Consider the following 132500-nt stretch of genomic DNA (forward strand, 5'->3'; position numbering starts at 1 on the left):
TTTACTTATTTATTAATTTTTTCCTTTCTCTTCTTTATTTATTTAGTTTATTTTCATTTATTTATTTATAATTTTTGTTTATTTTTATTAAGTTTTTCTTTTTTTTTTGCATTATTATTTTTTTTCTTTTATTTATTTCTTTTTTTTGCAGTCGGTCTATTTATTTATTATTATTTTATATATATATTCTTTTTTTTCTTTTATTTACTTATTTATTAATTTTTCCTTTCTTTCTTTATTTATTTAGTTTATTTTCATTTATTTATTTATAATTTTTGTTTATTTTTATTAAGTTTTTCTTTTTTTTTTGCATTATTATTTTTTTTCTTTTATTTATTTCTTTTTTTTGCAGTCGGTCTATTTATTTTATTATTATTTTATATATATATTCTTTTTTTTCTTTTATTTACTTATTTATTAATTTTTCCTTTCTTTCTTTATTTATTTAGTTTATTTTCATTTATTTATTTATAATTTTTGTTTATTTTTATTAAGTTTTTCTTTTTTTTTTGCATTATTATTTTTTTTCTTTATTTATTTCTTTTTTTGCAGTCGGTCTATTTATTTTATTATTATTTTATATATATATTCTTTTTTTTCTTTTATTTACTTATTTATTAATTTTTCCTTTCTTTCTTTATTTATTTAGTTTATTTTCATTTATTTATTTATAATTTTTGTTTATTTTTATTAAGTTTTTCTTTTTTTTTTTGCATTATTATTTTTTTTCTTTTATTTATTTCTTTTTTTTTGCAGTCGGTCTATTTATTTTATTATTATTTTATATATATATTCTTTTTTTTCTTTTATTTACTTATTTATTAATTTTTCCTTTCTTTCTTTATTTATTTAGTTTATTTTCATTTATTTATTTATAATTTTTGTTTATTTTTATTAAGTTTTTCTTTTTTTTTTTGCATTATTATTTTTTTTCTTTATTTATTTCTTTTTTTTGCAGTCGGTCTATTTATTTTATTATTATTTTATATATATATTCTTTTTTTTCTTTTATTTACTTATTTATTAATTTTTCCTTTCTTTCTTTATTTATTTAGTTTATTTTCATTTATTTATTTATAATTTTTGTTTATTTTTATTAAGTTTTTCTTTTTTTTTTTGCATTATTATTTTTTTTCTTTTATTTATTTCTTTTTTTTGCAGTCGGTCTATTTATTTTATTATTATTTTATATATATATTCTTTTTTTTCTTTTATTTACTTATTTATTAATTTTTCCTTTCTTTCTTTGTTTATTTAGTTTATTTTCATTTATTTATTTATAATTTTTATATATAAAAATAATAATAAAAAAAATAGACACCTTCATCAAATGTACACAATCCAGCACACAGGCACTGGCACGCTTTTGGTACTATATGTTAAAAACAAGTAGATGGTTGATGTCTCGGCTAGCGATAATGACACACCAACCACCACGATGAGAGCCGCTGCTACTGAGGCTGGTGTTGCTGTTAATAGCAGTGGAGCTGCTAACGTCAGTTCTGCGCTGTTTGCTGGCCACTCGCCAACAGATGGCGCAAATTCCAATAAAAACGGCAAGCAGCCGTCCAAGCAGTAGCCACCCTCTGTTTTACATCGATGTTATGCTTTTGGGCCCATAATGAACAGTCAGCGGCAGTCACTAACAGCAAGCGCTCAATAAAGTTAGCAGCGGCGACAAAACTTCAGCTTCAACAACTTCATCAAATGTACACAATCCAGCACAAATGCACTGGCACGCTTTTGGTACTTATGTTAAAAACAAGTAGATGGTTGATGTCTCGGCTATCGATAATGACACACCAACAACCACGATGAGAGCCGCTGCTACTGATAATAATAGCAGTGGCAGTGGAGCTGCTAACATCAGTTCTTCTCTGTTTGCTGGCCACTCGCCAACAGAAGGCGCCAATTCCAATAAAAACGGCAGATGAGCAACACAAAAGCGGCAAGCAGCTGTCCAAGCAGTAGCCACCCAAGCAGTAGCAGCAGCAGTAACAGTTATTGCAGCTCCGACTCTATTTTCACCGATCGGGCTGCAACTGATGGAGACCATCCTTGTTTCCTTCCTGGCCATGATGTCTTCCACACATTCTGATGTCCCATCAGTATATAATTCATAATGTAGCTACTCCCGCTGCCCTTGGAAATATGCAATAAAAACACATTTTTGACATTTCAGCACAAAATTATGCAACACATTTTATTATCATTGCAACTTTTCGAAATCTCATCACAAAAGTATGCAACAGTTTTATAGCAAATTTCTGTAGCTACTCCCGCTGCCCTTGGGAATATGCAATAAAAACACATTTTTGACATTCCATCACAAAATTATGCAACATATTTTATTATCATTGTAACACACTATCTGTACCAACAGTATAGCAACAGTGGCACTGTCAATAAAACGTTAACCATGGGCGAAGGCAAGATTTCTTTAAATTTACAATGCTGCCCTCTAGAGTATGCAATGGAAATGCATTTTTTGACATCTCATCACAAAAGTATGCAACAGTTTTATATCAAATTTCTGTAGCTACTCCCGCTGCCCTCGGGAATATGCAATAAAAACACATTTTTGACATTTCAGCACAAAATTATGCAACACATTTTATTATCATTGCAACTTTTCGCAATCTCATGACAAAAGTATGCAACAGTTTTATAGCAAATTTCTGTAGCTACTCCCGCTGCCCTTTGGAATATGCAATAAAAACACATTTTTGACATTCCATCACAAAATTATGCAACATATTTTATTATCATTGCAACACACTATCTGTACCAACAGTATAGCAACAGTGGCACTGTCAATACAACGTTAACCATGGGCAGTTTGTGATTTGACACAAAACTAGATTTTGCAGGACTCATATGCGTCTATAGTTGGATTTAGCGCAAATTCCCCGATCGCGAAGGCAAGATTTCTTTAAATTTACAATGCTGCCCTCTAGAGTATGCAATCGAAATGCACTTTTCGACATCTCATCACAAAAGTATGCAACAGTTTTATATCACATTTCTGTAGCTACTCCCACTGCCCTCGGGAATATGCAATAAAAACATAATTTTAGCTTATGAGTCGAAATTTTTAATCACTTACCCATTAGATGTTATGTTTATGTTTCAAAATGCTGAAATAAAATAAGAGCTGATTAAAATTTAAATAAACTATTTGTTATACAATTAAAAGTTATACTTGGCATACATACATGTCAAAGTATGGAGAAAATAACCGGACAACGTTTCGACTTTTCTGCTTAAGTCCAATTGGCGGTATTTCTTTCCGCCATCTTATAGATGTTTCTGTAATAAGAACTAAAAGACAAATGAACTACACCAATTATTATTAGTTATATCTTTATAAATTTTTGAATTCTTCATACTCTGTAGTTTTAGACTCTCAATTTAAGCATTTCAATATTATTAAATTTTGTGTTGGTCTGGTCTTTCTTATATATGTAACGCAATGCTGCATAGCTCTTTATTGTTGAACTAGTGACTTTTTTAACTATTCATATTGAGCAAGCTTTGACTAATATCGACCAATTGAAGTAACTTAATGCGGTATGTAACATACAAACAGAAAGAAAAATCCTTCACCATTATGGTAAAACGTCAAACAAAGCATAAATATATATTCAAGCAAAAACACATTCCCATTACTACTGTACTATTAATTGCTCAGATTAAGTTGAGTAGCTTACTGTTTAGCATACTACTGTACTAAGTTAAGCTTTTATGTATTTTATTGTGTGAATTGAACCATTCAAACTTTAAAATTAGTATTTGCATTATTTAATAGTACATTGATATTTTGCTAGTGTATTGCTCAATAGCAATAGTCGACTGATCGTCCTGATCATAGAATATACATACATCTATTTCTGTCTAGATAAACGAAACATTAAAACAAATTATTCTAAATATAGTTCTTTATCATTTCTTTATTAATACACATGTATATATGTCAATAAATACGCTGCAAAATTAACACTAAGTATTTAATGAATTATGCTTGTTAGAATGCAATTAAAGATGGAAATACTAGTGGGACAATGAATAATATTATGTAAATGTATTTAGATATATGATAAGTAAAGCTAACATTAAATACTTTTGCGTATATAATATAAATTCTATATTTTGTTTGTTTTTGATTTTTTTTTTTCTGCAATATTAGCATTTTGCCGGCATTAACTGCTTTTAACTTTAAGATGTTTCAGTGCATCGGTTCAGATGAGTAATGTAGAGGCGGTATTGCGCTAGCGTCCCATATTGCAGATCTTGAAATGACATGGCCTCATATCTATAAGAACAAAATATGTATCAGTAAATATCAAAAAAGACATTTCTTAAGTTTCATGCAACACTTACATTGTTTACGAACTATGTATTTGCAAATTTGGGAAATGTGAGTATCAGATATACAATATAGAATAAATTTTAAATTAACAGATTGGTCATGCACCTATTGCTATTAACTTTTCATATTGCATTTACTGATTATTAAAACTTAACGATATTTTAATTCTTAATAGAAATATGATCTATTACCGGTTTTAAATTAGTTCTCGTCTTAAGATATACTAATAGCTTATGTTCCAGTTGGTTAGCTTATAAGATTCTAGACCCGTATTTTTATACAATTCGCAACGAAATGTCCAATCAACTCTATATACTAGAACTTGGTTTATTGAGAGTTTAAGCATCTACCTACGCTTCTTGCTTATTTTTGTTTAAATTCAAACAAAATCTCTTAAAAATATAGCTTCTACTCACACTGCGCATTTCTCTTGCTATTGTGCTGTTTAGCACCGGAGCTGAGTTTGAATAGCTGATCATCGCCATCAAAAGCATTGTCGGCCAGTCTGTGTAGGCGTGTCAGAAGCTGAGATTCCTGCGGATCACGCTCTCGCTCAGAGCTCTCGCGGTGGCCCAATGTATCGTAATCGGAGTTTATGGCGAGATCGCGCAGAAAGGGCCATTGGTTAGTAAAAAAAAGGATTGGCAATTGTTTTGGTCGCAAATGCTGCTGTCGCAGCTGATGCTTCAGCTGTTGGTACTTCTGGAAGAGAAAGAATTTGACCTAAATGAATAATAAACTCTTTAGCCTTTAAGCTTTTTTTTTATTGGTAATTATTTACTTAAGGTAAGTATTTAATATTTAAAATATAAAGAAATACTGATTTTTTAAAATCATATTGCAATTTTCCAAAGACTATTATCAGTTTCTGTAAATTAGTAAAACTTCATTATCGTCTGTAATATATAAAAAATTGGAAACCCCTCATACTTAGTCACAATTGATTGCAATTTCTCATATGCACACTTTAAATTATTATTATTATTTTATTTTATTTTTCTTTTCAATTATTTCTGCAAGTATCGCATACTTACTAACTGCTGACCATAATAGTTGGTTTTGCCATCAGCCGGTCCGGAGTCGAGGAACTCATTGAAGAGCATTTGCATTGCAGGTTGCTGTTGCTCGTCTATAGCTGGGCTTTGCTGTGCGCGTCCAGGCGACAAGTGCGACAGAATTGACAGCAGAACAATGACAATAGCCAAATGATGGGCGATAGAGCAGCCGTACGTTGTCATCACGTTATTGCTCAGGTTATTGTTGCTGCTCCAGACCCAACTAAAGTTGAGAGAAATCGAATGGGAGAGGTCTTAACAAGAGGAAAAATATGTGTGCATAGGCAGGTGTATGAGTTTGTTTTCAACTAGCTGACAATTGAAAACGAGTCGAGCTCCTACCGCAACACCTACAAGAGGCCAGCCGCTTACGTAAAAGGTTTTATATTACAACTTCCACTGAAACAAACAAAGTTGGCGATGTTAAAATATGCATAATACTTGTTTTGTGCTTTTAAGAAAAATTTCTAGTAGCTTGTTCTTCTTCGCATTTCACAGGTTTCATCTCAAGGTGTTGGGTATTTCAAACAGAACAAGTCACGTTGACAAACTTTCGTTACGTTTTGCGAATCGGCTAAAAATATATAAAAAGTACTTTGAAGCCTAATTAAACCAGCATGACACCACCCACAACCCCAATAGCATATCACATGGCAAGCTACGCAAAACCGTGACGCGGTCAGCGAATGCCCTAATTACTGTTGATGAAATGTTAATGGCTAATTATGCTCAACTGTGAGTCAAAATGCGCATGAACAGGGTCAACTGGACGAATGCCTAACTTTTCTTTAAATTTTTAAAACGAATTTAAATTAGTTTCCTAGCTCCTAACATTTCTAATATGACTTGACATTTCTTCAAATTATCATAGGTGACATCTAAATTAAAAGGAGACATCATAACTGACCTTTAAATAGTTACTCGCATGTTTCTAGGTTTCTCAAAATCACGAAAACATTTTCTGTTTTCATGAAAATTTATGTATGTACATTTATATGTATATATGTATGTATATGCGCAACGCAGCTTCACATAAATATATACAAACATGCGCCGGGATCAACAGTGCCTTACGCACTCCATGAGTAATGCTCTAATGCGATTTGAGAAACGTAAAGTATGAATCGCAGTCGTGGTCTTAATGACCACAGATAATATGCTGATAATACGTCAATGTCGAGGCTAATTTTTAGCGCCTATCAAATATTTTTATATATGTACGTAAATAGATTCGTTCATATTCTATGTACACATAAAGATTGTCAAGCATTTTGAGTTTCATTTCAGCATTTTTAAAACCATAAATCGAAGTCAAGGTTAAGCGCTTATAAATACCGTTGAACTCTCACAGTTGGTTTGCCCACTAATTATCTCATCTAACATCGGATAAGCGTTTAGCGCATTACTGTCAACTATTGATTTGATGAGGGAGGTGTGAGTTGAGGAGGAGTAGCATTATGCCGTCCGATTTATTTGACAGCTGACACCGTTTGCGTTAATTATTACAGAATTTGTATCTGTTTTACCGTTGCCAGACATGAGTAGATAAGGCATGTAAGCCAAATGGAGCAAACTTTTTGAAGCTTCCTATTTTACTGACAATTTAATACGTCATTAGCAATTCTATGCTTATCAAGCCAAAAGCTTTATTTTTAAAGACACTCCCTCTTTAATAATATCAACTGTATTTGCGATGGGATAATCAGTACAACTAACCTTACGCTAAGAAGTTATCGCTAGTAAAAAAGGAAAGCACCGCAACGCATAATATTTGCCCTCAATTTTTTCAGACTGATCCGTATCACGTTCAATGAGGAATTTCTATCTGATAATATTATAGATCTACAATTCGCTTTAGATTTCATTCAATATTAATAGTAATCAAAATAAGTGAATTACAACATAAATTGAGCTCTAGAAATGTAAATTGTGTGCTTATAAATAAAACAAAATATTAATCACAAAGCATTATCAATAGGCAATATAAAATGTTATGAAATTACCCAAGATTCAAATGACGATCTATGCGAGTGTGTGCCAGAGAGAGAGAGAGAGAAAGGGCGATAGTCATAGAGATAGATAGAGACAGAGAGAGAGAGAGAGAGAGTGGTCCAATGTACTCATTATCATTACGTTTAGCCTTTTTTTTTGGTTAGGTTTATGGTTTGAGTATCATATCCATATCGCTTCCATTGCGGTAAATATATTATTGTGTGGAAGCGAACGACTCAAATCTTGCTCAATTAATGAAGAGCTTAGAAGGATTCTATTAATATTATGATCATTAGTATGGATATACATGGACACATATATTTCATTGGAAATAAATAGATTTGCAGATTCGTAAGGCCAAATATTTTGATCATTTGATTTGATCTGTCACTATGAATGAAATATTGCTCAATTATGGAAGAGCTTAGTTGGATTCTTAATATTGTGTGGCAATAATATAATTATCATTAGTATGGATATTAATTTTTGCAAATCAATAAATATCTTTTTTAAGACCAAATATGGTGATCGTTAGATTTTATCTATCACTATGAATGGTATGCATATGAATATATTTCTAGATAATTTGTTAGTTTTAGTTTTACAATCTAACGTATATAAATTTTCGAAGTAATTTGAATAAAACAATATGTGTCAAATAAAAATTACATTACATTTACTCAATTTTACCTTGAAATTTTCAAATATATTTAATTAATTATCGTCCTGTTTTAGAATTGACCAGCACAATTACAGGAATGGAACTTTTGATTTTTTAATTAAAAGTTTTTTCACTTTTTACGTAAATGTTAAGCGTTGGGTGCGACAGTGCACAATAAACGCAAATCCGTAGCACGCACGTGCTTATATAGGCACAGCCAGTGTTGCAGACACAAAAAAGGATAAATCAACAGGTATGGTACACACACGCAGACACTAATATGTTCGAGGTATACAGTTACGAGTGGAAACGACGCGAATTCCGACTACTTCGGCACTTCAGAACACCAAAGCAGTGGGCGGTAAATTCCAGTGTTTCTAATGCCCAAGTGGGTGGTCGGTTGAAATGGTTGCTCAGCTGCAATTTTAGCAACTGAGCAGAGCATGAATGAATGAGAATGAATTAGTAGTACTTATTGCTTTCTTGGTTGTTTGCAAACTAAAATCAGCCATGCAAGTCGCTCATCTTCTACACGCTGATCACTGGTGGCCGATTTCTTAAACTTTCCGGTCCCGATTTCTGTTTCGAACCTCCATGCTTGACTGTATGCCATGCCACGCTTTTGACAAATCGTCCGATAATTCAGAGATTTATAGCTTAGCTGACAAAAATTAAAACAATGTGAGCTACAGACATGATGCATATTAGTTTATATAAATATTTGGAAAATCTAAATATAAATACAAAGCTTGATTTATGTAATCAAATTTATTAATTGAATACAACATATTGAAACACAAGCTTGATCAGTGTTAACAGCACTTTGACGTCGGAAATTTTAATTAAAAGTTCCAATATATATGAATAATATGAATACATTTATGATGTATATACATTTCATTTTTTATTTTCATTTTTGTATTAAGCTAACATCTTAAATTTTAATTTTAACTGTAAACTTATATTTTTAAATGAACAATATATTTTTGCTTCCAAGCGTTCTTCAAAAATATTCCCCTTAAGGTTCGTTAACATATACGAATCCAAGACACTTTCAAGTAGTTAATGACTAATACTTCGATTGTCCCCTAAATTATAATAAAAATAAATAATGAAATAAAATTGATAAATGAATTTCTTTGTTGAAGTTCAGTTAATGTACACAAATACAAATTAATGAAAACTGATTAAGTGCCAGTGTCATATTATATATGCATATGCGACGGAACTTTTAAGTATCTGAAAACTATTTCAAACTGAAGACATAAAATATGTCGAACAACTTCTTCTGTTGCTCTAGAAATAGTAGAAATTTACAAACGAAAAAAGTATTCAGATGATAAAAGACTATAGTTAGTTACTTTTTCTAATAATACAAACATGCTGCAAATTATGATGAAATATCTTTAAAATATTACAAAAGATCAAATATATGAATTTTAGGTGAACATTGATTTAATAATCTGGTCAATCTCTCTTATCTTCTCCAGACATCGGTCTTTAGCTTGGTTTATTAACTAATTAAAAATAATTTGAGCTGACACAGCATTAATTTGTCGCTTAATTCTGCATTTTATTTTTTAATCAGAGGCGCCTAACATGTGTCACACATGTTGAACTTTGCACCTATCATATGTTGATAATACCACCTACGCATGCCATAAAAATTAATTTTTATTGTTACATCAGCTTCATAAATTAAGATTAGACAAGATAAGCAGATTTTTTTTAGAATACAAGCTGCACATATAACATTCAAATCAAGTATTATATACCACATCATATCAGCCTAATTGACAGTTATTAAAAAAAGAATAATCGCAAGGTGACTTAGATATTGATATGTCCACGCCGGAACTACAATGGAGCACACGTGCTGCTTAATACCGGTTCAATCAACATCAGCAATATCAAAATCACGAGACTGATGATCATCGTTCTCTGCTGACAACTATTGGAGTAATTAAAATGAGTCACACCATTAAGTCATATAATAATACCTACCTAAATTGTGCAAAGATGGGTGCTGATTGATTGAATTTAAACGTTAAGTGCGCCGATATATTCAACAGTACTAAGCACTGTTGTATTTGAATCGAAATCGATAAATCATAACGATGATAATATTGTGATTGTGATTAAGCAATCACATAACAAACACATAACAGTGCGGTACGTGTATGACTGTTGTACACAATTACAATTTGTAACATTTATATTTTTAAATGCAAGTAACCTTGAACAGATTTAAAAGCTATTTTATTTGTTAGCTAATATAACTAACGTTACTTTTTATTGAAAAATACCTGTAACGAGTAGTTATCGTATACACAGCTCTACTATCGGCTATTCAGCTGGAGCTATAAAAGGGGGAGGGGGCAATTAAAAATAAGAAAATCATCATGGCTACATCAACGCTGCAGCTGGAATTTTCACAAGCCATGGCTGACTTCAAAAAGATGTTCCCGGACATTGACCGTGAAGTAATAGAAGCTGTGCTGCGGGCTAATTTGGGTGCAGTGGATCAAACGATTGACCAACTACTCGCTATGTCAACTGACAACCAGGTACATATGTATGCCTATGTGCGTGCGTGAGAGAGTTTGTGCGTGTGTGCGTATGATTGCTTGTGTATACTAAGAGTCTACTAATTAACACTAACTGCATGTGTGATTAGAACGAAAAACTGCGCAATGAACTGGATGCTAATATCTCACCACAACAGAGTCTCATCAATCTCAGCGACACGGACAGAGAGGTGCGACGCAATCATCAGCAGCAAATAATTATCGATGCCATGGATAGCGGTCCAGAAAACACAGTTCCAGCCGTTACCCCGAATGCTGGACATACGCAATTACTGAGCACAACAGCAGCTTCGCCGAATCACAATACGGGCGCTTCGCCCAAACAACGTCCGATTGGAGCTTCAACTAAGATAAGTGGCAGCAACACCATTAATACGACCACCAAGCGCAACATCAGTCACACCGTTGGATTGTCCAACAACAGCAGGAATTGGAGTCCCCCTATATTAGGTGTTCTGCCACCTGGATTTCTGCGCGTGGCGCCCTCTGGCGGTCAGCAAGATTTCGAGTTGCCCGATGAACAGTTCGCCCTGATGCTACAGAATGAGGAGTTTATGAACCAGCTGCGATGGAATCAGGACTTTATGAGCGCACTGGAGAAGGAGCAGAGCGGCAAGGCTAAGGGCGAAGATGATGCGCCCTTCCAGGAGCGACTCAAGAACATGGGCAAAATGTCCCGTAAGAAGTTTCTACAAATGGCGCGTGTCTTCACTTGGCAGCGCAATAAAAAAGTAACAACAGCCAAGCAAATCGATTCGTTGCCGCTGCGTGAGGAGCATAGCGACGATGAGGATCATAATCAACAACAACAGCAGCAATCTCAACAACAACAGCAACAGTCACATCAGCAGCAACAAAGCCAGGTCCAATCCCAGGGTCAATTACAGCTGCGCAAATAGAGCTAAAGATAAAAAATTAGAAATCTCTAGGACTACATTGATTGTTATCTTATATATATGCTATATCGTATATTATTTCCATTGGGCCATAAGCGCTAGATCATCTTTACAACAGGCATACGTTAAATCGCACTCCAAATACATTTTACGTAGTAATCTTCATGCCAGAATCTAACGAAATCTAAAATCTTGCTCCAGTCGTTACGTATATTTAATATATATGATTCTAGTTTTAAATTTCGTGTAATAACCTAAAGTGCAATTCTCAGAAAAACAAATCCCCAGTGCAATATTATTTTTTCGACTATTATATATTATTATTGATTTGCGAATTTTCGTTGTTGCCAAATTAGCATAAATTAAGTTTTATTCGTATTTTTTAGCTGACAGTTCTTTAAACAAGAGCTTGATAATAGCTGGACTGATTCTTAATGTGTTAATTAAAAAATGTTCAAACAGCGCTGAAAGACTTTAAAAAAATATATAAATATGACAATTACTTATGTACAATTAGAGCCCTTGCAAAAATTCGAAAAAAAAAAACTAGTCATAAAAAACATAAAATTTATGTACAGTTGAAAAATATGCATTTGTGCTATACTATACCAAAAATCTCAAAATTTTAATAACAAAAGTAATTACATAATCATTAAATACTTGCTAGTCGGCTTCTATTGATGTATTAAAAAAAAAATAATACAAATAATAAATAAAATAAAAAATAAATTTCAGCGGTAATTGATGTCCATATCAAATTAATGATATTACACTGTATAACCCCATTACAATAGACATAATATATATGTTTAATATTATACTATAGTATAAATATATATCCATAGATATTTGGATGGTTATGCAAACATTTACAACTATTTGATTGTAATTTGTAATTGTACTTGTATTATAACTATATTATATTCATATTCCAAGAATAAAACACAGCAAAAAATATTTGAGAAATCAAAAGCAAAAATAATGATTCGAATGTATTATAAAAAACGCATTTTACATTTCTTACATGAATTTATTTAATTTTTGTTTTACTTTTAAATATTTTTGTTTATATATATATATATATATATATATATATATATATATATATATATATATATATATATATATATATATATATATATATATATATATTTTTTTTTTTTTTTTTTTTTTTTTTTTTTTTGTCATAAACGTAATACATTTATTGTGGATACACGTTGGATTTTCTTGTGTGTGTGTATATCTTATTTTAATTTGATGTTAGGGCATATTATTTATTTGTATCATTTTTTATTTTATTTTCATATATTTAGTTCGTCTTGGGATTTATATTTTATATAACATTTATTATAGTTCATGTGATTAGAACAGAATTTTAATTTTTCCTATCTTGAAACTGCAATCAAAAATGTAAGTTTTACATTAACGCTATATATATATATATATATATAGCTTTTTGATCATTGGATATTTATAAGTGTTTGCCATGAATGTTTGAATTTTTGTTTTTAATATTTTTATTTTATTAAATTTCACTTACACAGCAATTGATCATTTGTAAATTTGTTTTAAACTAATTACTAAGAATGGATTTTCTGTTTTGTTTGCAACATTTTGACATCTCATTTGCATACAATATTTTTAAAAAATATGTGATTTTTTTGTTAGGCATACAATCGAATTTAATTTTAGACATTTTAGCTTAAATTTGATTTTCAATTGAATTTTTTTTTTTGTTAAGAGCAACGATTTTGTGTATAGATAAGTTTTTGTTGTATACATGTATATTTATTGTAGCTTTATTTGTGTTAGAAATCGATATAAAGATTAAAATTAATAGAAAAATAAATACAAGTGTTTTTAGTTACGAATGCTTGTTCCTTAATTTATTGTTTGTTTAAAAGAAAATCGTCTCAAAAAGAATTACATATGTTTTTTTATTATAATAACTGTTTGTTAATCAGCAAAATATAGTATATAGTTATAATAACAATAGAATGTGGTAATTATTACAAAATCTTTGCACAGTTAAAAACATTGTCAGTTTAATCCGCTTTTCCTTATAATTTTTATATATTGGTTATTGCAATTTTGACTTTCTAAATTTTTTGTGGGAATTGTTTGTTGTTTAAATATTTACTTATTACTCGTTACCCATTTTGCTTTCATATTTTTTGTTATTTTTATTTATTTATTTTTTTTTTTTTTTGGAAGTCTTATAGCAGAACACATAGGGACTTTTTCGGTTTTTTTTGTTTCTTTTCGGGAGACTTCTTATTTATCTGCCGGACCAAATCGTAGAAAATATCATTCACATTTACTTTGGCTTTGGCTGACGTCTCCATAAACGCGCAATTGAATTGATTGGCCAAACTTTTGCCCAAATCCTTACCCACGACACGTTCTTCCTCCAAATCGCATTTATTGCCAACCAATACCATCGGTACATCATCAGTATCCTTCACGCGTAGAATTTGCTCTCGCAGATCCTGTAGATCATTGAATGTCGATTGTGCCGTTATAGAATAGACGAGTACAAAGCCTTGTCCATTCTTCATATAAAGATCTCGCATCGCTGTAAACTGTTCCGTGCCTGCGGTATCTAAAATTTCTAGCATACATTGCTGGCCATCTACTTCAACTTGCTTGCGATAGCTGTCCTCAATTGTGGGATCATATTTTTCAACAAAAATGCATTGCACAAATTGTACGGTTAATGCGGATTTTCCAACGCCGCCGCTGCCCAAAACAACAATTTTATATTCACGCATTGTGTTTTTGTGTTTTTAAACTATTAATATATACTATATATATAAATACTATATATATATATATATATATATATATATATATATATATATATATATATATATCTATAGATATATATATATATATATATATATATTTGTACGTATGTATATTAGGGTGCTAGGGGTTTACTATAACCCAGGCGCTGTTACTTTCTGGCGTAGGTGGGTTACGAGGTGGTTCGGTTCAGCTGTTATTATTATTGTTGTTGCTTATGTGTATAGTTCTGTTTTCCTCTCTCTGTTACTCTGATTAACGTATATATGTATATAACTTGTTTTTTAGGCGTTGTTCGACGATTGCTTTTGAGTTGCAGGTGCAGTTATTGCTGAAAGCAGTTGTTTTTATTGTTGTTGCTGCTGTTACTATTCTTTGTTATTGCTGATAACCTTTGTGCCATCAAAGAACTCTAGCTGTATGAAAGTTATCTCTTCTCTTCCTCTCTCCTTCTTTCGTATGTTTAATCTGCTCAGGTAGCAAAGGTGCGTTCTTTTCTTTTTGATTTCGTCCAATTGTTGCTTTGGATAAATATTACTGTAGCACTAGCCTCTATCGTTGCTTCTTCTGCGAAGCTGACTACGACAACAACTTCCGTTTTACTACAGAAAATTCTTCTGCTATCTGCGGTTGGCGTTGCTGTTGCTGTGCAACAATGTTTGCAGAGTACTCAGTGTGCGTATGTGTTTGTTTGTATGCACTGTGGAATGTAAGAGAACAATAGTTGTGTTTTAAAATAAATTGCAGTATTAATTCGTTTTGTTTTTTTTTTTTAGTATATGGTATGCTAGTGCTTGCTTTTCGGAATGTACTGCACACTTCATTCGTTTCGTTTCATTCCTTTTTTATAATGAACCCGAAATGTTCTCCTCGCTCACTCAGTGAAATTACCCTCAACATTTTAATGATTCATTTTCAGAGTTGTCGAGCGGCTATGATGGAGACTGTTAAGCCCCTAGCAATTCGCACACTTGTAGCATGCAAATCAATTTTCGTTTTTGTTCAATAAAAAAAAAACACCTTTAATATATACAGCACAATATTGAGAACTGCACACAGAACATGCTCCATAAATTATTTTATTGGAGCACACACACACTTTTTTAATGGGACAGGGGAGGAAACGGCAATCACCCGCATGTCAGGCACACGGCAACTCTACTCGGGAGTTTTACCTTGTTAGCGCTGCGCACAAAGAAGCTCTGCGTTGCTGTCTATGCAGATTTCACACGATTTCCGATTTATTACACCGATATGTGTATGCGCGTGTAAGATACTGTGCTACTACTCGGGAAACGTGCAACTTTTTTTTATTGATAGCGATTTTAATTATAAGGCAAACAGATAACTCTTTTTCGGCTTAGCGCTTCTGCTAGCTTGCTCGCTCGCACGCTTGTAAGTGATTCATTTTAGACGTTGCCATTCTCCGCGGCACACGGGACGAGTGGCAGCACTAACCGATAAATTTATCTAAAAATGGCAACATTGACGACTTTTTTTGTTTCAAACTTGATTTTATATCTAAGCATGTATATTAAAGTTTAAAGAAAATTTGGTTTATTTTATTCAATTAAGCTATTCCATAAGTTTCACAAGTTGATAAAAGTAATCAAAATAATAGGTATCAGCTTATGGGGCTTTATAAGCTTAGCTTTTATTTACAACAAATAATAAAACTAAAATTTTGTATTGAATGAAATAAATAGGAAGCACTCAGCGAATTTTAGTAACCATTCCAGCAGCTATCGTAACGCCTGCAACGCGCAACATAACGCGTCCAAGTTCTTTATAATCGGAATATCTTTCAATACAAATCGCACGCGAGGTCTCCAATTCGACCAGAGCACACGAATTCTGTCCGAGACAACGAGGCTTCTTCTTGACCACTTCGCCGGTACTTTTGTGAATGGATGCCGTCAGCTTGCAGACAACAGCCGGCTCGATCAGTGATTGATGATGGAGCAGCACCGGATATCCCATTGTAATGGGCACTTTGACATTGAATACGATTATACGACATTGAAATCGGGTGGTCACAGGTATTGGCATTTGTGGATCACATATAATACAGCCCACGGTAATGTTGCTCATATCAACGCCGCCTAGCGTTACGGAGATCTGATCGCCGGCAAAGGCACTGGTCTGAGTTAGGTCATCGATACTCAGGGATTTGACCTGTGCCTGCTCTCGGCTAGCACCTACGAGCACTTTATCGTTGACACAGAGTGCACCTGTCTCAATGCGACCCGAAATACAAAAACCAGATCCTGTACCTTTATATATATCCGTTACGGACATCCTAAATGGCCGATCAACCGCGCGTTCGGGTACCTTAAAGTGTTCAATAACATCCAGAAGATGCGGTCCATCGTACCACGCTTTTAGCCCTGGCTCTTGAGCAGTTTTTGTGAGATTTTCGCCCGTTAAACCAGAACAAGGTGTAAAACTGACATCAGATTCCTTGAACCCAGCTTGTTTTAGAAAGGATTTTAGTTTATGAACGATCTCTAGAAAACGCTCCTTGGACCAGCCCACTGTATCTAACTTATTGATTACCACGCCCAGCTGATTAACACCCAATGAGCGAACAAGTATAGCATGCTCCCGGGTCTGTCCGCCCAATTCAAATCCAGATTCAAATTCACCACGTGTCGCATCAACAACAAGCAGCGCCACATCCGCTTGCGTTGCTCCTGATATCATGTTGGGTATAAAATCTTTGTGCCCAGGCGCATCCAGTAGCGTCACAATTTTTGTTTTTGTCTCTATGCGTGACTGGCCCACATCCATAGTTATGCCACGGGCACGTTCTTCGCCTGTTTCGTCTAGTACCCAGGCGTACATGAAGCTCTGCTTACCCAGTTTCTTTGACTCCTGCTCGTGTTTGTGCATTAATCTCTGTGAAACGTTGCCCGTGTCGTAAAGTAAGTGGCCCATCAGAGTGCTTTTGCCTGCGTCAACGTGTCCAATAACAATCATATGTATTTGACTTTTTTGCGAGGAGCGCTCCTGCTCGTACAACTGCTGTATATTGCGCTGTGCCTGATCCTTGGAAACTTTGAATATGGCATTAGTATTGCGTCCTGCCTCGTCACCTCCTTCGGTAGGCGTATTCCGCCCAGATAAATTTGGTGACGCTGGCGCTTTAGGTGAGGCGATGTCAAAACCACGTCTGGTTTCCTTCACTGTAGAGAGCGTAATCTTCGTGGGCGTAGGCTTAGACGTGGTTACAGTTTTTGCAGCTGGCGTCGTATTCAGTTTAAACTTTTCCGAACGTTTGCCCTTGTCTTTTTTGTTTGTTTCCTCGTTTAGTATTTCATCGAGTATTTTCTGTATGTCGTAGTCGAAACGCATAGAAGTCTCAACAATGCGGCGTTCAGAGACCGCATCGCCCACCACACTTCTCACTTCATCCACACAGGAACTCAGCTTCGCCTGCGCTGTATCATCCAGTTCCGGCATTTGAAAATTTTCAGAATCTCTGCGAGATTTTTGATACACCTCATCCTCCTCGTCGTCGTCATCTTCGTTATCCTCTGCTTCCTCCTGAATATTCTTGTTCTTATTTATAAAAGCTGACATACTGTGTTGTCCACGAGTCCGGTCAAAAAGCCACTGCTGATCCGTGGGCGAAACGCAATCGTCGTCAACAGAATGGCCATAGACGTCATCGTAACCATCGTACTCGTCGTTGTAGTCCATTCCGCGCACAATTCTGTGTCGTGACATCTTGAACTTTGTTTACAAAATTCAGTTAAATTTCACAATTATTGAAAAAGAAAGTAAAGTAGAATTTCGTTGAATTGCAGAACTTTAAGCACTGGAGTGGCACTGCCTAATGTAATGGAGCTACCATATTTTTTTTAGTAAGCTATCTGGCAGCACAAATTTAAGTTCTGTAGCAAGATATCTAGTAACAGTAAAGCAATTGTTACTTGTGTTTCACTGTGAATGGATTATATTTGTATTATTATTTTTTATAAAACATATGGATACTATATCTAAGTATATTTACATGACGTTTGGATTGGACTGAGTAACAGTATCGACTTAACGTTGCGCTGCTCGTGATTACGTGACTGATATATTTAGCGATACTTCTGTTATTCCATGTTTTGCGCATCACTAGACTAACCACTTTTCTCCTCCCTAAACATTATCTTTTGTGTCTCGAAAATATTAAGAAAAACACTGAAAACTGTTGCGAAGTAACCAAAAATAAAAAATTTAATAACTCGCGCTTCACTGTGCCGAAAAATGCAGTCGACGCAGTAGTAAGTGCTCGTTCTTCGAGTTTTCAGTTAATTGTGAACAAATCGAAGACCTAATTATATTTATGTACAATAACAACAAAGACTAAAGAAAACAACAGCAGCAAGTAGAAACAGTATGTACAACAACGGTGCGCGGGGCTTCTCCATACATGACGCATTCGAGGAAGAGGAAGAGGAGGCGATACGTGTTTATGGCTCCACAGTGATATCTACGCCAATGCGCGGCGGCATTAGTGGCAGTGCTAAACAAGGTCGCTCCACCGAAGATGTATCCATACGCATACAGGATCCAAAGTAAGTACGAAACGAGTTCCCCCCGCCGCTGCAACTGGTAATAATGGGACTGATTTTAGTTCTGAGTGGGTAGCAGTTACTTGACAGTTGTTAAAGCCATTTGCCAATGTCGTTCCAAACACCCTTTACAATAAGTAATCTTTCATCTTGTATATGCATATGTATGTAGACAATTTAAAATTTAAAAACTTTTTATTGGACACTGTACAGGAAAAGATCTGTTGACTCTTTGTATATTCTATGTACACAAATCCTTCTATGTAAGCACGACGATTTTCTAGGTAACTTTTCGTAGTTTACTTTTGACACTCTATCACTTCGCAAGCAGTTGGAACTGAAATTTTTATTATTGCTGACAAAGAATCACTTTAAAGTACGGATTTATATTACCATACAATCATCAAAATTATATAACATAATTTTATGTTTTTAAGCACCTGTTTTCCAAAGACTACAAAGCTTCTACCGTTGCCTCTTAAGGATGTCACATGCTACTTTCCGCTTTCTTGTCGGAAGCACTCGCAGTTTTCAATAACATTTCAAGATATATGTGTGTGTAACTATGGGTGTACGCTAAATAAAGCGCATGCGTGCTTCATTCATATAACTAATATTTACAATTTGTTGCTGCTCTTCTATAGCCACTTTTGCATTAGTCGTCCATTATGTATGCGCCGCGTTTTAAGGCAAGTAGCTTAAACCGTTCTTAATTATGGAGATTATGGCAGACAATATTAATGATGATAATGACAATTGTAAAATTCATTTTTGAATTTATCTTGAATTTTTTTATTTTATGCACGACATCCTACACCAAGATTTTAGTCTGGCCTTCGGTCGCGGTCGAAGCAACGAGCTGCACTTGTTCGATTTCATTGCTGTTGAGTAACATTAATATACATATGCACAGTTTTATTATCAGTACAGTGAAACCACCACTTGAAGGATGAACGGTTATCTGTGACGAAAATGAATGATTTCGAGCACCTTAAAGGCATTTGTCCTCTTTTTTTACGAACACGGCCAAAAATATGTATGAATGCAAAATAATGGCTCATAAGCGGGTAGAATATGACACAATGCAGAAAATGACTAACCTGAGCTTCTACTGTACATAAATGCATATCCAAATATGCAATATCAGACTTTTTGTAGGCTCTCTAAGATGCAAAATAAATTTAAACTCGATTTATCCTTTTTATTTGCTTTGGTCCTCAATTTTCAGGGGCTACAAGTATGCCGAAGACACAACGTCGCGTGACAGTGATTCCCTAATACAGGAATATGGCAATCTGCCCACAGAAGAAACGAACACATACTGCTGGCGGCATCCAAAGGTGCGCGAAAATTGGCGAACTGTCCTAGCTGCCTTTACGTTGCTCGTTGTGGGCACTGGGTTATTTGTAATGGGCACCTTTGCCATCGCTGATCCACACAATACATCACAGGGTGTTGTATTTTTTGTTGCTGGACTCATTTGCTTTATACCAGGCGCATATCATGTTGTCTACATATGGCTGGCGGCTAAAGGATATCGAGGGTTTGATTTTTATCACTTACCCTTGTTTACATAGAGTCAGTCAGAATGTAATGAATAAATTTATGTTGCATTGGTTGATCCAATTTGAATCGGCAAAGAGGCACCGGACACCCTTCTACATATGTATAAACAATTTATTTTATATTTGTGTAATTAACTCAATATGTCATATATTTTATGTATGTTCTCAACAACTTGCAATAGATAAACTCAAACCTAAAAAAAAAAACGCGAAAAAATCCCAAAATCGAATCGTAGCCTTAATTACAAAAAATATTTTGTTATACTCAAAATAAAAATGTTTGGTATACCCTCAAAGTGTAAAAGATACGTATAAAAACACTAATACACACAGACCCATTAGAAACTTATTTAAAATAACCTCAAAAACGAAAGACTTTGTATGTTGAGCCCGAGTTAGTGTTAACAAACTATGTAAGCTGTAATTTACTAAAATTGAATTGCACAAAAGAAAATAATTGCAAAGTAAATCGTTGCGCTAACGATCTAACGGTAAATGATTTTTCAAACACGAATCTATATATTATTATATATACTATTATATATATATTATAAAGTAAGTTACATTATATATATATATATATATATATAATGTAACTTACTTTGTATAATCATTCAGAGAGTACAGTGCATTGGTCATTTAACTAAAAACTGTCCTCAGAATTAAAAAAAAAAAAATAAAATCAAACAAACCTTTAAACCAAAAGAAATTTATTAGTAATGTAAGTGAGCAGCAATATATATAAGCTATACAGTTAATGCATCAATCTTCTAACCTAAACCAATTCTACCCGTCCTTTAATGAAATTATATACATAACTTACTAACAAAAACACACACTCATCAGACATCACATAATAGTGAGACAAACGTTTTTTTTTTTTTTTATAAATTTCTTATTACATTTCGCCGTTTACTTTTTAATGCTCTAATTTTTAAGTATGTTAAATACGGTTGTAAAAAAACTGAAAAATTTTATATATAAAAAGAATTATTCTTTTCAATTATATACGAAATTTTTACGTTTACTATAAGAGTAAGCAAATTTGTTTGATTTTTTTTTCAAATATTGTTGGGTTTTAATTATAATGCATATTAAAATATATTTCTAATTTTTTTTTAAATTTTATAATTTGTTTTATTTTCTGTTGAGAAAGTTATCTATTGTATTCATTCCTGCTTTATTTCTGTATTAGGGAGTATGAAGTACGTTTAATGCTTTTTTGAATACCCTAATACTATAGCTATATTTTATAGACCTGACAAAACTTTATGCTTAACAAAATTTTCTCAATTTATTTAGTTCGCATTTGAAAACTTTTTAATTAACAAGATAAAGATCAAGATCTTTAAAAGCGTTTTCATTTTTGTATTGGCCTTTTGCGTTTATCTTAACTACATGTGATAATTTGTGGGCGTGAGTGTGCGTGAATAGATATTTTATTTATATTATTTATCATTTTGTGGCCATCTTTGTTGAGTTTATGAATTTTAATTTCATACATACATAAATACATACATAAATGTTGTGGATAATACTACAGTAAACTGTGTTGTATAGTTTTTTTTTGTTTTTTTTTTTGTATAGATTTAGTTAGTAGCAGTTGAAAAGAATAATGACAAATCAAATACATTGGCTCGTATATGTTGCTCAATATACTGCAAGAAAATCAGATAAGTCAGGTGTATTTTTGTAGTTTATGTTTTATATTAGAGGTTGCTCGACTTTGAATTTGACTTTAATGATTAACTATTAGGCTTTAAATGTGGTTAACTAAGTAAACCCTAATGAAATAAAGTGCATGATATTACCAGTCAGACGAATCTGTTATTATGATACCTTGTCCTTCATTAATTATGCGTGAAGGGTATATTAGAAGTGAAATAATTTGAAGCTAATCAATAAAAATATCTATAATTCATATGGTACTACCACTAGTAAATGGATATTCAAAATATCTTAGACTCGATGTTCAGATTAAGTGCTACATCTGGATGTCCTCTTAAAGAGTATATCACCATCTAACATCTGGTAACTCAATATGATTTAGGAAGTCTTAAGGATTGCTTATTTCATATATTTCAACCTGGTTCCGAACAAGCATATATGTATGTAATTTTTAGCTTCATTCAGCAAGTGACATTATGTGGCCTGTTCTAGAGTATTGCCAGTTGAGTAAACCTAGGGTTCCACCAAGACAAGTTTTCACCAGGTATCGACCAAACAGCGCTAGCCGCCGCTATAATAAGCTGGTCTAGTCGGGGCCTGGCAACAGCAATAGAGATATTCATAAACATATCCTCAGCAGGAGGTGTAGACAAGGTATCTAGTGTTTTACGTCTTAATGGGTTCTTGGCTCATATTCTGCATGTAAAAGCGTTGAATAGCACGAAATGGAAAATTTTAGCGTCTTAAGCACATAAATCTAAACTAAAAATAATCCACGCAATCGACTTGCGAAAATTCATATCGAATGCAGCCAGAGATGTATGATCCGGAGGCAGAGTCGGATGACGATTGCGACGTTTACTGTAAGTAGCAAAACAGTCGACTTAATTCGTAAAACAGAGTTGAGTTGAGCACTAATAATGCCGCTTATGTTGGATTATTATGCAGTCCTGAAGCCGGTGAACGAGTATAACATTGTGGACAAGATTAAGGAGGCCAACAAGCAGCTGTTTGCGCTGTACGAAGATGATAATGTCGGTCAGCTAAGTGGCAACATTGTCAGCAACCGTAAGGTAACCTTTGCAGTTAATCTAGAAAATTACGAACCCGTACAGCAACAGTCAAACCAGGAAGGACAGTTTAGTCCGCCCTCTGAGCTGTTGCGGCAGTTGGCGCAGCTGAAGCTTCAAACCGAACATGAGCGTTTTGCGCCGATTGAGGAGGAGCCAAAAAGGGAACTAGCGAAGGTGGATATGCAGCAGGATTCAGCGAAGCCAGATTTGGAGGAGGAAATATGCGAGGAAATTTTAGATCTTACTGAAGTAGAAAACATCCACAGTCAAAGTAAACAATTTGCATCAGCTGCTCTGCCTGCCAGCATGGACTACGAGGACGATGACTTCCCAGGCGTGGATGAGAATGATTTGACGGCTGCTACCGAGACGCTTGCAACAGACACACAAAAACTCCGCGTAACACGTCAGAACACATTCGATTTGAATAATGAACATATGGAAGAGGAGTCGGATCAGAGGAGTTTAACCAATTTACTAACTGAGTCTGATTGCGAGGAAGATGAGCGCGTTGTGAACGAGGCGCGCATCAAGCTACGACAAGCATACAAAAGTTTGTATAAGACACTAGATGTTCGAGGGCAGGATCAGATTAGTCGTCTAACTGGAACCGACAATATACATGAGGATGTAGAAGATGATGACCTCTCCGTTATTGTGGCCAGTTATATACCCGAAGATTTTGAGCTGGACGAACACAGCGTCTATTACAAAAAAGAAGACGGCGCAGAGCAAAACTCGAGCACCCGTACAAACACCAAGACATTCTTTAATGCCCGCCGCTTTAGTTTTCGCCGTCGCTCCAGAGCCACACCGATAGCAACATCTACAGTTGCAAACGTGCCGGATATTAAGATGAACTATAAGATTTGTTGTGAGCATCGTCATGCACTGCAGAAAGAGAAGCTACCTCGTTACACAGGCTATATGTCCGAGTATGGGCTTAGTGAAAGGCAGCTGCAGCAACGTGAGCAACAGCTGCGACGAAAGCAACGCTTTGCCATGGAACAGACGCTGAATCGAAACGAACATGAGCTTAAGAAAATGCAAGATAATGAGCGCGCGTTCACAACATGGCTCAAGAACAAAATGCGCTATCCCATTAATAAGACACGAAACATGTTTGATGCAACTCGCAGACGAGGAACTGTAGCAGCTGCGACCAGTCCAAATACCCTCCCAAAACGAGAGCCAGAGCAGGAGCTACGCTTGAGTCGCAGAAGTGACAGTCATGAGGTGCATGCTTATCGTCATCTCTTGGGAAGCTGGAACAAATAACGCTACGATATAGACAAATCCATATACGCATTATAATTATTTAATTTGTATTACAATTTTTATAAATGATGCAATAGACGCAGAAGAGAAGTTTGCGGTGAAATAAGTTAACAATTAAATACAGTAAGGTGTATAAAACGGACACAGTATATTGGAAAAGAATGTGAGGGGAGTGGCAGGTGTCTCCAAATATGTATAAAATGTATTTGTTTTGGGCTGTTTTGAGTGCTTGTGTCTAGTGTGTAATTGTATATGTGAGTAGTTCCTGTTTATCTCAACTACTGCCGATGGTGTGTTAAGTTAACGTCGTGATTTCTTCGATTTGTGGCCATTGTCTCGACTGTCCTCACGAGAACGTTTGCGATCCTTATCCTTGCTGCTATTTTTATGCCCCGACGATGAGGAGGAATGATGTTTGTCCCGATTATGATATTTATCCTTAGACGATTTCGATGGGCTTTGAAAAGAGAGTAATCAAATTATTTACAAGTTAAATCGATTGATTTCGGTAGTTGAGCAGACTGCATGAGGTAAAATTTTGAATAGAGTTTTGCATAGTTCATAAAGTAGATTTTTTATTGTGTGAAGAAAAGCAATTGTATTGCGCGATCTACCTAAAAGAATCAAACTTGGCCCCTAATTAAAGAACGGCGCTTTAAAGAAGGTTCATAAATTCCTATTTATTATCCAAAAACAATATTTTCTATTAACAGGAAGTAATATGCATATATACACCCTTGGAAGCTTCGAATATTTAATAGGTAATACTTATATTTGTATTTAATAACTTCTTTAAATATATGATTGCTATTGTCTAATTAATCATATCACACGATTATATCTTATAGTTTTGAAACCAATTTTCGTCTAAGATAAAGAAAATTTCAAGATTTTTTCCTCCAATTTTTTATTTCTAATCTAACCATATGCATTTACCACTAATAGTCTCTACATCTATCTTCAAAATACATTATATAAAAAACATAAGAAGCCAATCGTATTTAGAAAGTTGTCAGAAACCCCTTTTAGTTGGTTTAAGCTTAAACAGCTATAAACATGAAATATACTCTGAACTACTTCATAAATTGAAAAAAAAAAAAATAATAATTAAATTTGAAGCCAATTGCGTATGATCTTTGTTAGATCGAATAATTAAATTGAAGAGTGTTTTAAAAATGTTGTGCGTAAAATGTATGTGTATGTAAATGCGTGTGGCGTGCGTGTGTGAATACGTTAACAAACCTAGATGAGCTGCCATGTTTGGAGCTGGAGGATTTTAAATGTGAGGAGGAATTCGACTTATGCTTTTTACTGTTCGACGATCGCTGCTCCTCGCGCTCGCGACGACTGGTTTTGCATGAACAAGTATAGTATTTAAACAAATTAGAGAAGAGAGAGGATTTAAAAAAAAATAGTATATATATGAAAATTTGATGTTCTTGGAGCTGAGCTTACCTGTGCTTCGAGCTTTTGCCATGTTTCTTTGCATCGAATTTTCCGTTCCTTTTATCATCGGTGTTGTAATCATTGTTGCGATCTTCTTCTGCGGCCTCACGCTCCAAGTCTGACCAATCCTTACCAGATTCTTCATCGGAGCCCAGCTCTGCAATTTGAGTATATGTAAATGAAATTCAATAAGTCACTTAATTAATATACCATCACTATCATCGCTTTCATCCTCTGAGGCTTCCGAGTACTCGGAATCATCTTCATCGGTTTCATCGTCCGATTCAGCGTCTGTTGGATTATACGCTTCATCCTCTTCTGATTCAGCTGATTCGTTTTCATCCTCGCTGCCTGATTCGGGATCCAGAAATGTCCAGCCTCCTTGTTCGAAAAATCCTTCAGGATCATCTGTAATGGTCTTCATAATCTTCTGCCAGTTGAGCGATTGCACGCCTTCCGAGTACCGTATGTCGCAAGAGCTATAAGTACAATAGGTGGGGTAAAAGATTTGTAAAGTAAACTTAGGCATTACTTACTTCAACCATTCCTTGACGTGATCTAGCATATTCATAGGTATTGCATTCACCATGGCTACCTTTTTGTTATACTCCTTGAACACAAAGATCATGTCAAAGTTACGTAAATGGAACTGAACGCGCTCAAAATGCACCAGCTCCACATCGTCCAAAGTGATTACAAATGGTGGCCATTCAGTAAGATTAACCAGCGACCCAGATGTTGGCTGCAGTGTAACAGTGCTGCGGAAAGGCGCACCAGGGAAACCCAATTCACGGAACGGCGTATCGAATTCGACTTGTGCCTTGGTCATCGCCTCAACCTTTTCGCAAAAGCTCTTGAACGCTGTTTTCAGCTTGTGACGGAGCTCACGTTCGGCTTGTTCGGCAGCCAAATCGTCACGATCGTGCATATGTTGATGCTTTCCCAAATCTGTGGTAATTTCTCCAACCTCCGTATAAAACTGTACATCCACATGTTTTTTTTTGCCAAACATAATTGCATATTTCAAATGAAAATGAAGCAGTATAATCATTTCACCATCGCAAGGCTGAAAAAAGGCGCTCTTTATGTTATTGTAGAGAATGTCCACCTTATCACCGCGCACGGAGATGTAGCGAAATCCATTAGTATGTGCCTCTAAGCTGCCCGTCATACGCTTCGTTACAATATTGGGTCGAATGTACAAGTCCTTTAACTTAGGATTGCCCTTGTTTTGTGACAAAATAAGTGTATCTTGTTTAACCAAATCCTCTTTTTCACGCTCCTCAGCCTCCCGAGTTTTAAAACGTTTCTGCACTTCCTTAATCAAACGGAATGCGTTGTTCAGATTGGCAGATGGAGCTGCTACTTCTCCATGCTCTTTCACGTTTGAGCTGCGATAGGTGCTACAATTGAAAATACAATGTATATAATTAACTGATGCACAAAGAGAGTACGTTTTCTACATACACTTCCTTGACAAAGGTCGCCTCTGGTTGTGGATAGAGTCCGCCTTCGTTACGTCCCATTGTGGCGCCAGGATGGAAAAAATTTATTCGCAGATACGTATACTCACCCTCCACAGACTGAGATATATTCTTGATTGTGGATATATGAAAAGGCACCTGAATGCCAAACACTGGCATTATGACTGTCTCATATTTTTTGTCCACATACAATTTTAGCTCCTTAACTTCGGGTTCACGAGGTATTTGGCTCATGGACTTGTAGGATACTGTGTTCTTGCGCACTTTCTCCACTTCTTTGGAATTGCCCTGCTTGGCTAAACGTTCCCGTGCGCGTTCGTTGAGCTGCTGAGCTAGTTCACGTTGGTGTTCCTTGCGCTTCTCCTCGGTGTTGATCTCATTTCGTAGCTTGGACTCGAGCACAGCATTGCGCTTGCTGCGACCTAATATTTCGGTACCCTGATCTGCCTTAGCGGCCTTCTTATCATCCGTATCTTCCTCTTCGTCGTCATCATCCTTTATGAAAATGCCCACATTCTTGATTTTTTTTTTTGAGGGGGTCATTACACTGGCTGGACCCTGATCTCCCACTAGCACAGTGTCACCTATGAACAACGCATAGGTTTTTCCTTCCTTATCGGTGGCATCGGGATTGGATAAATTCGAAATACCCACGTGCAGATTGAAGACCATGTTCTTTTTGATAAGCGCTTGACACTTCGGACCAATTACGATTGAGTTCTCACGGAATTCCAGACCCATGGCAAATCCAAAGCTTTTAGTTAGATTCTCAACCATATTCGGCTTTTCCTTTTTTACATAGGCAAGTGTCTTATCGTATACCTCACAGAGCTTAGCGTCGGGGATAAGTAGTTTGAGTATCTCCTCTTGTACATTTACCAGAAACGTGTAATTCTCCTGCATCGCCTCTGTGGGGTTAACCAAAAACGTGCGCGAAATATTGGAGCAATAGGATTTGTAGCGCGCGCCCAGCGAGCACACAATCACTCCAAAATGCAAATGATTTTTATCAGCAGCTGCCGAAAATTTTAAGCTATAAGCGCCACCAGATTGAATAATTGGAGGATACGCCATGTCAAGCAGTCGTGGATCTAAGCCGCTTGTGTATTTTTTGTCAGCTATAGCTGCTTCGCAGCCGTCCGCCAGCTTTGTGTGCTTAACTTTCTGCAAATAATAAATATGAATTATATACTGTTGGTTGAAATTTGGTAGAGCTAAAATATACCCTATCCGAATCGATGATGTCCATTATTTCATCTTTAAGATACTTGTTGAATATTTCCATGGAAACCAGCGATGCTTTACGTATATTGTTGATCTCCGACTCGTCTTTGGGGCACATTAAGTAAGCAATTATAGTACTAATGTCGACATGCTCAAACTTGGCAGCAGTCAAAAACTTCTTCCAGGATTCGCTGAATTCTCCAGGAAAAGCATCCTTAGTGAAAACACCCAAACGTTTGCCCTTCTTCGACTTCTGCATGGCTGTAATTAGTTTTTCAAAGTTGGCCTGATCCTTGTCGTTCTATTGAGAAAAATTTTAATAAGAATTCTAGATAGTAAAAGGCTTACATGCAAGACTTACACGATCCCGCACGAGTAGCTTGATCTCGGGTACACCTTCTTCACTGATATTTTGTGCCTGCTTAAGGAACTCAATTTTCTTTTTGCTTGTCAGAAAGTATATAGCGTCTGATGCAAAAACTGAAATTGTGTCGGTTAGCTCATAGCCAAGCAGCCAAAGCTGCAATGCCATGGACTTTGAATAGATTACATCCTCATCGACACCAACTACGCTCATGATGCAGTCTAAATTGCTGAGCACATTGTCGTGTCCAGCGCTGGGCGTCTGTTGAATAAATTTGAAAATTTTGTATTATAAAGAAGATAAAAATCATGCGTTCTAACCTAAATTGTTTTGTTTTCTTTTTTGCCAGATATGACAAACAATTTCGCAATATTTTGAAGCCCTATTTTATTATGGCGTCATTTCGTTACTTATCGGGCACCGCAATCCCCGTGGACACGAAAATCTTAATAAACATTTAAGAAGTGTGTGCCCGGCAGGCAGAGAAACAGAGAGTGAGATTCCTTACCTTCCATTCTGTATATAGCCGTTTAATTCGACGAACAAATGATTCTTTATCTATGACAAAGCTCGACATTTTGTTAGTCAAAACTTAATGCGTTGATAATATGTTAGCCGTCTTACTTAAGAATTAAACACATTTATAGCGTAAATTCCGCCAGACAAACGATTTGCAAAAAAAAAATGCGCGGCGGCCAACGCGTGGACATTCACGTGTTAACGAAAAGCACAACATATTATCGAATATCTTATTGATATCGATAAGAGCAGTGCTGTGTAATACACGTTGAATTTATAACAATTCTATTGGCTCTTACATATATAGATATTATTATAAGATAAATAGCTGAGTATTTAAGCTTTTAACACAGCGTTCTAATTGACTATTAAGTGTTAATTTTAATAGGCCCATGATAATTTACATTATTGTTTTAATTGTCTCAGCTCTAATTAAAGGCGTTAATTATAATCAGCTGTTTTTATGAGCTTTTTAGAAAAATGGGAGAGTTTCTTTCAGAAAATAATGCGTGCGGGCAAAATTTACTTAATATTGTCTCTGTGGGCAACTCCATAATTGCAGAAATACTGCGACTTAAAGATTATGTTCCTAGCATTTATCGGTAAGCTTAGGTAGAAGACAATTTTGAGTTTAATTAATTTGTTTGCACATCGTAGATTGGACAACGCAGCTGATAAACAAAAATATGCGGATATTATATTAGACTTTAGCTACTTCAAGGTAGCTGAGGCACAGGAAAAAAAGATTGAGGGTAGTCCGGTAAGTGTATGTACAATATCACCAACATAACATTTAATCTATATCGTTTATAGGAGCTCAGCGACTTGGACTTGGAAACTCGCACAAATTACCTTCAGCTAATAACACGTTTCTACCTGGCCTTTCAGAGTGTACATCATTATGCTACAGATTTGCATCAGTATATTGAAGAGCTAAATAGTGGTTATTATATACAACAAACGATGGAGACGGTGCTGCAGGATGAGGAGGGTAAACAGTTATTGGTGAGTGAAATTCAATAATAAAAGAGTTGGTCCTTAAATTAAGTCCTGGTTTGCAGTGCGAATCGCTGTACTTGTACGGCGTCATTTTGCTCGTCTTGGATTTACTCATTCCTGGCGATGTGCGAGAACGTCTTTTGATTGCCTATTATCGATATAGTGGCGGTGATGGCACACCCAGTGGTGATGATAGCAACATTCATGATGTTTGTCTACTGTTACGCTCCACAGGTTTCGTACAGCCGGCACACAACCAAGCGATGCTGCCAGTGAACAAAGTAGTGTCTGTGCCAAGCTATCCAGAGTCTTACTTTGCGCGTTTTCACTTCGATACTAATTTTATAGATTTGGTTTTGGTTCGCTTGCGCTGCGACGACATTTACAATCAGCTGGCCATTTATCCACATCCATCGCATCGCACCACAGCGTTGTCAACTCAGGCTGTGATGCTCTACGTGTGCCTTTACTTCGCGCCTCAAGTGCTGCACACACAAAGTGCTCAAATGCGTGAGATTGTGGACAAGTTCTTCAACGATAACTGGACGCTTTCCATATATATGGGTATCACCGTAAACTTAATTGATGCCTGGTCATGCTTCAAGGCCGCTAACACTGCTTTGGCGAATGTGGTCACACGTAGTTCTCTTGAACCGCTCTGCCAACAGAAGCGCGAACAGATGAATAAAACGCTTAAAAAAGTCGGCGAGATTGTACGTGAAGGTGTCTTGGATGATGTCTTCGTGCTGGAACATGCCAATCAGATAATTGTGTTGATGCGACAAGCTAATGTGCTGTTACGTTGGTATTGCCTTCACACACGACCCGCCGTACTTATTATCTTTAACCAGGCGACATTAGAGCAACTAAATAAAAAATTACTTGCTGCACTCGAATTTGATCCTGACATGCTCTACCACCTTTTGTTAGGTTGCGGAGAATTAGAGCTGAATGTCAGGGAGCTGTTGGCTGAGCTTCAAAACAATCGCGAGCAACGCTGGACGCACAATCGGGATGCAGCAATTCAATATCTAAAAGAATTAAGTGAAGCGTTTGGGGGATCACGATCATTGACTAAAATAGAAGCAAATCCTCATCTACAGCAATGGTTTGGTCAGATAGCCCATCGTCTACAAAGACTGGAGATCGGCAAACCCCAAAAATCCGGACGACTCATCATACAAGCAATGCAGGCATTGGACGAAGTCCAGGAATATCACAATTTACATGCAAATATGCTTGTCAAGCAGCAGTTGGTAGAAACTCGCGATCTACTAAATCACATGGCACAGGTAGTATTATTAGGTATTATAAGCCTTAGATATAATTTAATAATTTGTGCATATATTCTATAGTTAATCAACCTAAAGGAGGATATTGAGATCAACATTCAGATAATTAGTGATTTCAGCTACGCTTGGTGCTTACTGCAGCGAGATTTCACTGTGATCATGCAGAATCATATTAAGGCCTTGCCACGCGCTGTCATTAGCATACGAGCTGTGTTTTTGAAGCTGGCCAGCACGCTGGAGGTGCCCCTGATGCGAATCAACCAAGCCAAAAGCGAGGATCTGATCTCTGTCTCTAACTATTACAGTACAGAGCTAGCGAACTTTTTGCGACGTGTGCTTCAGATTGTACCGGAGACAATGTTTAGCATTCTGGCAAGAATTATACAGCTGTTGACCAATTCTATTAAAGAGTTTCCGACACGTCTAAGTAAGGATAAGATACGCGAATATGCGCAGTTCGAAGATCGTGCAAAGGTGGCGCAGCTCACCAATTCCATTGCAGTATTTACCAAAGGTATACTAATGATGAAAACGACTTTGGTGGGCGTCATTGAGTTAGATCCCAAACAGCTGCTTGAAGATGGTATACGTAAGGAGCTTGTCAACCACTTGGCCAACGCCTACAATTTAGGCCTTATATTTACGCCTGAGAAGAACAAAGCGTCTGTGCAGTTGCTCCAGGAAAAGCTGCAAGCGCTGGCTAAGACAATCGAGGGTTATCGCCGCTCCTTTGAGTATATCGAAGACTATTTGCGTGTGCAGGGCCTGCGAATATTGTTAGAAGAATCGCAGCGCATTATTAATTACAATGTGGAAAAGGAATGCAATTGCTTTGTGCGAAACAAAGTGCAGGAATGGCAATCCCTCTTCCAGTCCCAAACGATACCAATACCGAACTTTAAGCCATTACAGGGAGATACCACCAAATCGAACAATTTCATTGGGCGTCTCGCAAACGAAATATTACGTTGCACGGAACCAAAGCAAACAATTTACTTAGATTTAAAGTGCACGTGGTATGAGAAACGTGCACCGCATCAACAGCTGCTACCTGGTTCCGGATTTTTCAGCGTGTTACGCGAGGCTATGGCACCGGCAGGGATGGTGGGCCTGGAGAGGCTCTATGCGCACATGCTGGCAGATGAGTTGAAGCGTAATATGGGCAGACTGCAAAAGAATTTAAATACGGATCAAATGTGGTGTGATGCGCTGAGGAGCTTGACCAAGGAGCTAGAATCCCGTGACTTTCCCGGTGAAGTGGCCAAACAACCGTTTAAATATTATCAAAGCTATACCCAACGTTGGCAAAAGGTGTGGCCCACAATCCTTGACTGGATACTTTCTATAGGACATAAGCAACTGCTGCGCCAGCATATTGCCGGCGAGCTAAGTTTTAGCAGCAAGTGTGATGCAAAGTTGCTGGAGAATACGACAGATACGCTGAATCGGTAAATTGGGTGGACAAATCTGAACTTGAAGAGTTTACTTAATCTTTCCTAATTTACAGGGCCTTGTTGCTGGAACTGTCGTGTAATATGAAATTGTACGATGAGCAGGGCATGAGCATGCTCACGGAGCTGCAAGAAATACTTCAGTATACGGGCAATTATGATCCGCTGGAGCAGATCATTATGACCCCCAAAAATTCACACAATATGTCCTTATTTATGTTCCTATTTACTATTGCGCATGTGGGTCGCTTGCAGCATTCTGCAAATACGGACTGTTTACTTCCAAAGTCTGCTAAAGATGTCATCGATTGTGTGCCCTTAATTCTGGGTGTACTAACAGTTCTTCAACAGTTTCATAAGAATGTTAAAACGCTGTACATCTCCTACTTGTGCCAGTATGTTGTAACTGTGGCTGAAGCACAACTACTGTAAGTATTAACAGTTTGAGATTTTGATGAATATTAATTATGTAATAGCTATTGTTTTTATAGAGATAAGGAGGTGTTGGGTGCAGACGTTATTACTATGCTGCATTTCCTGCAAACGTTCGTACGTATGGCTGGTTTACCGCTTAGTGTCTTGGAACAGCGTGTACCTAATATGCTTTTAAGCGAGTTTGATTATTTATCAACCCCTATAAAGTAAAATTCAGCTCTAAGACACCTATTGAATTTGATAAGTGCAGTTTCTTTGTGTGTGTTAAAAATAACCAAAAACGACACTTAAATAAATTGTAGCACACTTTTATGCGTAAATCGCTGGTGTCAGTTCTAAATCATCACGGATAGTAGCAATATATAATTCAATTCGATTTATATTGAAAATAATGACATGCATATATATTTCAAAAATAGAAGAGAGAGAGAGAGAGAAAAAAAAAAACGATACAGTAACATTATTTTATTTCGAATTCACAATATCAGTAAATAAAATCGTAAGTTAAACCGATTTAACTTTTCCAAATTCAAATGGAATAGGAATTCAATTAATTATATTATTTGTGGGTAAAATTGGTAGAGTTCCATTCAATTATTAAATTATAATTCACAATTTCAATTTTTCAAACTTTGGTTGAAGCTACTATCATTTTAATATGACAAATACCGAAATAGGCGGCTTGCAACACCTAAATGGCAATTGATTCTGAACTTTTCTCGCTTATGTGATGACAGTGGGTGCGTTCCGCCCAGTAAATTTTGGCAGCTGTGAGATTTCTAATGCAATATCTATTAGCGGTCTCAGCATAACGCTCGCCTGGCCCAGCACATTCTGTTTCTCATAAGAGTCGATGTACAATCTATAGGTAACAGGGATTAATTCAATAGTAAAAAACAAATATATCTTAAATACATACCGTACGGTAGCTCCTGAGCTGCCTGTGCCACTAAGGCGCATCACAATGCGGCTGCCATCGTCGAACACAATACGTAATCCCTGCTTGGTGGCCAAGGATTTGTCTACGGGATCTGTGTAGCTGAAATTGTCTGCTTCCTTGACTTTATAGGTCTTGCCCCCGCTGGAAAAGCTCTTGCCGACAAATTCTGCGTCTGTGATGGTTTTCTCCATATTGGCCATCATCTCGTTGCAGGGTTCCAAATCGCATTCTTCATAATCGTAGCGCGTGAAGTAGTTGCGTCCATAGACGGACCAATGCTGCTTAAGAATGTCCTCAATGCTCTTGCCAGTGTGTTGCATAACGGAAATCCAAGCGAGCACCGCCCAAATACCATCTTTCTCTCGTATGTGATTGGAGCCTGTGCCGAAACTCTCTTCTCCACACAGACAGAGACGTCCTGCATCCATAAGATTACCAAAATACTTCCAGCCGGTGGGTACCTCGTATACCTCTTTTCCCAGCTTTTTGCCTACTAGATCGACAGCTGAGGCAGTGGGCATACTGCGTGCAAAGCCTTGTACTCCATTCTTTTGAAAATACGGTATTGCCTCGAGGTAGTGCGCTATAACCGCCAAAGAATCGCTGGGTGTTACAAAGAAAGCTTTCCTGCCAATTATCATGTTGCGATCGCCGTCGCCATCAAAAGCAGCGCCAATATCATAATCACCCTTGGCCACAGTCTCCACCAAATTCTTAGCGTAAGTTAAGTTTGGATCTGGATGAAGTCCACCAAAGTCGGGCAGTGGAATGGTGTGAACCACAGAAGCCTCCGTAGCACCCAAACGGTTCAGAAATATTTCACGCACATAGGCACCGGTGACACCATTCATGGAGTCGATGCGCATCTTTAGGGGCTTTCCACTCGATTTGCCGCTGACAAAATCGTGCAACTTGCCGAAGTCAAAGATCTCCTCCATGTGGCGTACATAGTTAGCCACAGAGTCAATGACTTCTACCACAAAAGGCTTGCCGCCAATGTCGTAGTTGCTGACGCCCACCTTGGAGATGTCAAACTGCAAGCTTGGCACCAGTGTGTAAGCCTTTATAGTAGTCGAAAGTTGGTAAATCTTATTGGTGAAGGCATCGGGCGCAGGTCCTCCATTCTCACAGTTAAACTTTATTCCGAAATCATTTTCTGGACCGCCAGGATTGTGGGACGCAGTCAATACAATACCACCTGGAACAATCAATTAATTATTAGACTTATAAATATTACTAAATTCCACAAACAAACAAAAAATAAATAAAAAATGTATAAACATTTGTTCAATCGAATCAAGTTTTGTTTTTTTTTTTTTATTAAAAATATTTTGGTGACAATGACTCGATGACCTTGAAAACCGATCAATGACTGAAGGCGACAATTATTATTATATTATTCATATACACACACATATATAAAATATATATTATATATTTATATTAGTATGTCACTGAGAAAATACCTATCTTTATCAGATGTTATTCTAATGTAGATTACAAGTTATCTGTAAATCTTGATTAAGTAACAGCACTTACCCAGCGCTTTGTTGTGGCGTATTAAGCTGGAGACGGCAGGCGTCGAGAGTATCCCATTCTGACCCACTAGCAGCTTGGCCACTCTATTGCCTGCACAGATGCGAACAATGAGCTCAGCTGCCTCCTTGCAGTAGTAACGTCCATCGCCTCCTATAACCAACGTTGATCCCACCAGAGCTGTGCCATTAGCTTCCAGAATGCATTGTACAAAATTTTCCGTGTAATTGGGCTGCGTGAATACTTTCACCTACAAAGCATACATTATAAAAATTGAAACTGTAAATATTCATTTCTAATAACTTTTTTGCGCAGTCCGCTAGTGCCTGGCTTTTGGCCTTCATATGGTGCAGTTTGCTTCGTTTCAACGTTTAGAGACATGCTTAGGTTGAGTTTTCCAGCTGCTGGTTAAATTCTGACTGCGGGCGAGTTAGTGGCGGCAGCGCTAACAATCTTTTTTGTGTGGTGAAAAAACGAGCTCTGCTGCTGGTTCTGTGTCGACGCACTGATAAATAGACGACTCGGCTGTAGTCATACTACTATGCGCTTTTATGCAGAATTCGTGCGATTTGGAACGTAATGTTGATTCATATTTTGTGTGCTGATCATTTTGCTGGGTAATTGAGCGACATAATTTCTAAAGTATAATCCTATGTGTTATGTTGAAATCAATTTTAAGAATTTTACAAATGGCTGGATATGAGAACTTTTAAGCTGATCCCTTACATGTAGGGTGACAATGTCATTCAAGGGCAACCACAGGTGCCGGCACTATGATCCACCCCCACCGCCTTGTGTGTCCTAAAAGTTGGTTTTTTCTTTGTATATATATAGGGCATATTGAAAGTATTAAATAAAAGTTTAAGTATTACAAAATTAATTGTAAATAATAGATAATCAACACGTAAACATAATTTCGTTTGTTATTGTTTTGGAGCCAAACAGCTGGGCTGTGGCACTGTTGACTGCCGACGTGATATCGTTATCGATGCCTGTAGTATCGATGCGAAGTGTATTCGTACGAAGTTTGACAGCCGACACTTTACACGTCACGAAGCAGCCACGAGAAAGTAGCGGTCTTTATTATTAGGCTGAATTTAGTTTAACACACATACCTGCAGCATTAAATAACTACATTTAGTGTAAGTTGACAAGAAATAAATATAATATTATAGTATTCTAGTGGCTGGCAAATACTTGCTATCATTGTGTTAATAAACCAAATAATTACACAAGCGACGCCGCTTTCATCGAACCTTCCACGTCAACAAAAAGTGAAACGTTCCGAAATATTGTATATTATAGCATGTTCAAAAAAACGATAACATTTTGCGCCTTGCTTGCTGTACTCGGCGTTTGTGTCTCCGAGGATGAGACACGTGCTCGGCTGCTGGTCTCAAAGCAGATCCTTAACAAATATCTCGTCGAGAAGAGCGATCTGTTAGTACGGTACACAATTTTTAATGTGGGCAATGGGGCTGCTACAAATGTCCAATTAGTGGACAACGGCTTCCATCCCGATGCCTTTGAGGTGGTCGGGGGCCAACCATCAGCTAATGTGGAACGCATTGCACCGCAAACAAATTTTACTCATGTCCTGGTAGTGCGTCCCAAGGCTTTTGGCTATTTCAACTTCACAGCAGCGGAGGTTTCCTACAAGCCCATTGAGGAGGCTGAGACGGTAATATTTCTGTATATAGATTCTCTCACTACTTACCTAACACAATTTCACTTGCAGCTCCAATTGGCAATTAGCTCAGAACCTGGAGAGGGTGGTATTGTAAATCTGAATGAGTACAACAAACGCTTCTCTTCCCATTTCTTTGATTGGGTGGCCTTTGCCATTATGACGCTGCCTTCTTTGGCCATTCCACTCATCTTGTGGCACTCTTCCAAAACTAAATATGAGCGCCATGGAAAGAACAAAAAGCATTAAGCATCAACCAAGAGATTAATTCACTAGAGTTCCGTTTGCTATTGTCGCTTCAATTAAAAATCGTTCCATACCTCGTACATTCAACCACACACACGTAGATTATTTTAAAAATTGTAAAGCGTTAAATCGTTTTAGATTTGATATGAAATGAAGATTCTAGAAATCCACTAAAGGTTTAAATTTGTTTTGTGTCAGACTGCTTTCCTAAATAAAATTGAACGAAAAGAGTTACGAATGTATATTATGCATTATTAATGCAATATTTGTGTCGAAGTATGTCCCATGCTTTGGCATTTTTTTCTCATTTAACTTTTTTAACAATAAAATTCTGTGAGCCAAACTTTTTTGTGTTATAGAATGGATTGTGTTAATTAAATTTTTATTACTAATGCTATTAATTCAATTTAAACAATTATTATATTACGATAACAAATACTTGCGACCAAAGATATCCGATTTCTTATCAAACATCAGAGATTTAATGGGCGTGTTGATTTTATAGAAGGCGTTCATCGAATGCTTTATATACGTATCGTACATTTCATTAAAGAAGTTTTTGATGCCCTCATCGTTTTTATTGTCGTGCACAATGATGAAGCGTATCTGCGACGCTGTAATAAAAGCGGACACAAACCATTGATTAAAACGATCTATGCTTTTCAATTGCATATTGGCTGTTTTCCATTTGTGCTCATCTACCAAATCTAATGCAGCATGAGCTATAAACTGGTTAAGATGCCTGTGATCCTCCTTCTGCAATACAATTAGTGTGGAATAAGACGCTCTTGAACATTATTGACTTAATGTATTTACGCGCTGCTCTTTGTTAATTGTGCTAAACTCTTTTTCGAATATGGGATTGTCATTGTGCCCAACTATAACAAAATAGTATGTGGACATTGTGAATATTAAATTTAACAAACAGATTCGTAGATACTATTAAAATGTCTTTACTTTTTTAAAATTCTGGCTACGCTGATCTCCCAGCGTTGCCACCTCTGTGGCAGGAATACTGAAATAAGTATGTATACATCTTTTAGCATGTACATTTTATTCTTATACTTAAATAAATACTGCGGACTAAAAAATTTCGATATAACAAATTTAGCTATAAAAATATTTAAAATATCAATTTGCGTCATCCAACTGACTAGTAATTGTTGGTATTTTTTCGCTGGCAATGTACGAGCACACAAAAGTGCAACAACAATTCTTGCTTTTCTCACGTATACAAATACAAAACGTCAACAGCTGACTGGCAAAAAACGTAATTTTTACTTATAAATCAAGTCTATTAGTAAATAATAAGCAGACGTATGATCGTATGCTGCGTATGTGTGTGGCAGCCGTAATGTGGTGCACTGAGCTCCTCTAGAGCTTACATAATGGCAGCGACATTGCGTCTTAGTGGTGAAATGGTCAAAATCATCCTCCATTCCAACTTGCAGGCGCAGGCCATACAAAATGTTGGATTGATCCGAAGGCATCTGAATAGCGAGCTTACAACGGCCTTACGCCCATTTTATTTTGCTGTTCACCCGGATTTATTTGGCCAGCATCCTGACCAGAGGCAGACCAACGAGAATTCATTAAAGCTGCTCAGCGCTCATCTGGAGGCGCTGTACCAGCAGAGCTATCGCAATGATGAAGCCGAAGTTTTAAAATTCTATGTGAGGGAGAGTGCGGCTACTGAAAAGCGTGATATGTTTAAGCTGGTTCAGATACGCATGGATCGCAGCACACGTGACCCCAAAAAATTTATAGAAGATCTGCTTGAGTCCTGCAATCTATCAACGGATTACATAAAGAGCGTCAAATCCATGCCGCCAGCAAAACCACAGCAGAGCTTGGCGAACAGACCCAGCTACGATTATTACTACAGCACGGACTTTTCTGCTTTTGAAACACAGTTTCGTAATGTAAATATCTATATTAGCGGCTTTATAAAAGCTAATGCTCTTATTTTATAGGAAGCAACCAGCGCACGTCCAGTCCTCTCCATTTGGATGGAGGAAAATGCTGCCAAGGCAAGACAAAGGGCTAAAGAAACATCTGCAATGGAAGCGGAAATCGATAAACTTAAAAACGTGCTAGTCAGAGACTTGCAACTGCGCGATGCTCGCTATGAATGTGGCTGGAATATAGAGCATTACCGGGGCTGTCTCAAATCGTTGCAACGCCTCACTCAAACCCATGGAACAGTTCTGGAGACATTGCGAAATCGTGTTGTAGTCTTTGCTCCGTTTACAGGCATCAGCTTAGAGGGTCATGTAATGCTGTTCACTGGTGATGTGCAAAACAATTGGATTGACTTTATTAAAAACATTCCGCAACATGATGCCTATTTAAATGTAGTACCAGTCTATGAGCAGACTCTCTCCCAGGTTCTGCGCAATATACAGATTGGACGACGTAAATTTATGCCAAAGCAACAGGCACGTGGATATGCCAACCACCTTATGAAAGTCACGACGTCCCTCAACGATTATTTAAGCAAACAATTGTATCCGAAAAATTGGCCGCAAACGTTGAAAGAATTTACAATTGTTGTCGAATCTGAAGCGGGTCCATTAATGGTTAGTCCGACGGGTCAGTTCATCACTCCCGCCACATGCCCCGGGACCATACTCGTAGATTTTATAAGTCAAAATATGAAGCTTGCACGTGAACGCATGGCCAAATACGAAACGGATAAACACATCGAGCAACAGCTCATTGAGGAGTCGATCACACGACTGAAATTACAATCATTAACTAAGGACGATGCCGTAACTCCAGATAAGATGATAACTGCGTTACGTGATCTACGTCTGTGCCAGCCTCAGCATTTCGTGCACATCAAGCTACATATTTCCCATTACTATTCGGTGTTAACCGATGGTATTGTCTGTATACCATGGGATTTCATGCAAAAGTAGTGAGTATCGTTAGGTTAAAAATTCTTGTGCCTTTCGATCAACGACAATAATCATAATAATAAATTAGCTTGATCATAAACCTAAAGCGTTAGTTAGTTGTTTGTGAATTTGCTTAGAAATGCGTTATTCATGTTTTTGCTATGCCTATTGAGTGTAGGGCATTAAGACATATCTGAACCTTAGTCTTAATATATATATATACATATATCGTCGAACTATTCCATATAAAGTATATCTTTTAGTAAAAATGGTTAAATATAAGTGCTTTGATGTATGTAATTATATTTCTGTATAATTTCGGTGACTATTTTGTCACATCGCTGCAATCTTCGACCTTCCAGATGCATTCCCTGCGATAGTTTTCAAGTTCCAGGCTGCTACGTGTATAAACATGTCGCTCTTCGCCGTCCCAATGCTTAGGATCACCTCCACAAAGTATTGAACCAGCTGTGGCTGCATCATAGAGGGCTACACCACCACCTGCGAGCTGCACCACTTGCCACCAAAAAATAGAATCGCGACTGTAAACGTTCTTCGTAATATAGTCTCCAGTAGAGTGGTTGCTTGGCTCCATTAGGATATAACGATTGCGCCAATAGGAACTATAGAACGCAAACTGCAGTGTATTATTTGCACCTCCATTTCCTCGCTGCACATAATAAGATGCCTTTTTCGGATCCCGTTCATTGGTGCAGATCAAATAGGTCTGCGGGCACTCGTAGATGTAGGAATTGTGATTTGTCATATTGCGGAGGCAAATCTTCTGTGCAGTGTAGAGGATTTTCTCATCTAAGGGCAATTGCTCATACACCTCTTCACGCAAGTTTCGACCAACTTCCTGTTCAAAAGTTGGCAGCTCCAGCAACTGACGAAGATTATCATGTACTGCTGCTTGTGCATCCACATTCGATTTCAGCTCCGTGCGCTGCAGCAGCTGAAGATTGGCTAATGCCAATTGCGTGACGCTGCCAGTAAAGTTACCAAGACGTTGCACTACACTGAGAGACGACTCAAGCGCCAATACCAGATTAAATACTTCTTCCAATATATCGCGTAAGTAATCCAGGGTGCTTAGGGTAAGTCGCTGAAGCAAGGAGTCGACTTTTGGAAATCTTGCGCTGCGGCTGTCCGTGTGAAAGGGAGCTGCCAGTAAATGAGCGCTGCGGTCAACAAACTCCTGGTAGACCTGCACCAGTAACGCTGAAGGCATCTGCGGCTGTTGTGTAAGCTGGCCATACAGATCCAGTACCTTGAGAGGATCATAGATTTGCCTCATCTGCTGCAATTCTTGCCACAGGGCTTCGTAAATGGCTTGCTTTAGCTGCACCGTGCGTGTTTGACTGGCTAGTTGTAACACAAAATGTCCGCGCTCCCAATCCCCATTAATTTCAGCGCGAATAATGTCCTTCAAGCTCATTGGCGGCGTAATCTCCGTGGTCGCTGGACTCCTTTTGCCTTCCAGCACATTGATTTGCAGTACCAAATCTACCGTAGAAGATGATGCATTGAGCACAGCCAGCAGTCTATGATTACTGTTGTTGGCATATCCATATCCTCCTCTGAAAGCTAGCCCCAGGAGGAATACCAGGTAAACTGCTGTTGACATTGTTAACTGCCGCTCAAATTGGCAGCGCATGGCTTCTTATACCGAACAAATTGGAGCGGTTTTCACCTGTAATTTAGTCGAATATTTGCATTGGAATTTCTTGGTAAGTGGGATACTGATAAAACAAATAAATAGGCGGCATTTAATTGTTTGTAATGCAATATCTATTATTTCCAACTACTATAAATCTTATTCCAATTTAAAAAGTAAATAGAGAGCGCCAGCTGGCGTCACAAATTGTGCACTAAGATCTACGGCTAAAATAAGCAGACACATTCTACAACAGGTGGCGGTATAAATTATCGATAACTATCACTTTCGGTATTCGTAATTCAAATGTTAATGGCTAGAATTTTTTATTAGGCCAAAGGCAATGCAGTTACTTAGAATTAATATCACAAAAACATACTTAGTTTAATTGGACTATGAAAAATACTTTAAAAATACATGTTGAATGTTCAAAGTTTGGTGGAGTTACGCGATTGAATCGAACGCCGTAAAATGCTCGAGCGCAGCTCACCGCGTGTAGATGCAGTTAGCGAGGCGCCTGTTTGAGTGCCACGCACAAAGGCCGGCGAACGCACCTCCTCCACATCAGTATTGCATTTATCCTCATCGTCTAGCTGCTTGGCTAAACAGGGAAAATCCCAAATGCTCTGACCACGTCCAAACTCCTCGCCATCGCTCAGTGTCTGTGGCAATTGGTGATGCAATGTCTCCGGCAGCAGCAGCGCCAGCAAGCCACCCGCTATGCCCAAGAGACCCAATATGATAAGCGGCAGTGCAGGCGATATGTTGGCTAAATATACAACAAACGGTGCTATAATGCTGGCCACATAGCCCATGATGTGTATAAAGGCAACGCCCTGAGCACGCACCACAGTGGGTAATATCTCAGCTGCATACTGCAGTCCAATATTATAACTAATGTTCACAAAGAAACGACCCATTATAGCCAACGTGGCGGAATATACGCCTACCGGTGCTAGTGTAGCCAGAAGACTGAAGATGCCACTGGCAACCATCGAGCCACAAGCTAACCAACGTCGTCCGAAGCGATCTAGTGTAACAGTAAGTAAAGTATCTGCAGGTAGCTCGGTAAAACTGGCCACAGTAAAGGTGAAGAAGATGTCCAGACCAAGAGAGCCGACATTACGTACATGACCATCAAAGACCAACGATATAGCCATCCAGATGACAATAAGCAGCAAAGTGGTACGTCGCAGGCGTGGAGATTTGAAGAGATCCAGTACAGAGTAACTAGCATTCTGTTCCTGCTCCTGGTCCCGCATCCGCTGGCAGCTGTCCTTAAAGTTCTGATACGTTTGTTTCGAAACCTGACGACCATTGCGACGTTCCAGCTGACGCAGTATAGAAATGGCTTTGTCTACCTCGCCTTGGGAGACAAGCCAACGCGCCGATTCGGGCACAATGAGAGGCGTAAACACCACCAACAACAAAGGAACTGAGGTAATGATGGTCAACAGCTTCCAATTGGCGACAAAATATGCAATCCAGGGCAGTAAACAGGCGGCGCCTGTAAAGAATATGGCAATGGACATATTGGCAACAAAAGTACGGTATTTGGGGCCCACATACTCGAGCACTGCGAAAAGAAAAGCAAAAATCATATTGAAAATATATATATATATATATATATATATATATATATATATATATATATCGAGCAGAGAGACAAACTTTTACTTACCTAGTATGTACATCATGGTAAAGCAATTATCGAATGCAAATCCCACAAAGAAACGCATTGTGGCAAATTGCCAAAAGTTTTTAACAAATGCAGTTGCGACGCCCGCAAGTAACCCCATCAGATTACAACAAATAAGAGCTGGAATACGGCCAAACCGATCCGCTATCCAGCCAAAGAGCAAGCCCCCGACAATGGCACCCAGAAAGAAAATGGATTGCGCATAGGTGGGTAACGCAGAATCATCGCAGACCCAATTCTGTTCAGTAGCCACCGTGGAGTAGGGTATTTCCGTAAAATTATATGACCAGCCATTGCGACATTTGACACGTGGCCAGTTCGGATCAGCCATAATTTTGCCCTGGGCCATGAGTTCCGTATAGTTGACATCGTACATATAACAATTGTTGTACTCCCCATTCACCATGGGAATCGACAGGGCCAATCTGTGAATAAAGTGTGAATAAAAGGTGTTGCAATTGGGTTAGTTAAGTTTCGAGTAACGAACGTCGACGGTCATGAACCCCCCAGGGTCAGCGACGCATTGTCTATTTGACAGCTGAGAGCTGAGAGCTTGGATAGCATAATTATTTTGTGATCTTGACAAAATTGTTTGACGATTCAATCATGTAAATACATATGTACATACATATGTCTAAAATTATAGTCAGGTAAGATTGATGACTTGGCGAGGTAGAGCTAGGCGAGGATTGTGAGAGGTTTTAAATGCCTTATGACGGCACAGTATTTGAATTATTAATCTTACTTTATTCTCTCTCTACTCTTGAGTATTATCTATAAATTCGTATTAATCTTTAAATATAACAAGAAAGTTGCAGTCAGGCGCTACCGACTGCGGAATACTCATTCACATCCCATCAGCAAGAATAGTAGCTAAGTTTTGCTCTAATACTGTTAAGAATTCAGTTTTCTCGATTTGCTACGCGCCTACTTGGGCGTAGGCACTTCATTTTTGGCCAGTTCATAGAACAAGCTAACGGTAGCCTAACAGCAAAATTTGGATGCTTACGCTCAAAAAATGAGAAAATTACAGGGTATTTTTCGATATGCCACGCCCCTCAAGAGGCGTAAGCATTACTTTTTAAGCATCGATTGAGTAACTTAACAATCCAAATTTGAAGCTTCTAGCTCTCATACCTTGGAGATATAAACTTTTGCGGTTTACCACGCTCCTGTAGGCGGACATATGTATATCCGCCACAGCTGTTTCGCCTTAAGAGGTCAGTCCGAGTATATATACCAAGTTTCAAGCCTCTAGCACGCAAATAAATTGCGTTCATACGGACAGACGGACGGTTGTATCTCACACTCTAATTAACAAACATTTTGACAGTTTATTTATTTATATGATCAACAATTCACTTAACATCGTCTTTATATTTCATGCAAATACTTTGGCTGTGGGGCACAGTAGAATTGAACGCTTGAGCTCAATTTCAGTAAGAAACTATACAAAATATATCTCTAATTTAGGCTCCTGTGGGTCTTAAATATTTATACTTTTATATAATATACTTATATTTGTATTTTGAGCATTTTCATACTTCTTATTCATATTAGTATAAAACTGGTTATAAGACACAATCGCATAATTAACCATTATTCATAGCCGTAAGTACTACTACGATTTTCTTTTGCTACTGTTGGTTAGGTTTTAAAATTTGGAATAATTGTGACGCTAGTGATATATTGATAACGATGAAATATACGATTAGTTATAGAGGGATAGAGGAAAGGAGAAACAGAAAAGTATAAAGAGAGAGGTAGAGAGAGAAATTGTAGTACAACTAGTGATATATTCAAATATAAATTAAGAATCATATAGCAAGAATCATAAAGTTTTAAATATCATGCCGACATAGTATCTGGCCATGTAGATTGTATTAAATATGTACATAAATATATGTTTTTCTTTATTTCCTGTTTTTCCTCGCAGGCGCCAATATATAATCTAGTTTATACCCATTTTGAGGGTATTCGAGTTTCGGTGTTGGCGTTAGCGTTTCTCTCATTGGAAAATTTGTAGCTCGTGTTTGGTATCGACACACAACATTAGTTAGTTAGTTGCTCATATTCATTTGCTGTTGTCGTTGTTACCACGATTATTTCACTTGTGCGTCAACTGCGCTGCAACTGCGCAGTCGCAACATGCGCTGCTAATTATGGCCTGGCTTACCTGGCTGGCTAGCTAGCTGGTTGACTGGCTGCTTATCTAACTGCCTCTGCCACTGTTTGAATTTGCCTCAGCTTTGAGCAATGCTCCCCTGATACTCTGCCTCATAAGATTTTTTGTAGCTGTGTTGATTTAAAACTAAAATTTAAAAAACTTACAATCGTTTTGCAAGGTTAGACGTCATTCTAAGCCGCAGTAATTAGACTTTGATCAGAACACTCGAATTTATTTCGTTTTCGTGTTTAATTTGAAATTTGCTTAGATCGATCATTATTAGGCGCTCCAAGCAAGTTATTGTGAGTTGGTTAATATAAAAACAGCGCTTAAATATATAACAGAAATTAAATTAAGTTCTAATTACTTCATTCTGATACCGCCCTGTCGCAGTCAAGGTTTTGTCAATCAAATGGTTTTTAAAGGCATTGAGCGATTTTGTAAAAGTTTTGCTAAGCAGTAATAATAAAAAAAGATAAAAAAAACATAATAAATAAATAAATTACTTCCGGATGATTGAAAAATTATCATAGGGCCCGCAGAGTCTCAAATATAATAGATATTTTCGACAACATTTCCAGCATTCGATTTAAATTTTGAACATGCAAAAACTTGAAAACAAGTCCAAATATAAAACCATTTTGTCTTAGCAAGTTATAAGCATATTACCAAGGTCATAGTTTTTGAGATTCTTGAAAACAGTTATAAGAGAGAGCACATATTAAAAACGTTCAAATTTATTGAAGTTTCTTAAATAATGAAGCCACCAACATGACAATAAGCCTTACATAAAACTGACAACATCAGCATAAAATTACACGAAGTATTAAAATAATACGCTTTGAATTGAGAGTGCAAAAACAACATTCTAAACTACAAGTGCATGGTCTAGTAGCAGTTTTTAAATGTCTTTAGCTAACCAGTTAGCCAGCTTGCCAAGAGAAACTGGCCGCAGCCAGATGTATTTGGCCCGAAATGATTCACAGTTCTCAGAGTACTCAAAGTTTTTATAATCGCGAAGCTCACCTTGCCTCCACATCGAGTGCATCCAACTCAGGTACATGGCACCAGTGCTGCTCCGGTATGAGTGTCATAAAGATTTGTGAGAAATACACAAAGGCCACGAAGAACGAGAAGGGAATCATGCACACGAATAAAATCTTCTGATATCTTCCAAATTCTCCAATCAATGGCAGGAGATCATCGAAATCCATGGCGGGGGTTGCAATTGCTGGCTGCTCTTTGTTTTTTTTATCCGATAAATCCAATTGGAGCTCCTTGTTACCACCGCTGCGACGCCGCGGTTGATTATCTGCTGCGATTGCTCCACCGCCTCCACCGGCTCCATATGGTGGCTCTTCGTGATTATATGCTTCATTGATGAAGTATACTTGTTTCGCTTGACCTTCCATGTTCGCTGAGCTTCGCCGTTAACTGTGTCACTTGTGCTTGTGGCTTGTGAATTGTAAGCTCTACGTATTCGCTACGATAAAAAATTCACGGAAAAAGGCGCAATCCGTTAAAAAAATATATAGCTAACGACACGAACTCGAGAGCGCACGCGCGCGTTTCCGTTAATGTTCTGCAACTGAACTGAGCACGCGCACCGGATGGCGTTTTTATATATCAGCCACGATTCGAGCCGAACAACGTTAGCTTCGTTGGCCTCACCTGTCGTCAAGAATAACAGCCAAGAGAATTGGCAATGCCCCGGTAGCGAAAGCTGAACAGCTGTTCTCGCCGTCCAGCTGCGAAACCGGTCTTATAAAGCCTAAGCATTATATGATCTTGATCAGCTGGTTGCCATTACTTTGATAATACATATATACTATATATAGATATCGACATATTTATAACGAAACGCTCCCCCAGCTGGGTCTGAATCATCCATAAACAATGCCACCAAGTATTCTCAATTAACATAAGCGAAGACCAACAAACTCTAAAGCGTCATAGTGTCCATTCATATTTAAGATTGGGGGATTAACCCCCAATCACCGCAGCTGCCATAGTCTGACTGACTCACATGCAGCGTCCACTCAAAATACCGCCAAAAACCACCTACTTGATATTCATATACATATGTTGTTTTTATTTATTATATTTACATATGTATAAGTAAACTGATTTTGCGCCTGCCCCCAAGTCTCAGTATTGTTTAGTTCGAAGCTTGTATAATTAGTGATAGCTTCCAACTGTATTTTCTGCACTAATTATGTGACTCCCTCCAAGCCTGTTATCCCAAACGAATGAGCGCAGTATAGGTGAAACCAAGCTCGAAGTTGGCAGAAACTCATTCTACCGAATATTTAATGCACCTAGGGTATCTAAAATTCATGCATGTGTAGGAACACCTATTTGTTTTGTGTTACAAGTGCGAAAGTAGTTAAAAGCACAGCATAAACACTAGTTAAATCAAGTTTTAGTTTTCTTTTAACTTTATTTTTACAAAAAAATGTCGGTTTTCTTTTTCGTTTTATTTATTTATTTTTTTATGTTTTAATTCACGTGCTATACTCGCGCATTAAGTGTTTAATTGGCACCGTTTGCGTAAAACCTCAAGGACAATAACTTTTAGCTTGTGCTGCGATCGCGTTCTCAAATGTGTTCATAGCCACACGCACTTGAATAGATTCGAGCTTAAACTTGAGATCTAAATGGCGAAACGAGATACAAAATATGATACTAATTTGCAATGGTGGCTATTTGCTTTTGCTTTAAATGCCATTTGATATTGGTAAATTTTAAATATTGAAATATAATTTGCTTGAATTGGGCTGGTTTTGGTTTGTAGGACGATACAGGGTCAGTAATAGTAAGCAGGAAACTCAATTAAATATGTATATATATGTGCAACTCTGCTCCTCTATTCTGTATTCTATATTTCTAATATTTGGACAAAAAACTAATATTGTTGATGCACATATTTGTATATACATATATATATAGGCTGTGCAACTCTGCTCCTCTATTCTATATTTCTAATATTTGGACAAAAAACTAATATTGTTGATGCACATATTTGGGTATTTAGTAATCAGCACTAATCATGTTTCTAAATTGTTTTATACATCCCTTTATCTTTTTTACAGAGCATTCAAAAGTCACATTAAATTCATTAAGGTGTGTCAGGGTATTTAGATTAATTTAACCTTCAATTAAACAAATGAATATTATTTAAATCAAAATCAAAATCAGTTTCCGTGTTAATTCTTTGCTATGCCTAGAAAATTGATACTATTATTATTTTTATGAGTGTTTATAATACTTATAATTTCATAAGCTACGCGACAAAAACCTAAACCTCTTTATTAAATGCTAATTTTGTTGAGGTGTAAGGAAGTACATGCTAAAATATATGAATGCCTCTATCGACTATCGACTGTCTGTGTCTCTTTAAATTTCCATAGGTAGGTGTTAATTAGTAGAGTATTTGAAATGGAATAATTAGATATCATATGTTATCTGGGCAAAGTCTGAGAATAATTTGGTTTGTGAATGGAGATAAATAAATTACTTTTGTTTCAATTTTGTATTCTAATTTGCTACACTCGATTTAGACATATTAATGGAATCACAAATTTCTGACTGATATTAATTTTGATTCGGCTCTAATTAGTTGTGCGTCATTTATTAATTTTTATTTTATTTACTTAAGTAATTCGGCCAAAAAAAGATAGACAAAAAACAAGTAAGAAAGCTCTAGTCGAGACTGCTCGACTACGAGATCCCCTGAACCCTACAAGCAACTGATATTTCAAAAATTATTAGCAAACACACACGCACACACACACACACACACGCATACATACAAATACACGCACACACACACGCATACAAACAAACACACGCATACACACACTCACATATACAGGCGATTGCGCTTGGGTTGCGCTGCAGTGTTGGCAATATAATGAAAACTTATTTGTTGAATAATTTAATTTCTAGACGTACGATCGTAATGAAACTTTCAGAACGTAATCATAATGTTAAAATGTATGTGTATACCGAAGCTCAAGTCTCTAGTATTTGATATACGACTTTTACAAAGATGATGGTGAGGGGGTGAATTTAGGTGTGGGGGGTAAATTTTAACAAAAACCGAAATTGTATAAAATTCATCTTAATATACATTTTAAATTTGGAGACTCTAGCTTGAAAGATGTAGGAGATATAATTATTTAAGTGATCTTCGATAAGGTTTTTTATCGATAAAAAAATATCGGAATGAGTTATCGTTTTTTAGTGATAAACTCGATCTGCGCGTGATATATACGGACATTTTAAAAAAAAGTTGAAGTCTCTAGCTCTTATATCTTCTGAAATCGACGCGTTCATACATACGGACGGACGGACGGACGGACGGACGGACGGACGGACGGACGGACGGACAGACAGACGGACAGGGCCAAATCGACTCAGCTTGTCGTCCTGATCAAGAATATATATACTTTGTGGGGTCTGCCACGCCTCCTTCTGCCTGTTACATACTTTTAACAAAACCATTATACCCTGATTTCCCATTTTCAATGGGTTCAGGGTATAATAAATCGGTTGAATAATTAAGCTGAGTTCATTTACTTTTAGCTCAAACCAAATAATAAGGATTAAATCAAGGTATATAGAAAATAGATAAAGAAATAATAATAAGAATGTTCTTTTCAAGGAATTTCCCAGGTATAGGTTTATTAAATAGCACACGCCAATAATCAAGACATCGGAACTAGAAATAGCCACAATCAGTATTTCATTGTAAATCAAATGATTAGGAATATGCGATAGCTTAAGATATATGATGCAGTCGCTTAGCTTTATTTGCTATAAAAGATCGTCGACTTGATCAAGTTTCTTCAGTTGTTTTCATCATGAAATTCGCGTGTGCTTCGATTTTGCTTCTTGTTGCCGTTGTCGGCGCCAACGCCGTGGACTGGAAGTCCCTCAAGTCATTGGACGTTGATGCCAATGTGCCCATGATTCGTCGTCACGATTCACCAGCCGGGCGCATCACCAGGGGCGAGACTGCTGGACGTAATCAATTCCCTTATCAGGCGGGACTCCTGCTCTACGTCGAAGGAGGCGCTGCCTGGTGTGGAGGCACTGTGATCAGCGAACGATATATTCTTACGGCTGCTCACTGCACAGACTCTCTAACCACCGGCGTGGATGTCTACCTGGGCGCATGGGATCGAACCAATAAGAAGGAAGAGGGTCAACAGATTATCTTTGTGCAGACTAAATCCGTGATTGTGCATGAGGAGTGGGACCCGTCCACCCTCACCAATGATATCTCTCTCATCAAGCTGCCCGTGGAAATTATATTCAACGAATATATTCAACCAGCTAAGCTGCCCGTCAAGAGTGGCCAGTACAGCACATATGCTGGCGAACAGGCTATTGCCTCTGGCTGGGGGAAGACTACCGATCGTAAGCTCTAAATTAGATTTCTGTCGAAGTACTCAGCTTATGGTGCTAAATTTTTTCAGAGGCAACTGGGGCCACTGACATTTTGCAGTATATTACTGTCCCCATAATGAACAACTCAGGCTGTTCACCGTGGTACGTTGGTGCCGTGAGCTCAACGAACATTTGCATTAAGACCACTGGCGGCACTTCCACCTGCAACGGCGATTCCGGCGGTCCTTTGGTATTGAATGACGGCAGCAACACCCTAATTGGCGCCACTTCCTTTGGCATTGCTCTTGGTTGCGAGGTTGGCTGGCCAGGTGTGTTCACACGCGTCACCTCCTACTTGGACTGGATCGAACAAAACTCCGGTGTCGTTAACAAGGGCATTTAAATTTGAAAGCGTGCTTAGAATAAAAACTTACATTGTCGCATGAATAATCTTGAATATTTTGGATTTTCTGGCTATTATTAGGAAATAATATTTAAAAATCAAATGTAAAAGCAAGTTAGCTAACGTTATCAATTACGTAGCACTTTTTATAGCCACTATTAGTTATTTATGGATCAGTAGCAATTTCAGCAATCATCGTAAATAGGTTCTTCCAAGACTGATAAGCGATACTGTGTGAAGCCGATTAGTTAACTGTTTGGCCATTATGTGGCTATATAAGATTATACCCAATGGTTTGTGAGCTCAGTTGGCAAATATGAAATACGTTTACGCATCGGTGCTGGCCCTATCCGTTGTAATCGGTGCCACGGCCGTGGACTGGCAATCCCTCATATCCGTCGACATTGATCCCAAATTAACAATTCATCGCCCTAATGTGCATGCTGGACGCATTACCAGGGGTGATACAGCTGGCAGAAGTCAGTTTCCGTACCAGGTTGGACTAATGCTCTACCTTGAAGGGGGCGCAGCCTGGTGTGGTGGCTCTTTAATTAGTGATCGTCATGTGATTACTGCGGCTCATTGCACGGACAGCTTGACCACGGGTGTAGATGTCTATCTGGGCGCCTGGAATCGTACTAACAAACTAGAACAAGGTCAGCAGATTATCTTTGTGCCAACCAAATACGTCACTGTGCATGAGGGATGGGATGCATCCACCCTAACCCACGATATATCGGTCATAAAGCTGCCCGTGCCTATTGAGCTCAATGAGTATATTCAACCCGCTCAACTGCCCGTCAAACAGGAGTCGTACAATGCTTACGTCGGTGAGCAGGCGATCGCTTCCGGCTGGGGCAAGATCAGTGATAGTAGGTGGTGTAAATGGTACAGTTAATAGTATCACCACTAATTAATATCTCCTTTTTAAGGTGCAAGTGGTGCCACTGACATTCTACAGTACATTAATGTGCCAATCATGAAGAACTCGGGCTGCTCACCCTGGTACGGAGGTATTCTGACCAGTAACGTAATCTGTATCAAGACCACTGGCGGCACATCCACCTGTAACGGCGACTCCGGTGGTCCTTTAGTCCTGGCGGATGGCAGTAACACCTTGATAGGTGCTACCTCCTTCGGCATTGTTTTTGGTTGTGAGATTGGCTGGCCAGGAGTGTTTACGCGGATCACATCGTATTTAGATTGGATCGAGAACAACACTGGCGTGGTTAATCATGGTTATTAATGCTGTTTGCTTAAAATAAAGGTTTATTTTACTTGGCAGCTACAAGAAATAAAAATCGAATTCTGATTTCTGTTTGGAATGTGGCCGTATGCTAAGATTCTCCGACGTATCTTCGTCGGACAATGGGTGATGGATGTCCAGTTCGTCGGGTACATCGTCCACCATCTGATGTTCATGTTTGTGTTGCTGCTTGGCATATTTCTTGACATACTGATCAAAGAAAATAGCTTCAGTGGTATCCTGGTGCGAATGCACGCCTGTCTCGTCGCTAATCCAGTCTAGGTATGAGGCCACCTTCGTGAAGGCAGCCGGATAGCCACGATCGCAACCATATATACTGCCAAACGAGGTGATGCCAACCAGAACACGTTTCTTTGAATGACGACGCTGTAGCACAAGTGGGCCACCAGAATCACCATTGCAAGTAGATTTGGCATTGCGTCCACTGGTGCATATGTTTGTGCCGCGAAAGGACAATGGAAAATTACGCTTACAGGTGCGATCATCGACTATCTGCAGTTGGACATAGCGCAGCACATTGCTTATGGCATGCACACCTGTAGCATAACGTCCCCAACCGGACGCAATACCAAGCTTGTTTTTAAAGCTGCGATACTCGTAGTGCCGTTTTGGCAACTGTATGGGATGGATGCGCTCTGATAAAACAAAAAGGTTTAGTTTCAGATGCTTTAATAAGATAAGGAATAGTTTACCGTTAAAGCTAACAGCATGTGGCAGACGCACTATTGCTATGTCATCTTTCAAGCGTTTCGGATTCCAGGTGGGATAGATATGAAAATTGCTGCTCGGCACCATGAGACGCACCTGTCCCGACTCCTTAGCATTCTTAATCTCATTTGCTCCCAGAAAAACCAGCGCGCGTTTGGCCCTGTAAACGGGAGCAGAAGGCGCAGCTTAGCTAAACATAAACATGGCTGCTAATTTATCTTGGCCTACATGTCCACACAGTGTGCAGCTGTTAGCACATGCTGCTCCGAGATTAGCGAGCCGCCGCACCAATAGAGACCCTTTGGACGCTGCAGCAGCATGCCTACTTGATAGGGAAAACAATGTGGATTGCCCACATCGCCGCCAAAGATACGATCCATCGCCATAGCACCGTCTGGTAACATGCTGTCCATCAATGGTGTTGTTTCCAAATTTAAAACCAGGGGCTCTGGCTCCGCTGAAATGTCCGCAGAGCCTGTTGAGCTGTCGCTGATGCGGCTATCGTCATTGCTAGCGCTCATTTCCGCATCTAGTTCGGCGGATAAAGAGGCGATTGATGGCGTTTGCCACTTTGGCATGCCAAATGGTCCCGGATACATGGACACTAAATACATGGGCTTAACCTGTTGCCAGTCTAGTGCAACAGCCACATGGATGCAGCGGCGCCAGGTCATCCAGGTGACCAGCAACAGAAACAGGCGTTGTGCTGTCAATGTCGCAATAATTGAAACACTTGCCGACTGTAAAACCATTTGCTTTGCTTTTTCTTGCTGCTTACTGCTGGCGCACGCATTTAATATTTAATTGAAATTTAATTAAGCTGTACACACACATGCGTGAGTGCACGCATACGCACATACACAAAGAGTCTTCCTGAAATGGTTTCCCGTTTAGTTTTTGAAAAGCCGTTACGACGGGCGCGTAAATTTTACTGCCTTGATACTCTCCTTGGTCTTGGACTCTCGTTGTCGATCAGCGTCTCGCTAACAACTGTGGTGGCGCGCGCATGTTGCAAACATTTTTATAAACTCTTTTCTTTGCTTTAATTTTTTCGTCTACTTTGATGCATTCATTGGACGTCGAGAGCGGCTGCGACAGCGGCGTCGCTGCCAATCGCATTCGCTTCAATATACCATTTTTGCATTCACGCTCTCCTTGCACTATTTTGTCTCTCACTTACACTCTCTTGGTATCACTCTGTCTGCTCTCTTTCCCTTATTCTCTTGCGACCTGTGTGTTACGCTTGCGCTTTTATTATGTTTACATCGTATTTCTTTTGACATTTGTCATTCGCCCTTTGGCGCCGGCTCCTACTATAGTGTGCGTTTTTCGTGTTGTGCGTGCGCAAGCCAAATCTGGACAAGCATCGTCGACGGTCATATCTGCCCGTTGCTCGCTGTGTTGTTGTTATTACCATTTACAGTTTGAAAAGTGAATATGCATACATATACATACATAGCTGTAACTCTAGTTACTAGTTACATCACGCGTGTGTGTAAGTTCGTGTGTGTGTAGGCTGTGAAATGCGCAGCATGCGGTAAAATGCTTTCATTCACAAACATAGCGCATGTTGTTATTGTTATTGTTGACGGCAAAAGGTAAGTGAAACAAAAAACATTACACGATACATTTGTCTTTTGCCTTATTTACCCCGCTCAGCGCTTTGACATGCCCCTTATACTGTAGAAGCACCGATTACATGTTTATTTGGCTCCAAACAGTGGGCTGCATCGTGTTTACTCACATGCAAAATTCGCGAACTCACAACCCGTACATTTTGCAGTGTGGGTTGCCCACTGTGCCACCAAGTCGGCTGGTTGTCTTTTCTCCTCTTCACTTAAGCCAAGGTTATTGCCAGGGTACAGCGCAGTTATAGGCAAATTAACAGCATTGCATGCATGTGAATGAAACTGAAGAATTTTTGATAGCAGGAAATCAAAAATATCTGAGCACCCCATCCCTTCTTTTACAACTACTGCTAACGTGTTGCATACATATAATTTTATAATTAAATTAATTCGTTGAAATAACTTTAATTTGGTGTTGAAAGTATTTCTTGGTTTGCGGGCTGGCATTATTGTTTTTGTCGATTTAGGAAATGCGGCTCACTTTGCCTGCCAAGCGAAGCAAATAAATCAAATCGTCTCGCGGATCGGTGATATGTTCAAATGTAATGAGGCTACCAACAACAAAATACAACAATCAGCGGCGACTGCATTGGAGCAATTATAACAACAGTAATAACAGCAACAGCCACACAAAATAAAAGCAGCGGCGTCGATTATGCAAATCTTTGCGCCCCTCGTTTTGGAAGACTTTTTTTTTGCGGCTAGCGCTTGCTAGCTGTGCTTTTTATTTAGTTTCGTGGAATAATAAGCGTACGAGGGGAATCGGCCCACATGCTTTAATAAATACTTGTTGTTTTGTTTATAGACAAATATTAATTTTATTGTTATTGATTTTTCATCAATATAATAATAATATTATTATTCTTGTAAATACTAATGCTACAAAATATGTATGTCCTTTGATTTTTTTTTTTTTTTTTTTTAAATACGCTTGGATGATGAACCCAGAGTATTGAATACTCGGTGCGTTGTATTAAAAGTTTACTTTGCTTTTCTTGATTTGTTTCTTTACTTCGTTTTGAGTTTCATCCGTCGATATTTAATGCATAATCGGAATTATGAGTACCGCTCTTGCATATTGTATATGAATGTACATACATATGTATGTGGATATGCAAGTACATATGTATGTGTGTTTGCTGAATAATAATAAGCACCTGAATTTTATTGCACTTGCTAATGCATTTGCCGTTATTTAATTTAGCACCACGATCGAACTATTTATCATTTGGATAATGTCAGTGATTACAATTCATTTCTCTTTACACTTTATGATCGTTTAAATTAAATTATTTTTTGCTTTATTAATTTGTTGCTTTTACGGCAGTGAAAATTCATTTTAGCATTGCGCATGCAGTTCCTAGTTGAGCTTAAGACAAGTAATAGATACTATTAATACATTATAAATTGGTACAATTCTATTCATTGCTAAATCAAATTTCGAATTGAATTCAGGCTTACATACATATATTTAAGACCATACATTAACATAGAATATAAATAGTTTCAGCTGTTCAATGCAAATGATGTTTAAATTAAATTAAATTAAATTATGTTTTAATGCTCAACTGCACTTACTATGTAAACATTAAATCAACAAAATCTTACATAAGACTTAGCTGAATTGATAAACAGTACAATTGACAAAGATCCCGCTATTTTATATTCGCATTTATTACGATGATGCGAATTACTTCATTTGACATCTCTCCTGAATCTGTTAATGTATTTAAATTTTAGCTTGTTTCATTCTGTTCATCAAAGCATCTTCTTAAAGACCATCCGACGACTCCCCCTATCTATTCAAATGTCGGCGTATGTCTCGCTAGTTGCATATCGTCCATGAATGTACTAACTGTTGACTTTACATCCATACTGCTGCTAGTTGGTACATCGTCGCCAGTATCAGACATGGCGCTGTCCAAACTTTTATTGAGTCGATCGTGGAATTCGGCCATTGAGATCTTTTTAAGTGCAAAACGTTTGCCGAACGTTTTCTTAACCTTCAAGCGGCGTTTCTTGATAAGATTCTTGTTCTTTGTGAGGCCATCGTTAAAGGAGATGGCCCGTCGCAACTTGCGAGAACCGAACTTAACTACCCGCACTTGGCTGGTAATGGCGCATTCCTCGCTATCGTCTTCAGCATCGGCGGCATTTTCATCGCTGGGCTCCTCGAATATAGTCTCCAGACTTGTAGGCGTAAATTTCTTCATACGCTTGCTCGTGTAGATCTTCTCAATGCTGCGCAGCATCTGTTCATTTGTTTGCACCTCATTACGTTTCTTCTTCACTTCTGTACGCATAATGGTGCTGCACACCCGATTAAAATTGTCTTTTGAGACGCGAGTGGGCATTCGCCGTCGGGCAACTCCGCCGCGACGACCATTGCGGTAGCTGCTGCTATAGCTATCGCTTTCATCGTTATCCTCGCCGCGGCTAAGCTGCGAGTCCACCTCATCCGAGTGGTCCGTATCTGGGCTTTCCGAGTCCAGCATCTCATCCGCTGTGTTTGTGACAGCCGCTGATTTAGGACTCCAAGAAAATTTGGAATTCGGTGCAGCGCTAAAAAATTATGTTGTCTCCGTTTACTTTTAATGTTGCTTTTTGCTTCTTTTGCTTCGGTGAACTTACCGATTCTCTGTTAAGACAACCTCTTGTGGTTGAAAACTAATCGTTGCAAATTTGTGCACAATATTTTCCATTATTCAATCTATAACATGCTGATGAGTTTCAAGATTTTTTCCAGCGTTTTTATCGCTTGGTGTTGATATTTACTTTTTCCCTTTTTTGATTGTTAGGTGGAAGCTGAAAATGAAGCAACTATGTATGTTATTTAACATAGCAGGGAAACATAGCTTAACATATAATGTGATGTTAAGAACAATGTGCGAAATTTAATTTTATTTGGGATCTTATACTTATGTTTGCATTCCAGATAATTTATTATTATTAATAAAATAATTAAGTAGCAGCAATTTCGAATGTTGTGACTGCTTCAGCTTTAGAGTTTACAGCTGTTTTTCTCAGTTATTAACATACCTTTTCATTTGCTCGATTTCTAATCGATGTATATCGATTCAAAGTTGCTTTGCTTCGATTGAATGCCTAATGTCATTTCCAATAGAGGTCGTCTCACAATACCGGGTAAATTTAAAATTGAAATACGTTACGAAAATACAAAAATGTATTGAACATTAACGTGCGTTTGTCAAAACGTACTGAATATTATAAAATGTTAAAAAAGTGTATAAAATAATTACCTAGGTGTCATATAATTAATTATTGTTTTGCAATTTATAAATGTACTATTCTGATGAATGATATGCAAAACTGCTTTAGATATAATATAAGGTAGTGGAGTGGTTTCTTCTAACCTAGAAATGGAATAACCTGTGGCCCCTATATATTATTTGTATATAGGTAATATTGAGATGTTGTCGGGGCAAATAAAGGTTATGGGCTTGCGAAACTTTGATCAGCGCACAATGCGTTGGCAACTCAGAAAACTTGTTATCTGCATTTCTTTTCGAGCGTTGAAATAAATTAATATATATTCAATTTGAATGAGTGTCTGATATCTTTTGAAGTACAATTGATATGATAGAAAACCCATATAAAATACGCTTCATTGCGGTCGAAAGACACCAATTGTGTGTTAAGCATGAAGGCTTTCATAGTACTTGCTTTGGCAGTCGCTGCCGTTGCCGCGGAAACAGTAGAGCAGGTCCATCCCAAGGATCTACCTATGTCGGCCAAGATCGAGGGTCGCATTACCAATGGCTACCCCGCATATGAGGGCAAGGCCCCCTACACCGTTGGCTTGAGCTTCAATGGCTGGTGGTGTGGTGGCTCCATCATTGCTCACGACTGGGTGCTGACAGCTGCTCACTGCACCAACGGCGCCAGCTCTGTGACCATATACTATGGTGCAACGTGGCGTACCAACGCCCAGTTCACCCACACCGTGGGCAGCGGGGAGTTTAGACAGAACCACAACTGGCCACACAACAATGGTAATGATATCGCTCTGATCCACACTCCCCATGTCGATTTCTGGTCAATGGTCAACAAGGTGGAGCTGCCCAGTTTCAACGACCGCTATAACATGTACGATGGCTGGTGGGCTGTTGCCTGTGGCTGGGGTATTACCTCTGATGGCGGCTCCCAACCCGATTGGCTGCAATGCGTGGATCTGCAGATCATCAGCAACAATCAGTGCTCCCAAACCTATGGCCCCCAGCCCGATGGTATTCTGTGTGTTGCCACGCCCGGCGGTAAATCTACCTGCAGCGGGGACTCTGGCGGCCCATTGGTGCTCCATGATGGTGGCAAATTGGTGGGTGTCACCTCTTGGGTTTCTGGTAACGGCTGCAGTGCTGGTCTGCCATCTGGCTTCACTCGTGTCACCAACCAATTGGAGTGGATCCGCGACAACTCAGGCGTTGCCTACTATTAAATTAAAAAATAATAAAAATAAATGAGGCTTGAAAACTACGTGACCATTTAGTTACTCACTGGGAAAATCGGATAGGGATATGCAGTCACATGAAAAATGGAAACTTTTAATCTATAGATCGATATAACGGTTCGTTCTTTCTGTTGTTCATGAAATTTAGCCTGATTAATCTTACTGTCAGCCCCATGGCACTCTAGCGTTTTGATAGAGCTTCAAAAACATAGTATCAAAAGTATTTCCAAATAAATAGAGCATTGGGATTAATTGAAAAGCAAATACATCAATTTCTGTTGACTTCTAGAAATTGCTTTTAAAATTCAGAAGGTTTTAATTGCTATGGAGCTCTTGCAGCACAAGGTATGCTATCATCAAGTACTACTTGAGTGCTTTCACTTAAATCAAGCCAAAATAATCTGGTCGTTTGCCAGATGTTGATTACTAAATTCTCACGGATATGAAACTGGTACTTCGCTGACTTTGGCTAGTAGGGGTCTACCCATGCGCATAAAGATTGTTTATCAGGAGTTGCTCACTATCAGTTGCCCCCGAAATTTTTATGAATGAATTTAGCCATGTGAATAATAATCTATGTTTCGATTACGGTCTATCGCGAACAAGTCTTGTCAGTCCGATATAAATACAATTTCCGCCAGTTGAGATTAGATAGTTAACTCAAGTGAATTGAACTTTTAAGTGGGACTTGCTTATATTAAGACGGACATGATAGTAAGTCCACTGGTGCTCATAGAAATGAAGTGCAAACTGAGAGCCGATGGCTTTGAATATTTATTATTTAGAAGTATTCCGTTTAGTAGGAGATACCAGTATTGTCGCGAATCCAGTCTAGGTAGCCAGTGACACGAGTGAACCCACCGGGTTGGCCGGCAGTGCAGCCGTCCCAATGACCGAAGGATGTAATACCCACAATACGGTTGCCGTCGTGTGTAACCAATGGGCCGCCAGAGTCGCCGCTGCAGGTGGACTTGCCGCCAGATGTATTGATGCAGATGGTGTTATCGATCACGTAGCCACCGCCATAGACGTTGCGACACTCGTCGTTGCTGATAATCTGGACATCTACGCAGTTCAGATAGTTGTGCATGCCGCTGTCATTGGAGGTGTGTCCCCAGCCAGAGGCCACAGCCCACCAGCCATTATAACTATTGTAGCGATCGTTGTAGCTGGGAAGCTCAACTTTATTGACCAAGTGCCAGAAGTCGACATGAGGTGTACGGATGAGGGCAATATCGTTGTTCAGCTGATCATTGTAGTGAGGATGACGGATCTGGTCGTTGCCACTCACCCAGTGGGTGAACTGAGCCTCATGACGGAAGCTGGCACCATAGTAGATGGTCACGCCGGAGCCATCTTTAATGCAGTGGCCGGCAGTCAGGACCCAGGTGTGGCCAATAATTGAACCACCGCACCACCAGCCGCCGTTGAAGCTCAGGCCTACAATATAAGGTACCTTGCCCTCATAGGCTGGATAGCCATTGGTAATACGGCCCTCGATGCTGCCCGGCTTGGGCATATCCATCACCCGCAAAGGTTTCTTCGCTCCGGTGGGGACAGCAGTGGCTGTTGCTACAGCAAAGATCAGAAATACGAACAACTTCATTCTCAAATGTCTATTGTGGTCTAAGCAAACATTTCCAATGCTTATATACACTTTTGACTTTCTCATATCGAAGTCTCTTAAAATTCTTATTTTTCTAATCATGGCTCATAAATTTTATTCGTGTCTACTCCTTGTCCGAGGCTGATAAGTTAAGGACGGTATTGAAAGTTTTTTGTATTTCAATAGCACGAATTGAATTTAATTGATCTTATGTATAAAATCTTGGTTCATAAATTTAATTATTGCCTAGTCATTGTTTGGTCTGATAAATTGAGCACCTCGATATGCAGTGGACATTTGATATACATATATATCGATCAGAAGTAGACGTGGCATATATCATATATGTAGAATTGCAGCGGATAATGACCTGAGCTGATTTTGCAGGAAATCATGATTTCATTTTAATTTAAGCAAAATCGTTCATTTTTTAAAACTTGAAAATTGTTTATATTAGGCTCACTTGCAAACCCAAGCAATATATGCAAATATAGAATATTTAATATGAAGTGCCCCTTAAATAGTAACTATAGTATTTGTAGATCCTCGACTAAAAGTTTAACGTGGTAATTTGCTCGATTGACTTGTCCGCAGTTATTCTAGTTTCGGAGCAACTTGGGTTTTGACACGTTCAATAATGTAGTTTCGATTAAATGTACTGAGTATCTGTCAGTACGCGGTTTTTACAATTTCCTTATCTGTGCAAATAAATTAAAGTCTTTGCTAACCAATTTGAATAGGTGCCATATAATACTCTAACATTGTGATTGATTAAAATGCGAGTACGCCAACTTCTGCTAACTCTTTAAAATCACGACTTTGATTCGTGACCAAATGATATATCAGATAGATCGTAGGAAACTGCATCAAACTGGTTTATAAATTGGGTTTTCGCAATGTCGTCTTACAGTCTGCCTGTCCGTTGCTAGACTAGAAATTGGAGAAATCGGAAGCATAGACCGATTGCTACCTTTGTGAAACTTCTAGATACATTTGCTAGTAGCACAAATTGGCACTAAATTTAAACGAAACGTTGGAGATCTAGGCTTTAGCATATAAATTGCTTATTAGGAATCACTCATTAACTATTGGCACCGATACTTTTATGAATGAGTCTCAACTTCGATGGCCCCCTGCATAGTTTGCCAGCCAGATTTAAACACGATTACCGTCAGTTTATATAAGATAATAAACTCAAATGAAGAAGGATGGGGAAGATGCATGTGAGTAGAATGTAAAAATATACAACTCAAGTCTCATGAGCCGTCAGCTTTGGCTTCTGCTTGGATTTTTAGTAGACAATCAACACGTACTTATTTAATGTCTATCAGAATAAAACTTTCCTAAGCCCGCACAGGTTTCTTTCCTTCTGCGGACTAATTCTTGATATTAACTCAGCCTTTAGCAATTAATCCCTTAAAAACTAAAAATTTTTATTATTTTACATTCTAGTCATTTGTTCTCCTAGCTTAGACAGATTTTGAACTTCAAATCGGGAGTTTAAGAGGAGTTTAAGTAAAGAGCCACAAATGATCTTAAAGTTATACAATCCCAGTTAAAACTTAGATATATATATATATATACACATATATCTAAAATCCATTATTATCAACCACCGGATGCTTCATTTTATTGATTCTCAACGACCGTATATGCAAGTCTAGTCATATCTTATCGATGAAATGTACCCACACCTAGCTCAATTCATACAATCGTGTTATCTGTGCAAATAAATTAGAGGTTTTTTGAGTGATTTGAAAAACTGCCGCACAATACCAAAAAAATTATGAATTATTACAATCAAAGACTTATCTTCAATACTTCCTGTTGTATTTCATTGATCCTTCTAACATAGACTGTTTTGTAAATAACATAACAGTATGTAATAATAAAAACAATATCAATTTATCAACCTTACACAAAGCATAATTAACTACAAGTGAATTGTATGTAATGTATAAAGGGTTTATATGTATACCCATATGGTAAATGTACCCACTTGAATGTCGCTATCACATCCTGTGATCCTATCCTGGGAACATTGCCTCACAAGCTCAGTCGCTGCAGCAGAGCGCGTGCTGATGTGTGTTTGCGTATGTATATAAGTGTGTATGTGGCTTGTTGAGTATGTATAGGAGAAGCGCAGAATGATACGAATATTAGCTCTTCGAAGGCTTCAGAGGATCTCGGGTACAAACAGTCTTGACTAAAGCACCCTTGCTTATTTTATACGTTGTTGTTCGAAATCATTTGATGGAACTCTTTGAATGCGAGTTTTATATGCACATCCTTAAGTGTTATCGCGATCTATTAGTTGATAAGCAAATTACTAGCTAGTATAAACGTTTTGAGAGCTTCTTTGATATATTGATTAACAAATTAACAAATTTAACGGATGTATATATTATATATCAAAGCCTTAACTGTACACCAAGATATAATTCACTCAGAAAATAGTATAAAACCGACCTGGTTTATTGTACCTGATATGAGTTGTTTAGTTACCAGATTTTCATAGTACTCGCTTTGGCAGTCACTGCCGTTGCCGCGGAAACAATGAAGCAGGTCCATCCCAAGCAGGTTCATCTACCTAGGTCGGCCAAGATCGAGGGTCGCATTACTAATGGATACACCGCTAATGAGGGCAAGGCATTCTACACCGTTGGCTTAGTAGCTTCAATAGCTGGTGGTGTGGCTCAATTATTGCTCACGACTGGGTGCTGACAGCTGCTCACTGTCCCAACGTCGCCAACTCTGTGACCATATACTACGGTGCAAAGTTCACCACAATCGTGGGCAGCGGAGAGCTCAGACAGAAAAACAACTGGCCACACAACAGTCGCTCTGATCCACACTCCCCATGTCGTGCAGTTCAGTATAGTGAAGTAAAGTTTGTGTAAATATTCAAAGATCATTCATCATTCATTTGTAGGCCTAGATGAAATATTTAGAGGAAATATAGTTATGAAATGCCTTATGGACATTTCTATATTCTATACTCGCATTGTCTAGTTAATACGAACTGGCAAAAAGAATAGATTTTGAATGCTTTCTTTAATTTACTTATGTCAGCAATAGTTTAATAATAAGCAATTCCAGTGTGGTCACGGATCCAGTCCAAGTGATAGGTAACACGCTGGAAGCCAGATGGATGTCCAGATTGACAACCGGCAGCTGAGACCCAGTTGGTCACGCCGACCAGTTTGTTGCCGTCATGTGTGACCAATGGTCCGCCAGAGTCACCACCGCAGGTCGACTTGCCATCAGGAGTTCGCACACAGAGAATGTTGTCGGTAACAGTTCCAGAACCATATGTTCGCTGGCACTCGGAGTTGTGAATGATCTGCAGATCGACGCACTGAAGCCAATCGGGCAATGGGCTACCATCGTAGGTGCCGCCCCAGCCGCAAGCAACAGCCCACCATTCGTTGTAGTCATTGTAGCGATCATTGTAGCTGGGTAGCTCAACCTTGTTAACCATGTGCCAGAAGTCCACGTGGGGAATGCGGATCAACGCAATATCAGCGTTGTGGTGGTTGATGATGTCGTTGCGGCTGACCCAGTGGGTGAACTGGGCGTTAGTGCGCCAGGTGGCACCAAAGTATACTGTCACATCACTACCCGTGCAGTGCTCGGCAGTTAGGACCCAGGTGTGGCCTATGATGGAGCCACCGCACCACCAGCCGCCGCTGAAGCCCAAGCCAACAGTATAAGGAGCTTTACCTTCATAGGCTGGGTAGCCATTGGTAATGCGACCTTCGATCTTGTTGACCTTTGCAAGGTCCTTGGGATGTACAACCTCCTCGAATGCCGAGGCAGAGGCGACAGCCAAAGCCAGAATAGTTATCAACACTTTCATGATGAATATTCAACTTGTGGTTTTTAAAGTTGCTCAACGGCCTTTTATACTTGCTTTGTCTTGATAGAATCACGATCATGTAAGGTCTTATCTAGCCGCTTAAGAGTCTATAAATATTCCTTGAGTTCTATAAAATCCTCTCTGATAATTTTTAGTGAGGAAATAATTTACATTTTTATACCCTGAACCCATTGAAAATGGGAAATCAGGGTATAATGGTTTTGTTAAAAGTATGTAACAGGCAGAAGGAGGCGTGGCAGACCCCACAAAGTATATATATTCTTGATCAGGGCGACAAGCTGAGTCGATTTGGCCCTGTCCGTCTGTCTGTCCGTCCGTCCGTCCGTCCGTCCGTCCGTATGTATGAACGCGTCGATTTCAGAAGATATAAGAGCTAGAGACTTCAACTTTTTTTTAAAATGTCCGTATATATCACGCGCATATCGAGTTTATCACTAAAAAACGATAACTCATTCCGATACTTTTTTATCGATAAAAAACCTTATCGAAGATCACTTAAATAATTATATCTCCTACATCTTTCAAGCTAGAGTCTCCAAATTTAAAATGTATATAAAGATGTATTTTATACAATTTCGGTTTTTGTTAAAATTTACCCCCCACCCCTAAATCCACCCCCTCACCCTCATCTTTGTAAAAGTCGTATATCAAATACTAGAGACTTGTGACTCGGTATACACATACATTTTAACATTATGATTACGTTCTGAAAGTTTCATTACGATCGTATGTCTAGAAATTAAATTATTCAACAAATAAGTTTTCATTATATTGCGACTGCAGCGCAACCCAAGCGCAATCGCCTGTATATGTGAGTGTGTGTATATGCGTATGTTTGTTTGTATGCGTGTGTGTGCGTGTGTTTGTTTGCATGCGTGTATGTGTGTGTGTGCGTGTGTGTTTGCTAATTATTATTGAAATATCAGTTGCTTGTAGGGTTCAGGGGATCTCGTAGTCGAGCAGTCTCGACTAGAGCTTTCTTTCTTGTTTTTATACCCTGAACCCATTGAAAATGGGAAATCAGGGTATAATGGTTTTGTTAAAAGTATGTAACAGGCAGAAGGAGGCGTGGCAGACCCCACAAAGTATATATATTCTTGATCAGGGCGACAAGCTGAGTCGATTTGGCCCTGTCCGTCTGTCTGTCCGTCCGTCCGTATGTATGAACGCGTCAATTTCAGAAGATATAAGAGCTAGAGACTTCAACTTTTTTTTAAAATGTCCGTATATATCGCGCGCATATCGAGTTTATCACTAAAAAACGATAACTCATTCCGATACTTTTTTATCGATAAAAAACCTTATCGAAGATCACTTAAAAAATATATCTCCTACATCTTTCAAGCTAGAGTCTCCAAATTTAAAATGTATATAAAGATGTATTTTATACAATTTCGGTTTTTGTTAAAATTTACCCCCCACCCCTAAATCCACCCCCTCACCCTCATTTTTGTAAAAGTCGTATATCAAATACTAGAGCTTCTTGTGCTTCGGTATACACATACATTTTAACATTATGATTACGTTCTGAAAGTTTCATTACGATCGTACGTTTAGAAATTAAATTATTCAACAAGTAAGTTTTCATTATATTGCCAACACTGCAACGCAACCCAAGCGCAATCGCCTGTATATGTGAGTGTGTGTGTATGCGTGTGTTTATTTGTATGTGTATGTGTGTGCGTTTGTTTGTTTGTATTCGTGTGTGTGTGTGTGTGTGTGTGTGTGTGTGTGTGCTATTTATTATTGAAATATCAGTTGCTTGTAGGGTTCAGGGGATCTCGTAGTCGAGCAGTCTCGACTAGAGCTTTCTTTCTTGTTATATATTTTTTTTAGTTTATTGATATACACAAATTGGCGGTGCATTCAACCGCCATGAGGTCGATAATTCGGGGAAGGTGCATAAGAGTTTTGTATTTAGTAAGCAGTTAGTATAATCTAATCGTCATTTTCATTCTTCTTATGGTGATGTTTCATCTTTAAATAAGAATAAATTGAATATGAGCAAATATATGTATGTGATTTATGACTTCATGAGTTTTCATACCTTTATCAAGTGTTTATGAATTTTCAAAGACTTTGTATAAATTGTGACCGCTTATCTGGTATTATTATTTTTTATTGTACATAATTTATAATGCAGTCAATTTAACAAAATGCGTGTGCTCAAATTTTGTATAAAATCAGCTGCAGAAATTACTGACGCTCAGTTCGTATCAATATGAAGGTATTCATCACTATTCTCGCTTTGGCTATTGCCTCCGCTTCTGGCGCTGCGTTGCCCGGTGCTGCAGAGAAGGCTATCAACATAAAGGATATCTCTGGCCGCATTACAAACGGATATCCAGCCTACGAGGGCAAAGCCCCCTACACTGTTGGTCTTGGTTTCAGCGGCGGCTGGTGGTGCGGTGGCTCCATCATAGGCCACACCTGGGTGCTGACTGCCGAACACTGCACGGGTAGTGATGTGACAGTATACTTTGGTGCCACCTGGCGAACTAACGCCCAGTTCACCCACTGGGTCAGCCGCAACGACATCATCAACCACCACAACGCTGATATTGCGTTGATCCGCATTCCCCACGTGGACTTCTGGCACATGGTTAACAAGGTTGAGCTACCCAGCTACAATGATCGCTACAATGACTACAACGAATGGTGGGCTGTTGCTTGCGGCTGGGGCGGCACCTACGATGGTAGCCCATTGCCCGATTGGCTTCAGTGCGTCGATCTGCAGATCATGCACAACTCCGAGTGCCAGCGAACATATGGTTCTGGAACTATTACCGACAACATTCTCTGTGTACGAACTCCTGATGGCAAGTCGACCTGCGGTGGTGACTCTGGCGGACCATTGGTAACACATGACGGCAACAAACTGGTCGGTGTTACAAACTTTGGCACATCTTCCTGCACATCTGGGGCTCCTGCTGGCTTCCAACGTGTCACATATCACTTGGATTGGATCCGTGACCACACTGGAATTGCTTACTATTAGTATGACATTTTGAATAAAAAATAAACTTCATTGAACAGTATCTCAGAGTCCTCCCCTTAATAATCCATTTATGCATAGCACTAAAAATTAAAAAATCAGATGTTAATTATAAGTGTCTTTGGAAAAATTTTTCAAAATTCGTAATATTTTCCATAATTTATAGGATCGGGGTATCAAAATTCCAATTAATAAAGCTGTGCTCTAACTCTGCTAGATCTTAAGGATCCTGACGGACTGGTTATTGACGAATCGAAGGTTGATATTTGAAATATTTTCGTATACATTTGTGGGTAGATCAAATTTGTAAAAGTTTATTATGGAAAAAGCTAGTGTAACTTATCTAAGGTGGGAAATCAAGCTTAAATTAAATTTTAGGTGACGGGCAAGGCGCGCTGACTGTTTGAATGCTCGCGTTGATCCTAGAACGTAAATGAGTTAGATAACTAGAACTAGACTTGATAATCGAGATTGTTTGAATATATTATTATAATTCATTATTGTGTCGAGCTAAATTCTTCAAAGCTTGTATTTTATATTTGAGAAAATTTACAGATAAATCCTAGCCATACACCCGTCCCTAGAAATTTCCTACATGTTGTGAATCGTTAATATTTTCCACAACAATTTGCACTGCACCATTGGATCAGTTAATAAAAACACTGCTAATAAGAATGGGTTTTTAATGCTTTATTTAAGTCGTAAAGCAGCCATAGCTTAATAGTAGGCAATTCCAGTGTGGTCACGGATCCAGTCCAAGTGATAGGTAACACGCTGGAAGCCAGATGGATGTCCAGATTGACAACCGGCAGCTGAAACCCAGTTGGTCACGCCGACCAGTTTGTTGCCGTCATGTGTGACCAATGGTCCGCCAGAGTCACCACCGCAGGTTGACTTGCCATCAGGAGTTCGCACACAGAGAATGTTGTCGGTAACAGTTCCAGAACCATATGTTCGCTGGCACTCGGAGTTGTGAATGATCTGTAGATCGACGCACTGAAGCCAATCGGGCAATGGGCTACCATCGTAGGTGCCGCCCCAGCCGCAAGCAACAGCCCACCATTCGTTGTAGTCATTGTAGCGATCATTGTAGCTGGGTAGCTCAACCTTGTTAACCATGTGCCAGAAGTCCACGTGGGGAATGCGGATCAACGCAATATCAGCGTTGTGGTGGTTGATGATGTCGTTGCGGCTGACCCAGTGGGTGAACTGGGCGTTAGTGCGCCAGGTGGCACCAAAGTATACTGTCACATCACTACCCGTGCAGTGCTCGGCAGTTAGGACCCAGGTGTGGCCTATGATGGAGCCACCGCACCACCAGCCGCCGCTGAAGCCCAAGCCAACAGTATAAGGAGCTTTACCTTCATAGGCTGGGTAGCCATTGGTAATGCGACCTTCGATCTTGTTGACCTTTGCAAGGTCCTTGGGATGTACAACCTCCTCGAATGCCGAGGCAGAGGCGACAGCCAAAGCCAGAATAGTTATCAACACTTTCATGATGAATATTCAACTTGTGGTTTTTAAAGTTGCTCAACGGCCTTTTATACTTGCTTTGTCTTGATAGAATCACGATCATGTAAGGTCTTATCTAGCCGCTTAAGAGTCTATAAATATTCCTTGAGTTCTATAAAATCCTCTCTGATAATTTTTAGTGAGGAAATAATTTACATTTTTTTTATATATTTTTTTTAGTTTATTGATATACACAAATTGGCGGTGCATTCAACCGCCATGAGGTCGATAATTCGGGGAAGGTGCATAAGAGTTTTGTATTTAGTAAGCAGTTAGTATAATCTAATCGTCATTTTCATTCTTCTTATGGTGATGTTTCATCTTTAAATAAGGATAAATTGAATATGAGCAAATATATGTATGTGATTTATGACTTCATGAGTTTTCATACCTTTATCAAGTGTTTATGAATTTTCAAAGACTTTGTATAAATTGTGACCGCTTATCTGGTATTATTATTTTTTATTGTACATAATTTATAATGCAGTCAATTTAACAAAATGCGTGTGCTCAAATTTTGTATAAAATCAGCTGCAGAAATTACTGACGCTCAGTTCGTATCAATATGAAGGTATTTATCACTATTCTCGCTTTGGCTATTGCCTCCGCTTCTGGCGCTGCGTTGCCCGGTGCTGCAGAGAAGGCTATCAACATAAAGGATATCTCTGGCCGCATTACAAACGGATATCCAGCCTACGAGGGCAAAGCCCCCTACACTGTTGGTCTTGGTTTCAGCGGCGGCTGGTGGTGCGGTGGCTCCATCATAGGCCACACCTGGGTGCTGACTGCCGAACACTGCACAGGTAGTGATGTGACAGTATACTTTGGTGCCACCTGGCGAACTAACGCCCAGTTCACCCACTGGGTCAGCCGCAACGACATCATCAACCACCACAACGCTGATATTGCGTTGATCCGCATTCCCCACGTGGACTTCTGGCACATGGTTAACAAGGTTGAGCTACCCAGCTACAATGATCGCTACAATGACTACAACGAATGGTGGGCTGTTGCTTGCGGCTGGGGCGGCACCTACGATGGTAGCCCATTGCCCGATTGGCTTCAGTGCGTCGATCTGCAGATCATGCACAACTCCGAGTGCCAGCGAACATATGGTTCTGGAACTATTACCGACAACATTCTCTGTGTACGAACTCCTGATGGCAAGTCGACCTGCGGTGGTGACTCTGGCGGACCATTGGTAACACATGACGGCAACAAACTGGTCGGTGTTACAAACTTTGGCACATCTTCCTGCACATCTGGGGCTCCTGCTGGCTTCCAACGTGTCACATATCACTTGGATTGGATCCGTGACCACACTGGAATTGCTTACTATTAGTATGACATTTTGAATAAAAAATAAACTTCATTGAACAGTATCTCAGAGTCCTCCCCTTAATAATCCATTTATGCATAGCACTAAAAATTAAAAAATCAGATGTTAATTATAAGTGTCTTTGGAAAAATTTTTCAAAATCCGTAATATTTTCCATAATTCATAGGATCGGGGTATCAAAATTCCAATTAATAAAGCTGTGCTCTAACTCTGCTAGATCTTAAGGATCCTGACGGACTGGTTATTGATGAATCGAAGGTTGATATTTGAAATATTTTCGTATACATTTGTGGGTAGATCAAATTTGTAAAAGTTTATTATGGAAAAAGCTAGTGTAACTTATCTAAGGTGGGAAATCAAGCTTAAATTAAATTTTAGGTGACGGGCAAGGCGCGCTGACTGTTTGAATGCTCGCGTTGATCCTAGAACGTAAATGAGTTAGATAACTAGAACTAGACTTGATAATCGAGATTGTTTGAATATATTATTATAATTCATTATTGTGTCGAGCTAAATTCTTCAAAGCTTGTATTTTATATTTGAGAAAATTTACAGATAAATCCTAGCCATGCACCCGTCCCTAGAAATTTCCTACATGTTGTGAATCGTTAATATTTTCCACAACAATTTGCCGTGCACCATTGGATCAGTTAATAAAAAAACTGCTAATAAGAATAGGGTTTTAATGCTTTATTTAAGTCGTAAGGCAGCCATATCTTAATAATAGGCAATTCCAGTGTGGTCACGGATCCAGTCCAAGTGATAGGTAACACGCTGGAAGCCAGATGGATGTCCAGATTGACAACCGGCAGCTGAGACCCAGTTGGTCACGCCGACCAGTTTGTTGCCGTCATGTGTGACCAATGGTCCGCCAGAGTCACCACCGCAGGTTGACTTGCCATCAGGAGTTCGCACACAGAGAATGTTGTCGGTAACAGTTCCAGAACCATATGTTCGCTGGCACTCGGAGTTGTGAATGATCTGCAGATCGACGCACTGAAGCCAATCGGGCAATGGGCTACCATCGTAGGTGCCGCCCCAGCCGCAAGCAACAGCCCACCATTCGTTGTAGTCATTGTAGCGATCATTGTAGCTGGGTAGCTCAACCTTGTTAACCATGTGCCAGAAGTCCACGTGGGGAATGCGGATCAACGCAATATCAGCGTTGTGGTGGTTGATGATGTCGTTGCGGCTGACCCAGTGGGTGAACTGGGCGTTAGTGCGCCAGGTGGCACCAAAGTATACTGTCACATCACTACCCGTGCAGTGCTCGGCAGTTAGGACCCAGGTGTGGCCTATGATGGAGCCACCGCACCACCAGCCGCCGCTGAAGCCCAAGCCAACAGTATAAGGAGCTTTACCTTCATAGGCTGGGTAGCCATTGGTAATGCGACCTTCGATCTTGTTGACCTTTGCAAGGTCCTTGGGATGTACAACCTCCTCGAATGCCGAGGCAGAGGCGACAGCCAAAGCCAGAATAGTTATCAACACTTTCATGATGAATATTCAACTTGTGGTTTTTGAAGTTGTTCAACGGCTTTTTATATTAACGTTATCTGGATAGAAATGCGGTTTTTCTGTGTCTTATCTGTTTGTCAGAAGGCTCATAAATATTCCTTCAGTTCAATTAAAATGTCCAAGTTTTTTATTATTTAGGCTGCCATTTGAATTCGTTTTTCAAGAAGTCTTATCTGAGCCTTTTGCTCATAAATAATAGATTTGTCTATTCAGCTTTGAAAGTTTTAACTCTTATTTCAATACATGTTGTCCAATATGAAAATGAAACATATGAAGTTGGAGAACTAGGCGGATTTCTTTAGTGTAAATGGTTTTTGTTTGATTTATTGTTTATTATAACATAAGCTTAAATATAAGAGAGTCCGAGGAAATGAAGAAAACTAAGATAAAACTGAATTATAAACATTATGATAATATGTGTTGTAGGATCAGTTTTTCTCTAAGAGTCAGAAAAAGGCAGAGATTTGCTTTAATTGCTCATTGAGTTGGCAACTCATATCGTTCTATAGATTTGTAAGTATACGTATAAAAACTTTTTAAATTATTCTATTAAGTCTGCTTTTAGGTGCTGCGTTAAATATATTTTTCCATTTCTTTTCGAGTTAAATATTTTATAGCCCGCTGCTGGGCATCAGATTTTCATACGTTTTTTTGTTTTATAAGATAGCTTATCAAAAAGTTCTACTCATTATTACTGAAAGGTATAATGGTTTTGCCAAAAGTATGTATCAGGGAGATGATAGCATCGCAGACCCCATAAAGTAACTGTCAAGCGCAGTTCCTGCGAACTGGGCAATTAGCAGAGCGCCTAGTTATGTGTACGTGTGGATGTGGAAGAATGATTAGAACATCGGCTTGCAGGTTTTAGGGTATCTTTTAGTCGAGACGTCTCGACTAGAACACATTTTCTTGTTTTATTTATTTATTTTTTAACGGATGATAGGTAATTTATATAGCGCTGGCGTGATTGTTAGAGGCAAGATATAACAAAACCATTATATCCTGATTTTCAATTTTCAATGGGTTCAGGGTATAAAAATATAAGATATATTTAAAAAAAATTTGACTATAAAATGTATGAGAGTCGATTAAAAACTATCTACCAACCATATATTTTCGTATTCCATTTACTCTACATTCCATTTTTGTTATGTTTTGTAAGATAGCTCTGTATTATGCCTTTGAGTTAATCTAATGATCTAATAAGCATGTCTACACCCTCTACATTAAGTTGAAAAGAAATTATTGAGCTATGAAGTATTGAACAGATCAGATCTTTTGGCACAGTGAAACTTATGTTCTGCATACCATAAAAGGTGAGCGAAATGTGGAACTCACACCAAAGATGGTAGCAGGCATTCCTTAAGCCCTTGATTCTAAGATTATTTTTTATGTTATAGTGAATGAGTTCTAAATTGTCAACAATTTAAAAATCGAAAGGAAACACTTTTTTTATATAGAGCTCAGTTTATTGTGGAATATTTTGAAAACGAATTTAGTAGGAAATGCCAGAGTTGGTCTTGATCCAGTCCAAGTAGCTGGTCACACGGGTGAAGCCAGAGGGAAGGCCAGATTGGCAGCCTGAGCTGGACACGAAGGAAGTGACACCAATCAAGCGACCAGTGCTGTCCAGGACTAATGGGCCACCGGAATCACCCTGGCAGGTGGATGACCTGTTAGGGGTGGCAATGCAGATGACCTTGGCGGAGGCAACGGCGGAGCCATATGTGGATTGGCAAGCCGCAACAGAGATAACTTCGAAGGTCTGGTATTGCAGGGTGTTAGTCACACCGGAAGCGCTATCGGAGGTCTTGCCCCAGCCGGAGGCGGTAGCCTTCTGGCCGGCGTAGGTGGAGTAGCTGCTGGCAATCGGTGGCAACAAAACCTTGTTAATGTAGGCAGTGAACGCAACGGATGGAGTCTTGATCAGCGAGATGTCGTTGGCCAGGGTGTTCGAGTTGTAGCTGGTGTGCTGCTTGAAGTTGGAGCTGGAGATGGTCTGGGTCAGTTTGGCGTTGGTGCGGACCAAAGCGCCGTAGTAGATGGTCACCGAGGATGCACTGCAGGGAGACAAAATAGAATAAGCCTTGTGGAATAATTATATTTCAGATGGAATCACTTACCCGCTGGTGCAATGAGCGGCTGTCAGTACATACTGGTTACCAATGATGGAGCCACCGCACCACCAACCACCGCTAGAACTAGAGAAACTAAGTCCCACTTGGTAGGGGAACTGGCCCTCATAGGCAGTCTTGCCGTTGGTTATGCGTCCCTCAATTGAGGGCACGTTGGGCAAATCACGGGGATGCATGGGTGCACCCTGTGGTACAACACCAGCAGAGGCGGCGGCGATAGCCAAGGCAAGAACTACAAACACTTTCATAACGATTGTTGTCGAACGAATGATTTCCCACTGGCCATTCTTCGCATTTTATAGCCAACTTGTTATCAAATGGTTTGCGATTATATTTAGTTCAAGATCAATGAAACTCTTAAGATTTACCTGTGGACACCGTCTTATCAATGCTTAAATATTAAGTTACTTAGATTACAAACCACAAGCTACAAAAATTCAACACCACTTGAGCTGTGGGTCGGACGGTAAACGTGCGACACTTAAGAGGCTCTAACTGATTTCTATTTATAACGGCGACATAACGAAAAGATTCCTATCTGACTGATTTACGTTCATGAGAATTAATATATAAAATAATAAATAAAGTCGCAGACCCCATAAAGTACATATATTCTTGATCAACACGACGAGCTGAGTCGATATAGCTCTGTCCGTCTATCCGTCCGTATGAACGTGTATACCATACGCAGAACGAGTTTGCTTTATTTGTTCGATAGCTTATCCGATAACTTTTTTATCGAGAATAATCGAAAAATTGAATTTTTTTTTAGGTTCATTGGAATACTATTAAGCGTGGAGACTTCAGATTTACTGTGTATATACATATGATGAATATAAATATTTTATAATCAACAGATTTTGGATGCCATGCCCCCCTAGCCCTAAATTTGTAAAAAACGTATTTCAAGTACTAGAGACTTGTGCTTTGGAATGTACACACATATTGTACACCATATGAGTATGCTATGAAAATTGCATTAAGATTGTATGTCTACAAAAGAAGTTATTCAACAAATAAATTCCCATAAGATTGCCCACACTGCAGCGCAGCCGAAGCGCAGTCGGTGCTTGGAGGGTTCAGGGTATCTTCTAGTCGAGCAGTCTCGACTGTTTTTGTTTTTGATAGTTTTGTTACGCTTACTTAAAAAACTTTAAATCCAAAATTATAGCTATCAAACTGTTAGCTTAAATATCTTATCTCAATGTAGGCAGAAAAGAGGAAAGGACAAGATTATTATCTACGTCATAGGAAATTCCGTATATTGCTTTGTTTTGCTACAGTTTATAAATCTAAAATGTTGATTAAACGATAATTGATTGTTTTCTTAGCAATCATCACTGCTTTGGTTTTGGCTTTCAAGTGACGGATATTCCTAGTGATTAGCTCAGTAGTTCAAGTATATATTCCGTATACGCAACGTTGTCCCAAATGTTGCTGTCTCATTGCAAAAAACAGACGCATGGCTGCTGAATCTGGAAAATGAAATCAAATCGTTTTACGTGCTGAGCATGCAAAACAAAGCAAGGGACAAAAGGAAGGGCTTGGACTCTGACCTAGTAGCAGGGCTTGCCCTCTTGAGCACAGACCAGCTGAGTAGCAGACATTAGCACATAAAAACAATCCGCAGAATATAATGCTGACACGTGTAGTTGTTGCTATGTCTGTCATAGAATCTGCCCGAGTCATAAATGATAGAAAGTTGTTGCGTGAGTTGCCTAAATTCAAATAGTATACAGCCACATTTGTGTCCAATTATGGGGCTTTAACGCTACTTAGATCCTTAGCAAATAGCTTATTTGTATAGTTTATTGAAAATATATTTTCACAAATTCTATTGTGAACCATCAATTTAAACTGCAACACTTTAAATTACCAGGCAGAATTTGCGATATTACTTATTCGAAATGCATTTCCTACTTACACACTAACTCGGAGTAAAAGAAAGTATATGCCTGATTGCACGATACTCGTTCTCAGTCCAATAGCAGTATAATTAATTCAAGCATCAGACGTCCATATATATATAAATTATGGGTACCTTCGAGTATGTATAATCTTATCATCTTCTAGCTCCACTTCGCTGAATTATGGGTACCTTCGAGTATTCATAATTTTATCATCTTCTAGCTCCACTTCGCTAAGATGCTGTGCGGTTATTCAGCTAGGCAGAAATCTGACAGTCGGAGAGGCATACAATAGTCGGATATACTCACTTTGCTCTGCGATAAGTATAAAGAGGCATACATACACACGGTTACGCATCCTCGACGTATTTCGTGCAACAATAGCTGCTCTTGCAATGTCCAGTCTGAGCTCAGGAATACTTGCCATATATATTGCCATATACATATATATATAAAGTGTCCCCTTGCAGCAAATCCTTTGGCAACGACAAACAAGATTGCAGCAATAAAATTTCGACAAGTGAACAAGAAATGATAAACGAAGCACACACGATAAAAAAAAGGGGCTACGAGACCAAGTCAAAGGCGCACTCGAAATGCTGCTGTTGCTGCTGGTTGTTGTGCTGGAGCAGAGCACACAGGAAAACTTTTTAATGTGAACCGCATCGATTACGTTTGGCCTCGACAAAGCATATATTCCTTACTCGAGATGCTTCTCTCTTTATAATATTGCCATGGTCATGCGGAGCTCATTGTTGTTGGCACAAGAAAAAGTTTGCACAGTTGCGTTAAATTGTCATGAAATCATTGCTAGTTGGCAGTTGCCTTGGCTTAGCTTGTGGTGAATGGCCAAAATTAATGGAAGCTGTCTGATACAGCAGCATGGGCGGTAGCAGGTCGGGTGACCTGTCCGACATTTCTTTGATGACTTATCACATTGTCACATTAAATAGCCACATGCAGTTCCGGCTATATTTCAAAAATTGTGAGACGTCTGCTCGGCTGTCAGCGTCAGCTTCCTTTCATTAATCATTGCGTGTAGCCACTGGTCGTATGACTAATGCGTTTATCAACATAGTCTTCCAGTCTGTAAGCTGCAACTGCAGATCTTTCTCCTTCTCTAACGGGCACAAATGCATTTTTCAAACTTTTTCATTGAAATTTGTTGTCGCACATTATTTGCCCTCATACATGTATAAGTATACAAAACCTGCACTTGTCTCTTAGCTTGGTCAAAGTTTGCGTTGTGTTTGCGGGCTCTGTATCGAAAAAGTTTTATTGACACAGCTGTTTGAGCTGAACGAAATCATCATTAGGTACAGCTGATAATAAATTGTGGTGACGATCTTGTTAACCGAGTGTACGACTCCGTGTACCTTAATTGTGTTAGAAAAGAATATAAATCTTGAATAAATCTATAACTGCATATAACAAGGCCATACATAAGACGTTTATTTGTATAGTTGCCAGTATTTGCATACAAAATTCGGTGAACAGACGTCAAGAATAAGTGTTTGCCGTCGACATAGCGGAGTACAAAATATTTCTGAGTGTTTCTCATTTTACGTTTGGCCTCTCCACCATTTTGTATTAATAAGTAGACTCTTTGCATATGGCAATTTTTCGTTGAATAAGCATATTTGTATGTACATACATATATACTGCATATATAAACAAAGCTGTTTCGATAGGTTTGCTTTTGGGTTTCCATTTTATTTATACACACATTATGTTTATGTTTGATTTTCAATTCTTATTTATATATTTCTTATTGTGTCTTCTCGACAATTGGATATTGGAGTGCGCTTTGCAAAATTGAAGGATTTGCTGGCATGGATTGTAAAGGAATAGCGAGACAGATACGTTTCCCACTCCTGACACACTGTTCAGCCTTATTGGCGCAGGCAAAATGATTGTGACAGAGCGTATAAATGGATGTGAATATGCTTTTCTTTCCTTTTTTGCCAGCTTTTCGTTTTTTGGCCCAGGATCCAAATTGCAGTTTTCTTCTTTCGATGGATTTTCTTTTGTGTATTTTTGTGTATTTCTGCCAGACAAGCCCATGCAAATAGCAAATATTAAATACCTTCAAATCGCTCTTGCGCGATTCCAGCATATATAATAGCAAATAATATATATATATATGCATATATAATAGCTGGAATCACGCATGCACGCATAGTAAAATCCTTCTTCACGATTTTATTATCGTGCTTGCATATTTTTGTATGAATATTCATATTCATATTCACTTTTCTGTTTTTTGTTAATATTTCTGCCTTCTTGTTACATAAAATATAACAGCTACTCATCAAATTTTAGCATGGAAATATTCATTTTCATATGTACTACTCTCTCTCCTTTTTTAGGCAAATGCTTTATTTCTTATGAACATTTTGTTTGCCAATATTTTTCCTTCCCGTCGCTCGAGTGTGTGTATGCTTGCTTTTGTTGTAATTTCGGTTTATTGTTTTCTATATATTTTTCTGCTTGAATTCACTAAAAGCTACTCAAATGCTAGTCAACCCAACTTGTACCTTGCATACCCTCCACATCCCCTACATCCTTCTTATTGTTGATCCACTTCTCCACTTCAGTTTCGCTTGGCAAGGCATTTGTTTGGTTTATGTCTTTATTTTGTACCATGCGAGAGGAGCCAAGAATAGAGCTTTACTTTTTTCTATACTCTTTTTGATGGAGAGCTCATAAAAATCTGATGCTTTTTATGGCAGCATTTTGTTTTAGTGCAGTTCTACTGATTAAGCATATAACATTGTAATTTTTTACGGATTAGCTTTAAATTAAAATTCTAAAAGTGTGTACAAAAGAAATCTATATATATATATATATATAGTTCCAAGTAAATATTTTCAAAAAATTGTAAGAATGAATTTAATTTTAGGGCATTTAGTTGTCGACTTTAGCGTTTATCTACTATTTTTGCCTGCTTGTTGAAGTTGATTTTTCTTTTTACTCTTTTTGTTGTTGTTGAATAATGGGTGCCATTCGACTGGGAAATGGTATTGCAAGTATATAAATACTTATACATATATGTACATATATGTGAATGTATATATGTATATGGGACTGCTTTTTACTTGATGTGTCCTTATATGAACCAAAATAAATAATAAATAAATTGTTATTCGAAAGAAAAAGAAACAGAAAGAACAAAAACACTGAAATCGCAAAAGAGTAGGACAAGAAATTTGGAAAAAGTGGGAATTGTGTCTTGTAAATTCTTTATTGTAAGTATTCTCAAGCTAAATTTATTTAAAAATTAATCGGTTTCTGATTTTGTGCCAAAATAACGTGTATTTTTAATTAAATAACATTTTCTTGTCTCTTAATCTAGATTTTAAATTAATTATTACTTAACCTTTTCACATTTGATGCTGGGTGTAAATATTCCCAATTAATCAATTTTATGCAAGTTTTCAGCTTCTACCCCTGCTTGGGCTTTCTTTTAATGTTAGTATGAGATATTCACAAAGACCGAAAAGTATTACCACTCAATCAGAAATAAAACACAACCCGAAAATAAGTACAACAACAAAGGTCTCGGTCTCTGTAGGAAAGGTTGGGGAAATTCAGCGAACTTTGCCATCAAGTCATTGTTGTCGAACTTGGAGTGGCTCAGCATGGATAGAAATGCAAAGAGGGAGAAAAGGACAAGGAGCATAAGATACATAGAGAGAGAAAAAAAGAGAGAGACAGAGAGAGGGAGAGAGACAGAGAGAGAGAGAGAGCGAGAGAGAAAGAGACAGAGGAAGGGAGACGAGTCGGAGAAAGAATGACTGTGTCTGGGAGGCAGTAGAGAAACCACGCTGCTGCAGACAAGTCAAGCCAAAGTGTTGTTTGGATTTCATTATACAATTATCTTGTTACCAGAAATAATGGTGTCGAGTCGGGCAACATGCCAAAAACATCCAATGACGCTGATGCGCCGCCATGTGGGTGCCAGATGTGTGTATGTCTATAACTGTGTGTGTCGGAAGCTCTGCGTGGTGGCAAAAGCAGGAAGTCATTAGCAAAAAAAAAAAAAAAAACGAAAAAACAAGAAAAAGGAATGGAGAGCTTCGCAATGGCTGCGCTGGGGTAGAATCAGAATAATGCGATAAATAAATGAAAATGTTTGAGTTAAATGAATTAAGTGTGCGATACTCTTGGCTGGCGTGCCTTTGTTAGAAACACTTTTTGTGTTAGCTGTCAGCGCAAGTGACAGTCCGTTAAATATACAGAACTTGAGGATATGTGCTTTTGGCAAAGTGAGTTTTCAACGATTGCCAGCTCCCTCATGCACATGATAAATGATACGCTTTCTCTCTCTAATGGCTCTCTATTTGTGTGGTAGTTAATTACCCAAATATCACTCACTCAATGTGACACAGGCAAAAAGTCATGGGATCATTCAGACTAACACTTTGTTGGATCATTTCTCTCAGTAGTTGCGCTGGATATTTTTTGCGCCATGTCATTACCATTGATTATTCATCGAACAATTTGCTCTATTGAAGCAAGCTGCTAGGGAAAAGTTACCGTTTCTGCTGGGCTAACAACATTTTGAAAATTCTTATTGGCATCGCTGGGTTAAAGGCTTCAAGTGCACTGGTGTGGATATAAGAGCATGATAGAATTATCTATAGAGTATAAAAATAATTGAGCAGTACAGAAATTAAATGAAAAAATTTTCTTCTTATAAAACCATACGAAAAGATTCTAATAGTTGTTGGATATAAATCTGAGTTTCTTACATACACAATATGGTCCGCTATATAATATATATATATATATATATATATATATATATATATATATATATATATATATATATATATATATATATATTTTCAAATATGCTGCCTTGCTATTTTCATCTTACCTCCACATATATGCGATACTGTTCATATATATGTATATATTTTTGCTTTGATGATGATGACTTAATTAATAATGTAGCCGACTAGTTGACCAAAGCAAAAACCTTTAATTAACTTGATTGGTTGGAATCGTATGTGATTTATTAGCCAGCATGGCATTGACTCTTGACTGGCAGACTGGCGTAATTGATGAACTGTTGTGTTGTTAATTGATCTCGGAGTGCGACTGAAACTTGATTTTATAAGCTAATTAAATAATTGAGAGGTTCTCGCAGGATTTTGTTTTTATTTTATTTTTTGGTCAAAAGTACCGACTTGTTTAGCCGCATATTGCTCTGCATATCGCAAAATTTATAGATATACCTAGAAGCATATAAACCATTTTGTCATATCTAAACCACAAAAAAAAAAAACCGTAAATAATAAAAAACAAGAGTGAAATTTTAAATAAATTTGCGCAATACAAACATTTATCAGCCCGAATGGATATGTTTCCAGTTAGGAGCAGCATCCGGCACTAATTCTGCTGGTATTCCCCTAACGCTACCCAGTTTTGCGAACTTTCTACTTCAGCTTGCCAACTGACAACTCTGGTATGGGAATGGAAACGTGCCTTTAGCTACACAAGAGTAAAGAAGAGTGGCAATGTGAACAGAAGATCAAGTTGACTGATTGCATATAGCAATCTGATACCTCATATACTGAAATTTTTACTAAGTACTTTCCAGTTCTCAAGACGTGGCACGTTGATAAAATTGATTCATTTATTTATAAAGATTAGATTGCCCAAGTATATAGAGTAATGTGTCCGTTGAGCCAGTAAAGACGATCTGTGTTTTAATATTAATATGAATCACGTTGCATAAATGCTTCTATTTGAACAACACAAGCATATATATGCCTTTCCTAGCTTCCACTTGTAAAGGCACATAGAATACATTTTGTGTGTTTGTATATATTTATTTTATTCGGCACACTTTATTTAAATTTAAATTTTGATTTTTATTATTTCATTTGTACTTTTTTAAGTAAATAATTTCTTCCGTCTCCCTGCAAAAAGAAAATATTGTAAAAAGACGTAAAAAAGAAAACTGAAGAGAAATGTAGATGAATGAAAATTTGTGCCATTATTTAAATGCGTTGTAATAACCTAAATGTTGACATATTGTCAGGCTGCCATGCCACCGCAGCAAACGGCAACTTTCACTTGAGCTTAAGTTTTGCTGTTTTTTGTTTTTTGCTCTTAAATTTGTTCAGTTGTTGTTTTTTGTTAAGGTGTCGCCGTGGCAATTTAATGAATTTTAATTTTAATGAAAACTTATGTGCGCATAACAGCTGTTGCCAAGTGTGGACGCGTTTCTCTTTGCAATTGTCGCTTAATGTCAATTTAAAATTTTGAAGCTATTGTACGAATTCATTTGTAGGACTAAAAGGTAGTGAAAGTAATTTACGTAATTTCGTTAAATGCTTTGTTTTTATTATGTGTTTGAAGTTTCTGACATTTAGTAGGAGATGTTTGTATTAGCGTTGATCCAGGAGAGGAAAGCGGTCACACGGGTGAAGGCAGCTGGGTAGCCCAGCTGGCAGCCAGCAGCAGCACCAAAGGAGGTCACACCAACCAGGACCTTGCTAGCCTCGAGCACCAATGGGCCGCCAGAGTCACCGCTGCAGGTGGACTTGCCGCCAGTTGTGGCGATACAGATGTTGGATGAGGTGACAATGTTGGTGCCGTAGGTGGCGGCGCACTTAGCGTTGGAAATAACGGTGGCTGCTACATACTGTAGGTTGGTGGCAACAGAGTTGGAAGAGTCGCTGGTTAGGCCCCAGCCAGAAGCGATAACAGTGGAACCCTCATAGGTGGAGTACGAGCTGGCAATGGCGGGTAGCTTGACGACTTGAATTCTGCTGGAGAAGGCAACAGCGGGGATCTTGATCAGGGAGATATCGTTCTTCAGAGTATTGGTGTTCCAGCCGGAGTGAATGATGACGTTGGACTTGGAAACGGTCTGGCTAACCTCGGGTGAGGTGCGGACAGTAGCGCCCAGATAGACGGTCACAGACTGAATGCTAAAAACGGAATCAAAAATGAGCAACTGCATCCAATATTTGACTTTTATGAATATTTACCCTTCGGTACAGTGAGCAGCGGTCAGTACCCAGGTGTTACCAATCAGAGAGCCACCACACCAGGAGGAGGAAATAGGAGAAATTTTGAGGGATAGACCCACCTGGTATGGGAATTGGCCAACGCTAGCCTGCTGGCCATTGGTTATACGGCCTTCAATGTTGTCTAGAACTGGCATCACACGGTGGCGATGGACCAGCTCGCTTTCGGGGAAAGCAGACGCGGCCACAGCCAAAGCAAGAATGATCAGAAACTTCATGTTGTTTAGTTAGTTAAAATACAACTGCCATTTATCCGCCAATCGTCGCTTTTTTATAGTAGCCCATCGAATATTGTTGCTCCAGGTGTTTAGATAAGATATGTGCTCAGTACGGCACACGTCACGTCTGCTCGTAGCCGATTCCAAGTCGAAGTAGTCTAGTCTTATCAAAACGCAGGCATAACAAAGGAAGATTTCAGCCGATTTGGCACCAACTAAAATTTTTTAATCAATTATCTTGTAGAAACCGTTCAGATTTGTTGTAAACCAAATAAACCGAGTAACATTCGTTTATTAACTTACACATGGTCAGCCCTTTGAGAGTGCTCACTGTAGATTGCAATGATGAGCATTAAATGGTCTTAGATCAGATTCCCATCTATCTTATCGTTAGACCGTATCAGCTTCAATTCTAAGCTGACTGTTCCGTCGGCTGTGTAAAGTTAAGCTCTTAAGATCGATCATAAATTTTTCAAAAGATCTGTGATTTTAAAAGTCTTTATGAATGTTTCGTTCTTTAAGTGCCGATGATTTTTTAAGGCAATTGAAATATTGGTTTCTTTAATTTAATTTCTATCGTGTACTGACTAAGTGGTATTTAATTTCCAAAAAGTTATTATATCATTGAAGTCGAAGTTAGCTTACGACGTTTGGACACTCTTATTATCATATCGGGTAATGAACGTAAATTTATATTAGGGAAAACCATCTTGATGTGATCTTAATTTAAGATAAGATACTTCTGACGTCTGGCAGCGAAAGGAGTTTCATTATAATGCCGCTATGCTGTGTCATTTAGTTCATTCGCACGACGCATTAATTGGTATCAAAGTACTCAGAGTCAATAATTGGCATTATTTCAAAATAAAAAAATATATTTATACCCATACAGAAACTTTAAGCTGACCGCAAGAGTTTTTTTTGGTTATTTTCACTTATCAACACTCGAGTCGTGATTGCGCAATCTGCGGTTGGCCGTTTCTCTAGGGAAAGGTTGCAATTGAAGAGGCTTTGAGCCCACAAAGAGAAAAGTGAATGGAATGGAAATTCAAAGCTTCTAATTAAAAGAGAGCACGTATCGTCTAAAAATATAAATACATTTATAAGTGATTAGCTAGAAGGTACCCTGCAAGTCGCAAATTAATAAAAAAGTATTAGCTTCAAAGAGTCATGCCAAAAAAAAAAAGAAAGTTGTCTGAGTATAGTTAAATCATCAGTAACCCATATCCTTCACAGATAGAATAATAAATTCATTATACTTTTATAAATATAATAATGCGATAATTAACAATTTAACATCATTTTATCAGAGTCATTGGAACTGAGTGTTTGTGCCTTGTATTGTAATTGTATGTTTCTCCGGTTTTATGGACATATTGTGAAGTATTTGGCTGCCATTTGATTGTTGTAATGCTTATTTTTACTTATAGCTTGCAATTTCCATTTGGCAAAAAATGGCCGTTTGATGCTACCCGAAGGCAACTCGGTCTGTCAAAGAGTAATTGTCGTCCTCGCATTCGATAGTCGGGACTCGATATCGTTGCTAACGTTTCGAACTAATTGGTTATATTGTTGGGACATTCCAGAACTTTGGTTATATTGTTAAGCAATTAATAGCTAACAATTGGGCGTTAATTGCATTTAGTTGACTGTTGTCTGGTAAACTCGAGGTCTCCTCCTACTCAATGCTTTGCAGGTCCGTCTCGCCCAGAATCCATTCCAAATAGGCTGTGATGCGCGTGTAGACAGTTGGCGAGCCCTGCTCACAGCCATTGGTGCTGCCGAATGAGGTTACTCCAATCAAATAGCTGACATTGTGCCAACGATAGACCAGTGGACCACCGGAATCGCCCTGGCAGCTGCCACGACCCTCTCGCCCATCGCTGCAAATGTGACGCTGCGGGCTAACCAAGCCAGGCAAAAAGTAGCAAATGCACCTCTCTTGCTCTAGCACGGGAACATCCACATAGTGTAGGAGATTGGCTTCTGGGGATTGAGTGTCATTTGTGCCATCTCCCAGAGCACCCCATCCGGAGCTGCTGACCAGTTGTCCCTGCAGCAACGATTGCTGCATAAAATCGAGCGCCAGAGGAATGGGTTGCACCCTTGTGCTGGGCGTGGCCGAGTGGGGCAGATGTATTAGGGCCAAATCATGATAGCCCGCAAAGCCTAGATAGCCCGGAAATACATTAAAATTCCATATATGCACCTGAAAAATTTGGGTTGCTGTTGCAGCGTCTGCATAGCTATTGCTGCCTAGATAAATCTGACCACTTTCGGCCTCATTCAGGCAATGCGCTGCAGTCAGAACATAGTTTAGACTAATAAGGGATCCACCACATTGCGTGGAATATCCTTGACGTCGATGCAACAGCAATGCGGCTTGATAGGGAAACATTCCCGGCTCGGCCAGTTCGCCCCGAGCTATGCGAGTGCTTACTTCTAGCTGTTGGTCTGGCAGCTGGTATTTCTTGCATTTGCGCTGCCAGCTCTCATAGGCCAGCTGCCAGCGCGCAGAGAGGACTTCCTCCGGATCATCATCATGGTGGCCGGTTGAGATCCACGCCTGCGTAGGCCTGAAGCCAAGCAAACAGAGAAGCAATGTGAGCGTGTGAAGCATTACAGTTGACTATGACGTGCCACTTGACAAGTTTCTTGTTTATATACATATACATACACAAGCGGGCCGGCACGTGTCTGGGCCCCTTTGTTTAATTGAATTGGGCGGTATATTTCGATGCGAATTGCACACAGAAACCAGCAGCTGTTTGGCATTCAATTTTAGCCAGTTTCGTGTAATTGCCACACGTTTCAGCGATTATGTTGCTTAGGCCTTCGTCTTTAACTATAGCCGGAGACGAATGAGAACCTAAGTGCGGCAAAGAGTATATAGCAAAACAATACCCTATAGGCAGCAGTTCGTTTCAAATGATAATTTCCATATACATAAATGTATGTAAATATCGCCTCTTAAATTTTTTGATATGAAATTAAAAAGTATTGGTTTGGCTAAAGTGGACAGTCACACACATATTCTAAATACCCATCTTCGCAAATTACAGGGTATAACTACCAATGCGCTGCTCCCCGCTGTAGCTCGGCCGCAATTGTAGCTGCAGTTGCCTTAATTACATTGCGACTCATTTGAGGCATCTTTCCCAATTACATGCCTTAATTGGCGTGGTGGCGGATTTTAGCAGTACTCATCAATGTTCTTGGCTTATCGTTCATATATTGTGATTCAGTTACTATATGCACAAAAAAATACACAGACATCACGACCTATCAATTTTTTATTAAGTAAATTTAATTTTATTAAGTAAATTTAATCGATTGTCAACGGTTCTCATAAATATTATCTAATGCTATATCAGTTTGCAGTAAGATTAAGTAATATTACTGAAATATGTATGTGTATATATATGTATATCTATATGTATATATGATATATATCATTTGTATTATGGAAAAATATTTTATTATGCTTTTAATTATTGAACTTTCTTTTATATAGGCTGCAGGCTGTAATAAAATATTTTTCCATAATACAAATGAGTTATGAATAACAATCTTGTGTCCTGGAATGTTAATTTTCTATAGCCCAAATTCTTTGAATTCTTTTAACTTTTATTTAGTTCATAAGAACAAACGGAAAGAAAAACTGTTTTAACTTTAATCTAATGTTGTTGGCTTTCAATAAACCTATTTCCTGTACCGCCCCATTCAATTTTTATTGGTTCTTTGTTTTTGTTGTTGTTGCGTGTTGCTAAACTTATCTTGTTCTACTTCTTCGTCATGTATTGCCCGCCTCGGTTTTTATGTTTATGCGGAAATCTGCAGAAATTGTGTCAATATCAATAAAATTAGATTAGTATCGACGGCAGCAAACAAGCAAAGTGTGTCAAGCTAGTCAGCCAGTCAACAAATAAACTCACTCACACACACACTCGTGCAACACGCACGCACAGCTTCATGTGAAACATTCACATCCACATTGTTACGGGAGGCAGCACTTCCGACCTGCGGCCTTCGTAAACACAATTGCCTCGGTATGTGTGTCTGTGTGTGTGTGTGTGTGTGTGACAAATGCTTAAATGCCTTGAAATTGTTGTAATTTCCCAAAAAGAAAGAAGGGAGGCGGCCAGAATACGAGCGACGAACTTTTACTCAGTTAAAACATGCGCCACACTTAATCTCAGTTAATTTTCTTAATGGAAAAGTTTTCACGGGTCTCCTCCCGTCTGCTGGTCCTTGCCACATTCAATTTTTTCTCCTCTCCTACGATTTGTGGCATTTGTCGCCCTATGCGCAGACTGAGTATACTGAGAAAATAGGCAGCGGATTGAAATTACTTTTCGGGCGCATATCTTTTTTTTTGCTTGGCATTTCGGATAATTTTCATAATGCGAAAATTAGAAAAGTTTCTGGTCAACACGTTGTTGGCTATTGGATTTAAATTTTTATGGCGCGGCAGAGGCTTCTTGGCTTTTTTGTGACTTTCGCTCAAAGCTGTTTTCCTATTGATTTCACATTCAGAACATTTACATGCTATTATCGCATCGCTTACCAACGCCAAGCGATAGCCCAAAGCGATTCCATTTCCATTGCGGATGCTGTTGTTGTTTTCCACGTTTTTCACCGCTTTTTTTACAGCTTTCCCCTGCGGTCTCATGCTCTCCCGATTCGACAACAATGACGTAATCTTTTATATAAACACAGCCAACACTTTTCAGGAGTTGCTGCTTCTACGCTCCGCCATTTCACTTAGCCAAGAAATTCAGTTCGAGTAACGGAGAAGCATCACGTGACGAGTGATGGAGTGCACTTCTGTGTCCGCTCTTTCACTTCAAAATGTGCGATTTCAATTATTAAAAGCAAAGGTACACAACGCTTAAATTGAATCAGCAACGGCTGAGTGATGTTTGCCGCCCACAGCAATCCCTGATAAAAACAAAACAACCACGCTAACCAGAAAAAGTGTTTGGCTAAAACAAAAAGTATGGAATCTAGCAACGAAGCATGCAAAAGAAAGTTGGCAATAAATGTTAACGCGAGTTATGTGCAAAATGTGCGAAACACGTGACAGGCCGGACAAGAATTCAAAATCGCGACAGCAACTGGTAGCTAGGTGAGACTGAAAGATGCCCTACGTAATATGGTGTCATACATTTAACAAATAGTGTGCAAGACTTTAAGGTATCCAGATTCTAAATTAAAATGTATATATATATATTATTAAATGTATATATAATTAATATGTATATATAAGAAATTTAGAGTATAAGAAGAAGCTATTGCTGAACATGCTGGTCATCAGAACGCGACGCCACTTAACAAATCCCAAGTTGTCGTTGCGTGCCACGTGACTGGAATAGACGAAAGCGTGTTGAGAAACAATAGCTTTGCTTTGGCCAGCTGGAATTCGACTGTCCCTGTTCCTCTCTTGCCCTCTCACGCGATAGCCAGAGCTCAGTGGAGTGATGCTTGTGGGTTTGGTGGCGTAGGAGTACACCGGGAAAACGTTTTCACGCACGCTCGCCTTGTAGCGTCGCCTGGCCGACCTGCCGCGCTTAATTTCCGCTTGTAATGGACGCACAATAAATCGTGGACAGCGTTCCTGTGGCGCGCAATCTCAAACCTTTGGAATCTCAGGCTGCACGACAATGGAATACATCTTTTGTTTGAACTTGTTGTTGTCTTCACACACCTGCGAGCTTAACGTGCGCCCAGCTTCTATTCAATTTTGAAAGTGTGAGGAGAGGCACATCGGGGTTGAAACCGGTCTGTCTGTATGTCTGTAAATTAACAGCATAACTAACAGGTTGAGCTAGTTGAACTAAATTCAAAGTGGGTTTTTGAACGAGTTTGGCGTCTGTCGAGCTTGAAAACCGATTTTGATATGTCGATCTAAGCTTAAGCATGAACACCTCTATATTTTTTACCCAACACTGTAAATACGCCTATTTACATTAGGAAATTCTTATGGGCTATTCATTCATACTTATTCATACGAGTCATTCTTTTATTATACCCTGAACCCATTGAAAATGGGAAATCAGGGTATAATGTTTTTTTTTAAAAGTATGTAACAGGCATATATTCTTGATCAGGGCGACGAGCTGAGTCGATTTGGCCCTGTCCATCTGTCTGTCTGTCCGTCCGTCCGTCCGTATGTATGAACGCGTCGATCTCAGAAGATATAAGAGCTAGAGACTTGAAATTTTTTTTCCTAGGTCCGTGTATATCACGCGCATATCAAGTTGATCACTAAAAATCGATAACTACTCCCGATGATTTATTATCGATTAAAAACCTTATCGAAAGCTAGTTATTTAATTATAGCGCCTACACCTTTAGAGCTAGAGATTTCAAATTTTAAATGTAGATTCATGAGTATATAATTTCGGTTTTTGTTAAAATTTAGCCCGCACCCCCAAATTCGACCCCTCACCCTCACCTTTGTAAAAGGCGTATTTCAAGTAGTAGAGACTTGTGCTTTGGAATGTACATACATTTGAACATTATGATAATGTTCTGAGTTTCATTAAGATTGGACGTCTAAAAATTATATTATTCAACAAATAAATTCTCATAATATTGCCCGCACTGCAGCGCAGCCCAAGCGCAGTCGCTCCTTACTGCGCAGTTAGCAGAGCGCGTTCTAGCTAGAGCTTTCAAATTTTAAATGTAGATTCATGAGTATATAATTTCGGTTTTTGTTAAAATTTACCCCGCACCCCTAAATTCGACCCCTCACCCTCACCTTTGTAAAAGGCGTATTTCAAGTAGTAGAGACTTGTGCTTTGGAATGTACATACATTTGAACATTATGATAATGTTCTGAGTTTCATTAAGATTGGACGTCTAGAAATTATATTATTCAACAAATAAATTCTCATAATATTGCCCGCACTGCAGCGCAGCCCAAGCGCAGTCGCTGCTTACTGCGCAGTTAGCAGAGCGCGTTCTAATACGTGCGTGTGTATGTATGTGTGCCTAAAACAGGTGCAGAGTGATTGGAATATCAGACTGGAGGGTTCAGGGTATCTCCTAGTCGGGCAGTCTCGACTAGAGGCTTCTTACTTGTTCTAAGTGAAATTGCTAGCTGAAAGAGAAACTCTTCGCCTGGAATATATGTGGTTTAGTCCTACTTTACGTTTGCTATGTCCCTTTATTCTCTCTCTCTCTCTCTTCCTGTCCTCTTTTCTTTCTGTGTTTTGTGCGCTTTGTCCATATCATACCATAATTTAAAATGGAAAATCCTTTTAACTTGCCACCGCAAGGTGCCAATTGCCAGGGCCATTTTTATTGTCGCCTCGTTAGTCAGAGAGTTGAATGGGATAACTATTGCCAAATGCTCGACTGTTGCCCGCGCTGAATGTGCGTGTCGCCTAAGCCAGGCGATAAGGTGTGCACATTTGAGAGCCACCTGCCTGTCTTTTACCCCATGCATACATATAGCCAGTTGGTACGTGCTTTTCCTTGCTGCTGTTGATAAATTGCTATATTGGATTGCTGGCTGTGGGCAGCGGACAGCGAACAGGGACACAAGGACAGGGTCAAAGGTAAAGCCGTTAATTTATTAGACCGAATGGCAAACAAAATGCCAGCAACACATAAATAAGCGAATGGCTGTGGCCGGCACTTTGAAGCACTTTTGGTATTCTTGAAATTGAGCAATGTCGGCTAACACACATGCACACACACACACACCAAAACACTCTCGCAAACTTTATATCAGGTACTGTGTGTCTTTAACGATTCGGCTTTATCGCGTGGCTTCGACTTGTGTCTAAGCGGCATATAAATTTCAATGGTCAAAATAGCGCGCTAAGCTGCAACTTTGTGTGGGTAGCCAAGCATCATTGTGAGCAAACACCCAGCGTGGCTAGGTGTGTGCGTGGTCGTGTATGTGTGTGGGATGGGCAACAATAGAGCAACTGCAATGCATATTCAATAATGTCCTCGCTTTCAACTTTTGTGCAGTTGAAAATCTGCATAAAGCCAGAGAAGGAGATAGAACTAGTTGGAAAGAGAGAGATATTTAGTAAAAGAGATAGATAGATAGCTACGCTAGCTGAATATAGATGGCAATACATTAAACAATGCGCCAAAGCCGTGGACTAAAGTTCTTGCCTGCGAAAAATAGAAAAACGAATTAAACAAAAAGCCAGTCGAGCTACGTACGCGTATGTATGTGTCTTTCTGTATGTATGTATGTATGTATGTATGAGTGTGTTGACACAGCAACAATAACGAGAGAAAAAAACCAACAACAACAACAGCGGCTACATTAGCAACAATGGGGCCTAACCAGGAGCAGCTGCAACAATGACAAAAATGAATGCCAGCTTACGAGTGCATGTGTGTGTGTGAGTGAGTGAGGGAGGGAGGTAGTGAGTGAGTGCATGCGTATGTGTATTATTATGGTACTATTTCGATATGGTAATGTCAGCATGCATTGTGTGCGAGTGTGTGGGGCTGCTAAGACGGCAGCCACTGTCGCGTTAACTGGCTATTGTTTGCAGCTTCAGCCGTAACCACACTTCGCTAACTGTTACGCCCTGTGTTCCTTAGGATCCATCAACCTGTCGGCGGCTGCTTTTGTAGTCTTGTTGTTGTTGCGTCAGCAAATGCATTGTATTAATGCCACACGCTTTGCCAGAGTCTATTGAGTATGGGCTACGCGGTGTATATAGAGCAGCCGGATTTTACTTCACCTATGCAGGAATATAGAACAGACGGGTTTTACCTTACATTATGCAGAGAGAGAGAGAACACGAAATTTACAGGTTCAATATTGGTCGCCTGTATAATATACATATATGTTATATACATATAGATATATAAGGCACTGAGCATTTCTCTGCAGCTTTTCGCTTAGTGTCAACGTCTTAGTTGATTTATGTGTTCTCTAAAAAGGTTAATGAGAGCTTTTCTGATTCCATAGCTTTCCCTCGCTGCAATGGCTATAAGAAGGGCAATGCGTTGCATTGTTCTTTGTGCATTAAGTTCCACAGAATATTAGTTTGGTGTTAGTTGACCGAACCAACTGTTTGAAGAAACTTTTAAGTGCCATCAAAGTGGAAAAGTTAATGCAAAATACGAATATGAATGAGAATGCAATATGCCAACTGGCGATCTCTCTGCCCGTAGTCATGTTGACTTCTCTCCAATAGCATGCAATTTAGGTTGTGCAAACAAGTGAGAGCGTGAACAGCAGCGCACAGGCCAACTTAATATTGCCCTACGGCCATTGGTCAACATTGGCAATTGTGCAAAAAATCCATGAAAACATATTTGGCAATGTCAGAGCAACAACTGAAGTATCAGTAGCAGCAGCTGCTGCAGTTGCAGGGTCAATGTTGATATTGGAGTTGATTCTGGTCATAGACTCGACTCTGTCATAGAGGCCATAAAATCAGGCAGCCAATGAGTCGTGTGACCAAATAGCTAATATAGTTACCACTGCAGTATGGGCAAATTAATGAGGTGTCCTTGTCTAGCCAGTCAGGCAAGCTTTGTATTCGGCTTTTGACTTTAACAACTCGGCACTCGAGTGCCAGACAAGATTAGCATTTACCGCTTATATATATGTATATATTTTGTTCTTTTTGACAGTTTAACATTTCGCCAGACAATGTTTGCTTCCACACTGTTACTACCACTTAAGCACTTCCTTCTGTGAACATATACAAAACGACGAAGAAAGGAAGAGGAGGACAACGCTTGGTTGTTACTTTTTATTGTTTTGCGCGCATGTAATTCATTTTTTGCTCCCTTTTTTGGCAGCTCTTTTGTTGCAGTTTTAATGACAGCCTCCGAACCAAGCAGCTCTCGAAATTGTCGCCTTAAACTCAGCAAAGACGTCGCGACGCTTCAGAGTATGCAACTTTTTTAATGGGCTCGGTACAAGTTTTTATATTTTTGCTGTTGGGCGTAAAATGTTGGACAGTTCGGGGGTTTTTAACTTGAGAATGCGCCGCGTCAGCTGCATTATGCGAGTTCTTGGAGGTATGAAACAGTTTAGTTAGATATACACTGATTGGGTTTGAAAATCTGAATTTTAAAGAGCTTGGAAAAAGAGAGAGATTTAAAGCACATTGAGAAAGTAAAAGTCTTATAAAAGATAGATTCACTAAGAACATTCTATATGAGAGACAAATTACAAGCAAATTTTAAGCTGTAAAACAAATAGTCATATGAATTTCGGTTGCCCAAAATATCTAAATTCATTTCCAGCTTTAGCGCAATTTAAACTTCTAGTTGAGCAGCAAAGCAATGCCTGCGGCACTTCGGTCCATTTAAATAAGAGTTATAAAAAGTTGCCTGTTGCCGCGTTTACCTCGCAGCCATAAAACACTCAACGCGCATACGCCATGTGTTACAGCAAATTAAAGCAAACCTACGAGAAAAAAAGGAAAGAGAGCATTTAAGACAGCGTCAAAAAGCAGCTCATGCCACATCCAAAACATTTTTAATTAGCCTAATGAAAAAGTTCAAATGTAAGGGAAAAAGAAAAATCTTGCAATTTTCAGAGCTGCGACAACAAAAGGCGATGGTTGCCGACAAATGGGTAAAACGCAGCGCAAATAGGAGAGCAATAATTTTCGCCATTGTTTGCACTGAAAGAGGAGCGGCAGGATGTTAAGGAGCTGAAAAAGAAATGCAATAAACGTGAAGTGGGAGAGTAAGAGAGAGGAAGCGAGCGGGAGGTGGAGATGGGGGTTGCAAAAATGCTCGTAAATAATACAAATATGAGAAGGCTGCTCGTCTTAACTGAAGCCCTGGCTATTCGTCATTGTCCATTAAGCCCATCAGCAAATAGCGCTCATTACGAAAATGGCGACGGTACGATTGGAAAATGTTCAATTAAAAATAAAGCTTTCCTTGGTCGCTTAAGGACATATATAAACTACTTACGAATTATGGGAAACAGCAGACACTGCCTCATAATTGATTTTTGCTGTTGTTATTTCCGAGTCACTTTGTCTTATTAAATATTTAATTGCGAAGTTGTCAGAGACATCCACATTGAATGACTGGTCTCTACAACAACATCAACAAACAAGAAAGAAAGCTCTAGTCGAGACAGCTCGACTACGAGATCCCCTGAACCCTACAAGCAACTGATATTTCAATAATAATTAGCAAACACACACGCACACACACACACACACACACACGCATACAAACAAACAAACGCATATACACACACTCACATATACAGGCGATTGCGCTTGGGTTGCGCTGCAGTGTTGGCAATATAATGACAACTTATTTGTTGAATAATTTAATTTCTAGACGTACGATCGTAATGAAACTTTCAGAACGTAATCATAATGTTAAAATGTATGTGTATACCGAATCACAAGTCTCTAGTATTTGATATACGACTTTTACAAAGATGAGGGTGAGGGGGTGGATTTAGGGGTGGGGGGTAAATTTTAACAAAAACCGAAATTGTATAAAATACATCTTTATATACATTTTAAATTTGGAGACTCTAGCTTGAAAGATGTAGGAGATATAATTCTTTAAGTGATCGTCGATAAGGTTTTTTATCGATAAAAAAGTATCGGAATGAGTTATCGTTTTTTAGTGATAAACTCGATATGCGCGTGATATATACGGACATTTAAAAAAAAAGTTGAAGTCTCTAGCTCTTATATCTTCTGAAATCGACGCGTTCATACATACGGACGGACGGACGGACGGACGGACGGACGGACGGACGGACGGACGGACGGACGGACGGACGGACAGACAGACGGACAGGGCCAAATCGACTCAGCTTGTCGCCCCGATCAAGAATATATATACTTTGTGGGGTCTGCCACGCCTCCTTCTGCCTGTTACATACTTTTAACAAAACCATTATACCCTGATTTCCCATTTTCAATGGGTTCAGGGTATAAAAACAATGCAATAACTGACAGAAAATTAAGTTGAAAACTTTATCGCGCTCATGAATACTGTAGGTGGCCAATGGGCCAATTGCTCGAGTCTATTTGCCAATCCGACAATTATTTAAATGCCTTCTAAGAATTTGACTTATTCTATTCCTTTTTTTACGCACGCATTCGTGTGTAGCCAGCCTGATAATTGCAACAAAGTTCAATTTTTTCATTTTTGAAAGCAACATGAAAGCAAAACCCAAAAAAGTGGAAAAGTCGACAACACTTTGACACTAAGCAAGCAAAAAAAAGCAGCAGAAACCCTAAAGGAATGAATTTGGGAAGAATGAAATCGTTGTTGGCTCAACAAACTTTTCACACAACGCAAAGGATTTTCCACCAAGTTTTGAGGGTGAACAAATTTCAGACTTCGAGGTTGCAATTAAAAAAGGGATTTCGTGGCTCTGACCGAGGCTTTGATTTCTAGCCGTACCAGAAGCAACCAACAAGTTGGTCTTTTCTGCTTTTCGATTAAAAGTTGAGCAAATTAAAATAGTATAATGACGGTGATTAGGCCAAATTGCCTTACACAGCTCGCACAGCGACGTGGCTGTCAACCCGTAGACCGCCGCTTAGCAGATGTCGCAATATTGTTAACATTATTATTATTATTTTTAAGATTTTCGCCGAAATCACAATAAAATTTATAGGAAAGTTGAGAGTATGCGGAGCTCTGGAATGTATATTTATGGCAATCTGCATAAGCTCGAAATAATCAATCAATTGTTGCAACCACAAATATAAACTTGAAACACGTGAAGTTATAATTAAATATCACCTCGATTCATAGGGTGAATTAAACTCTCTTTGATTTCTTGACTCTGTATAATAGTAGCGTGAATTTGAAAGTTCTAAATAGTCAACAATGCTGCATAAATATGCTGTTGTTTATAAATGCAAATGCATAATTGTATAAATTCCATTCGGAATTGCGATAAGCATACACGGCGTGGATGTTTAAAATATGTATATATAAATATAAATGGTCTCAGAGCATAATTAACGTGTGAAAATTTATTTGGCCGGCCCGGCTGCTGTGCACAGGAATTGTATAATGAGAAATCGATTATAACTGTTATAAAAATTACTTTTTATATATAAACTAAATAATTTTTTTATTTCAATTTTGTTAAGTTAGTGCTTTATATACAGATTTAGGGAGTTTTTTTTTTTTTGTATTTGTTGCAATTTGTTTATCTTAATTTAAAATAGGCAATTTTTACTTAGTACCTTTATTTATACTTAACAATTGAAGCTGCAACAACATTTAACATACAATTTTTAATACATATATAAATTGTTAATTAATTATATATTCCTTATTCTTTGTGTTTAATTATTTTTCACGTTTTGCGCAATGGAAAATCTAATTGGAATTTCAATTGGGTGGGAAGGAACAAGAGAAAATCAAACCCAATGAGGTAAGCATTTGATTTATGATGGTAAAAGTTAAGATTAGTTTGGTTATAGTTATAGTAGAACATAAAGCGCTTTCCGTATTAACATTTTTAATTTTTTTCCCTTGGCCAAAAAGATAATCTCAAACTAAACTAGAATTATTTTCACCATTTATCAGCTAGGCGTTTCATTTGCAGTTATATATAGTGTATACCTTACGTGGGTGTATGTTTGTGTGCGCGGCTTTTAATACAGTATCACATTTATTGGTATTGAAATACATCATTTTACGCTCTATCAATAACTTTGACTTAGAGCCTTCTCTCCCTCCCTCCTTTTCTGTAAGTCCTATTTATATGCCTCTGGTTACTACTACTCCGTTTCCAGATTCTTGGCGCGTAGATACTTGAAGAGCATTTGCAGCGAGTCGTAGGTATCAAAGTCATCCAGATTGCGTCGTGAAGAGGACATATTTGTGGGCCTAGGCATGGCCAGGGGAACGGGCAGCAGCTCCGGCATAACTGAGTGATGGGTTATTAGAGCCTTTAAGCTAGAGAACTCCTTGCGAAAGCCCTTTAATACAATAATAATCGCTGCTAAGACAAGTTCTATTAGATGTGGTATGTCTTACCTTAATCTTATATCCACGTGGTGAGCGCAGTATTATATAGTTGGCTATCTTGGGTCCGGGAGGTGAGGGTACGCGTAGGGTAAGTGCATAGCAGTCGGGCTTTGAGCTGCTCTTTCGCACAAGGAATGCGCCTGGACTCTTGCTCTGCAGCACCTCGACTGCGATGTCACGTGAGATACCAGCCTGATACCAACTTGCTGCTTTAAGCTCTGTGTCCGACTCCTCCTCCTCGTCATCTCGAGATATGTGCGTGTTGGCCAAGCTGCTGCTGCGCTGAGTGGCTGCTAAACTGGCTGCAGCAGCAGCAGCAGCGGCGGCGGCTGCAGCTGAAGCATTATTGAAACGCAGGCGATTGGCGAAGATCTTGGGACTCGAGTTGGCTGAGGGGAGAACATTACAGAACCGATACACAGGCACAGATCAGGTCAGAGCCTGCCTTTACATATCTTCATCTCTCTAGACTCTCTTACCACTGCTGGTTTCGCGTAGATATCGCTTCTTCAGACTGAATTCGCTGTTGTCATTGTTGAGATTCACATTGTCCAGCATGGGTATGGCTGTCAGAGACTGACGGCAGGAGTCGCCAAATTTACTGTCGATATACGAGTCCTCATTGATGTAACCATTCGAGTAGATGGGCTGACCGGCGTCCTCACAGCTCAAAGCAGCTGCACTGAGCGGCGTTACGTTTGCCACCAGTGGCCGTGACTCCTCATTGTGGCGTAACAGACCCATGGTCAAGCGCTTAACCTGTGAATAAGGTGGTTGAGAATGGCTTTAAAGGAGCTGTTTATGCACGAGGCAACAAAATTAACTACAATTTAAACACCTTGAAAGATTTGAAAGCGCAAGAAGGCGCACGTGGGCGTCCCCCAGGCAACGAAAAAAAAAAAGGAAAAAAGCGAAGAGCACACAAGAATTTATTACCAAAACCACAACTAGACAAAAAGCTGGGTAGAAAAACTTTTTGCGCCTGCACTTAAACAGGAACCGGATGCTTGGACTAGGAATTACTTGTCGGAGCAGAGTCGTTGCCAAAGAAAAAGGGCTGGGCCATAAAAGGCTGTCGCATAAATTGAAGGACAACTGCAAGAAGGAGGCGAGCTGCAGTCGCAGTTGCAGGATGCTTAAATGTAGCCAGGCAACGGCGGATACGGAAGTGGCGTGCTAAGCGGAATTGTGCCGCAGGACTACTAGCAGCAAGAAAAAAGAGGTACAGAAAAGAACAGTGAGAACAACTGTGTGGGCATAAAGGAAACTGAGAACAGGCGGCGATAATTCAGCTGCACTTGTGTGCGCATGTTGAGATCATGTTAGCAAACGCCTGTTTGTCTGGAGAGTAAACGGAACATTGACTATGAAGGAATTGAGTAAAAGAGTGGAAAGGCTGCATAAGACAGCAGCAGCAGCAGAATACTTATTCTTACTCATATTAAGTTAACTTAAGAAAGTTTATTTTAGATCAGCTTGACCTATGCCTAATATGGAATGAACCATGACATGCATTGCTCCATCAAAGTATTGCTGATATTTTTATGTAGCGTTATGTCAAAGTACAATGTACCCCATATTCAATGGAATCTGTTTGACATTTTCAGGCTATTTTGTTTTGATATATTCTAGAATGTTATATTTTTCTACTTGTTTGTAAGGGTATTTAAGCGTCCGTATTCTTCACCTAAAACTTCTATTTTTTTCTTTATTTTGTATGTTTCTTTTTGGGGTCAGTGGCTTTGAAAATCTGTCTGGCTGTATACAACGGCACCGCCTGAAAGTAGACTATATTTTTGCGTTTGTATGTGTGTGGAATAATTTAAGGCGACATTGACAATGAGACGGCTGTGGCGTTTGTGCAGGTTTCATTCGCCGACTGCCTTGAACGCTTACCTGACTACCTGGCTACGTACCTGACGGCAATTTTTTGTACATTGTTGCATAATTTAACGGGCACGAGCATTGCATACTTTTAGGCTGCTCAAACAAACATTTTTTACATATTTCATTTGAACGAAGTATATTATAACACGATTTACACAGTACTCTCACGAGTGGTGCACGCTGTAATATGATTTAGTATATTTATAAGTGCTCACATAGAGATTCCAATATCATCGAATAAAACTACGGGTCTATAAGCATCAACTATAATATTCTATGGTACATTAGGATGACCTATCTATCAAATTATGCCCAGACTGCTTCGAGCTTATATGTAGGCTTGCATTTAATCTTCCTTGGAGCTTATTTATTAGTTTGTCATATATAAATAAGTTAGTTGATTACATAGATGAGATGAACGCCAACGTTTCTGAGCTAACATTTAGTTTTGCCCACTTACATTTCAAACACAAATATGAAATGTTGCTGCTAAAAGCTGGACTTTGATTTGTTTTTCCCTCAAAAATTTCCCATTTGCTGGTCATAAAGAAAATGTGCGCCAGACTAATTGGGATATTGCTCGCTTAATGAACTGGCAGAGTCGGGACATTTGGCATCAGCTGTTGCCATTCACTCCTCCAGCCACTGAGCTGAGCTGTCCCAATAGGTGGCACGTGCAGCTGCCGCAGCCCAAAACATTTATGCAAATTTAATAAACTGTAACGAGATGAGGAAGAGAGGAGATGGAAAGAGATAGAGGGATTGAGGAAGAGTGAGAGAGAGAGAGAGCGAAGCAGTGTGGTACGCTTAAATCAGGCAACAGATTGAGGGGTCGTGCTGTGTGGCCTGTGATGGGCGGGTCCACAAAATATTATTTATTGCAAGAGTATGATATACAAGTGGGCGTGTCATGCACCGGCCACATGTGGCTCTACCGACTGTCGCTCACTGTTAGACTGCAAAATAGAGGCGGCTCCAAACGATATATTTGACTCTCAACTGTGAGTGTGAAGCAGTTTCTGTTGCAGTTGCTAAACAAACATTTAGCGATAGCGAGTCAACAGCATCGATGCACCAGCTCTAGCAGAAGCAGCAGGAACAGCAGAGGGAAACAAGGATCAGACGAGAGGCAGCGCGTCATTTCCGGCAAATACAGAGAGACACTCTCTGTGTCCTGCTATGCGGGTGAAGTGCATGATGTGCCATCGACCATTTGTCTTTGCTGCCTTCACTCCGCGATTGGTTTGCCTGACTTGCCTGGCTGGGTTGCATGTGCAGTTTTTCTGCTGCTTTATTTTGCTTATCTGAAATTGAATCAGGCAGTCAAGCAGACGAAGAGGACGCCAACTTAGCCATGGGGCACAATTAGGGTCGCTAGAGGCACACCCACTGCGTCCCCGTGTATGTGTGGGTGTATGTGGGCTGCAAAAATTAATTTGCTTATCGCGCTGCAGCCGCTCCCTGCCACAAAATGATGTTATTGACAGCGCACCCAGCACACGAAGGCATGCAGAATGTAAAAAAACTATGGGCAGAGCGACGGAGAAAGGGAGGAGCAATATAGCATAGGCAGTCGCCACGTGGCGTATGCGTGTTATGTTTATAACAGAAATTGATTTATTGACCAAACAACAGGACCATCGACTAGGATATACTCTGTAAAAGTAAGTCGTAAAAGTGTTTGCACTTTAGCAGCTTAAATTGTTCTTCAATGTAGGCAATTTGAAAGTTAAAACAAATAAATTTGATGTGCAAAATTATTTGTTTATATAAACTAAATAGTTTAATAAAATTGAAAAAGTTGTATGATACATTATGTCGATTGATTATATATAATATAAATCAAACATTCCATTGCACTCAATTTACAATTGTTGTACAGAGTATAAGAAACGAATATGAGAAATGCCAGAGCAAAGTGCTGAACCCTTTTTTTTTTTGTGTTTTGTTTTACTGTAACATATGTGTTTTTCTCCAGTCTTCTTATACCCTGAACCCATTGAAAATGGGAAATCAGGGTATATTGGTTTTGTGAAAAGTATGTAACAGGCAGAAGGAGGCGTGGCAGACGCCACAAAGTATATATATTCTTGATCAGGGTGACGAGCTGAGTCGCTTTGGCCCTGTCTGCCTGTCTGTCTGCCCGTCCGTCCGTATGTATGAACGCGTCGATCTCAGAAAATATAAGAGCTAGAGACTTGAAATCGAAATATCGAGTTTATCACTAAAAATCGATAACAGCTTCCGACATTTTAATTTATTTATTATTTATCTTCTAGACCTTTAGAGCTAGAGCTTCTAAATTTTAAATGTAGACATATGTGTATTTTATATAATTTCGATTTTCGTATTTCAGGTACTAGAGACTTGTGCTTTGGAATGTGAATACATTTAAACATTATGTTTACGTTCTGAAAGTTTTAATTAAGATTGTACGTCTAGAAATTAAGTTATTCAACAATTAAATCCGTACTATATTGCCCACACCGCAGCACAGCCCAAGCGCAGTCGCTGCTTACTGCGAAGTTAGCAGAGCGCGTTCTAATATATGCGTGTGTATGTATGTGTGCCTAAAAGAAGTGTAGAGTGAGTAGAATATCAGATTGGCGGGTTCAACGTATCTCCTAGTCGAGCAGTCTCGACTAGAGTTTTTTTCTTGTTTTGTTTTTTTTGATATTTTGGAATGGTATTTTTGTTGATGTCTTTGACTTAACCGTTTTGCATTTGCGTTTTTTCGGGGAGGTACGCTGACAATATTTATGGCTTGCCATTAGGGCGAACGGATTGGTTTTCGCTTTCGATTTGGGTGTCTTGCAGAATGTCAATGCTTCTATTTTTTTTGTTTAGCTTATTGAAAGTGTGACATGGCCTTGGAATTGAGTTTGTAGCTTTTGAAAGTCGTGCTGTGCTGCACTTTTGCTCCATTTAAGGACCATTAGCTTAAAACGTAATCATCATAATGCGCCTCCGTAACAGTCGGGCTATAAATAAGACAAACACATTACGCATACGCCGCGTGCACACAGCACATGGGAGCAGACGATGTGGAGTCTCTTCTAAGAGTCTTTCTCATATGAATAAACTCGCACGTACTTATCACATAGACTATGCTCGACTGCGCACAGCTGCCTCACTATAGCTACGCCGATATGTGTGTGTTGCCTGTCCTATGGTATGAATATTTAAGCGTCAAATTTATGAAAACAACGTGCCTCAAAGTCGAACTTCAAGGCGAAGTCGGCCAACTAAACCCAACTTCTTGAATGCAAAGTTTTTTGTCTTCCCATCCTCTCGAGTCGGGCAACGTGACGAAAAAAACATGAAATGACAAAACATTTGATAAACATTGTCCATGTGGAGCAGATCAAAGTTCTACTCACTCTTTCTCACAAATGTGCTCCGACGATGGCTAAGGAATACGCATTGTTCCAGCACACAATCGCAATGCTTATCTTATATCAGAGCAAGGGTGGAGTGCTCTATCCAAAAAGGAGCTATATTTTTGCCTTGCCACTACGCTACCTTCCACATAACTCATCTAAAAGCTATACCCTACCTAAACATATCTCACATAGAAGCTAAAATATGCCACGTCTTCCAACAGTGTAGACAAAAGACAGCAAATGGCCTGTGAGACAGCGTCAAGTATGGCCAAGAGCCTCTGCTTAGCAATACATTTCGAAATGCTTTAAAAGTTGAATAAAATTTTTTTTTTATCTAGCCCAGAAAACTTGTGACAAGTTATACTAAGAAGCAGACAGCAGCCTTGCCGTGAAGGTTTAGCTGCGCTTAGAGCAAGCTTTTGATGTCTTCTCTACTTTTATTTCGTTATTTTTATTTCTACCAATAATTCATGGAAATAAACAGCGAACAAAATGTCTAGGCAAAATTCATAAATTTTCAAAATATTTGAGCAAATAAATTGTTCATGAAAAACACAAAAAAACAATAAATGGCCGCAGTTGGCGAAGTTGAAGGCACCCTTATCAAAGTCAAACACATATCAAATATGCAATGATTGAGGGCGGCAGAGCAAAGGAGGCTTGATTGCTGGGTGGCAGGAATGGTAAGCAGGCCGAGATTACGTTAGAATACTTTGATGAAAAAAATTTAGGACGAGATGCTAAGCCAAGAAAGAGACAATAAATGCAAAGAATCACATTACGATGACGAAATACCCTTTAAGAGAAAAGACTTGGAAGAATATTCGTATGGGTCAATTGAGAGTAACTGTGGTGTAACTTGGTGAAACTTGCTTTCAGTTTATATTGGGTTTCTAATGGGATTTACGTACCAGTGGTGGTTTATCCGTTAGCCGCTTGCAACTGTTGAGCTCAGTGGGTGAGTTATCCTCATCTGAGCTAGGAGTATGCGTCCCCTTTTCGTTATCATTGCAGCTGTTAAATACATGCATACTGTATCAAGAGGTAGCTTCATTAAATAGTGAGTGTGTTGAAGGTGTGGTATGTTTAAAGTAGCTTTGCGTTGTGATGAGCATGATTAAGCTTTTGGGTTGGGATTGGACTCGCAGACTGTTTTACTCACTTAAGATTTGCCTGGCTGAACAGCTGCAATGGTCGCCGTCTGCCCAGACTGGCAGGCGATGTGGGCGTGGCGCTGCTTAATGTGGATCGGCCACGTGAGGCGCTCAGATAGTGGTACGAAGTGCGAGTTGTGTGGTGCACCGGTGGCGACTGCGTCTGTTGATGCCGACTGTTGCAGGACGATGAACGAAATCGAGCGCCAGTTATAACTGCGGCCAGATTGGCAGCAATTCGGTTGTCAAAGCGGTTAAAATAAGAGCCGCCATTAGAATTCGAAATCGAATGCGAGTGGGTGTTGTTGTGATTGTCAGCGGTGGGCGATGAATTGTTGCTGCTGCTGGCGCTGCCATTGCTGTTGCTGCTGCCACTGGCAATTGTTGCCGTTGTGCCTGCTGCTGCTGTAGCTGTTGCTGTTGCTGTTGTTCGTGCTGCCATGGGCAGACACCTCTTCTCATAATCCAAATTATTGTTGGTTATCATTGTGCGTCGTCGCTTTTGGGCATTAACTTTTGCAGTGTTTTTGAATTATGTGCGCGCATATAAAAAACGCTGCGGGCGGCTTTTGTCGCACTGCGTGTGATTTGCGCTGGCAGAAGCACCCAGCCACACGCACCAGGATGGGGAAGGGGAGGGGGATGCACAGTGTGGAGCAGTTGCGGCTGTTATTAAATTCTCTACTAGCCACAGGGGTCGCGCGCTACTTTAGCCTAACTGCAGAACGGGGCAGGACGAGTGCCAGGGCAACGACGCAGATTTAAACACAGAATTAATTCAAGCGGAAATTGGCAACGAAAGCAAAAAAAAAAAAAAAAAATAAATAAATAAATAAATGAATGAAGAAAAAAAAGCATTTCAAGCAAAGCAAAATCGAAAGCGTGAAGTATAAACAAAATGTGAAAATGGGGGAGAGCCAGGCGAGATAGAAAGCGAGAATGAAAACGCATATGAAAAATGGTTGGTTTGAGGCAAGCCGCAAAAATGCACATAAATACGGGCGGCAGGAGAATGGAATGGGCAGGGGGATTAGGGATCCACAGGGGTTGTTTGGAGGGGTTCCGATTGGTCAGGGGTCGCAACAAAATGACGTCACCAAATGTAAAGCGCATAAATAGCAGAATTTTTGCGTGATTCGAATGATGATGATGATGGTGAGATGATGATTGTTGTTGTTCATTTTTGATTTTGTGATAGGTTGTTTGAAGCGAGAGTGTATTTGTAGTACGTATATTTGTTGTTGTTTTAGGTGTTTGTTGGCCAATTTCACAGTTGAAAATTTTTACCAATTAGTTGCCAATTTTTTAATGCCGTTTGTAGATTTTTGTTTGTTTGTTTGAGCCGATTTCGATTGAATTTTATTGTATTGCAGTCCGAAAATATTCATGTAAATACAAAGCGAAAGAGGGAGAAAGCGTTTAGAGTTGTTTATATTGCAATATATATATTTTTTTTCTCTTATTGGTTTTTATTTTTTTTTCAAACTATTGCCTGTTGTAATTCGATTCCAATTGAAATCGTATCAATAAAGCCAAAAAGCGTTTTAGCCCTTTGACCGTTATTTCACATTGTATACTTTTAAGGGCGATTCGACTAATGAAAGTGAAATGCAAATGATTGCGAGTGTGTATTTTATACTCACGTTGGCTCACAGGCAACCAAACTTTTCATTGAACGGTCAGTGGTCCACGCTGGCAGCTGCAATACAAGACATGGAAAGACAAAATAGAGATGCATTAAAATTTAATTAAAAATGGATTTAAACCGTAGCTGCTGATATGAAAGTGTGCATGTGCTTGTATGTGTGTACGTCTGTGGCAATCATTAGGCGCCCATAATCAACACTTCATTAGGTGACTAATCAAGCGTAAGCCTGGGCAAGAAATAACAACCAGTTCAGCGCAAAGGCAATGCCGCAGTATAAAGGAGCAACAGCCAGCGCCACAGGCACCCAAGATAGAAACCGTCAACAGGCCAGGACGAGAAGCACACTGAAATCGGGTGCATTCGTGCGACGAAGTAAACAAGTTCTGGCAAAAGGACGCAAATAAAACGCACAGATTAAAGGATGCCCGGGTGAAATGTCTTCTTAAACTCGAAGTGACAACGGAAAGGAGAGACAGAGAGAGAGCGAGGGGGATGCTCTGTCAGTTGAAGTGGACACGGAAGCGATGATGACAGACAACGGAACAGAGGGAGAAGGGGAGGAGTGAGATGCGAGAGGTGCAGTGGGGGGTGAGGTTGGAATGGGGTGGGTTGGTAGGACGAGGTGTAGCGAGTGAGAGAGAGAATGGTTAGAGAGGAATGTGAGTGCGGATGAGAGATAGAGAACGGGAGAGAGGGGGGTGGGAGTGGAGAGGAAGAGGAGAGGAGAGGAGAGAGAGAGAGGGGAGAGAGCAGGGACGAGGAGAGGACAGAGAGAGAGAGAGAGAGAGAGAGAGAGAGAGAGAGAGTGAGTGAGTATTCGTAAGACTGATAAAGAGGGGGGGGGATTGACTGCAGCGTCGTAATTGAGAAATCGGTGGCCCGGACTGTGAATTGGATTTGAGATTGGGTAGCCAACGTCTCAGCATGGACCACAGCTCCATGTTGGCAGCGCAGTTTAAGCGGAAGTAATTTAATTAATTACAAATGAAACGGAAACATGACGCAGTTCAGCAATCTGACACAGCCACATGTGTCTGTATGTGTGTATGCATATAGTATGTCACACTGAAGCATATTTTGACTTTGGTAACGCCCTTGCTGGCTTGATGGCTGCCTCAGAGCTATGCGCAAAGTATGGATGAAATAAGGAGCAGGCTGAATAGAGGTAGATAAAATAAGAGTAAGAGCAGAGCTGCAATTAAAATTTTTTCGCGCGAGCTCCGCAAACTGTTAGGACAGTGTATAAACGCATATACACTAACACATTCACATTTATATATATTCGTACACACGGATACACGCAGACAAACGCATTAAGCACAGCTCATTTGCATTGCGGTTTTAATTGCCAGGCAACCCCTGAAGCGGAGTAAAGCTTTTCCTCTCCCAGTCTGTGCTCTTGCCACAGCGCACAGAGCGCTCTGGCTATGGCTTACAAGGATAATGAAAACAATTTAACGACTCTCTCGACGATACGGTGGGTCAAAGCAGAAAACAAATGTTTCGGCCGCTGCATGTTAAGCGCTTTAACAAATAGAAACCTTTTCCATTCGCTCTATTTGCCCTTAATTTTCTTTCTTTATTTGGCGTCCAGTTTTGCGTGTCTGCGCACAATATTCGCAGATATATACATATATATGTGTATGTATAAATGTATATGTATACATATTTTTGACATTTTAATGAAAATATTTTGCGTAACATTTCGAACAGAAAGAGCAGGAAACGTTGATGAATATGCCACATCCTTTCGCTAGCCTCATATTATTTTAACAAACTGGATTTGCCAGGACAGTGGTAGCAGGGGCAGTTGGCAGCATTTTTAAGCTCCTGTGATGGGCAGTAATTAAATGCTTGACATGCCTTTGGGTATGAGTCGTTGGCTGAAGTGGATTAGCAACCGAGCTGCAACGAGCCGAAGAGCGGATTTAAGTTGGGTTTGGGTTAAATTAACGCTGATGTTGGCATTATAATTATGGCATGTAGTTAAGTCGAGTCTTGGCCAAGAGCTGTACGTGACACGTTGATAAGTGAAAAATAGGACTGAGAGAGAGGAGGGGGAGAATGAAAAAAAGAGAGTAAAAGTGAGGAGGGAGAGAGAATGTGAGAGGGAAAAAGAAAGAGAGGGAGAAGGGGAGGACAATAAAAAAACAAATTTCAATAATATTATTTAACTGAATGAAGTAATGCTGACTACTTCAGAGCTTCTGACTATTCGCGCGATAACTGTTCGAAAGATGAGAATTTGTTGCCCGATAAATGACAGATATCATTATTGCCGGTTTTTGTATACATATCTCATAAATTCAACAATTATTTGCTGCGTTAGCATAATAAGGCATAAGCTACCATAAAGAAGAGCTCATTAAATAATAAAGTTGCTTTGTTGCTGTTTCGAATGTTGTTTCAGATACAGTAAACAAATTCACTGGAACGCAGAGGCTGCGATAGAGCTTGCTCTATCTGTTAAGTAAGAGATAGACAGAGAGAGAGAGAGAGAGAGAGAGAGAGAGAGAGAGAGAGAGAGAGAGAGAGAGAGAGAGAGAGAGCGAGAGAGAGAGAGAGACAGAGAGAGAGAGAGAGAGAGAGATAGGACGACGACAGAGGTGGGCTTCTTCTTTTAGGCATCCAAATTGAAACAAATCAACGTCATATGAGCATTTTCAAGTGACTGTTGCGACCGCGTTTGAAACTTGCGCTGGAAACATAAACAAGCAATTTAACAGCCACTCACACATACACTCAGAGACTCACACTCACTGGCAGCTGCTTGAACAAGCAGCAGGCAGTTGCCAAACAAACGAAGCGTTCAAGCGCATAAAGCCAGCGCCACAAAAAAAGAGCAGAGAACAGCAACAGCGTGGGAAGGGCGACAGAAGAAGAGCATGACAGGAGGAGCAACAAAACCGTTTTATATATGCCAAAGCAATGTGAGTGCGAGTGTGTGAATAAATGTGTGAACAGCTGAGCACGAAAGATACCGCAGATTTCGCACACACATGCTTTAAAATATGCCGCAACTTTTAGTTAATGAAATTTTAATCAAGCTTAACCGAGTCCAAAAGTCGTTCCACACACACTTTGCTGTAGGCTTCCTTTTTAGTATCAGTTGGGTAAAGTTCTTAGCCCTTTTTTTTACTATGCTTAAGTATGCATCTGCTTCCCAGTCATTGGCGGGCGTTAAAATAGCCAGCAACTTCATTAGCAGCTGCCGACAACGCGGCGTATGCGTAATAATTTATTTACAATGCGTTTAATTTATGCCAAGCATTAATCATAAGCCAAGGACAAGGGGTACCCATCACGTAGCGAGCAGCGAGAACAAGACGTGAATCTAAAAAGGAGGAGTATGAAAGAGAGACGGAAGGAGTGAGGGACAGAGTAAGAGAACTGCATTTATTAACAATTTATGTCATAAGTAAAATTGAAAAACATTAATAATGTCAATGAGCAATTGGCAAAGTTGATGGCTGTGGCTGCAGCGGCTGGGCGTGGCAGTTAAAGACGTGAGTGCATGTTGATGATGCCAGTAATTCCATAAATTACGAAGAAAGAGCTGGGACTGAGAGCAGCTAGGGTATTTGAGGCACATAAATCGCCTACCGCCCGAAATTAGGCAACAAATTTACATGCAAAACGAGCTCGACACGCAGCTAAATCACCATCAACAACAACTACAGCCACAACAACAATGTCAACAAGGTGCCTCCAAAATGACAAACATTATAAAAAGAAGAAGAAGCAGCAGCATGGAAAAGGAAAGACTTTAATATATTAAGAAGCCGCCAGCACTTTCGGCGGCATGCCCAAAAAAAAGCTAAGACTAATGGTTTCGGCTTTAAGTGTTATGCACTTGGAATATACCCTGCAATACATGTAGAAATCGGTCCAAACTACAGAGTTTCATTACTACAGCAACACATTACTAAAGTAAACACTTTTTGTTTCTGTACTTAATATGCACATCTCTTATTTCAGTAGGTTCTTTAGCAATAATATACCTCTTGTACTCAGTTTCAATTACAGGGTATTTAAAAAAAACACTTTTGCTTTTACGAGCGCATTTTTGACTGTGCCTTCTTCTCAGTTATTTAACATGTTTTTTCTCTTGGTTGCTGCTGTTGAAGTTAAGCCTTTGGGCCGCAATCCTTGTTCGGTCGCTGGTTGCTGGGTCGTACCATGGTCTGGAATGAATAATGCCCACTACTCACGCCAAATAATTATTTTCGCTTAGTGGCGAACAAAACTGCCAGCTGGCATGCGATTTTGTAGGCCATTTGACTAGCTACAGTTGATTTTATATTAGAGTTTGTGTTCTTATCGTGGAAGCCAAGTGATGTTCGTAGGTGGGGCTGGCTAAGTTCTCACACCCACCAGCTTTTCAGTTCATTATGTGAAGTTTTTGGCTGCAGGCCAAACGGCAACAGACCAAATGCCAACACGTCGAAGGCAAAAGACTGAGGGTGATTTTTTATTTTGTTTTCCACCCTCACAGAAAAAAGGTGTCGAGCAAAATTACGAAAAATTTCGAGCTGTTCTTTTAAATGTTTTAAATATGCGCATTTGTTATATCGTCCTGCGAGCACGAAGCAAAAGCCAACAATATTTTAAACAAAGAAATTTTAATTAGTTGCTTTTTGCTTCACTTACTTTTTTTCATTATGCAAACGATTGCTACGTTAGGTCGTTGTTAGTAATAAACCAAACAATTTTAGTATGAAAACTGAACGTGAGAGTAAACTTATGTGAAACAAACAAAGAGTAGGCGATATCGCTTTTTTTTTTTAGCTTAAAAAAGGATTTGAATTGTAACGTTTAAATGCCTTAGCTATCAGCCTAAGCATCAGTTTGACAGTCTATTATTTATATGTTTGTCTATATGTGTGTACGTTGCTAGCCTTAAACTAAATATATATATACATATATATAGAGGTTTTTTTTAAACAATTATAAACATTTTTATTAATAGCTCTCCCATGATTACAAGCTATTTATCCTTGATATCCTATAATTGTAACTCAATTAGGGTAATATTAATGCTGAGCAAGTTTGTGTATTTTAAAATTTATATACATACATACGGATTATAAAGCTCGTAAGCAATTGTTCCTCAATTTACGTAAATAATTAATGTTAATTTATCAAAAAGCTGCCGTATATCAGCTTTGCACTTTGCTCAATTCGCATAAAGCAAATGTCATTAAATGTACACGCATGAATCTTTGATGCACTCGAATGCAAAAATCAATTAAGCGTAAAATCCAACTGGCGCTGAAACAGCATCAGCAACAACTACAATTACAATTTTAATAAAAAATATTTATCTTTTGAATTTTTTATTTATTTATTTTTGTATTTTTGCAAGGCATTTCATCTGAAAGCACATTTTATTAATAAATTAATAATTATTTTAGGCCAGAAAAATAATATAATCATTCAAGGCACTGTAAAATGGAGCAGAAAGGGTTGAATAAATGAATATATATATATATCACGTTATTCTTAAAGAATAATGTGCTTTATATATTTTTTGACGAGCGTAGGGGGGTAGTATATCGCAAAACTATTAAAGTTGACGCTTGTAGGCTTATTTTGTAGAACCGTAGTTCATATGATTACTGTAGTCGTAACTGTGATATCAAAGTCTTCTATGAAAATAGTTCTTGGCCTGCGACGTGTGTGCAATTTCCGCTGCGGAAAGTCGTGCTAGTCGTAGTTGGACAAGGAAAGCGTCCAACAACTGTGCCGAGGTCATTCATCCTGCATAGTGGCGACACGCCAAAGCGTTCTCCTGCCCAAATGACTAATGGCTCTGGGAAGACAGGCGAAGAGCTAGAGAGGGGAGTGGACTACAGCTACCCAAAAAGTGCTGCAGGGGAATAGCCTACCGGCAATATGCAAAATTCGCAATTGGCCACGCCAGACGGCGGTGTGCGCCGACGACGACAACAGTACAGGACGATATCCTGGGGACAGTTGTTTGCTAGCTGCTGCTGATGGCTTCTGCCTGATAGCTCTCTCTCTCTCTCTCCCTCTCTCTCTCTTTCTCTCATTGTCCTCCTCTCCCTACCTTCTTATTCAACGTTCGACTATTTTTATGACCGAATTGCGTTTTATTGCTCAGCTGCTCGATTTGTAGTTGGCCGAATGTGGAACAAGCCACATTGCTGTGGGCCCACGCTGCGTATGAGCAACGGGTCTAACTGTGACGTAAACTGCCCCGTTCTCTTTTTACTTGTCATCTCGTTGGCTTCAATTGCTCGACATTCAAAATTAGTTGACATTTTCCGTTGCCCATTTTCTATTTTTTCTTATTTTCTGTTCGTTCATCCCTTATCGATTTTGGAAGATTCTTTGGATCGTAGCAAATCTGCTCCTTAAACTGGCCAGGCATCTACTTATTCGTGCATTCGATTTATGTGCCAAGGTGGCGAGGTGTGAGGCTTTGGCAAAACGCTTCAATTGATTTTGAGCATTTATTGCTTCGGGCAATGGCAATCGGCTTGGGAGACACAGCGACTCGAGCCAGACGCTAGACCGAAATTCTGTCTTCTCCCTCTCTCAAGTTCTGTCGTCCTCATTGAAAAGGTAGTCGCATTATTTTGTTGCTGTCGTTGCATATAAAATAGTTTTACTTTGTGCCCCATCGTTCAGTACCTGACAGTCCAAGAAATGTTTAGAAATTCCTTACTTCTCTATTGTGGATATGGTCAGCTACACCCTTTTGCTCCATGTTAGTGTTTGTCTTTTGATCATTTAATTTTTTTGGCTTAGACAATTTAATAGTACAATAAAATTGCACAAGTTTTTATCAATAGTTTGCATGTTTCGTAAGCAGATGATTTCAGCTTTATTTATATATATTTGTTCAAGCCGCTTCGGGTCTTTACCTGCTTGAAATTGACAAATACTAATTAGACGACTTACAACAAAACTTGAAGAAAATGAAGTTTTCAAATCAACATTTACGATTGCTTATAATAGGTGAGGAAGTACAAGAGGCCCAACACACGTCAGAAGTTTTGATGCGGCTCAGCATGTTTGCTTTAAAGTCTTCACATGATTCTGTATTTGCTCCAACACTCCAAAACGGGTGGTTAACAAAGTTCTGCTTTCGTTATGCTCCTGCTGTCGAGCCTTACGCACCCGCCAACATGCCGCCCACAACAATTCATATGTAGGTCAAACTTACCGTAGCAAAAACCGTTGCATACCCGCGGGCTGTCAATTTATTTCTCGCGCTTGGCACATTTTCCTCGCTGTGTTCCTTCTGTTAGTGTGTGTGTATGCATCTGTGTTTTTTCCTTTTTCCTTTGTTTATGTTGATTCTTTGGTCGCTTCTCACGCGTAGCTCCAGTTACCGCATGGTACCAGCGAACGTTCCACCAGCTGTATAAAGCCTGTCCTTGAAATTTATGCGCTCGACGCAGTCGAGAAAGTTGTATCTCTGCGGGCGCATGGCGTGTAAAGTTCTCATTATGATGCTCAAACACACACTCATACACACACACTGAAGCACACTCCTTCGAGCAGATAAATGGCCATGCAAAACTAGAACCACTTACGCCTCGTCCTGGCACTGGGCCAATGGAAAAGGCATTGTTATTCTGTTTCTTTTTTCTGTGTCTTTTTAGCCAAGTAAATTAGGTTCAGTGATAGCGCAGCCACAGATCGGACCGTCTAGATAGTCAAGGGCAAGAACAAAGCCTTGAAAATGTCTCATCAGCGCTTGAAATACTTTTTGTGTGTGTGTGTGTTGCTGTTGTTGTCGCTAGTCCATTTGCTTTACTCTACGGCTTTATCGATTTTGTCATAATAATTTTTTGGCTTGTTCGCGCCTATCTCCAAGCATGTCAATCAACTCAAAAATGGCTCCCGACCGAGCGTGTTATTAAAAGCCGTCGTCGCAGCTGCTAAATGTTGCGTATACGCCGTGTCTACAGTTTCTGTTGCTGCTCTCTCAAATATATTTTAACTTATAGCTGGAATCGTCAATTTAATGACAGCTGCCATTGCGCTGCGTACCGGAGCCATACATTTTTATGATTTTCCATTGGTTGCAGTACACTCAAAGGGGTGGGGGCGTGGCGTGGGAAAAGTGTGTGGAATACGACTCGATTGATATGCGAATTTAATAGCCCTGCAGATGCAATGCAGAAAATTATTACAGCTAACGTGTCATAGGGTGCTTGATACGTGTTTCTTTAGACTTTGGGCCATTAAAAGTAAATTTAATAAAAAATGGCAAGCTTTTGGCATGTCAAAAAAATGTTAAAAAAAAGACGCCAACATATTGACAAGCCACCATCAATCACGCTTGACAGGCGCTTGTGTGTAGGGGGCAACCACGAAATTTATCAACAGGACCTGCACACAGAACACGACAGGTAACAGGCAGCAGCAGGAGCAGCAGCAGAAGTAATCTAATCCAATTACTCAACAATGGCAAACAAGCAGTGGGTGGGCGTGGCAGCATGCGGAACGCTAATGGACACCATCAGGCCAGCAACAAAAGAAAGCAGAGAGAGGGAAACAGTAGTTGCTTGGCTAAAAGGATATCACATGTCTAACGTGAAAGTTAAATAACCAAAAGTAATCAGCAGGCATCAATAGAAACATGTTAAAGCCTCAGGCGTATAGTCTGGAAAGTATTTGCCTCTGCCTCTGCTTCTGTCGCTGCCTATGCTTTTGTTATACCTCACTGGCATTTGATCATTAACTTGTAGCGGGTGCAAATCCTGTCGGCATCCAAATTGAAATTCATGCGCATTCGATGAATTTTTTTGTGGTTTGCGGCCATTGCTATCCTGCATCTATATGTATATATATGTGTGTTTGTGGTCGCCTGCAGGACATTTGTATTGACGAAATTATCATTTTTGTTGCCTCAATAAAATGACAAAGCAAACTAATATCGAACAGTCCTTCGCATAAGCTGGCTTAGGCCTGAAATTGAAAATGCTCACCCTTCACGATTTCCCCCTATGGGGGTTGTTTCTAAGCACTGTGGGGGTTTGTTATGCTGATTGGATGTGCCCAACAGCCACGTCGTTGATGAGCTGAGCTTCAATGTCTCTGACGCGCATTTAATAGAAAGAACTTAAAGACTTGCTGCTACTCAAAAGTATCCTAGCTACATTTGGTAGAGCAACCCTTTTTTGTATATGATCCATCTATCAAATAACAATTATGTCGCTTCTGCTCAAATATTTGTCATTAACACTCACAAATCGTTTATGCAAATATGCTGTAGGACAGGACTTGAACGATTTCATTAGGGCGCTCAACACGGGCACGCTTTATCTAAGGAATGGCTCACTTCTATGTACACAAACACGGGGAGAAACTAATTTCAATATCAAAACCGCTTGAGGATACACTGCATTAATATTCACTTTTCGGCTGGTTGACTTCAACGTGCGGGGCGTGGCGTTTGTTGAGAGAGCTGATGCAAAAAGAGGCGACAAATTGAGCAGCCGCAATGTCCAGCAGCCCAGAACAAATCCCACACACACACGTACATTTCAACTTCCACAGACACATAGACATACATACATACATACATACAGGCAAGAGCCAAAGGGTCAATTTGCTGCGTATCAAAAGGCCAAGCGTTTGAGCTGAAAATAGTTGAAAGCCCATGCACAGGCGACAAGTTAATAAACATTTGTGTTGTGCAGTGAGCATATTTATAAACGCATTAAGTATGCTTCACTTAAGCAAATATTTTAAACGGGCTTCGTTTTGCTCTTACTTATTTACTTTTTTTTTTAACAGCTGAGCGAAGTTTGTTGGAAAGTTATGTATAAGTGTTAAGTGCTGTCTGGTACTTGGCTGAGTTTTAAGTGTTTCATTTGCTAGTTAGTTAAGATATAAAGAAGATTAAGAGATGGGAAAAGTCTTGCTGCTTGCTTCGAATAGTCGGGAATATATTCAAGAAGTATTCGTATTAGCGTATGGTGGGCTTTTTACTATTGTTAGCAAATAAAGCCATTGTGCACTACTGCTTAGCACCCGCTTCATTAGGATAGTTTTTTAATGTCTTGCAACATTTGTACTCATAAAAACGTATTTGGGTTCTTTGCAGTGCAAGTGCTGTATATACATTAAGGGGGGGAAAAATGTTGGAAAACGTAAAAAATTCACATGGGCAAAGAGCAAAATTATAGCTGGAGAAGCTCAGAAGATGCCTCTGGAGCTTTTACGTTGTGTTGACACCAATTGACAGCCACAGTGTTGAGTAGTTGTGGGATATGTGGGCTGGCGGCTGTTAGATTCGTCAGCAAACAATGGACAATTATGCAGCAACGGCTTCTCAGTTGAATTAAGTTTGAAGTTAGGGACGTGCACTTAAACCTGATTCCTGAGTCGATTGTCAGTTGAACAAAGCAAGTCGGCAACACTTTTTGGTCCGCATTAGCTTATTTAAGCTGAACTGAAGCGCTTAAACGGCATTTAAGCAGCTTTATGACTGCAACGATTTGTAAAACTTCAGCTTGAGCTCCCAAGATATTTATGTAAATTACTTGCAGTGGTTAAGCGAGGGAAGAACTTGAACTTCTTTCATGTTTTCTAATTAAGTTGGTAATTTAAAAGTGTCGAGCGTGTTGGTAAAGCAACTTTCAACCAGATTTGCTTCAATGCAACTGCTGCTGTTGCAGCTTGTGGCTTACAATTTGGCAGGGCAAAGTTTTCATTTGTTGCAACAGCAGTAACAGACACCCGCAACAAACACTGGGGAAAACGGGAAAGTCGAAAAAATATAAAATGAAAAGAAAAAGCGGAAATGTTAACAACTACTTTGACATTCGCTGTGCACGGCCATTCGCCATCCCCATTTCTATTTCCATTTGCATCTGCATTTGTATTTGAGTTGGTGTCTTGCTGGAGCCAAGTGGAAATTGCATAAGTGCCCAGCGCGACGAACCGCATAAAATGCCAAACCAACTGTATGAAACGGCACTCATATAAAAAACCAAGGCCTGCAGGTTTGCGTATACAAATTGTCTATGTATGCAACCAGAACTGTGCCTGCAGAACTATGAAAAGTTTAAAAAGAAAACATTCAGTTTAATAATCATGACTGATAGATGCTATACTGAATTGTGATATTTAGGGAAAGCGTTTAAAAATAATTTTAGACAAGATATTCGGTACTGCACACAATAAGAGACACTGCCAACAACCCAGTCAAGTTCAAGCTATACAGTATTTAAAAGGCAATAAAAAATCGGTGGCATATTTTGCAGCGCATACCTCTTGCTAGAGCACAGAGGCCACAACAACAATGTGACTTAAATTCGTTACATTCGGTTTTTCCGGGAGAGGAGGAGAATAAGAGAGAAAGATGTAGGACACACTACATAGTTGGCAACTCAACTGCATTCAAAGTGCATAAGTCAGTTCGTGAGGCAATGCGAGACACACAAAAAGCTCAAATAGTCCAAAAAGTTGTTTTGTTAGTCCGACGGGCTTTTGGTTTGAGAGGATTAGGCGCTATAAGCCCCAAAAACCCTGTGAAGAGTGAAGTTGACTTTTTGGCAGTTGCTCACCAGAAATAAAAGGCAATTTATTTGGTTCTATGTTTCTATGCATAGCATTCAAGTTACGAAAAAACACGTTAAAGAGTGGAAATAAAAAATAAAACGCTTTGAGCGACTATAGTAGTAGATGAACCCCCGAGTTTGCACTCGCCCATTCATGCACCAGTCGCCCTTTTCGATTCCCTTCTTGCATTTTATCTATATCTCTCCCCTTTTTTAACTCTTTTTATCTCCCTTCGCAAGTCGGTTCCACTCTTGCATTTTATCTATATTGTTTCTGGCCTCTGTCTTTATTGTCTCCATTAGGACTTATATTTTCTCTACACTATGGACTTTCTCTTTTTCTATATCTCTCTTCATTGGTCTGTCTCACGTCCTTAATAGCCTTGAGGTATGCATTAATTACTGCGACCATAAAAAGCATCTCGACCAGCCCGGCTAGGGCGACGTGCAAATTGCATAGGATCCGCGCAAGTTCCTTAGACCCTTTACTTTGTATAATATTTTGCATTTTACGGCCGTGGAGACTATTGTTTTCTCGCATATTGCTGCTGCCCAGCTCTGCTAGCTACAGTTTCATTTGCTCCTCTCTCATTGTTTTTTATCGTAATCAACGAAATTTTGCTGCCTCGCTTATATCTCTCAACAGCTTGACTGCTTACCTTATGTTCACGTTGGAGTTTCTTGTCTGTTGCATTTAGGGCTCCGCTCATTTTTGAGTTTTGCCTCCTATCATTGCTTTTATAAATTGTTGATTTAAGAATTTACCTGATACCAATTAACAGACTCATATTGAAAGCTCATTTGTTTTATATCAGCACTTAGGCAAACATATGCGTACTGTTAGCCGCATGCAACTTCGTCGGCCCTGTGTTACCTCCTGCTATCCGTGGCCTCCTGCCAGCGCTCGATTTACGCTCTCCCCTGCTCTAGTTATTTGACACGCTTTTCAAGCTAGATTCAAAAAAGGCCAGACCACTTCTTGCTGTTGCCGCATTCATTACATTGTTTGCTGCTGCTGTTGCCTTTGCTGCATTCTCGTACATAGATACATCTCTTTGTCAGTGGCTCACACACACACACGCACAGCTTAATTGCGCAGCTGTCAAAAGTCGTTGCGTATTTTTTGGATACTTTATTTTTATTTCTGACATAACACAAAAATATTCAAAGTGTCTCGCCATATCAACTTGATTATGCGCGCCAAAAAGTTGCAAAATGAAGAGACAGTTCCCTTAATAATAGCTTCAACCCCTTTTCAGCGGCCACGCGCCCTGCTGCATCTGCCGCCTCTTCTGCTGCAGTCGCTATTGCAAGCGCCGCTCAACATCGGTTTATATCCAGAAGCAGAAGCTGCTGTGTATGTGTGTGTATGTATGTTCACCTTGCTTATCTCGTTTTGTTTTGTTGCCTTCTCTTTTGGCATTGTGCGAAAGCAGCCGAAAAAAGAACTTATTTTTGGCATCTCATTTTGTTCTGTTTGGTTTGCTTGCAACACGATTTTGTGTGCCTGTTTCTGCCAGTATTCGTGTGTGTGTTAGAGTGTGTGTGTATGCTCATGGACTGCTGTGTGATACTGCGCGTGCCGATGTGTGTGTTTGCGCTTGTCTGTTTACAGTGCGTGCTGAGAGGTTTGTCGTCGGTGTTTGCTGCGCGCCTGGTGCGAATTATTTTATGTGTGTGGGTGTAACGCACACGTATACAGCCCGAATACAGCTATGTATGCTTGTGTGAGTGAGTGTATGTAAGTGCGTGTGGATAGCAGCTGAGCATTTGAGTTAGCAACATGTTGCCTAACTATGTTGCCAACGCAGTTTTTGATGTCTGTGTTGCAGATGCACTACCTATATGACAGAGGGACAGACTGAGAGTTGGCACTTTTAAGCGGCTTAATGGCGCAGGCTGAGTTTTCATTTTCATTAAAATGCCAGAGGTGAATCCGCAAAGTAAATCCTTTTTGGCTGTCAGCATTTCAGTTCCTGTTGTCACTTGAGCAGTTGAGTGTACTTGGAGAGCAAACAAAGATCAAATCTTATCGGCAATCATTTGATGCGCACTTGAGTGTTGCCTTGGCAACAACAACAGGAGCCTGAATGACAGCAAACATAATGAGCTGAAGTCTTGTCAGGTGGGCAGCCGTCTTATCAAACGCAATACTCAGCAAGCACAGTCCGACTCCATTTCCAGCTCGGGTGACATCGTCATGGAAATTCTTCATTAACTCAACTTGGGCGCTTGAGCAAGAGCAAAGAAGTTTATATTACTAAAAGGGAGGTGCAGGTGGCCGAGTGTGTGAGCGGAGAGCAGCTGTTGTTTGGCTGTATATGTTTCACTTGACGACTGCGAGATAACGGTAAATGAATATGCAGCAATTTACACGCCCACATAATGAGCGAAGGCGGGGCATAGAATAATAGCAACAACACCGAGAGACGACTAACAAAAGTCGATAAACATAAAGCCATGCGGAAGGCGAGTAGCGGCTAGGCCCAGATAAGTATGCTACACTTGCCAGCGGCTCAATTCAGTGTGTATGTGTGTGTTTGCGTGTGCGAGTTACTGCCTGCATATACGTGTGCTTGTGCTGCAAAAGTAAATTAAAACGATTTTAATTACGGTTGCCAAGACGATGAATGAAAATGTCAACGCTGAGGCAGTCGTTCTAGCAAATCTTTTTAAAGGCCACGCAGCAGGTGGGCGGGTTGAATCAAAATCAAATGCAAGAAGAGCAAAAAATAAGGCAATTCCCTGTTGCTTATCAGCAGCAGTAGGAGCACAAATTGTGTAAATCGTGGCATGTGTGAGTAAGTAGCCTTTGCTTAAAGGCTTCATACGAGATTTTCATCTCGATGCACCTATAATTTTTTGCAACTGCTGTTTTTACCGTTGCTGCTGCAGGCTACTCAGAGCGAAGTCATAGCCAAGAGCATTAACAGCTACAGAAAAATCTTGGTTAAAAATGTTATAGGTATCGTACAAACAGCCGCCATTTTTATGAAACCTTTTTGTTTTTTTTATTTATTTTTTTCACCTCACCATTTTTCCCTGTTGTTGTTTTTATAGCTTATTAACGGTTTCTATGAAATTTTCGCTTTATAAAAGCTAAAAAGCTAAAAAGAATGAGCCACACACCAAAAATGAGAAAAACAGAAACAGTCGCGCGCTGATTAACTTGACACTGTTTTTTAGAAGGGTTGGCCAAGAGAAGAAAGAAGCTGTGCAGAGGTAGAAGTAGTAGTAGGTAGTAGCTTTCAGGGGTAATTGTAAGCCATGCTGGCTTTTCCATGTAGCTGACGAGCAATACCTGTCGCCAATGTCTGGCCACCGCGATTCCCCGCTGCCCACTCCTTAGCTGAGGCTGCGGCTGCGGCTGCGGCTGCCAAAAAACCACGCTGACATTTCCCTCCGCTCAACCACTGATGTTTCCTTTGACGACAGCTACACACCTGGGTTTGCAACGGTTTCCTTAACGATCCCCAGGCGTGCGGTTGACTGCTGTCTACAATATCAGCTGCATTTCGGCCAACTGAACGACAGATGAATGATATCCTTTTCTGCAAAGAACAGATCTTTTCGGCAGAGGAGACTCCAGGGCGAAATAGTTGACAAGGCAATATATGTATACTTAGACAAATCGATTTTCCGCTGATGCGATTTCGATGTGAACTGATTCTCTCTGGAAATATCTGATTATTAAGGCCCAGCTTGAAGTCAAAGTTAAGTTAATTGAATCATATAGAATTATGCATTTTCAGACCTAAAAATTAGTGAACTGAGTGCTGCAGCTGGCACTTCCTGTTCCCGTTCGGTAGCCAACTTTCGCCAAAATGCCAGATGCATATAAAACGAGGCACAAATACTTAATACTCACTGACAAACTGTAACAGTTGACTCAAAATATGTTGACAGCTTAACAAGGGAAGACCCCAAAGTAGCTGATGTAAACTTTAAGCAACAACTGGAACAGTTTTGTCGAGTTTTCCCTCGCGCACAAGCTACAAACTTTGCGATGCATTTCGATGTGTTTTAATATGCGGCAAGCGCAGCGCTAAATGTCAACCAAAGTGTCAGCCAAGGTGACGACAAACCAGTTGACAGGGGCCACCGGAGGTGACGCGTAAGGTGAAGGAAGTGGGAAGGGGAGCAAGGGAGTGTTGCAACTGCAGCTGATTTGGGCATGTTTGCATTATGAAATGTTTCATAAACACAGGTTTTTTAATAATTTCTTTGCGATGGGTATAAAGAAAAGTCAAGGCTAGTGAACTTTTTGTGTGGACAATGAATGAAAAATATAGTGTAACCTAAATTAATGTATTATTCGGATTTATTAATTTAAGTAAATAATGAATATTAAGAGGATAATAATAGAGCAGACTAAAATCATTCATGCTTCTTTTGATGGTGATATGAATATGTTATATATAAATAATGTATAATTTGGGTACCAATTCTTGTTGCTCAGCAAAGTCTTCGTCGAAATCGCGTACTTGGTATGGTTTATAGAGACTACTAACGGTGCAAGAGCCACATATGATTCTTAGTAAAAATCCCTAGTTAGGCTCTAATCAGAAAGGTAAACTAAGTACAAATAAATTTACCTTTAATAAACTTCAGACGTTTCGCACTTCTCACACGGTATAATTTTGTGGACAATTCGTTGGCTTCACTTGCAGGTGTTGAGCGTTATCGGGCCACAAACGCTAACGTTTTGTTTTGATCTCTTGGCTATCTGGCCAAAGTTTGAGCATAAAATTCAATTACGATTGAGATTGCGATTGCTATTTGGAAATGGAAATAGCGAAAAGCGCATAAATTTCAACACTTGGCGCGCCAAATTTTTACGAGCGGCATTTAATTTGGCAACATTTCATAACGCTGTTATCAGTCGCTGGTTAGCTGACCATAAAATTAGTGCTTAGACACATTAAAAGTGAAGCGGTTGGGTTTGCCAGCGAACAAAGAAAATTGTATTTTCTTGTTAAGCCTTTCCGTTGCTTTATAACATTTTGTCGCGCCAAAGATACGCACGTAGGTTGAAGACACTTTTAAGCAAATGCCATGTACTTTGGCCAGGCCAACCGTTCTAGTTGAAATCGCGCAAGGAACTGTCTGCAGGAGCTCTACTGTGGTGGCATTTTGAGACTCTAAGTCGAAACTTGGTGCTTGCAAACTTGGCATCCACCAGAACGCATGCGCTGGACGAATCAGCCTTCCAGCCTGGCTGTTGTTTACTTAGCTGCGCAACTGGTGGTTGCCTACCAACAGCCAACAAGGACGGACCTAATTGTGTCTTGCTGCATTGCTGCCTGTTCTGTCCTGTTCCCATGGGCAGCCATATGTGACGGTTTTGACTTTGGCTTTTGCCGAAGTCAGGGGCGAGGCAATGGCGGCTGACGTTGTCGTGACAACTTGATTTCTTTGTAATTTGGCTCGACCCCCGAGGTTTCATTGCAAATTGCTTTAAACTTAATGAAATTGTGATTTTGATTTACAGCTACTGCCCGCAGCAACCTTTGAACTATTTATTTATATGGCAGAGCTCCATGCCTGAGCATTTCTCTAATTATTAGCATTGGGCTATGATTCAGCTACTAAAGTTGAGAGCCAATTGAATGACATTACAGCAAATCCGCTTAGTGACACAAAGTAACAGATAAACTCACAGGCGCAGACACAGACAGAGATACAAATACAGATACAGATACAGTTACAGTTACAGTTGGCAGATACGGATGCAGTTCTAGCTCGAGTTTGCATGCGCATTGTTTATGAAAGCGCATTAAGCTGGGATTCAGTTGCCAGCTGTGATATGCAGAGACAAAGAGATGTAGATACAGATATTTGGCTCCTGTGGACACACCCTCATCTCACCCACAAGGCATTTCAGGACTTTGCCTGTTGCAGCTTCTGTTGCTGCGTGCTGCGTGTTGCGGTCTTCTGTTTGGATGCTTAGTGCATTAATGGATAGAAGCAAAGCCGCATGAGGAAACGCCCTCGTGTGAACTGTTGTTTGTTGGGCGGGCGTGGTAGCATCTTTAAGCCAGCGACAAGCTGTAAACAGCTATCCAACAACTATACCCGTGTAAACCGTAAAAGGGAGTCATTCAAGCGCTAAATATACAAAAGATACTACCAGGCGACACATAGATGCCAGATAGCAAAAGGCAGCAGCGGCTCTGCTTTGATTGCCACACGAGCTGCTCATTAAACACAATGCGCGAGAAAGAGAGGTAAACACTCTTCTGCCTGGTTCGCGTGTACCTGCCAGTCATGTGTAACCCAATGCGCAGCTAGCCAAATTGATATCGCATCTCATAGATACATATAGCAACGCGTACGTGCGCACATATAGAAAGCTAATAACAGCGGGAACTAGATGCTCTTATGATTTCCGTTTCTGTCTGCCGCAGCATAAAGTATTGGTATTGTCATGAAATATGTTTTACATTATCTTTACAATGTTTTAGATTTTATTTTATGAGCTATTTTTGGTATTATATATATATTTATATCGACATATGGACTATTCGATACAGTCGAGTGTGTTTAGTGAGCCTGAAATTGCCTGAAACTGCATGACTGTATGAACAACTTATGGTTTTATAAACCCATTTATCGTTTACTATCTATGCCAATTCTGTCTTATATAAATATTAGAAAATACTCAATTCAGCTTCCGTTGGATCGTTTATTTCATCGATCTGAAGAGTACTCGCAGTAACATTGGATCAGCAAGAGCATTTAAGCTTTGACTTATCAAGGAAAATTTTTTCATCTTGTTTTTACTCTGCGATTTTCTTTTTATTTGCAATACATTTTATTGTTTATTTAGTGCATTGTTTAAGTCGACTTTTTTATTTTATTTTATGTTGTTGTTGCCTGTAGATTGTGCTGCAATTTAATGGCTGTAAATTGAAAATTGATTTTTTTTCGTTGGCGTAAATTGCGAAAATGTTTTTTTGACAAAGATGTGCGAGAGCAACATCAACAGCAGATGAAACGACAAAAATTTAATGGACTCTACGTTGGCTGATGAAGAATGCTAAAAGACTCGATAAGTAATACTCTATTTCGATAACTTCTCGTTAAATATTTATCGATTTCCTGACCCATTTGTCGACAAATATGAAACATGTGGAAATATTGATCATAATTGCTGAAAACTTGAGTTAAGACATGACAAAAGCTGAATACTACAAAACTCGATGGAAGGTGCTTAATAAACTTGTGGAGACTTGATAATAACTTGCTCGTTAAGGAAAAAAGCATAGCACTCTAAATCTATAAATATAAAAATTTATCAAGAAATCATGGCATCAGTTCATCACTGATTTTAGCTTAGATCTTCTAGCATATTTCTGGCAGAGGCTAAATGCTCTGAAACTGCATGACAAAAGCTGAATGATATGACACTCAACATATGGTACATCTATGACACTTGTTGAAAAATTGTTCATAATTTGCTCGTTAAATAAAAGGCGCAGGCTTATGAATGATTTAGAAACTGTGCTCACCTCTTCTCAACTCAATAACTTATCGACATCTATGAAAGATGTGGAAGTATTGATCATATTTGCTGGAAACTCGAGTTAAGGTAGCTGCATGACAAAAGCTAAATGCTACCAAACTAGGTTGAAGGTACTTAATAAAACTTGTGGATAAATTGATACTTATTTGCTAGTTAAGCAAAACAGCATAGTACTTTAAGCAATAAATATAAGAATCTATCAACATATCATGCCATCAGTTTATCAATGCTTTTAGCTTAGATCTTCTAGCAAATTTCTGGCAGAAGCTAAATGCTCTGAGCATGCATGACAAAAGCTGAATGATATGACACTCTACATATGGTACATCTGTGACACTTGTTGAAAAATAGTTCATAATTTGCTCGTTGCTCACGTCTTCTCAACTTGTTAATTTCTCGACATCTATGAAGTATGTGGAAGTATTGATCATATTTGCTGAAAACTCGAGTTAAGGTAGCTGCATGACAAAAGCTAAATGCTACCAAACTCGGTTGAAGGTGCTTAATAAAACTTGTGGATAAATTGATACTTATTTGCTAGTTAAGCAAAACAGCATAGTACTTTAAGCAATAAATATAAGAATCTATCAACATATCATGCCATCAGTTTATCAATGCTTTTAGCTTAGATCTTCTAGCAAATTTCTGGCAGAAGCTAAATGCTCAGAGCATGCATGACAAAAGCTGAATGATATGACACTCTACATGGTACATCTGTTACACTTGTTGAAAAATTGTTCATAATTTGCTCGTTAAATAAGAGGCACAGGCTTATGAATGATTTAGAAACTGTGATTAACTCTTCTAAACTCAATAACTTATCGACATCTATGAAAGATGTGGAAGTATTGATCATATTTGCTGAAAACTCGAGTTAAGGTAGCTGCAGGACAAAAGCTAAATGCTACCAAACTCGGTTGAAGGTACTTAATAAAACTTGTGGATAAATTGATACTAATTTGCTAGTTAAGCAAAACAGCATAGTACTTTAAACAATAAATATAAGAATCTATCAACATATCATGCCATCAGTTTATCAATGCTTTTAGCTTAGATCTTCTAGCAAATTTCTGGCAGTAGCTAAATGCTCTGAAACTGCATGACAAAAGCTGAATGATATGACACCTACATATGGTACATCTGTGCAACTTGTTGAAATATTGTAGCACTCTAAATATATAAATATAAGAATCTATCAACGTATCATGCCATCAGTTTATCAATGCTTTTAGCTTAGATATCTAGCAAATTTCTGGCAGAAGCTAAATGCTCTGAGCATGCATGACAAAAGCTGAATGATATGACACTCTACATATGGTACATCTGTGACACTTGTTGAAATATTGTAGCACTCTAAATCTATAAATATAAGAATCTATCAACGTATCATGCCATCAGTTTATCAATGCTTTTAGCTTAGATATTCTAGCAAATTTCTGGCAGAAGCTAAATGCTCTGAAACTGCATGACAAAAGCTGAATGATATGACACTCTACATATGGTACATCTGTGACACTCGTTGAAAAATTGTTCATAATTTGCTCAATAAATAAAAGGCACAGGCTTATGAATGATTTAGAAACTGTGATTAACTCTTCTAAACTCAATAACTTATCGACATCTATGAAAGATGTGGAAGTATTGATCATATTTGCTGAAAACTCGAGTTAAGGTAGCTGCATGACAAAAGCTAAATGCTACCAAACTCGGTTGAAGGTGCTTAATAAAACTTGTGGATGAATTGATACTAATTTGCTAGTTAAGGAAAACAGCATAGTACTTTGAACAATAAATATAAGAAACTATCAACATATCATGCTATCAGTTTATCAATGCTTTTAGCTTAGATCTTCTAGCAAATTTCTGGCAGAGGCTAAATGCTCTGAAACTGCATGACAAAAGCTGAATGATATGACACTCTACATATGGTACATCTGTGACACTTGTTGAAAAATTGTAGCACTCTAAATCTATAAATATAAGAATCTATCAACGTATCATGCCATCAGTTTATCAATGCTTTTAGCTTAGATATTCTAGCAAATTTCTGGCAGAAGCTAAATGCTCTGAAACTGCATGACAAAAGCTGAATGATATGACACTCTACATATGGTACATCTGTGACACTTGTTGAAAAATTGTTCATAATTTGCTCAATAAATAAAAGGCACAGGCTTATGAATGATTTAGAAACTGTGATTAACTCTTCCAAACTCAATAACTTATCGACATCTATGAAAGATGTGGAAGTATTGATCATATTTGCTGAAAACTCGAGTTAAGGTAGCTGCAGGACAAAAGCTAAATGCTACCAAACTCGGTTGAAGGTGCTTAATAAAACTTGTGGATAAATTGATACTTATTTGCTAGTTAAGCAAAACAGCATAGTACTTTAAGCAAGAAATATAAAAATCTATCAACATATTATGGCATCAGTTTATCAATGCTTTTAGCTTAGATCTTCTAGCAAATTTCTGGCAGAAGCTAAATGCTCTGAGCATGCATGACAAAAGCTGAATGATATGACACTCTACATATGGTACATCTGTGACACTTGTTGAAAAATTGTTCATAATTTGCTCGTTAAATAAAATTCACAGGCTTATGAATGATTTAGAAACTGTGATTAACTCTTCTAAACTCAATAACTTATCGACATCTATGAAAGATGTGGAAGTATTGATCCAATTTGCTGAAAACTCGAGTTAAGGTAGCTGCATGACAAAAGCTAAATGCTACCAAACTCGGTTGAAGGTGCTTAATAAAACTTGTGGATAAATTGATACTAATTTGCTAGTTAAGGAAAACAGCATAGTACTTTGAACAATAAATATAAGAAACTATCAACATATCATGCCATCAGTTTATCAATGCTTTTAGCTTAGATCTTCTAGCAAATTTCTGGCAGAAGCTAAATGCTCTGAAACTGCATGACAAAAGCTGAATGATATGACACTCTACATATGGTACATCTGTGCAACTTGTTGAAATATTGTAGCACTCTAAATCTATAAATATAAGAATCTATCAACGTATCATGCCATCAGTTCATCACTGATTTTAGCTTAGATCTTCTAGCATATTTCTGGCAGAGGCTAAATGCTCTGAAACTGCATGACAAAAGCTGAATGATATGACACTCAACATATGGTACATCTATGACACTTGTTGAAAAATTGTTCATAATTTGCTCGTTAAATAAAAGGCGCAGGCTTATGAATGATTTAGAAACTGTGCTCACCTCTTCTCAACTCAATAACTTATCGACATCTATGAAAGATGTGGAAGTATTGATCATATTTGCTGGAAACTCGAGTTAAGGTAGCTGCATGACAAAAGCTAAATGCTACCAAACTAGGTTGAAGGTACTTAATAAAACTTGTGGATAAATTGATACTTATTTGCTAGTTAAGCAAAACAGCATAGTACTTTAAGCAATAAATATAAGAATCTATCAACATATCATGCCATCAGTTTATCAATGCTTTTAGCTTAGATCTTCTAGCAAATTTCTGGCAGAAGCTAAATGCTCTGAAACTGCATGACAAAAGCTGAATGATATGACACTCAACATATGGTACATCTATGACACTTGTTGAAAAATTGTTCATAATTTGCTCGTTAAATAAAAGGCGCAGGCTTATGAATGATTTAGAAACTGTGCTCACCTCTTCTCAACTCAATAACTTATCGACATCTATGAAAGATGTGGAAGTATTGATCATATTTGCTGAAAACTCGAGTTAAGGTAGCTGCATGACAAAAGCTAAATGCTACCAAACTCGGTTGAAGGTGCTTAATAAAACTTGTGGATAAATGGATACTAATTTTCTAGTTAAGCAAAACAGCATAGTACTTTAAGCAATAAATATAAGTTTAGATCTTCCAGCAAATTTCTGGCAGAAGCTAAATGCTCTGAGCATGCATGACAAAAGCTGAATGATATGGCACTCAACAGATGGTACATCTTGCTAATGCTCTGAAACTGCATGGCAAAAGCTGAATGATATGACACTCAACGGATGGTTTATCTATGAAACGTGGGAAAATTGCTCATAATTGCTAAAATCATGAGTTAAAGGTAAAACTGATAAACAATAAACTAAAATACCTCAGATTATTAATATATTTACAGTCTTTCGTTACGCGCTGAAAAAAGTCTTATTTGTCCAGAGTTTTGTTAAAATTCAATAAAATGCAATAAATAAATTTCAAAGACCTGTTTTCCATCTCACTCCACACTCTTCCATAACAATTTTTTTGCATCAAGCGAAACGATTTGAAATTCCTTTCGTTTCTCAGTTGCAAACGGAAATTTGATTTGTTTTCTGATAAACGGCAATTTATTTTACTTATTTAAGTCGCATGTTTCCTGCTCGCCACCCGAGCGCCTCTCATCGGCTCGTCTCTCAATTCAATTGCCAAATTGATTCGAACTTTTCTTCTTTTTAGTGCCTTTTCGCACGCCCCGCCCCTTGGCTGGTATACGTTCCAATTTGCTGAGCCGCAGATAATTGAATGATTTGAATTTTTATATTGAATTTTTTGGAGCGTTACATGAGCGGCTTTTCATATTTTCCGAATTTCGCTTCCACCATTTTTCTATTCTGCTCATCTTTTTTTATACCCTGAACCCATTGAAAATGGGAAATCAGGGTATAATGGTTTTGTTAAAAGTATGTAACAGGCAGAAGGAGGCGTGGCAGACCCCACAAAGTATATATATTCTTGATCAGGACGACAAGTTGAGTCGATTTGGCCCTGTCCGTCTGTCTGTCCGTCCGTCCGTCCGTCCGTCCGTCCGTCCGTCCGTCCGTCCGTCCGTATGTATGAACGCGTCGATTTCAGAAGATATAAGAGCTAGAGACTTCAACTTTTTTTTAAAATGTCCGTATATATCACGCGCAGATCGAGTTTATCACTAAAAAACGATAACTCATTCCGATATTTTTTTATCGATAAAAAACCTTATCGAAGATCACTTAAATAATTATATCTCCTACATCTTTCAAGCTAGAGTCTCCAAATTTAAAATGTATATAAAGATGTATTTTATACAATTTCGGTTTTTGTTCAAATTTACCCCCCACCCCTAAATCCACCCCCTCACCCTCATCTTTGTAAAAGTCGTATATCAAATACTAGTGCTTCGGTATACACATACATTTAAACATTATGATTACGTTCTGAAAGTTTCATTACGATCGTACGTCTAGAAATTAAATTATTCAACAAATAAGTTCTCAAAATATTGCCACACTGCAGCGCAACCAAAGCGCAATCGCCTATATATGTGAGTGTGTGTGTGCGCGTGAGTTTGTATGTATGCGTGTGTGTGTGTGTGTGTGTGCGTGTGTGTTTGCTAATTATTATTGAAATATAAGTTGCTTGTAGGGTTCAGGGGATCTCGTAGTCGAGCAGTCTCGACTAGAGCTTTCTTTCTTGTTTCTTTTTTGTTCTTTTGTGTAGGTTTTCTTTTCTATTAAAATGTAAATTGATAGCGAATTGGAAAATTGCTTATGAATTGGCTGGCATATGCTTTCCGGGATCAAGCGCTGCCTTAATTGAAGTCTAACAGCAGATAGGGGCACAAGCCAACCCCCCTCTCTCCCATTCGGCGTCGAGGGAAGTTTGGACTGCAGTTTGAGCAGTAATGAAATATTTAATGAAGTTTTCACTAAAGGCAACTTAATTGAGTTGTTTTTTCTTGCATATACACATATCAATTAAATTTTGTTCTCTACTCAAGCGTAGCAAATTTTTTAACACTGCGCTAAAAATTTATGGGTATTCAAGCCCGCATAGTTGGCAGACATGCCTCAATGTGAGGCGTGGCAGTATTAGCCAAGCTACGCAGCAGACGGCTGATGCTGGTCAAAGGAATAGAAAACGCCCAGACTAGTTGGCTGAGTGTGTAACTGTCTGTGTGAGCAAGCTGAAACCCACTTCGTTAGTGCTTCTCGGAAGGCAACTATAACACATACAAGATTCTCAAGTGTGATGAGTGCTAGCATTGGGTATTGTTTCGCAATCGAGTTCCAATTGAAAAGCAATACAAATACTCACTGCGGGAGCCACTTCAAAAGCAAAGGCAAAAGCATGCTGCTCAGTCTATGTAATTAACTGGAATTCACGCCGTCGAGTGTCGGAAACGCAAAGGGCGTTTGCCACCCGCTGCCTCCCTGCCTCTGCCTCTCAGCCAATGCCATGTGCGTCGCATAGCTCGACTCCAAATGAATTAACTATATACAGAACTCTACATATATATGCTCCGAATATATATGTAATGTGTATGTATGCGTATGTGCGCAGGCGCGCAGCTTGACAGAAAACTTCATGTCAGACACACTGACGCAAACCACATGCTGATTCTTTTCTCCATACTACGCTCGTTGCCACAGTCGTAAGTATTTCTAATGCAAAACGTGTGCCGTTTCAAAAAGAGGGGTAAGGCGTGGCGGCGGCAATCACACGTTCCCATGAGTCTGGCAGCTGTCTCTCAGAGAGAACAGCAGAAGAGAAGAGCGAAGGGAATTAATAGCAAAATACGCGCTTGCTGACAGAAATTAAAATGTGACATTATTTCAAATATGATTACGAGTTGTTCGACTAGTCTCGAATGCATTGAATGTGTCGTCTGTCGTCGAGGCAAATTACAAAACACAGCACCAGCTCAATGTGGTGCAAACTGTAAACGGATGCAAGTTAATTTTACGCCAATAGCTGTTGATGGATTTGTGGCAATGCTCTAAAAGGGGCAGACACCAAGAAGAAGCTCACGAAATCTAGAACTGT

The 132500-nt window shown here is 39.0% G+C and overlaps 26 protein-coding genes and 3 pseudogenes across 32 annotated transcripts; 11 read left to right on the top strand and 18 right to left on the bottom strand.

Moving 5' to 3' along the window:
* Positions 1-3926: 3926 nt before the first annotated feature.
* Positions 3927-6202, bottom strand: CNMa (CNMamide). Its single transcript, XM_030388489.2, has 4 exons — positions 6159-6202; positions 5404-5647; positions 4786-5071; positions 3927-4312 (listed from the first exon to the last, which is right to left on the bottom strand). The coding sequence occupies exons 2-4, from the start codon at positions 5605-5607 to the stop codon at positions 4269-4271; spliced, it is 534 nt and encodes a 177-aa protein (XP_030244349.1). The 5' UTR covers positions 5608-5647; positions 6159-6202; the 3' UTR covers positions 3927-4268.
* A 4176-nt stretch (positions 6203-10378) lies between these two features.
* On the top strand, positions 10379-12590 carry LOC115564306 (CUE domain-containing protein 1). Of its 3 annotated transcripts, none has more exons than XM_030388485.2 (2): positions 10379-10644; positions 10755-12590. In XM_030388485.2, exons 1-2 carry the CDS (start codon positions 10480-10482, stop codon positions 11562-11564), a joined length of 975 nt encoding a protein of 324 aa, XP_030244345.1. In that variant the 5' UTR covers positions 10379-10479; the 3' UTR covers positions 11565-12590. The 3 variants fall into 3 exon arrangements, with proteins under 3 accessions (XP_030244345.1, XP_030244346.1, XP_089115447.1); XM_030388486.2 differs by having other exon boundaries at positions 10384-10644; positions 10803-12590; XM_089259321.1 differs by having other exon boundaries at positions 10555-10690.
* A 1134-nt stretch (positions 12591-13724) lies between these two features.
* Positions 13725-14390, bottom strand: Rap1 (RAS oncogene family member Rap1). The gene has a single exon (XM_030388487.2). It carries the CDS (start codon positions 14330-14332, stop codon positions 13778-13780), a length of 555 nt encoding a protein of 184 aa, XP_030244347.1. The 5' UTR covers positions 14333-14390; the 3' UTR covers positions 13725-13777.
* Positions 14391-14606: 216 nt separating this feature from the next.
* Positions 14607-18288, bottom strand: HBS1 (translation elongation factor EF-1alpha (GTPase) HBS1). Its single transcript, XM_089259319.1, has 2 exons — positions 15542-18288; positions 14607-15066 (listed from the first exon to the last, which is right to left on the bottom strand). The coding sequence occupies exon 1, from the start codon at positions 18093-18095 to the stop codon at positions 16080-16082; it is 2016 nt and encodes a 671-aa protein (XP_089115445.1). The 5' UTR covers positions 18096-18288; the 3' UTR covers positions 14607-15066; positions 15542-16079.
* A 176-nt stretch (positions 18289-18464) lies between these two features.
* Positions 18465-22319, top strand: LOC115564309 (transmembrane protein 134). The gene is made up of 2 exons (XM_030388490.2): positions 18465-18934; positions 20160-22319. Exons 1-2 carry the CDS (start codon positions 18756-18758, stop codon positions 20506-20508), a joined length of 528 nt encoding a protein of 175 aa, XP_030244350.1. The 5' UTR covers positions 18465-18755; the 3' UTR covers positions 20509-22319.
* A 300-nt stretch (positions 22320-22619) lies between these two features.
* LOC108650344 (uncharacterized) lies at positions 22620-24515 on the top strand. The gene is made up of 2 exons (XM_030388484.2): positions 22620-23027; positions 23113-24515. The coding sequence occupies exons 1-2, from the start codon at positions 22970-22972 to the stop codon at positions 24513-24515; spliced, it is 1461 nt and encodes a 486-aa protein (XP_030244344.1). The 5' UTR covers positions 22620-22969.
* A 9-nt stretch (positions 24516-24524) lies between these two features.
* Positions 24525-29765, bottom strand: dre4 (SPT16 homolog, facilitates chromatin remodeling subunit dre4). Of its 2 annotated transcripts, XM_030388481.2 has the most exons (9): positions 29542-29765; positions 29031-29294; positions 28671-28970; positions 27429-28609; positions 26498-27364; positions 26172-26440; positions 25971-26118; positions 25758-25862; positions 24525-24972 (listed from the first exon to the last, which is right to left on the bottom strand). In XM_030388481.2, the coding sequence occupies exons 1-9, from the start codon at positions 29608-29610 to the stop codon at positions 24816-24818; spliced, it is 3360 nt and encodes a 1119-aa protein (XP_030244341.1). In that variant the 5' UTR covers positions 29611-29765; the 3' UTR covers positions 24525-24815. The 2 variants fall into 2 exon arrangements, with proteins under 2 accessions (XP_030244341.1, XP_030244342.1); XM_030388482.2 differs by lacking the exon at positions 25758-25862 and having other exon boundaries at positions 29542-29764.
* Positions 29766-29910: 145 nt separating this feature from the next.
* Strump (WASH complex subunit strump) lies at positions 29911-33973 on the top strand. The gene is made up of 7 exons (XM_018099726.3): positions 29911-30154; positions 30210-30312; positions 30366-30557; positions 30614-31843; positions 31907-33291; positions 33351-33722; positions 33786-33973. Exons 1-7 carry the CDS (start codon positions 30033-30035, stop codon positions 33937-33939), a joined length of 3558 nt encoding a protein of 1185 aa, XP_017955215.1. The 5' UTR covers positions 29911-30032; the 3' UTR covers positions 33940-33973.
* Positions 33974-34242: 269 nt separating this feature from the next.
* Pgm1 (phosphoglucose mutase 1) lies at positions 34243-36819 on the bottom strand. Its single transcript, XM_030388492.2, has 4 exons — positions 36509-36819; positions 36209-36455; positions 34649-35867; positions 34243-34591 (listed from the first exon to the last, which is right to left on the bottom strand). The coding sequence occupies exons 1-4, from the start codon at positions 36584-36586 to the stop codon at positions 34453-34455; spliced, it is 1683 nt and encodes a 560-aa protein (XP_030244352.1). The 5' UTR covers positions 36587-36819; the 3' UTR covers positions 34243-34452.
* Positions 36820-37191: 372 nt separating this feature from the next.
* Positions 37192-38321, top strand: SsRbeta (signal sequence receptor beta). The gene is made up of 3 exons (XM_030388496.2): positions 37192-37347; positions 37511-37886; positions 37944-38321. Exons 2-3 carry the CDS (start codon positions 37512-37514, stop codon positions 38139-38141), a joined length of 573 nt encoding a protein of 190 aa, XP_030244356.1. The 5' UTR covers positions 37192-37347; position 37511; the 3' UTR covers positions 38142-38321.
* On the bottom strand, positions 37679-39133 carry Trs20 (trafficking protein particle complex subunit 2). The gene is made up of 2 exons (XM_030388497.2): positions 38955-39133; positions 37679-38894 (listed from the first exon to the last, which is right to left on the bottom strand). The coding sequence occupies exons 1-2, from the start codon at positions 39039-39041 to the stop codon at positions 38562-38564; spliced, it is 420 nt and encodes a 139-aa protein (XP_030244357.1). The 5' UTR covers positions 39042-39133; the 3' UTR covers positions 37679-38561.
* Positions 39134-39319: 186 nt separating this feature from the next.
* Positions 39320-41144, top strand: LOC108650555 (T-cell activation inhibitor, mitochondrial). Its single transcript, XM_018099740.3, has 2 exons — positions 39320-40060; positions 40112-41144. Exons 1-2 carry the CDS (start codon positions 39527-39529, stop codon positions 41057-41059), a joined length of 1482 nt encoding a protein of 493 aa, XP_017955229.1. The 5' UTR covers positions 39320-39526; the 3' UTR covers positions 41060-41144.
* Positions 40385-42837, bottom strand: LOC108650557 (uncharacterized). The gene has a single exon (XM_018099743.3). The coding sequence runs from the start codon at positions 42693-42695 to the stop codon at positions 41364-41366; it is 1332 nt and encodes a 443-aa protein (XP_017955232.3). The 5' UTR covers positions 42696-42837; the 3' UTR covers positions 40385-41363.
* On the bottom strand, positions 42807-48437 carry LOC108650345 (organic cation transporter protein). Its single transcript, XM_030388491.2, has 3 exons — positions 47588-48437; positions 44377-44819; positions 42807-44271 (listed from the first exon to the last, which is right to left on the bottom strand). The coding sequence occupies exons 1-3, from the start codon at positions 47971-47973 to the stop codon at positions 43124-43126; spliced, it is 1977 nt and encodes a 658-aa protein (XP_030244351.1). The 5' UTR covers positions 47974-48437; the 3' UTR covers positions 42807-43123.
* Positions 48438-51396: 2959 nt separating this feature from the next.
* On the top strand, positions 51397-52405 carry LOC108650568 (brachyurin). The gene is made up of 2 exons (XM_018099755.3): positions 51397-51985; positions 52045-52405. Exons 1-2 carry the CDS (start codon positions 51427-51429, stop codon positions 52356-52358), a joined length of 873 nt encoding a protein of 290 aa, XP_017955244.1. The 5' UTR covers positions 51397-51426; the 3' UTR covers positions 52359-52405.
* Positions 52406-52449: 44 nt separating this feature from the next.
* LOC108658868 (brachyurin) lies at positions 52450-53659 on the top strand. Its single transcript, XM_018111516.3, has 2 exons — positions 52450-53230; positions 53291-53659. Exons 1-2 carry the CDS (start codon positions 52675-52677, stop codon positions 53602-53604), a joined length of 870 nt encoding a protein of 289 aa, XP_017967005.1. The 5' UTR covers positions 52450-52674; the 3' UTR covers positions 53605-53659.
* On the bottom strand, positions 53610-55799 carry LOC108650346 (brachyurin). The gene is made up of 3 exons (XM_018099462.3): positions 54562-55799; positions 54318-54493; positions 53610-54260 (listed from the first exon to the last, which is right to left on the bottom strand). Exons 1-3 carry the CDS (start codon positions 55083-55085, stop codon positions 53644-53646), a joined length of 1317 nt encoding a protein of 438 aa, XP_017954951.2. The 5' UTR covers positions 55086-55799; the 3' UTR covers positions 53610-53643.
* A 1440-nt stretch (positions 55800-57239) lies between these two features.
* tant (tantalus) lies at positions 57240-58816 on the bottom strand. The gene is made up of 2 exons (XM_030388494.2): positions 58593-58816; positions 57240-58523 (listed from the first exon to the last, which is right to left on the bottom strand). The coding sequence occupies exons 1-2, from the start codon at positions 58661-58663 to the stop codon at positions 57761-57763; spliced, it is 834 nt and encodes a 277-aa protein (XP_030244354.1). The 5' UTR covers positions 58664-58816; the 3' UTR covers positions 57240-57760.
* A 773-nt stretch (positions 58817-59589) lies between these two features.
* LOC108652528 (serine protease 1) lies at positions 59590-60455 on the top strand. The gene has a single exon (XM_018102736.3). It carries the CDS (start codon positions 59623-59625, stop codon positions 60415-60417), a length of 795 nt encoding a protein of 264 aa, XP_017958225.1. The 5' UTR covers positions 59590-59622; the 3' UTR covers positions 60418-60455.
* A 713-nt stretch (positions 60456-61168) lies between these two features.
* Positions 61169-62063, bottom strand: LOC108652515 (serine protease 1). The gene has a single exon (XM_018102721.3). The coding sequence runs from the start codon at positions 62033-62035 to the stop codon at positions 61226-61228; it is 810 nt and encodes a 269-aa protein (XP_017958210.1). The 5' UTR covers positions 62036-62063; the 3' UTR covers positions 61169-61225.
* Positions 62064-65079: 3016 nt separating this feature from the next.
* Positions 65080-65925, bottom strand: LOC149091293 (serine protease 1 pseudogene; annotated as a pseudogene).
* A 2186-nt stretch (positions 65926-68111) lies between these two features.
* On the top strand, positions 68112-68950 carry LOC149091294 (serine protease 1 pseudogene; annotated as a pseudogene).
* Positions 68951-69589: 639 nt separating this feature from the next.
* Positions 69590-70441, bottom strand: LOC149091295 (serine protease 1 pseudogene; annotated as a pseudogene).
* A 513-nt stretch (positions 70442-70954) lies between these two features.
* On the top strand, positions 70955-71801 carry LOC115565624 (serine protease 1). The gene has a single exon (XM_030390831.2). The coding sequence runs from the start codon at positions 70988-70990 to the stop codon at positions 71762-71764; it is 777 nt and encodes a 258-aa protein (XP_030246691.2). The 5' UTR covers positions 70955-70987; the 3' UTR covers positions 71765-71801.
* Positions 71802-72436: 635 nt separating this feature from the next.
* Positions 72437-73291, bottom strand: LOC115565655 (serine protease 1). The gene has a single exon (XM_030390863.2). It carries the CDS (start codon positions 73256-73258, stop codon positions 72479-72481), a length of 780 nt encoding a protein of 259 aa, XP_030246723.2. The 5' UTR covers positions 73259-73291; the 3' UTR covers positions 72437-72478.
* Positions 73292-74726: 1435 nt separating this feature from the next.
* On the bottom strand, positions 74727-75709 carry Jon65Aiii (Jonah 65Aiii). The gene is made up of 2 exons (XM_018110313.3): positions 75403-75709; positions 74727-75339 (listed from the first exon to the last, which is right to left on the bottom strand). The coding sequence occupies exons 1-2, from the start codon at positions 75660-75662 to the stop codon at positions 74775-74777; spliced, it is 825 nt and encodes a 274-aa protein (XP_017965802.1). The 5' UTR covers positions 75663-75709; the 3' UTR covers positions 74727-74774.
* A 7955-nt stretch (positions 75710-83664) lies between these two features.
* Jon65Aiv (Jonah 65Aiv) lies at positions 83665-84624 on the bottom strand. Its single transcript, XM_018102661.3, has 2 exons — positions 84329-84624; positions 83665-84268 (listed from the first exon to the last, which is right to left on the bottom strand). The coding sequence occupies exons 1-2, from the start codon at positions 84583-84585 to the stop codon at positions 83704-83706; spliced, it is 822 nt and encodes a 273-aa protein (XP_017958150.1). The 5' UTR covers positions 84586-84624; the 3' UTR covers positions 83665-83703.
* Positions 84625-86138: 1514 nt separating this feature from the next.
* On the bottom strand, positions 86139-87456 carry LOC108650347 (brachyurin). The gene has a single exon (XM_018099463.3). The coding sequence runs from the start codon at positions 87203-87205 to the stop codon at positions 86264-86266; it is 942 nt and encodes a 313-aa protein (XP_017954952.1). The 5' UTR covers positions 87206-87456; the 3' UTR covers positions 86139-86263.
* Positions 87457-97653: 10197 nt separating this feature from the next.
* Positions 97654-123278, bottom strand: PVRAP (PVR adaptor protein). 4 transcript variants are annotated; one of them, XM_089259627.1, is made up of 7 exons: positions 122776-123278; positions 106630-106685; positions 104995-105700; positions 104744-104864; positions 99042-99321; positions 98572-98951; positions 97654-98513 (listed from the first exon to the last, which is right to left on the bottom strand). In XM_089259627.1, the coding sequence occupies exons 3-7, from the start codon at positions 105471-105473 to the stop codon at positions 98313-98315; spliced, it is 1461 nt and encodes a 486-aa protein (XP_089115753.1). In that variant the 5' UTR covers positions 105474-105700; positions 106630-106685; positions 122776-123278; the 3' UTR covers positions 97654-98312. The 4 variants fall into 4 exon arrangements, with proteins under 4 accessions (XP_089115753.1, XP_089115752.1, XP_030239928.1 ...); XM_089259626.1 differs by having other exon boundaries at positions 97655-98513; positions 104744-104846; XM_030384068.2 differs by lacking the exon at positions 122776-123278 and having other exon boundaries at positions 97655-98513; positions 104744-104846; positions 104995-105690.
* Between the last annotated feature and the right edge of the window lie 9222 nt (positions 123279-132500).

Source organism: Drosophila navojoa, chromosome 4 (genome assembly GCF_054131105.1).
Source record: "Drosophila navojoa isolate 15081-1374.11 chromosome 4, UAZ_NAV_1.0, whole genome shotgun sequence".
NCBI classification, from domain to species: domain Eukaryota; kingdom Metazoa; phylum Arthropoda; class Insecta; order Diptera; family Drosophilidae; genus Drosophila; species Drosophila navojoa.

Bases quoted from the DNA above. Each gene is read 5' to 3' on its own strand.
- CNMa (XM_030388489.2), bottom strand. From the start codon at position 5,607: ATGACAACGTACGGCTGCTCTATCGCCCATCATTTGGCTATTGTCATT. The intron at 5,072-5,403 runs GTAAGTATGCGA...TTTCTCTTCCAG, and splicing joins ACTATTATGGTCAGCAGTTA to AAGTACCAACAGCTGAAGCA. The intron at 4,313-4,785 runs GTGAGTAGAAGC...TTGTTCTTATAG, and splicing joins TAGCAAGAGAAATGCGCAGT to ATATGAGGCCATGTCATTTC.
- LOC115564306 (XM_030388485.2), top strand. From the start codon at position 10,480: ATGGCTACATCAACGCTGCAGCTGGAATTTTCACAAGCCATGGCTGAC. The intron at 10,645-10,754 runs GTACATATGTAT...ATGTGTGATTAG, and splicing joins CTATGTCAACTGACAACCAG to AACGAAAAACTGCGCAATGA.
- Rap1 (XM_030388487.2), bottom strand. From the start codon at position 14,332: ATGCGTGAATATAAAATTGTTGTTTTGGGCAGCGGCGGCGTTGGAAAA.
- HBS1 (XM_089259319.1), bottom strand. From the start codon at position 18,095: ATGTCACGACACAGAATTGTGCGCGGAATGGACTACAACGACGAGTAC.
- LOC115564309 (XM_030388490.2), top strand. From the start codon at position 18,756: ATGTACAACAACGGTGCGCGGGGCTTCTCCATACATGACGCATTCGAG. The intron at 18,935-20,159 runs GTAAGTACGAAA...CTCAATTTTCAG, and splicing joins ATACGCATACAGGATCCAAA to GGGCTACAAGTATGCCGAAG.
- LOC108650344 (XM_030388484.2), top strand. From the start codon at position 22,970: ATGCAGCCAGAGATGTATGATCCGGAGGCAGAGTCGGATGACGATTGC. The intron at 23,028-23,112 runs GTAAGTAGCAAA...ATTATTATGCAG, and splicing joins TGACGATTGCGACGTTTACT to TCCTGAAGCCGGTGAACGAG.
- dre4 (XM_030388481.2), bottom strand. From the start codon at position 29,610: ATGTCGAGCTTTGTCATAGATAAAGAATCATTTGTTCGTCGAATTAAA. The intron at 28,971-29,030 runs GTAAGTCTTGCA...TTTTCTCAATAG, and splicing joins AGCTACTCGTGCGGGATCGT to AACGACAAGGATCAGGCCAA. The intron at 26,119-26,171 runs GTATATTAATTA...CTCAAATTGCAG, and splicing joins TGAAAGCGATGATAGTGATG to AGCTGGGCTCCGATGAAGAA.
- Strump (XM_018099726.3), top strand. From the start codon at position 30,033: ATGGGAGAGTTTCTTTCAGAAAATAATGCGTGCGGGCAAAATTTACTT. The intron at 30,558-30,613 runs GTGAGTGAAATT...CCTGGTTTGCAG, and splicing joins AGGAGGGTAAACAGTTATTG to TGCGAATCGCTGTACTTGTA. The intron at 31,844-31,906 runs GTAGTATTATTA...TATATTCTATAG, and splicing joins TACTAAATCACATGGCACAG to TTAATCAACCTAAAGGAGGA.
- Pgm1 (XM_030388492.2), bottom strand. From the start codon at position 36,586: ATGTCTCTAAACGTTGAAACGAAGCAAACTGCACCATATGAAGGCCAA. The intron at 36,456-36,508 runs GTTATTAGAAAT...TATGCTTTGTAG, and splicing joins CTAGCGGACTGCGCAAAAAA to GTGAAAGTATTCACGCAGCC. The intron at 35,868-36,208 runs GTAAGTGCTGTT...TGATTGTTCCAG, and splicing joins ACGCCACAACAAAGCGCTGG to GTGGTATTGTATTGACTGCG.
- SsRbeta (XM_030388496.2), top strand. From the start codon at position 37,512: ATGTTCAAAAAAACGATAACATTTTGCGCCTTGCTTGCTGTACTCGGC. The intron at 37,887-37,943 runs GTAATATTTCTG...TTTCACTTGCAG, and splicing joins CCATTGAGGAGGCTGAGACG to CTCCAATTGGCAATTAGCTC.
- Trs20 (XM_030388497.2), bottom strand. From the start codon at position 39,041: ATGTCCACATACTATTTTGTTATAGTTGGGCACAATGACAATCCCATA. The intron at 38,895-38,954 runs GTAAATACATTA...ATTGTATTGCAG, and splicing joins CAATTAACAAAGAGCAGCGC to AAGGAGGATCACAGGCATCT.
- LOC108650555 (XM_018099740.3), top strand. From the start codon at position 39,527: ATGGCAGCGACATTGCGTCTTAGTGGTGAAATGGTCAAAATCATCCTC. The intron at 40,061-40,111 runs GTAAATATCTAT...CTTATTTTATAG, and splicing joins TTGAAACACAGTTTCGTAAT to GAAGCAACCAGCGCACGTCC.
- LOC108650557 (XM_018099743.3), bottom strand. From the start codon at position 42,695: ATGCGCTGCCAATTTGAGCGGCAGTTAACAATGTCAACAGCAGTTTAC.
- LOC108650345 (XM_030388491.2), bottom strand. From the start codon at position 47,973: ATGGAAGGTCAAGCGAAACAAGTATACTTCATCAATGAAGCATATAAT. The intron at 44,820-47,587 runs GTGAGCTTCGCG...CTTTATTCACAG, and splicing joins GCACTCGATGTGGAGGCAAG to ATTGGCCCTGTCGATTCCCA. The intron at 44,272-44,376 runs GTAAGTAAAAGT...TTCTTTTCGCAG, and splicing joins TACCATGATGTACATACTAG to TGCTCGAGTATGTGGGCCCC.
- LOC108650568 (XM_018099755.3), top strand. From the start codon at position 51,427: ATGAAATTCGCGTGTGCTTCGATTTTGCTTCTTGTTGCCGTTGTCGGC. The intron at 51,986-52,044 runs GTAAGCTCTAAA...AAATTTTTTCAG, and splicing joins CTGGGGGAAGACTACCGATC to AGGCAACTGGGGCCACTGAC.
- LOC108658868 (XM_018111516.3), top strand. From the start codon at position 52,675: ATGAAATACGTTTACGCATCGGTGCTGGCCCTATCCGTTGTAATCGGT. The intron at 53,231-53,290 runs GTAGGTGGTGTA...CTCCTTTTTAAG, and splicing joins CTGGGGCAAGATCAGTGATA to GTGCAAGTGGTGCCACTGAC.
- LOC108650346 (XM_018099462.3), bottom strand. From the start codon at position 55,085: ATGGTTTTACAGTCGGCAAGTGTTTCAATTATTGCGACATTGACAGCA. The intron at 54,494-54,561 runs GTAGGCCAAGAT...TCCCGTTTACAG, and splicing joins GCTGCACACTGTGTGGACAT to GGCCAAACGCGCGCTGGTTT. The intron at 54,261-54,317 runs GTAAACTATTCC...TTGTTTTATCAG, and splicing joins ACATGCTGTTAGCTTTAACG to AGCGCATCCATCCCATACAG.
- tant (XM_030388494.2), bottom strand. From the start codon at position 58,663: ATGGAAAATATTGTGCACAAATTTGCAACGATTAGTTTTCAACCACAA. The intron at 58,524-58,592 runs GTAAGTTCACCG...ATAATTTTTTAG, and splicing joins GTTGTCTTAACAGAGAATCG to CGCTGCACCGAATTCCAAAT.
- LOC108652528 (XM_018102736.3), top strand. From the start codon at position 59,623: ATGAAGGCTTTCATAGTACTTGCTTTGGCAGTCGCTGCCGTTGCCGCG.
- LOC108652515 (XM_018102721.3), bottom strand. From the start codon at position 62,035: ATGAAGTTGTTCGTATTTCTGATCTTTGCTGTAGCAACAGCCACTGCT.
- LOC115565624 (XM_030390831.2), top strand. From the start codon at position 70,988: ATGAAGGTATTTATCACTATTCTCGCTTTGGCTATTGCCTCCGCTTCT.
- LOC115565655 (XM_030390863.2), bottom strand. From the start codon at position 73,258: ATGAAAGTGTTGATAACTATTCTGGCTTTGGCTGTCGCCTCTGCCTCG.
- Jon65Aiii (XM_018110313.3), bottom strand. From the start codon at position 75,662: ATGAAAGTGTTTGTAGTTCTTGCCTTGGCTATCGCCGCCGCCTCTGCT. The intron at 75,340-75,402 runs GTAAGTGATTCC...GTCTCCCTGCAG, and splicing joins GCCGCTCATTGCACCAGCGG to TGCATCCTCGGTGACCATCT.
- Jon65Aiv (XM_018102661.3), bottom strand. From the start codon at position 84,585: ATGAAGTTTCTGATCATTCTTGCTTTGGCTGTGGCCGCGTCTGCTTTC. The intron at 84,269-84,328 runs GTAAATATTCAT...TTCCGTTTTTAG, and splicing joins GCTGCTCACTGTACCGAAGG to CATTCAGTCTGTGACCGTCT.
- LOC108650347 (XM_018099463.3), bottom strand. From the start codon at position 87,205: ATGCTTCACACGCTCACATTGCTTCTCTGTTTGCTTGGCTTCAGGCCT.
- PVRAP (XM_089259627.1), bottom strand. From the start codon at position 105,473: ATGATAACCAACAATAATTTGGATTATGAGAAGAGGTGTCTGCCCATG. The intron at 104,865-104,994 runs GTGAGTAAAACA...CTCTTGATACAG, and splicing joins TTCAGCCAGGCAAATCTTAA to TATGCATGTATTTAACAGCT. The intron at 98,514-98,571 runs GTAAGACATACC...ATTGTATTAAAG, and splicing joins CACGTGGATATAAGATTAAG to GGCTTTCGCAAGGAGTTCTC.